General features: G+C 40.7%; 1 protein-coding gene, 2 long non-coding RNA genes and 1 pseudogene across 3 annotated transcripts; 2 read left to right on the top strand and 2 right to left on the bottom strand.

The window, feature by feature from the left end:
• Nucleotides 1-42,918: 42,918 nt before the first annotated feature.
• Pdk4 (pyruvate dehydrogenase kinase 4) lies at nt 42,919-54,861 on the bottom strand. The gene is made up of 11 exons (XM_006986873.4): nt 54,532-54,861; nt 53,465-53,606; nt 52,004-52,075; nt 51,159-51,343; nt 50,920-51,006; nt 50,400-50,477; nt 48,538-48,614; nt 46,813-46,911; nt 46,517-46,627; nt 46,114-46,227; nt 42,919-45,027 (listed from the first exon to the last, which is right to left on the bottom strand). The coding sequence occupies exons 1-11, from the start codon at nt 54,659-54,661 to the stop codon at nt 44,884-44,886; spliced, it is 1,239 nt and encodes a 412-aa protein (XP_006986935.1). The 5' UTR covers nt 54,662-54,861; the 3' UTR covers nt 42,919-44,883.
• An 8,127-nt stretch (nt 54,862-62,988) lies between these two features.
• Nucleotides 62,989-111,410, bottom strand: LOC143272141 (uncharacterized). The gene is made up of 3 exons (XR_013049577.1): nt 111,213-111,410; nt 67,043-67,158; nt 62,989-65,139 (listed from the first exon to the last, which is right to left on the bottom strand). It is a non-coding gene; the product is annotated as an uncharacterized LOC143272141 (long non-coding RNA).
• Nucleotides 66,807-80,788, top strand: LOC121828253 (uncharacterized). Its single transcript, XR_013049578.1, has 3 exons — nt 66,807-67,106; nt 77,897-77,956; nt 80,583-80,788. It is a non-coding gene; the product is annotated as an uncharacterized LOC121828253 (long non-coding RNA).
• LOC102922912 (small ribosomal subunit protein eS6 pseudogene) lies at nt 100,103-100,854 on the top strand (annotated as a pseudogene).
• Nucleotides 111,411-144,179: the final 32,769 nt, after the last annotated feature.

Raw genomic sequence — 144,179 nt, 5'->3', positions numbered from 1 at the left:
CTTAAATTAGTCCATTTCCATAAATCTATACCTTGCCATGTGGCTGGTGGCCTACCGGCATCTTCACATGCTGCTGGTCATGGCGGCGGCTGGCAGTCAGTCCTTCTGCCTTCCTGTCCTTTTATTTCTCCTCTCTGTTAGTCCCGCCTATCCTTCCTGCCTAGCCACAGCCGATCAGGTTTTATTTATTGATCAATCAGAACAACTTGACATACAGACCATCCCCCAGCACAGCCAAGTGCAGACCATCTCAGACACCTGCACTCAGGCCCATGGTCCTAATCATCCTCTATGCGGACCTGCTGGGTAATGCCACAAAGCACCCAAGAAGGGCTCCCACAGGACATACAGAACATCCCACAGCAGGGTGGGGTTGGGTAAGAAGTGGTGAAAAGCCATTAAGGTTAGAGAAATAGTTGGCATTAGAACAGGTGTTCAGAGTCACCAACACCTACCACAGAGATGGAGGGAGAGAGGACCATTTTCTATAAGAGGGCAGAAGGAAGACAGAAATTGCTAGGAACACAGGATAAAATGTCTCGGATCATGGAGAAGAGTCCTGGAGTATCATATTATGACTATCATCTCCATTGCCCTTAATTCATCAAACTAACAAATAAATGATAAATAAATACACAGGCTGAAAAAGTATGTATCCATGATACCAATTAATGCTTTTTCTTTGCCTATAAAACACTCTAGTCTTGCAGACTGATTTATTCTTGAGTGGAGAAGGGATTACAGTTTGAAATATCCTTTCATTTTAAAATAGCCAAACATAAGTACTTTAAAAAAATCTGTTAAGGAAGATGCTCTTTCCCAGGGCACCAGGGACTGGCAGGCTGGAAGCAAGCTTTGGAGTTTTGGGGCCTCTGCAGTTCCCAGAAAGGCAGGACTCGGCAATGAATTGTTGATGGAGGCAGAGGCGTGATTGCAACCCTTCAGGGACATCCCAGGACTGACATCACATGGACATGAGAGGCTCTGAGGACAATCCAACAGGGAAGGTTTCCCTGTCAGCAAATCGTGTCTTAAGTAACCACTGTTAATTCTGTAGTGGCGTCATAGAGAAATGAAATGTTCACCTCCAAGCCCTGTAGTGAGCCCAGAGACAAGCACCTTGACGGTGCCATTTATTAATGTTGCTAAAATTCCTTCCCACAGGAGATGTGAACAGCATCTACCCCTTCTCTTGAGGGCTCAGTGATAAACTGAGGCAGGATTCCATCACAGTTCACTCTGGGGATCCGATGAGTTTATCGAGCTTCCGTACAGAGCATAGGCTAGAGCTTCCTTACAGAGCACAGGCTAGAGCTTCCTTACAGAGCACAGGCTAGAGCTTCCTTACAGAGCACAGGCTAGAGCTTCCTTACAGAGCACAGGCTAGAGCTTCCTTACGGAGCCTCCCACCCCGCAGGAAGCCACATCAGGAAGGTCTTTGCCCAGCAAGGATGGGGCTGTCCCTGTGACAGACAGCACTCCCCTCCCCTGGTCTTCCCCGGTCTGTACACTGTAGCTCCTCCTCAGGCCTTTTACAGCGCAGGCAGGGTTGCATACAACAGGTAGAGGGGGCAGCTAGACACTCAGGTGAGCCCTCCGTGAGGGCATGCACACCATCGACAGGCCCAGCTTTGGAAGGAGGCTCTATTTAATACCCCCGTCACAGCAGTCATCTACATGAGTTCAGTCAGCTTCTGACCTGGAGTGCCGATTTTTTTTTTCTTTAGTTTCTTTTGTTGCAGTGTTGGGGCTTGAACCTGAGTCTTTGCAAGGGCTAGGAAAGCACTGTCCTACGGAGCCACAAATCCAGCCCTCATTTTTTTTTATTTAGATAATTATGATTAAATACCTTTCACACAAGACCCTTTGGGGAATGAAAGTGCGTCTAAAACTGACGGATGCCAATCTCCAATCAGTGGTTGGAAGATGCTCCGCTGTCTGGAGATGCTTACACTGTAGTGCCGTAGAGTGGGAAGGCATGCGGGAGCTTGTGAGGCTGAGACACAACTTCTCTCTAGTTTATTACCCTTTCATTGTGACAACTATGGACTCACCCTCCAAAGTACAGTGGTCAAAGCCAACCTATTAAAGGCTCCTAGCTTTTGGCAGTGCGGTCTGAAGGGGGCGCTGTGGTAGCGCTTTCTTCTGCCACACTTCGGAGCTATGCAGAAGGAGGCAACTTGACCTCTAAAATGAAGCCTCAAGTGTGGCTAGCTTTTCTGTGTATAGCCCAGAAATACACATCATAGTTCGGTTCATTCAGTTCCCCTTTTCTTCCTTCCTTCCCCCTCCCTTCCTTCCTCCCTCTCTCCCTGTCTCCCTCCCTCCTTCCCTCTCTCTTTCCTTCCCCCTCCCTCACGCCCTTCCTTCCTCCCTCCTTCCTTCCCTCTCTCTTTCCCTCCCTCCTTCCCCCTCCCTTCTTTCCTTCCTTCTTTCCTCTCTTCCTCCCTCCCTCCTCCCCTCCCTCCCTCCTTCCCTTCTTCCCTCCCTCCTTCCCTCTTTCTCTCTCACCTTCCTTCCCCCTCCTTTCTTCCTTTCCTTCCTTCTTTCCTCCCTCCCTCCCTCCCTCCCTCCCTCCCTCCCTTACTTCCTCCCTCCCTCCCTCCCTCCTTCCCCATCCTCTTTCCCCCTTTTCTTCCCCCTTTCTGTTCCCCTGGCTGTGCTTTTTGCCTCTCCAGGGACAGGATTTCAGTGTGGGCATCTAGAAGGCGGGCTGGGATCTTCTTAACGATTGACTATGTATTCTGTGAATTACAGGATGGATTTAGCTTACCCTTTAAGCCATGCACCAACTGGGAGAGTCTACGCCCCCCCCCCCCCCAATTCTTTGTTTCCTTGATTCCAGTTTGAAAGTCCCAAGTAAGGAAAAGTTGTTTTCTTTCCAGCAATAGATTGTGGGTGAAGGGTTAAAGGGCAAGCTAGAACCAAAAGCTACCAGAGGGGTGACAAGAAAAGCTTCCAAAGTGAGGCCTTCAGGTTTCTGCCTCCTGCTTCCCTATGATGTCAGAGAAGAGAACCAAGTGTCTGATGGGGTTATAGTACCTCACACACTGGTGCTCAAAGTCAGAAGTCCATCACAGGGTCATCAAGGTGCGGTGCATTCCTTGGGGAAAGCACAAAAGTTACTTCCCAAGTGACCACAAAACATATGACCACAAACCAGCTCACAGGCAGTTTCTACCTTTGGCCACTAGGGACAGTAAGAGTATTTGTGTTTTGTTGTAGTAGATGGGACAGTGGAAAAAAACCAAACCAACCAACTAATCAACCAACCAACCAACCAACCAAACAAACAAACAAAAAAGAGTCCCTTTCTCTTTCTACGTTGCCCCTCATCCTTATCCTTCTCTTTATCCTCTTTTTCCTCTTCCTCCTCCCACTCCAGGGCCTCAAGTAGCCAGGAAAAATAATCTACCACAAATACTGAGTTATACAACCAGCCCAACTTTTGACTAATTACAATTATTATTTATACTTGATTTTTTTTCCTGAGGATTTTCTAGAAGCAAATGATTTATAACCCACAAACAAGTCATCAAAAGCTAGACACACATAGGTAGTAATCATAAGTGAGTGGAATGCATGAATGTATCTCTGAAGTTACTCCATAAGCTGCAGTTGGCAAGAAGAAATCTGCCCAGTAGCAGATGGGAGACATAGACAGCATGGTTTTATCATGAAACCATGAAAGGGGCCTTCTTTCAACATGTTGATATCTGAACCAGTTTTAAGCCAGTCTTCCTATTTTTTTCCTGCATTGAAACAGAGATGTCTAATTCACTCAACATGCACTTCCTCATAGCTCACCTTCCTTATTTGAGTATTATGCGGTGCTTAAACCCAAGCTGTTCTGGGAGCAAAGGCATAGCACACGTTGTGCCTACCTGTGGCAGGCAGTGTTAACCACTGAAAGTGCTGTTTCCTACTGAGTGCAGACCCACCTGCAGAAGCCTCCTCAATGCTGTATCGGGACCTTTTCTAATCACTTGGAAATGATAGGCAAGATGAAATAGATTCCTCATTTCTGGATTCTAGTCTCAGTGTTCTCAGAGGCTCATGGTCAATATTACAAGTCTAGAAGGACCCAGAAGGTGGTGAGAACTTCTGGGTTGGGTCTCTTTGGGTCAGAAGAAACATATAAGAATTTGTTAGAAGTATTGTCCTAAAGCCAACTCAAAATTAATCTAATTTTTTAAAAGGAAACTCAGCAAATGAAACTAGAAATTCTTAACATCTAACATTCTAAAACATACAACTCAAATGATATACATGCTCAGGAAGACATCAAAACTTTCCTCCCTGTATTTAAATTAATGTGTATCTGTAAGTAAAGAAAGCTTTGTACAATAAAAACTCAAGAATTCCTAACATACACTAGCCAGCTTTTGTGGGTATTATGTGGAGGGAGGGCATGCACAGTGCAAGGTATCCATTTTGTGTGTTCAGAACCAAGGAGGTGTGAAGTCATGCTCTGGCAGGTGAGAGCTCCTCAAATCACTCCAGATCCCTTATATGCTTCATTTTGAATTACTTCTTTGTTGTTTCTTGTTCAGAATACTTTTACTGTTGTAAAATTGTCACCACCCCACGTTCAGCAGCATGTTCCCATGGAGTTATGATCCACAGTTTAAGAAGCAGGGGACTTGTGCTTTGAATGAGAAACATCTCCCATAGGTTCACGTGTTTGAATACTTGGTCCTTTGCTGGTGGTGATGTTTGGGGGAAGTTTTGGAACCTTTAGGAGTGGGAGCCTTGCTGGAGAAAGTACATCATTGGAAGTAGGTTTTAAGGGTTTATAGCCTTACATCACTTCCTGCCACCCCCCCACACACACACTTCATATAGATGAATAAAGATGTAGTTGAATCAGCCAGCTTCCTGTTCCTGTTACCATGCAAAGCCTTTCTACATGATGGGCTGTATTCCTCTAAAACAAACCCTTTCTCCCTAAGTTGATTTTGGTCATAGTATTTTATCCTAGCAGCAGAAAAATAACTAATACAGGGCTGTGACATGTAGGTTTATGTAAGCCAGTGCTATAATGTTCACACAGTGATGATAGTCACTAGATTCTATCTCTTCATTAAGCAACACAGCTGTATGTACAGCCTATTGGTTATTTCTCTACAGAACCTTGACTTAATACAGTGGACAAATCTACTTTAAATATTCTTCTTAAGCAATTTTATGGACATGTTTTCATTTTCCTTGAGTAAAGAGAGTTGAATGAGCTGGCTTTGTGTTGTTTGTATGTATATGACTTCAGGGATGGCCCCTTAGTGTTGGAGAGCCAATTAGGGAGCTTGTCTTTGAGGAAGACCACCCTTTCTCAGGAGTCATTAACTGCTTTGTCTCTTCATCTCAGCTTGAGACTCCACATGATTCCCCTTATCCAAGCTGGCATGTCAACTGGTGCTGTCATTGATTAAGTCTTATATAGGTAGTTATGTTGCTGAAATTTCATGGGTGTGGCTTCCCTGTCTTTTCTAGAAGACACAATCTCCCAAAGCCTTACTGGTCCTCTGGCTCTTCCAATCCTGAGCCCTCTCTTTCATGTTATGTTCCAAACCTTGGGTGTAGGGGTTGTGCTGTAGATCTACCAGTTTGAGTTGAGTAACCCCAGTCATTTGTTCTTTGCATTTTGGCTAATTGTGGTTGTCTGTAATGGTCTTTGTCTGCTGCAAGAAGAGCCTCTTTGGTGAGCACTGAGACCTAATGTGTATGTGGGTATAAGGGAAAGTATTTAGAATGTAGCTAGGAATTATACTGGTTTAGGAAAGTGTCAGTAATAAGTTCTCATCCAAGACCCGGGGCCTCACTAGCCATGGATGGTTGGCTGGCTGAGTTTATAGTACCAGAAATGTTTCCTTCCTGTGAAGGGCATCTTTTGTCCCATTAGACAGCTGTCTGTCTCCTCCAAGATGTAAGTGCCATTACTGCACCTTTTGGGCTATCTTGATCTGTTGGTTATTTTTTTATGGTTGATAAGTGTTTTAACTGGGGAGACAACTGGTTGCTCTCCTCCATTGGCAGCTTGCCTGGCACCTTCTAGTACTATGGAAGCTAGTCCTCAGGTAGGATGTGTCTGGGTCAGTTCCAGCTTGGTTCCTCAGACCTCTGTGTCCAAAATGCCTGGTGTCTTCAGCAAAGGGGACTTCCTTTCAAACTTCCCTAAGAAAATATTTTAAAAAATGTCTGAAGTGTCACCCATTTACTTTCCACAGTATATGAGAGCTCCCATTGCTGAGCATTCTTGTCCGTGGTTGGTGACATCAGTCTTCCCAGTTTTAATCATGTTGAGTGCATGGTGGTTGTCTCTGGAGTTTTAACTTAGGTTTTGCTGAGAGCTAAAATGATGTTAAATAGCTTTGACTTGCTGTGATGGTTTATTATGTTGTCAGCCTCCCTAGATTGAGAGACACCTGGGAAATTGGTAAGACAAACTTCTGTGTGTGTTTGTAAAGTTCTGTCCAGAGATGACTGCTGTGTACAGCCCTGGAAAGGGAGAAGGCCCTCTCTGCATGTGAGTGGAACTGCCAGGGAGGCTGGGGGCCTCGTTGGAATAAAAATCAGAAAAGAGACGTTCATTCTCACACAGCTGCTGGCCCTTCTTAGCCAGTATGGTATTTGTTGCTGCCATTGCCTAGGGACAGGAGACACCAGACACCAATTGTGACTGAAGGAATGTCGCATCATCTCTCATCAGTGGTTATTCTAAAATGATTACTACACTCTCGCAAAGGCCTCGGTTGAAGGCTGCTGACAGAGTCACCAACAACAGTCGACACCTTCCTTTCACACCTGAGGACATGAGAATTGGAAACTTCTTTGACTCTATCAAGACTCAATAGTCCTAATATTAATGGGGCTGATTACATCTGGAATTCACAAATCCTGTGTTTTATACTTGCTGCTTTTATTTATTAGTAACTTGGTGAATTAAATACTGGGGTCATCATTAAGTCTGTTATTTCACTCTTTTAGCTTTAAATACAACAGACATGATTATGAACATACAGTTTGGTTGACTTATTCTTACCCCAACCTTGCGGAAAATACTATGATTTTCATTGTCTAAACTATTAAGTTACAACACAGAGAAGTCATGCAATTGCCCAATGTCACACAGCTAATCAGAGGTGTGAACAGAATACAAACTCAATTACTACCAAATAATGTAAGTTTGTGTTTTGTGTTGTTGTTAAACATCCACATTCTACTCTGTCATGCCAAAAGTAACTGTGGTCCTGCAAGGATCAGGATGGAAAACAGACCCAGCCGAGATATGACAGGAAAAAATGGCATGTCGGGAGAGGGGTAGAAAGACTGGACAGTCAGTCACCACAGAGCAAGACCCCGAGAGAACGATCCACAAGGAGTTATTGGACGAGGCGCTACCTATACTGGGAGGTGGAGAAACGCAGCCAGCTTTGAGGAAAGTTCTGTTGGTGATTCCACTTCTTATGGCCTATCTTGTTCATAAGAACTGGTGTGTGGTGAGGGAATCTGGTCTCCCCCTAAGACTCTACCACACTTTGGCTGCTGTTTGTTGTTAGAATCCAAGAACATGAGCCTAGGTTGTTTACCCAGAGGTCCTTGGTAAACAGTAATCCCAATTACCCCTTTTCTATTTACTGGAAGGCCTATAAGGCCCAGCAGGGACCCCTCAGGCTGGCTGATTAATCCCTCCCCTACTGGGATTTCACCCTCCAGATGAGGGAGAGTGAGAAGCTGAGTCAGTGCCTACATGCTGGCATTGGCAGGCTGGTGTTAATCTGTGTTACATTAGCTCCCACAGGGTGAGTAATCATGCCCAGCCAGAGGAGCTCACTGGAGAAACAGGTGCAGGTTTCTAAAGGCTGCCTCTGTGACGGTAAAAGAGCTTAGCTGGGACCATATCTATATTCACCCTTTGCAAGGGAGTATTTTTGAACCATGATTTACAGGAACATTCGGGCTCCCTAAAAAAAATTATCTCTGCCCTAGTTATATGAGTGTCGCAACCATACTACCAGTAATGTGCCTTGGACGAAGTGATTGTTGGGACTTGCAGAGCAGGTCTGAAGGCAGAACCCTCCTCCTGACACCTCAGATAGGCCGTTTGTGACAAGGAGCAACTTTGTTTGGTGGCTGTGCAAGCAAACATGTTTTTAAGTCCTTTAGGTTCTCAGCATGGAACATGTCGTTCTGTCTGGGAAGGAGCCAGAAACTTATGAGAGGCTTTGATCAATGCCAAGAACAAACATGCAGGCGGCTTTCTGCTCAGACAGGGACATTGTGTGGTGCTGGGATGCCTTGGCCCCTGTTTCTCCTCTGGCCCTCCCCTCCACACCAACTGTGAGCACTGTTCTTCCACACTTCTCCATCCTCGGTTCATTTTAAAATTATTACCGGAGGCTGCCTTACCTCTGGACAATTGTCATCTTGCTATCTGGGGCCACATGTCAGGAGGTTATTGCTACTTTCATTTAGCTTGTTTCTGAGGAACTCACACTGTGGAGCTTCCGGGTGGAGGCAGGAGGGACCAGCCATTAATCTCCCGTCCCTCCACCCCACCCCTGCCACAGATTGGAAACGAGAGTCTGAGCAGCCACAGTCCTCATTATCTTTTTGTTGTAGCTGGGGCAAAGAAGAAAAAGGGCACTTGGGATTCAGCTAGTACCAGAGAAGTGGAGAGAAAACTTGGCCTTTGTCTTCAGGCCCTGCACACGTCTCCACCCCTTTCCTGAGTCTTCCAGTTTCCCAGAGTATCACCTTGACCCAGCCACAAACCCAAATCTACCCATGCTGATTGCTTTATAATAACAGTGCAGGCAAGAACCAGCACTGTTTTTCTTTTATTTCTAAAAGAAATATTTGCAAAGAGAGTTTTCAGACATTCCTTATGCTTACACAAGGCATGGCTTCTTGTTTCAAAGTCATTAAACTGAGCTTCTAAGATTTGGCCACTTTTTTTAGTTTTGAAACTACTATTAACCAAGATGCACCTACATGGTGTCAACCACCTGAAATTAAACATTCATTTCATTCACCTCTGTCCTTCTATTCATCCATCTATCCATCTATCCATCCATGCATCCATGCATCCATCCATGCATCCATGCATGCATGCATGCATGCATGCATCCATCCATCCATCCATCCATCCATCCATCCATCCATCCATTGTATCAGGCATTATGCTATGTGTTTAGTGCCTAAATGAGATGAACTACTTTTCATATGGTGGAGGAATCATGTAAAAATCTATGACAATTATAAAACATAAACTGTCATATTCGTTGCTTCTCAAATAACTAAAAATGGAAAAGTTTAGAAGAGAATGATCTTGGTGAAAGTAAAGGATTCTGCCATGGAAAAAACGCAAACTACAAAAAGTCGAGTCTAGGCAGGATGCACTCACACCGGGCTGGGGATCTGCTAATTGCTTTATCGTGTGAGGATGGAGCCATCTCATGGTTAGATTCCAATATGGAAAAATCCGTCAGGTGCTGTGCTGGCAGGTGTAACTGCATGGATAATGTAATCACCAGCATTAATGTGAGGATTTCACTGACCATTCAAAGGCAATGGATTTAAATCCCGGTTCACCATTCCTAAGCATGACCTTGAGCTATTCATTTCCGTGGCTGGTTTATCTACTAGACATTTGTTGAGCTTTGTCACATACCAAACATCACGTGAAGTTATGGAATTCTCCTGCCCTCCTATGGCCTCTGTACTCACTCCTGTAGTATATATAGGCTTCGCTGTGGCTTTGGCAGTTTGCTGACCCTCTGTGTGCTTTACTTCATGTCCTCTGTTAAGTGAGATAACAGGTAGGTATGTTGGACAAGTAAAATGAGAAAATATCCACAAAACAACCAAGTGCCATTGTCTTTGAGGCCACCCGTGAGTGTGAGGATAGTGGCGGTTGCCTTTCTGTGACTGGTTTATTTCACTTAGTGAATGTCCTCTGCGTGTCATCACAAATACCCAAATTTCTTTTAAAAATTTCATTGTGTTAATTATATGTATGTACGCATGTATGTATATGTATGTGTGGGTGCCCATGTGGCACAGCATGTGTGTGTGCGTGTGTGTGGAGGTCAGTGGACAGCTTGCGGGAGTTGGTGACCGTGTGCGTCCTAGGGACTGAACCCAGCTCGTCAAGGCTTGCCAACCTTTACCTGCCGAGCCCTTGTGCCTGTCCCCAGCTTCCCCTGTTAAGGCCGAACAGTCCATTGTGTATGGAGATCTTTCCTATTGCAACACAGAGGTCGGAAGAACTGGGCTTTGTTAAGAGGCAAGTCCACTCCGCTACTGCACTGATCACTCTCCGGCCACTGATCCTCAAGCGACTGTTGAGCCGTAAGGCACAGCCGCAGAAAGAGGTGTGTGTCTTTTTCTTTGGCTCCTTCGAACAACAAGCCAATGACAAGAGGAAGATGGGTAGAGATTAGATTTGTGTGTAAGAAGTCGAGCCTGGAATCTCATTTTTCAGTTGGATGGCTACTTGTGCAATGGGTCTGCCAAACTGTTCTCTCTCTCTCTCTCTCTCTCTCTCTCTCTCTCTCTCTCTCGCTCGCTCGCTCGCTCGCTCGCTTTTTTTTTTTTTTTTTTTTGCCTACTTGAGCAGTGGAAAAGAAACTTTAAAAAAACCTTGGGGTGTAGAAATGAACAGCTGAAGAACGCAGCTCATTCCCCCTGCCTGGCAGAAAAAGGGCACAAGAGTCATCCGTAGGGCCCGGGAATGGCACGGACGGGACTAAACTTGAACTGTGAGGGTGGACGCACACTCTCACTGGGAGTCACCGAGAGGAGAGACCCAGCAGCAAAAATCTGCAGGCTGGAATATATCGGAATGAGATCTGAGGGAGAGTGGGAGAGGCCCACAGGGACTGACTTGTGCTGGGTGGCCACACAGTGAAGAGCCAGAGAATGATCAGGTGTCTCCCAAGGGATGCAGCACTTTGGAAGCCCACCTGGCCAAGGGCAGAAATCATGACGGCCACTGGTAAGCAAAACACTACATCCCCTTTCCTGCGTCTTCTGTCCCTGACCACCATGTAGAAGAGGAAGGGATGTTGGGGGGCAGTGAGAGGAGCTTCCCATTCCCGCCACGGGGCCCAGTGTAGGTAGCAGACATTTGTACTGGTTCAGAAACCAGCGCTCATGGCTCTGGAGTGTATCTTCACAACCGCAAGGGTAAAGGAACCAGGATCTGCTGGAGGTGCCGCAGAATCTTGGGAAGGAGAGATTCTATGAAGTTTGTTAAAGCTGGGCTCGGAGGCAAAGAAAAATCCACCAGGTTTGAACCCCACAGAGGGCACAGAGTTCAATAAACTGCAAAAGCCCAGAAAGAGTTCAACAAACACTCAAGGCGGGTGCTATTCCTATACACCCAAAGAGAGTAAATAATTAGACAGTATACACATATTTTTTATTGAAGGTAAACAAAGATATTCTATTTGTAGTTTTGGTTTGGGGGAAAGCATAATGTGCTCCCCCTGTCTCCAAGTTTTCATTTCCCCTCACGAAGGGGCATGCTTTTTCCAGTGTCACTACTATGTCCCTCTACTGCTCTAGATATTTGCTTTCTGTGACTTGTTTTTTGTGGACCTCCCTGTTCTTGAGGGACAGAGGAGACCACAAAGGTCCTGTGATGTTGCTTCCTGCTGGGTTAAGAAAAAGAACTATTTTGTTATGAGAAAAGAAGCAAACAAGTTATTAAAAACAGTCTGTCTTGTGCAAGAGTGCAGGCAGATCCATTTCTGCGGACTTAAACCACCACAAGGAGACCAGAGTGGCCAGGGAGTGAATTAGAAGCAAGAAGACACTGGGCATGGGCCTGGAGACCAGAGTGTCTCCCTCAATGTACAGATTTAAAACGCTTCATTTGTTTGTGAGGGGTGCCTCCCAGGCGTGCTTTCATGAGGCTGGGTGAGTGAAGTAGGCACTTGCCATGGCATACACGCATGCATCAGAGGACAACCTCCAGTGTGTCCGATGCTTTTGACTTATTTGAGATTAGGACTTCTCTTTTGCTGTCTGTCACTGTGGACACCAGGATAGTTGGAATGTTTCTTTTTTTTGGGAGTTTCCTGCCTCTGTCCTTCTCACTGGTAGGTGTACTGGGATCACAGACTTGTCAGACTCTGTCCAGATTTTAGGCATGTTCTGGGGTTCAAACCCATGTCCTCACACTTGCTTTGACAGCACATCAGTCACAGAGGGGTCTCCCCAGCTCCCATGTGTAAAGTTTTGTGAGCTATTTTTTTTAAAGCAATCTCTTTCTCAGATGTAAAATGGGGACTTTGACCAAGACAGCTCTGAGTCTATGACAATGAAATGAGAGACTGTGTCAAGTGCACAGGCACAATGCTGATGCTCCAGAAATGGTTGCAATGCCTTCCCCAAGCTGTCCGCTGGCACACATCTGAGAGGAGGAGCCAAGGTGCTTCTGGGAAGGAAGGCACTGGGCGGAGGTGGGGACCTGAGAGAGTCAACATTCATTTGCACGTTCAATACAGTCTGATGGCCAGCTGTGTGGCAGTCTTGTGAAGATCCACGGGTGTTCATGATTACATTATTTTAGTGAAAGGACAATTTCATAACATGTTTACATGTTAGTGTTAACACTCATAGTTTGGTTAAAAGTGGTGTTCATAACAAAAAAACTTTAAAAATAACTGTAATTAAATATTCAATATATTTCGTATATACTGTGTTGGAACATCTAGCATTGAATACAAATTTTCAAAACTTTGTTAAGCACATTCTGATTTTAATTACCATGAGAACAAGCAATAAGAATAAACATACAAAGTAAATCTTATATAAAGAGAAGAAAAATCAACTCTACTTCCCAGAAATGAACTAAATGCTTAGATTTTAAGTATGAGCCTACGAATAAACTAAATGCAGAAATGATACTGCCTTTTAATCACCAGCTGAGAGTTTGGGTGATAAATCCTTTAAGTATCAGAAATATCTTCATATTTTACATACAAGAACAGGAAAAGCCTAAATCCTAATACTGACATCTGAACCTTGTATTTACAGCAAGGTCTTTTTTGGGATAGTGTAGAAATGGCCTTGGAGAATCTTGTGTCTTTGTTACAGGCTGCAGTGATTTTATTGGCAGCCAGATCTGTTGTCACTTGAGGCTCAGCAGTCAGCTGGCTAGATGCTGGGCACCCAGCCTGGGCTATGAAACAAGCCTTTGTTCAAATAAACAAAATGGATCAATCAGGCAGATAAGGGGTTTCTATATCAAAACGAGGCTGACTTCACTGTCACCCTGACCGAGTTGGGAAGGAGCCTTGTCCCGAGGCTGTGTCCTCCTTCTCTGTACCTCTCTTTCAGGAAAGATCTATTTACGTTTTCAGGGAACACAGAACCCGGCGTGGGTGGGTTTTCGCTGTGGGATATGGGTTAGTGGCTCAGTGTTCTCCACTTCCCAGCTCTGAGCCTGTGAGGGATCCCAGGGCCTCATTTTCATGTTGGGTTTAGCTCTCTGGGTCCTTCTCAAAGTATGACCAGTTAGCAAGAATTCTGTAAGGAACTCAGAGGACAAATGCTTAAAATACTGAAATAATGGTCTTAGACTGAGGAAAATACAAACAACACAGTGCCTACTGGGTAGTTAACAATCAGGGGCATGAACACTGGAGTCTCAGTCTGCTGGAAATCAAGGTTGCAATCACTAAACTCATTTTGAGCAGGAAATTTTCCTCCTTTATCTACTGTGGTTGTTTAATTGATTTTTAAGGGTAAAGTCAACTTTAGTTTAAGGCAAATATTTATAGGCTATCTTTGAATAGTAGATGCACCCCTACCATTCTCCATTAGTTACTATTAATGTGGATCCTGGGAAGGAGATGAATTGCTTGGCCAGGAAGCCTCAGGAAGACAGGATGGCCTTGGGAGAAATGCTGGATGAACCAAGGCGGGGGCCAGAGGATGAACTTAGGCTTGACCTCTGACACTGCGCCCACACTGGGCAATCTTATTTTTGAGGTCCGGATGAAGAGCAACTAAGAAAATGTTTCTTAAAATAAAAATAAAACAAAACACTCAGAGGACTGTGCAAACTCGAAGACTTGATTCCTGGAATTCATATAAAAAGCCCGTTGTGGTGGAGTACTGCTCCAGGCTCAGAATTTGTAGGGCAGGTGGAAGCAGAGACTAGAGAATCCCCTCGAAGGCTGAAGGCCAGGTCTCCTGGAGCACCCAGCAAACAGCAAAAATGAGAGTAACTTTGCTTCACAGGGTGGAAGGTGAGAGCTGACCCCTGACCCCTGGCTGTCCTTTGACCTCCAGATGGCTCTGTGTCCACACACACACAAAGGTGGGGAGATTACATTAAAAGTATTAAGAACAAACCTAGTTTTGCTACCTCGAGGAAGGGGAGGATTCACTTTTGTGCAAACTAATTTAAGAAAACTGAGTGACTCGAGTTACGAAATGATCCAGGAACCTGAGGTGCGAATGTGGTGAGCTGGTGAATGATGAGTGGAGCTGGCCTGCTGCAGGGAGGGCCGCTCTGAGAGAAGCTGGTTATGGACTGGGCAGGAGGCGACACGTGAGGTGGAAGGAATGACCCACACGGAAGCGCTGTCGTAGTCTGTGCTCCTGGGAAAGGATCCTTAAGCCATCCTTAGGCACACATGCACTTATGTGGGGCCCAAGAGCAGAGACAGCGGTGATAGGAAAAGGAAGAACCGAGAAGCCGCGTGACTGAACTCTAGTCACTGGAGGAGCAAAGGGCGACAGTTACGGTTGTCCCCAGAGCGGGTGAGCAGTCTCCCTGGTGGCCTCGTGCCCTCTCCAGCTTCTCACACTTGTTCGTTCACCAAGTCTGGCTTTCCTTATCCTCCCCCCCCCCCCAGCTGGTGGTATTTGACTCGGTCACTGGAGATGAGTGTTCCGACCATGATGACAGTGACGGGGTCTAGCCTTTGCTTCTCAGGAGTTGGGGGTGTGGTCCCTGGAGTGTTAGTCGACACATCCGGAAGCACACAAGTAAATAAATAAAAGACACGTGGGGATCCATTTACACATTTAAAGGGTCCTCTGTCCCTAAATGGACATTTATGTTTACAACACAGGTGATGTTTCCCCCCACTAATAATACTGAGAAGGAAATCCCACTTAGGACTGCTCCTTAGCTATGACTAAAATGATATAAAAAAGCGAAATTCATGATTCTGGTGACCCATTGCTCACATTGGCCCCTATTAGCAGTGTGTACATAAACTTTTACTTCTTTCTCATGAAAATCAAGAATGATCAACTGCAAAAGGGTCAATCTATGGTGAACTTCATGTTGAAATGATTTAAAAGATACGGCTTAGTTTCTAGCTGTTTGCTACTGCAAGTGCAGGACATTAGGACACCCCGGCTCATGTCCCATCTTCATCTCCCTCTGCCACTTATTCCATGTCCCTTGTTTATAATGGGGGGTGGTGGCTGAGATTTGACGGAAAAGGGGTAAACTAGGCTCCTGGAAAAGTCTTGCTTCTTAATAAGAAACACAAAGATGAGAGGGTTGGGCTTGCTGGTTCCTGTGAGTTCTTCTTTCACTCCAAACCCTACCAGGATGCCTGATGCTATGAGAGCCATGCTTGAAAGGCAAAGTGTCAAAGCCAAGGACAACAATTCAACAGGATGAGAGGGTCAAGAGGAAGGGGACCAGTTCGCAGTGACAAGATTTGACCACTATTCAGGGCCTCGATGCTTTCTCCAGAATATAGGCTTTGTCAACACAAAGCAAAACAAGAAGCACACCAGTGATGTTACTCTACTTTGCTGTTATTTGGAGCTCATAGAAATCGGGAGGATGTGGTATAGTTGGGCAATTATTCTGTAACTGATTTCAGAGTGCAAGAAATCTAAGTTGCAAGCTAACGTGAATTGGCAGCCAATCTGGCTTCTGTGCTTAGCTGTGTAAAATTCTGAATCTTGCTTTACAAATAGGTTCCTCTGTTTAAAAAGGATGTCTTTTGGCCTAGGGTTGCTGTGGCAAAATGTCTTGAGAAATTTAACTTAAAGGAAAAATTTTTTTTCTAAGGTTTCAATCCATGGCCACTTGGCTCTACTATTGCTGAGCCTGGGGCAAGAAAAATATGGTGTGTTGGACTGGCGGAGCAAAGCTATTTGTATTGTGGGTCTGGGAAGCAGAGAGAAAGAGAGAGGATGAGTGCTTGAGTCCCCAAGATAACTTTTCAGGGTGGGCTGCCAATAACCTACTTCCTGTGGGTAGGCCCTGTGTCCTACAGCCTCTGCCCCCTACAGACAGGCTCAGCAGCTGTGGACCAATTGTTCCACACATGAGCTTTGTGAGGGAGCATTGACTATCAGACCCATGTTGCAAGGTCAAAGCCAATAAAAGAGGGCTGTGCACTAAGCTCGGAGAATTTCTTTTCACATAGCTGCATAACATTTTGCAAAACTTTTTATGGAGACAATTTTTTTTCTTGCTAGTGATTTTTTCCTACTAATTAGATTTAATTACACCAGCTTCCTAATAGTGACTGAAAGGGTGTAGATGGCGTCAGCAGCACTCGTGGCTGGACGTGGCTACTATAAGTATACAGCGCTAATGGCTGGCGCTAGATACTGTGGTGGCGGAAGAATCACGAGCCATGGGTACCCTTTAGAGCTTTATTAGGAGAAGGAGAGAGAGAGAGCAGGTGCCAAAGAGACACAGAGACAGACAGAGAGACCGCATGGCGGGAAAGTACAGAATGAGAGCGTGCATGGGAATGCACGTCCGCTTTTTAGGTTGGGACGCAGTCGCAAGCTGATGACTAATAAGGACAGAATCCTTACATCCCCGACTTTTGTTTATTATAAATAAGAAGCAGCCGGGCGATGGTGGCGCACGCCTTTAATCCCAGCACTCGGGAGGCAGAGCCAGGCGGATCTCTGTGAGTTCAAGGCCAGCCTGGGCTACCAAGTGAGTTCCAGGAAAGGCGCAAAGCTACACAGAGAAACCCTGTCTCGAAAAAAAAAAAAAAAGAAGAAGAAGCAGGTAGAGGGGAATAGGGGTGTTGTTCCTCTCAAAAACTGCTTTCAGCTGACTGGTGGACGTCAGTTGGCTTCCGAGGTAGACAGGCATTGTGGGATGATGTGCTGTCTGCTGTCCGTTGCTCTGGAGATGTGAATCCCTCTTGGCTTTTGCTGAATCCTTACAGTGACCCTTCCTTCTATCAATGAAAAAAAAAATAAAAGCCTTCACCAGTTTCAAAATACCTAGTTCTTTCTTCAAGATAAACAAAATCTTATGCCAAATTAAAATCATTTTCCTGAAATCATATTCTTAATAGATATTTTGTTTTATCCTAATTTATATTATTTATGTGTGTGTGGTATATATACTGCTTATGTGAGCACATATGTATGTGAGTGCTTCTGAAAGTATGTGTTTGTGCATGTGGAGGTCAGAGGTCAACACCAGGTGTTTCCCACTAACACTGTGTCTTACTTTTTTTTTTTTTTTTTTTTTTTAGAGATTTGTTCTCATCATTTTTAGCACATGGAGCCCAGAGGTTTCAGATCACTCCCCTTGCCCCCAGAGCTGAAGTTCTAGATGGTTGTGAACTGCCAGTGCATACTGGGAACCCGATTCAGGTGCTGTGGAAGATGATAGGCTCTTTTCACTGCTGAGTCATTTCTACAGCCCTACATCCCCCCTCCCATCCCAGAGACAGGGTCTCTCACTGAACCTGGAGCTCTCCAGTTGGTTCATTGGTTGGATTGGATGATCAGTGAAGTCCAGGGAGTCAAAGATGTGCTGTGAACCCCATTTTTATGTGGGTGCTGGAGATCACAACTCAGGTCACCAGTCTTGCACCGCAAACACCTTACCCAAGGAGCAGTCACTTCAACTCAAAAGATTTCAAAAAGAAGCCACATCAAGGTCTGAGGAGGAAAATGGGAATGCTAATAAAGTAACAGAATTTCCTTTAGACTGATTTTAGGTCCAGCAAACTTCATGCAGACTCTTCCAGCAAGTGGGTTCTAGTACTCTACAGCCAAGGAGGCTTGATCCACCCAGTGTATTTTGGGGGAGGAAGTGATGGACATTGAACAAAGAGCCTCTCGTGTACTAAACAAATACCTGATCACTAAACCCCATTCAACGTCTTTGTAAAAAACTAGTTGTATTTCTCCTCAGTCTACATTTTGTTCTTCCAAGTTGACTTGTTCCACCCCAGAGCACACAACTTCCTTGGTGCCAGGGCTGCACGGTGCTGAGTGGTATGGCTGGTCAAGGTGGGTGTTATGCATTGAATTGTGTTCCTCTCAAAGATGTTGAGGTCCTCACACCTAGCTGCTGCTGTGACCGTCACCTTTAATTCTAATTAGGTCTCTGCATGTGATCACGTTAAGGTAAGATCATTAATTCAAATCTTACTGTGTCCTCAGAGAAGGGGATTTGGGACGTAGAACTAGATGGAGAAGATGGTGTGAAGACATAGGGATAGTAGAAGCCTGGAGCAGAGGAGCACCACATCACGGGAAGCTGAGAGGCCTGGGGTTGGGGAGCACCACATCACGGGAAGCTGAGAGACCTGGGGTTGGGGAGCACCACATCACGGGAAGCTGAGAGACCTGGGGTTGGGGAGCATCACATCACGGGAAGCTGAGAGACCTGGGGTTGGGGAGCACTGCCTCTGTGGGAAGCTGAGAGGTCTGCAGTGGATTCCAGTCACAGGCCTGAAAGAATCAAGGTTTTTTTTTTTTTTTTTTTTTTTTTTTGGCACTTTCATTTTGCATCTTAAAGTTAAAAAATATGAGGCAGTATATTTCTGTTACTTAAGCATCTCAGTTTATGCACTTCTTTTTGGGAAGCTCCTCGTCAGGGACAATTGGAGAAGACCTTGGTTACCTGCTGATGAGCAGTTGCAGAGCCATGCAGCTACTCCGGTGTTGAAAACAGAAGGGTATTTTAAAAACCATTCACCTTTTAAGAATCAATTCAGAGGGGAATACTGAACTGTCAGACAAACCAGAGTGACAGAATTCAACTGCTACTCAAAATTTCCAAACTGTCTTCTTGCTGTGGGTACTGCCTTCTGTCTTAGGCTCACGAAGCTGTGTTTGTCCCTGATGCTTGCCTCATTGGACTGCCAGTCACTGCATGGTAAATTCTGTGTCTTAAGTGAGAAAATCAAAAGGGATATTGTACAAAATGACTCTACCACCTCAAGCAATCTATACCCTCCAAAGAAAGGTCAGTCAAAATTTCAATGACTTTTTCACAAACTGGAAAGGCAAACTGAAAATATGTATAGAAACACAAAAGGTCCTGAACAAAGTTGGAGGCATCAGACAATCTAATTCCAATATGTATCACAAAGCTAGGGTTGTCAAAATAGCATGGCACAGCATAGAAACAAAACGAACAAGTGGACCAATGGAATTGAGGAAGTCCAGAAATAAACTTCTCAATTCTAGTTACCTGGTCTTCAGCAATGGTCAAAAACCACAGGGTGGAGAAAGGGTGACCTTCCCAGTGACTGGTGGTGGCAGAGCTCTCTACACACAGACAAGCCAGCTGGGCATTCATTTTAGCCCATGTACAAAAATCAGCTAAAAGTGGGTCAAAGAGCTAAACATAAGACCTAGAACTATGAAACTGTCAGAAGAAAACATACAGAAACATTTGTCTTAGCAAAAATTCCTTGGATTGAAGTGTGTACACCCACAAACCCTCACAAACAAACATAGACAAATGGGTTCATAACTAAGTAATCTTCTGCACAGACAAAACAAACAACAGCAACAACAGCAAGAAGCAGAGCAAAGGGAGCACATTCAGAGGCCCAGGAAAGACATAAGCCATCTGTCAGATGGGAAGTAGATATCTAAAATACATAAAGTACTCAGACCAGTAAGAAAATAAACCGCCCAGTTAGAAATGTAGGCAGAGGAGCTGAGTGGACATTCCTCCAGCTGATATATGCATTCTACAGGTCAGCAGCTACACAATAGAGTGTAATCATCACTAATCATCAAAAATGAATTTCAAGTCACAATGAGAGATCACACCCTCAAGAATGGCTTTCATCAAACAACAACAAATGATATAAAGGTATAGACAAAAACGAACTCTCGCATAAACATGTTTGGTGAAAATATAAATTAGGAAAATCATTGTGGAAAACAATCTGGAGGTTCCTCCAAAAATTGAACAGAGAATGACCACACATTCCAGCAATTCCACATCAAGTTACTACGTGGTCAGAGGAATTGGAAGTCAGTATGTTGAGGAGATGCCAGCACTCCCTCATGCTTTACAGCATTACTCACAAAGCCAAATTACAGAATTTACTGGCAAGCAATCAGTAGGAAAGTGGAGAAAAATATGATGCGAATACACACAGAACACCATGCAGCTGTTAGAAGGACATAAGTTCTATGCTTTGCCATAATATCGGCAAACAACACACTGTGTAAAGTGGAAAAAGCCAAGCACAGATAGTACATGATTGCACAGCAACGTGGAATTTAAAACAGTGAGCTCAGAGTATCAACCAGTAGAACACTGAGCTCTCAGGGTCAGAACAGGGCAGGGATGGGAGATGTTTGCGGAGTGATTTCCTTTGGGCAGGAGAAGGTCTGGAGATCTCCTACCCAGTCCAGCAACTATTTATAGTGATGTGATACATGCCTGCAGACTGCCGTGAGGATAGTTTTTAAATGTTCTTTTCATCAGAAAGGATAAGTATGTTAGATAATGAGTGTGTTAATTTAATTATTTCAAAGTGTTCATATATATATATATAATCCATATTGAATACATTTTTAATTATTTGTCAATTAAGGTTAAAAAAACAATAAAACCCGAATGTATAACTGAACATTCCCTAGACCTCAACCTCTTCTGTATATCACATGATTGAGACTCACCTAAATTGAAATTGCACCACCACAGACTTAGCAAAAATGATTTGGAAAAATGCAATTTTATTTTTTTTAATAAATGACCTCAGCATTACCACCTAAAGTAAAACAATTATTTTGGTGGCACCCCTTGACATCATGGTTCAAAACCATGTGTTTATTACAGGTGGGAAGGTTGGGGACAGAACATTCTTTACTGGGATGACATACTCATTCATGTATCACCTCTATTAGGGAGCAAAACATGGTGAGATAATCCTGAGACAAGTCCACATCCACTGGGGAAAGCTAATAAGTCATTCCATTGTCTTCATCAGGTAACATGGCTTCCTCTAACCTTAAAGGTTTTGGCTTTAGACTCTCACTCTTTGGACTTCTTGGGAAATGAACCCTCCTCAATTTCTCCATCCTAAAACTTAAGTCACAAAATAGCAATGATTTTTAATTAATCGGCTGAAAATAAGTGGTACCCAGTTTTCATAGAGAAGTCGTAAAGCACTCTGCTCCTCAGATGAAAATGGCAAAATGATTCTTCACTCTTGGAGAGGGGAATGGCATTCTGCAGCCATTTTAGCACATTAGAGTTCTTTTGAGAGGAAAGAAGGAAAATGATACATTTTCAGGACTGCAATTTAGCTCTACAGGCATTACAAAAATGTTTCGGCTTTCAGTGTGCTTTCACAGAGCTAGGACATGCCTCTCTAGGTTATCATTTACATAAATGTATTTCTAATTTTTCTAGCATGCTCCTTGGATCATTTGGCTCCTTGGTTATAATCAATACCGGTCCCTTACTGTGTGTCAGGTCATTCCTATGCTCTTCGAGACCCTTGGTCATCACCACCCCTTGTATCTTAAACCTTAGCTTACCCTTCCCTGCAATAAGCCTTATCATGAGCTGACCATCTTCCTCTATTCCCATTAAGACCAACATGTGGGTGTTCCAGTTCCACATAAATATATACTCATGCTCACATGGATACCCTGGGACTTTGCTTAACATGTTTGATTCTTTCTGCTCATCTCTTTCTCTCTTAGAATCTACAGTTCATTAAAAGCTGCTAAAGATTCTCTTTCCTCCTAAGAATATCTCCTCCTGACTCTAACCAGCATGGCCAGAGCACTTTATTTGGGATGATGCAGCTGAATACTTGTCTAAATGTCATTCATAGGATGGATGGTCTCTGTAATTTTTTTTTTTGAGTGTAAAAGCTGCATCACCATTTTCTCCTCTTCTGTATCTCAGACAGTCCTCTGACACATAGTGGAGCATCGTAAACAGAGATTCCTTTCTGCCAGTCTGCTCTTCACCCTGCGGATTGTGGCAGCCATGAGTCTGTGCAAGCTCATACACGAGGAATCCTGAATCCACAAATGTCCCCAGTTACTGGGGAGACTGAGGTAGCCAGGCTTACCAGCAGCTACTGCAGTCGTCCTGTATGTGGGTCCATGTGGCTGGGTGGTATTTCACTGACAATCTTTGTGTAGATTATTCGTCTTTTCTCCCTTTGGATGTCAGGGAAACATGGGACATGTACTAGATGTGTATTTAATCTTTAAAGAAATTTCAGAATGCCTTTTGTCGAAGTGTGCTTTCCCACCAAGAGTAGATGAGAGTTTCTGTTGTTCTACTTCCAAGCTAGGAAGTGGTAGAGTCACACTTAAAATGCTTCCTTATTCTAGAACTTCATATACTTAATTGATAAATCCCCTGTGACTGATGTTTTTGAACAAATTTCATGGGAGCACTTACTATTCATGTCTCCAGTGAAGAATTTGCCCAACTTCTTTATTGGCTGGCATGATTTCTCTTTTATAATAACTGGAAAGATTTTCATTTATTTTGTGTATAAATTCTTTACCAGATATATAATATTCAAATATTTCTGGCAGCTTATGATCAATGTTCTTGTTTTTAAAAGTTGTTTTTAAAGAGAAGCTTACAATTTTCATCTGGCCCCATGTTTAAGAAATCTGCCTGTGTACATGATCGGACAGCTTCCTGTGGCCTACATGCGATGTCTTCCCCACTTTTATGGGCTCTATCCCCTTGGAATATAAGCCAGAATAAAGTCTTTTTTCCTTAAAAAAAAGAAAAGAAAAGAAAAGAAAGGAAAAGAAATCTTCCCCAACTTAAGGACATAAAGTTTTTCTTCCATGTTTCCTTGTAGAAGTTTTATCATCTGGGCTTAGTTTAGGTCCTTAACCTAATTTCTAAAGTCATGTGATTGAAGTTTACCCTTTTGTATGTAGAGGTCCAATCATACTAGCTCATTTTCCAAAAGCACCATCTTTTCTCCATTGGATTTCTTTGGCACCTTTGTAAAAAAATCAATTGTCCATGTACGTGTGGGTTTATTTCTGAACTCTCCATTTTCACCAATTGATTTTTTTCTGTCTGTCGTGACTCCACATGGTCCTGATTACTATAGCTTCATTATAAGTGTTGAAGACAGACACATCTTCTCCTTTTGCATCCTCCTGTCTCAAGTTTATTTTGGTTCTTCTAGCTCAATCACATCTCTGTAAGAACTGTAGAATGAGTTGGCCAATTACCGGTGAAAAGCCTACTGAGATTTTGATTAGGATTGCAAAGAGGATAAACAACAACTTGAAGGTCACAGAATTGACTTCTTAAAAATAATGAGGCTGTAGAGCTGTACGTGTCCATTTTGTAGATAGATTTGTCTCCCCGTGTAGTTACATCATCTTTATTTGCTCTTAGAGTTGCTTTTAGTTTTCACTAGATATGCCATGTTGACTTCTTAACAATTTAATATAGATATGTGGCTGTCTTTTCATCTCCTTTCTTAAATATGTGTGTGTACACATGTGTGTATATGGAGGCCAGAGTCACACTTCAAGTGTCTTCCTCTGTCTCTTTCACCTTAGTATTTTTTCCATTTCTTCTTTTATTGAAGATAGATTTTTTCATATAATGTATTATGGTTATAGTTATCCCTCTCCCAATAAATTCTATTTCTATTGTAAATGAAGAAATTACAATATCTTTTTTTTAAAAAAACACAATGGTTTTAATAAATTGACAATAGAATGGTATACATGAATTTAGGGAAACATTATGAAAATTCTCCATATGACATGAACAATACATATATACACTAACAAAATAAGACACTTTACACACTGCTTCTCAAACCTTTAAGTCCATCAATATTGGTTCTGAACCCATTATGATGTTGGATGCTAACACTGTGACATTTAATCAGTTCCTTGCCGTGTTGTATTGATTCACAGTATCTTTATTGCAGATGATATGATAGTATACCGTAAAAGTTTCACTAGGGAACTCTTCCAGCTGATAAACACTTTTAACAAAGTAGCTGGATACAAAATTAACTCACAAAATTTAGTAGTCCTTCTGTATATAAATGATCAACTGAGAAAGAAATCAAGGAAATAACACCTTTCTCAATGGCCTTAAGTAATATAAAATATCTTGGAGTAATTCTAACCAAGCAAGTGAAAGACTTGTATGATAAAAACTTTAAGACACTGAAGAAAAAAATTAAAGAAGATATCAGAAGATGGAGAGATCTCCTATGCTCACAGATTGGTAGGATTAGTATGGTAAAAATGGCCATCCTACCAAAAACAACCTATAGACTCAATGCAAGTCTCATCAAAATTCCAACATAGATCTTTTTATCTTTTTATTTATTCTATGGGTCTTTTACATCATGTATCTTGACCCCATTCATTTCCTTATCACTTCATATCCACCCTCTGCTTCTGTATCCCCCCCCCCACTAATAAAACAAAATTTAAGAGAAAAAAAGAAAAAGAAGGAAAAATGAAAAATCTCATCATAGAAGCTATAGTGTGACACAGTGAGTCATGCAGTAACCCCCGTTGTCTATATATTATGACTTACAACAAGTGTTCATTGCAGAGTCATTAGTGTGGTTTGAGGTCTCTGGTTTCTGTTACACTATAGATGCTCTATAGCCCTCACTAGGACTCTTCTTGGATATCCTGTTGTTGCCCTGTGTTGTAGAGATCCTACAACTTTGGATCTGCAGGACCAGTCCCTTCAAATGCTCTGGTAGATCATAGATGGGGTAGATGTTGGGGTGGGCCAACTCATCAGCCCTACTTCTGGGCCTGGCTATTTTCAGGGTTGGTCAGCCCACCAGCTCTCTGCCATCCTTGTGGGGCTCTTACACACCACCCCCACAGTTCCCCAGAGTTTTCTTGAGTGCAATCAGCAAGAAATATTAGATAGAAGGATTTATAGTGGAGAATCTTGCAGAGATAAACAGATAGAAAATAAAGAATAGCCTCAAGAGGGCCTGGAACCTATTCCAACGGGCCCCGACTGTCTCTGGCCCAGGGTTTTTATAGAGACGCCAAGAGGTGGAGCAAAAGACCTCCTCCCCCAGCACAGCCAAGTGCAGACCATCTCAGACACCTGCACTCAGGCCCGTGGTCCTGATCATCCTCTATTCGGACCTGCTGGGTAAAGCCACAAGGAACCCGAGAACGGGCTCCCACAGGTCCCCCCTTCTTAATATATAAAAAATTACTATTAATGGCTTACAGCAATCTCCATAGCTGTTACACCTCCCAGTATGGGAGTAGAGGATGATATAGATGGCATTTCTCTTTTGAATTAGGTCCAAGGTGACCACAGCAGTCCTAGCTGCCTCAAGCCCTATCTAAACCAAAAACTTTTAAGGCGACTAAAAACTTAAAGAATCCCTTAGTTCATCATTACCATTAACAGGTTAACATAAATATTGCTATACAGAGTCACAATTCTCTCAATCTTACAACTCAAAGCAAACTCTTGACAGAACCATTTGAATTAGCATATATGATGCTATATATAGTTAACAATTTTCTCCGTCTTACAACTTTAACTCAGTCATTTGAATTTTCTTGTTAACAGAACATAGGAAAAACTTCAATGTATTCACATCAAACTTAAACATTTCCTTAACTCCACAAAACCAGGGTGCATTAATATCAATAGGTTTCTGTGAACAAAATTCAATCTCATAACTCCTCCTTTTCTTTACAATTTTTTAAACAAAATCTCAAACCTAGTTAGAGGAACCCAAACTTATACAATTCCTACAAACCCATATTGAAAATCAAAATTTTCAATCTAACCATTAACACTTTGAAAACTTTTAGCAAAACATCCAAAAGAATTTTATAAAACTCTTTACACTTTAAATTTTAGTATACCCATTTGCATTTCTTACTAACAAAACATGACATTAATCCACTCAAACAACAATTTAAATTAAATAGACTAAGGAATATTAAATCTCCCTTTTCTTTATAATTTTAAGCAAAATCTCAAGCCTAGTTAGAAAACCCAAACTTTTCTGTTTAAACAGTTCCATTTGTAACACAAAACAGTTCCATAAGTAATTCCATTTTTACATAAACAGTTCCACAAAACAATTCATAAATCACCAGTTAATAAAGCATATATGTATACACAAAACTGCATCTTGATTCTAAGTAGAAATACATTTCTTCATTTAAACAGTTCCATCTTTAACCCAATTCCAGAAAACTGTTCCTAGGTCATTACTCAAAATTGTCCCACTGCAATGAAATCTCTATTGTTTATTTCATTTCTTAAGTCTTAAAATTCAAATGATAAATTCTGGTACTAGCCTTCCAAATATGAGAAATCTATAACCAAAATCTTTTTGTAATTTTATCTCATTTTAAGTTCAAAAAGTTCAAACAAGAAAAATTCTGGTATCAGGCTTTCACTTGCAAATATGAAGAGATATTTTTCAGCCAAACCTTTTTGCAGTTAATAATTTTTGTTCAAATAAGTGTCTCTGAACTTTTATTCTCAAGCCAGAGACCTTTTTAGGTACAGTAGTATTCTAAACCGCACCGTTTTTGATGTTAGCTCAGGTTTTTCTGTGTTGCGTCGATTTTCCACGGATCTCAGCTGCAGATGACTTGTGCTGGTTCTGGAGTCTGCCATTCTTAGCTTCTTAGTGGCTTCTGGAGCTTTTGAAACCATTCAGACTGCCTATTTTGCAGTCTACTGGGACACTAACCTTCTGTGTCTCGGGTTCTTTCACCATATACATTAAGAATAGATTCACACTTAACATTTACACTTTTTTTTTTACAAACTCACATAACATGTGCTTAAGCATAAACTCACTCAACATTTACACATTTTTACAAACTCACATATAACATATTAACATCTACTTATTTATACTTTAAGGAAACTATAGAACTACTTTAGCAAATATATTTATTTACTTCTTATATACTTCTTATCTTATTTCTTATTTAAACTTACATTTACAACTAGTATCTTTACTTCTTACAAGCTTATTACTACATGTCTTAAGACTACCTTAGATACTTCTTGCAAGCTTATATTCTTTATTATTATTATTATTATTATTATTATTATTATTATTTTACAACACAATTCAGTTCCACATAATAGCCACAGATTCCCCTGATCTCCCCCTCTCGCCCCCCTCCCCCTCCCACTAGCCCACCCCCCATTCCCACCTCCTCCAGATCAAGGTCTCCCCCGAGGACCGGGATCTACCTGATAGACTCAGTCCAGGCAGGTCCAGTCCCCCCCTCCCAGACTGAGCCAAGCGTCCCTGCATAAGTCCCAGGATTCAAATAGCCAACTCATGCAACGAGCCCAGGACCCAGCACCACCGCACAGCTGCCTCCCAAACAGATCCAGCCAAATGACTGTCTCACCCATTCAGAGGGCCTGATCCAGTTGGGGGGCCCTCAGCTTTTGGTTCATAGTTCATGTGCTTCCATTCATTTGGTTATTTGTCCCTGTGCTTTATCCAACCTTGGCTTCAACAATTCTCGCTCATATAAACCCTCCTCTTTCTCACTAATTAGACTCCCAGTGCTCCACCAGGGGCCCAGCCGTGGACGTCTGCATCCAGATTCCTCAGTCCTTGGATGGGGTTTATGGCACAACTATCAGGGTGTTTGGCCAACCCATCACCAGAGTAGGTCAGTTCCTGCCGTCTCTCAACCATTGCCAGCAGTCTTTTGCGGGGGTATCTTGAAACTGAGAAGCTTTTGTAGAGCAAAGGATACAGTCAACAAGGCAAAGTGACAGCCTACAGAATGGGAAAAGATCTTCACCACATGTGACAGAGGACTGATATCCAGAATATATAAGGAACTCAAGAAATTAGACATCAAAACGACCAACAGTCCAACTGAGAAATGGGCTTTAGAACTAAACAGAGAATTCTCAACAGAGGAAACTCAAATGGCTGAAAGACATTTAAGGAATTGCTCAACATCCCTAATCATCAGGGAAATGCAAATCAAAACAACTCTGAGATACCACCTTATGCCTGTCAGAGTGGCTAAGATAAAAAACACTGAAGACACTTTATGCTGGAGAGGATGTGGAACTAGGGGAACTCTCCTCCACTGCTGGTGGGAATGCAAGCTTGTACAACCACTTTGGAAATCAATATGGCACTTTCTTAGAAAATTGGGAATCAATCTCCCCCAAGATCCAGCTATACCACTCCTGGGCATATACCCAAGAAATGCTCAATCGTACCACAAGAGCACTTGCTCAGCTATGTTCATATCAGCATTGTTTGTAATAGCCAAAACCTGGAAACAACCTAGATGCCCTTCAACTGAAGAATGGATAAATAAATTGTGGCACATATACACAATGGAATACTACTCAGCAGAGAAAAACAATGACATCATGCGGTTTGCAGGCAAATGGATGGATCTAGAAAAAATCATCCTGAGTGAGGTGACCCAGACTCAGAAAGACAAATATGGTATGTACTCACTCATAGGAAGATGCTAGATGTGGAACAAGGATGACTGGACTGCTACTCACATCACCAGTGAGGCTACCTGGAAAACGGGACCCCAAAAAAGACACGGAGAAATGGATGAGATCTACATGAACAGCCTGGTCATGAGTGGGAGCAATGAAGGGCGATGGTTGAGGGAAAGAGAGTGGGAGATCCTAGCTGGATCAAGAAAAGAGAGGGAGAACAAGGAATAGGAGACCATGGTAAATGAAGACCACATGAGAAGGGGAAGAAGCAGAGAGCTAGGGAGGCCCACGGAGAGCCACAAAGATACCCCTGCAAGCTTATATTCTTAAAGGAACTCTACAGATCTATTTTACAAACTTATATAGGGCTACCATTAGCATATATTTAACTTAGCAAACACCTAAAGATTTCTTAATACAGAGATCTAACAAGAGAATATTTTCTTATTTTCATTTTTCTATTTCTTACTCTTAATTATTATCACCATCTCTATTAGAAAGATTCTCTTAACTAGACAGGAAGTACGTACATCATTTCTAAAGTTTAGAGTTTATAGTCAGCTTTTCTATACAACACTGGGATTTATAGAATTGTGATACTTGTTGCTAAGGGATTGTAACATTCTCGGGATGACACCACACTCCAAAGTTGCCAGTTCTCTCAGCCGTTCCGGACCGGCAGAGATGCACTGTCAGCGGTAGACAGTTTTTAACTAGAGACTGTTCCTTCACCCAAATTCATAATGGCTCCTAAGTACTTCAATTCAGACAAATGTTTCTATTACAGCAGCACTTTTGGTTTGCTCTACCAAAAAACTTCACTTCACACTGAGGGTGAAATTACCTTATTTAGCTGCTGTAAAGCTCTTCGCCAAATACTGCACAGCTATTAGGTGATATAAAGTATTTCTCTAAAGGAGCTAGTAAAGCCAAAAGTGGCACAACTCAAAACTCTATTTCCTCACCGTTTGCATTAAACCAGTGACAAAACCTCAGAAACACTAATCGAGCCATTTTCATTCTGGTTCCTTTATAGGAACCTCATTGGAGCTGACCTTCCTTAGTTCCACGCTCCTTACCAAATGCTCCAGTAACCACCGAGCTTCATTCTCCTCTTGTGAAAAAACACAAACATGTCCTCAACCCCATATTAAAACAGGATCAGGACCCTTCCATAATCCCGAGCATGGATCTTTCCATTTCACTTGAGTTTCAGGATTTAGTATTTTCACTTCATTAGCTTTAACTCCTGATGTTATTAGCAACGGTGATATTTAGCATTGATTTCTTATAAGGAACTTTCAGGTAAAGCAAGTATTTTGTAAGACAGCTAGATTTTCTGAAGTTTGTTTCCCATCTATAAAGCAGTCATTTCTTTTCTGAATGCCTGTTTTCTTGTCTCCTTATTAGATTTGCAAAGGAATTACTCATTGCAGGCAGTTTGTTCAAAAGGCAAAAAACTTTTTTAATTTCAACAAGTTTTTTCATATCTAAGACAAAGTTCAGTGTATAAACTGCTTTCCCTTGTTTTAAGGATTTTAAAGTGGCTTGTTTGCTCTTAAAGGTAGCTTTTGTCATCCAACTACCGTAAACACTTTGCATGGATATTAGGGTAAATAAGGCATTTTACCAACAGAGCCCCAAACCACGGAGCACCTAGTTCCGTATCCTTTCAATCTTTCATTGGAACTGATACTTAAACTTAGACGACTTTCCTTCTTCTTTTAAAGGCTGTATTTTAAGTTTACCATGAATGTATTTTCGAGCTGACAAAAGTGTTTCAGGGCAATGTCACCATCTTTAGCAGAAAAACTACCTTTCCCAGAATGCATTTCCCTTATATCAGTCCATAATAATATCAGTCCCATATCAGTCCCTTATATCAGTCCCTTATATCATTTCCCATATTTCTTATTGGGTTTGAGAGTCAACTGGTTCTCTTTTACCAGATTTGCTTACAAATTCTTGCCCCAGAGGTTTGAACAAAGTTTTTTGCTTTTGCAATGGGAGATTTGAACAAGCATTTTACATTTTCAGCTATGGCACATTGGGAGGTTTCTATTCTCCTCAGCTGGCTTTAACAGGTGTTTCAACTTCATCAGACACTGGCCCCCGAATCAGAACCATACCTGCCTTATTAGCCGGCATTGAGGCTGGCATTTCTGATAGCAACTTTCCTTGGGGCTTGTGCTTGCCTTAGCCAGTCAGTGAAAAACAAGATCATTTACAACAGCTTTTCCATAGCTCCTTCAGAGAGATTTTCTCCCACTAATTTTATTCTCATTTGCTTGTTCCTTCCCTCCCAGATGCAGAGCTTCAGCTATCTGTCTGAGGCTCTGTACCTCTGCTAGCTTTTTTTCCCCCCTGAATCTGCCTCAAACTCTAGCAGCTTTGTCAGGTCATGCATTTTCTGGGTAGGAATCTGTCCCCTCTGTTTCTTCAGAGTCTTTCTCCCTGACAGTATCCAGTTTGGTCTCAGTTTATCCCCAGAAACAGTTTCCGACACTACAGTGGCGGCTTTCCCTGCTACTGAAGGTAGGGGCTTTTTGTCCGTTTCTGTTTTCGGGGTCTGTGTGGTTTGTGTACAGATTGAAAATCTAACAAGGGAGGTTTTTGCCATTTCTAAACTCCCATTAGGACAGGTGCTCTGCATCATCAGCCTTCACCTGGCCCAGTCCCCCAGTGGGTTGCATTTGCTTGTCTGGGTGCTCAAGGACAGAGCTTATGCCAGAGGCAATCACCCCTCAGGGCTACACTCCCTCATCTCACCGGGAGTCAGTTGAAACAAAGCTTTTCTCAAAGAGATGCTTTCTCCGATAGAAAAGAAAGCTTTACTCCTGGATAGTTCTGTTCTGCCCTGGCTGGGCTCTTTCCCCAGACGGCAGCACGACTGCTTCAGACCCAGTTCAGCTTTACTGTTTTCCCAGAAAGGTCCTTACTCTGATAGGAAAGCTTTTCTCAGATTTCTTTTTGTAGCTATGGACCTACAAACCTGGGACTTGTAGGAAAGCACACAACTGTGCCGTTTCCACCAGCTTTAGTTTTGTTTGTTCATTAGCAATCTTCCCCTGGGTCCTGCACCTTCCAGCCTCAGCTCTGTGCTCCAGGAAGTTTACAACTGCAGGAACCCTAGTATCCCCAAAATGCACTCCAACTCAGAGACACTGGCCAGTCGCCCCTGGGTTTTTGGTCAGAAGTGAGGATGCATTGCTTCAGGGGATCTTTGCATTAGGAGGATTAGGAGCACCTTTTCTTTCTGAAACGCTCACTCAAACAAAACCCTTGATGCCTCAGCTTGGCTGTGACTGAAAAGCTTGGCTTTTTTGCTTTTCTCAGGTAAAGTTTCCTGCCCTTTTGGGCTCTCTGTAGCTCTTCACCCTTACTCTCCCCAAGCGTTTCCCTCAGGGTACTCTGACCCACTGTCTTTTACTAGCTTGAAGAGAGAGCTTAGAAGAGGTTTTTAGAAACTTGTTCCTGCCTCCTGCATTACAGGGAGGATTGTTAAAGCTTGAAAGAGAACTTAGAGGTTTTGCTGTCTTAAGAGGTTTGTTGTTTTCTCTTAGAGCTAATCACAGGTGGTCCCCATACTAATATCTTCAGGTGATTCTAATTTTTGTCCTTCTGAGAGAGAGAGAGTTCTGAAAGGCTTTAGTTTTTAAGTTTTTAAAGAGGTTTTGAGAAAGATTAAGGCTTTTTAGAGAGTTTTTCCCCCAAAATTTTCCAAGAAAAGCTTTATAGTTTAAGAGAAAGATTTTTTACCCCCAGGAGAGAGACCAACTTTTCCCAAAACTTCTGAACTTTAAACTTTTTGGCTTTTTACACCCACATTTTTGCCTCAGGGAGAAAACACTTTCTCCTGCCGCTTGGACTTAGCATTTCAGCTGTCCCCAGGTCAAAAGCCTCCATAGGAAACTTTTTCTTCCCCATAAGCTCAAAGAAGAGCTTTTTTTACTACCCGTAAAGCCCAAAGAAAGATTTTTTCCCCAGTTTGCGTTTATAGCTCCCAAAGTGAGAAAATTGAAGAGTTTTTCTGTCTAGTTGCCTTACTTATTTTTCCTACACAATCTTACACTTCTAAGTTTTTTCTAAACTATATTACTACCCTATACCTTATACTTACTTTTCACAGATAGAAATTGAGAAAGGGATAGAAGATAGAAAATTTTGACAGAAGAGAATTTCACTGCAGCATCGGACATCCTTCTAGTCCACTTTCCTTTTCTCTCGAGGATAAAACCCCTGCCTCCCAAAAATATATATAAAAATATATATATTTTTCATAACACCGGCATGCCTTTCCACTGGCAGGGCTGACAGCACTTTCACCAAAAACTCTGTAATAAAACTATTATTTTCCTTTATCTTTAGTTCCTATTACTTTGTCTTTAGTCCCTGTTCATTTGTCTTTAGTCCCCCCTTTTTTGTTCCCTTTTTTCTTTAGTCCCTTTTTTTTCTTTTTTCTTTAGTCCCTGTTCATGGCGCCATTCTGTAGGGCATTTACCCACCACCCCCCACAGTTCCCCAGAGTTTTCTTGAGTGCAATCAGCAAGAAATATTAGATAGAAGGATTTATAGTGGAGAATCTTGCAGAGATAAACAGATAGAAAATAAAGGATAGCCTCGAGAGGGCCTGGAACCAATTCCAACGGGCCCCGACTGTCTCTGGCCCAGGGTTTTTATAGAGACGCCAAGAGGTGGAGCAAAAGACCTCCTCCCCCAGCACAGCCAAGTGCAGACCATCTCAGACACCTGTACTCAGGCCCGTGGTCCTGATCATCCTCTATTCGGACCTTCTGGGTAAAGCCACGAGGAACCCGAGAATGGGCTCCCACACATCCTCATCATCAGGGTGAGCTCTCTAGCATTGCCCTGGCTAATTCTCCTCTTGCAGCAATGAGTGAGGGGTGGAACTAGTTCTCCTGCTTTCATGCCCTCAGGTCAGCTCTCTGAAACCTATACCCTTAGGGCCAGCTCTATTGTGATGTCCAGGTAAGGTACAGGGGCCACTCTTCTGAGTGCTGTAGCTGGTAAGGGGCCAGCTCCTCCACTTGTCTCAGGCATTGATGGATGGGAGGCAGGAAGAGGGCATCTCTCCTCTGCTTATGCTACCACATGTCTGATGAGGAATGGGGGCAGCTATCCTTTGCTTATAACACTGAGGCTGGGGCACCCTCACCTCCCAACACCGGGCAGCTCTGCTGTACAACCTAGCTGAGGGACAGGGTCTATTTCCCCGAGTGCTGCAGCTGGTAAGGGGAAGGGTTAACTCTTTCATCTGTTTCAGGCAGTAAGGGGCAAGTTCGAAGCTCACTCACACACACCTCTGCCAACAAGGTTGGCTCTATTGTGTTGCCCAAATGAGGTGCAGGGCCTGCTCTCCCAAGTGTTGCAGCTGGTGAGGGCCAATGCCAGCTCTCCCACCTGCCTCAGGCATTGGGAGGGCCTCTTTCCCTCACCCATGACACCACAAGACAGATGAGAAATGGGGATAACTTTCCCATGCTCACATTTTTGGTGTTAGCTCACCCACACCTATGCTAACAGGGTTGGGTCTATTGTGCTACCCTGGCAAGGTGCAGGGCCTGCTCTCCCAAGCCAACATAGACCTTGAAAGGACAATTTCCAGATTTATGTAGAAACACACACACAAACAAACACAGGATAGAGAAAATAATCTTGAATAATAGGAAAACTGCTGGAGGTATCACTACTCCTGATTTTGAGTTGTACTATAAAGCTAGTAATAAAAACAGCATAGTATTGACTCAAAACCAGGCACATTGATTGATAAAATCAAATTGAAGACTCAGACATAAATCCATATACCTATGGATGCCTGATTTCTGATAAGAAACCATAAATAAACATTAGGGAGCATAAACTTTCTCTCTCCCTCTTGGTAAAGAAGTAATGTGTCAACTATCTCTCTTCTCTATGAACTCTTAGATTCTCCTGGGGTTTTTTGCCTATATCACCAGGCTAGCAAGTGTAAGGTGCTATTCATTGGTTGCATCACTGTAGAAAGGGAAAAAAATCAAGGGGAAGGGAGCTGATGCAGGCATTGGTGTAGGTAAGTACAAACAGTTGGTCCCTGTCTTAGAAATCTTACATCCAGCCTCAGGATAATATAAATGGAGAAAGAGCTTAAAGCATCAATATTTACAATGTTGATGCCTATGTCTGTGCTCAAAAGTAGGCTATAAGGTCTCATGGCATGAGAATATTTGTGGTTTATTGTGATATCCCTAGCACCTGGCAGGATGTGGGCTAAAGAAATCTTTGGTGATTGCTTGTTGAATAATAAGCAGATTGCCTTGGGCCTGAAAAGTAGCTAGGCCATTAGATATGAGGGCTGGCCTAAGAATCCTAGACGTTTAATGGCTCAACACATAGGTAGTGCCTTCCTGTAAGAACTCCAGGGACTTGCAGCTGATAGGATCAGCTTAGTGATGGTGAAGCAGTGTTCTTCTTCTCCATAGTTCATTTACAAACTGACCTTGGACTCACTCTAACTTTGTCCTATCTCAGGTACTTCTCTTAAGGGAATATCTATACAGAGCAAAGGCTTTACTCCCAGTTCCAGATGCACCTTACCTGATGACTTGGTAGCTTTCCTATCTGTAACATGATGAGGGCAATAATACACCTACTGTAAGGATCAAAGGAATCAATTTATATAAGTGAGTTAATATAATAAAGATTTGTAGTTGTACTTCCTTGTTAGAACTGCAAGCCCACAAATAATGATGTGGAGACTTACTATCAGTTATAAAAGCTTGGCCTTTAGCTTATAACCTTGTTTCCAACTAGTTCTTATAACTTAGGTTAACCCACATTTTTAATCTATGCTCTGCCACATGGCTTGTTAGCTCATCTCCATACTGCATATCCTGTTCTCCCCACATCTTGATGACAAATCCCTGTGTGCCTAGATTCATCTCTCCGACTTTCTCTCTCTGCCCAGAAGTCCCGCCAGTTCTCTCCTGCCTAGCTATTGGTCATTCAGCTTCTTATTAAATCAGTCAAAACAATACATCTTCACAGTGTACAAGAAGATTATCCCACAACAAAGATTTGTGATGATGAATTAATTAATATGAAATACTCAGAGATATAAGTTCAATAGATTGTTTGGCTGCTTATTGTTGATTGTTTAGATACGTACTGTTTAACTTAAAATGGGTTCAGAAACAAAGTAAAATCTAGTGGAACCAATTTCAAGTCTAATGCATAAGATCGACATTTATGGCCACTGAAAAATATAGTTGCAACATCCAAATCAATGTTGTTGTCTCAAATTAAGAAATTGTTTCTACAAATTCAATAGCTAATTTCATCCTTAAAATAAACTCACTCAAATTAATTCATGGTAAGTGGAAATTCTAACTGGAACTATCTGGACCATGTAAAAATTAGACCATACAGATTGCAAAACACATACAAAGAACCACTGTGAGATATTCTAAGAACACAAATTAAAACAGCACTTTCTGCTTTCCAACAAACCAGGGTACTGTTTTCAAAGGCTTTTTAAAAACCATGTTTTTGTTATAATTTGGAGGCCTGCTTTCACATGATGAAACACGATATTTAAGAGGAGAAAAGGCTGCCCAGGGAGCAATTGAAGCCTAATAGTTACTCTAATGGCTTAAGCCTGTTTTTATCCATTCAGCAAACAGTCACTGAGTGTGTGCATTGGGCAAGGTGCTGTGTTAGGCTTTTGTATGTTTATTTAGAATGTGCAGAGTTAGCCGGCTTTTCTGTAGTCATGGAAGTACAGCTTCATGTTCCTAAGGGTGTTGACAGGTCTCATTGGATGACTCATGGCACCAGCACTCATTCAGCGTTTGGTTGGACACATTTTGAAAAAGGCTGAAGTCTGGGTCTGATTCCCACCTTTTCAGCACTCTTAGGTCACGGATCATGTATTCGCTTAGAGATGCAATCCAAAGGTTACAACTGGTCAATGAGTTACCATAGAGCAGATCTAATGTTGTCACTGGCATATGACAAGCTAACATTTCATGATTTCAAATCTGAAAGACTACACTTATTACTGTTGCTTTTAGGAATTTAACACAAGATTAATTGATAAATTTAAATGATATATCAAGTAATCAACATTTTTGATAAAATGGATGATATCTATATAAAATGTTGCATTGCTAAACACTACTAACATGTTTTATCACCTTAATTTTAACAGAAATTCTATAAGAAAGAAATTATAGCAACATCTAAATTTCACAGACGAGGAAACTGAGGCAGAGAGTATTGTCCATTGATGGGAATCATCAGAGCTGGGATGAAATCTAGGCAGCTGGTCCTCAGGTTCTGCCTGACTCACAGCTGTGACACTTGGGTGAGAACTATTGTTTTCATTCACCAATCAGCACATTCAAAATTACTTAAACAGTAAGTTAAATCTCAGTTTTAGTATACTACAATGATCACTGTATTATTTTTGAAAAAAAAACTAATTGTAAAATACATAGTGTTGAGATTTTAGTCAATGGTTCATATATATATATATATATATATATATATATATATATATTTGACTGTTTTAGTGAGTGCCTTATTGGTTGGTACCTTGTGAACCACAATCAGACATTCAAAGTATCCATGAGATCCCACATTCCTTTGAAACATCCACAGATACTTTCTTCAATGGTTCCTCCAACTCCCCACAGAAATAACCCTTATCTATGAGACAGACTAGCCTAAAATCACTTTCCTTTGGGAAATTTTCATATTAATTAATGTTAGTACATTTTCCTGAGCATATTAGGGATTATTGCATCTCCTGTTATTGAATTAAACTGCTGTGAAAACTTGTGGTCACTAGTTAACATTACATAAACTCATTTTTTGACTTTTCAAATTTTCAGTGAGATTCTAAGATCCTTGAGAGCAAAAGGCAAGTGTTGAGCATGCTGTAGAAGGCTCTAGTAAGGGGTGTGTGTGTGTGTGTGTGTGTGTGTGTGTGTGTGTGTGTGTGTACTGTAGGCCTGGGAACATTGCTCAGTGGAGAAAGCAATAAAGCATTTGCTGTACAAGCAAGAGGACTGGAGTTTGGGTTCCCAGATCCCACAGAAATGCAGAGCAGGCTTGTAATTCTTGTGTTCAGATGGTAGAGACAAGGGAGTCATCAAAGCAGTTTGGCTTGCCTGACTATGCATATTGGTAAGCTTTGTATTTAAATAAAAGACTCTGCCTTAATAGTGTGGGCAGTGACTTGGGAGGACTCCAGCTAGACATTTACTGAGTATCTACCTATAACATTTAACCAATAACCTTGGGAATTTTGTGTAAGTCCTGACCATCTGAGAGTTTATAGAATGCCCAGTCCATGGGGTTGGGGTTTAGGATGGGTCTAGGAGTTTGAGTAGTATTGAGACAAAGGAGGAGAAAGGAAGGGGTATTTAAGGCTGAGGGACATGCGTGTGTCAATGTTCAGAATACTGAACATAGAATTGCAAGACTCATCACTTAGGCTGGATTGCAGAAAGCAACAAACATTGTATAAATATCAGCTTCTTGGACACGGGGAGGTGACTGAGGGATTTTGTGCTTGAGGTGACATTGTGAGAAGGGCTGATTTAAGGGAATCAACCTGCAAGTTGTGAGAGAGTGTAGATGAGTTATTTTGTAAGCAATTACTAAGAAAGAAATATATATTCCAAAAGTTTTGAATTTGAAGTCCTTTCCTTAAATTTTAATCCAAAACAAAGTTATTATGCTTGGAAATAAATTTAAAGGGAAAAGACTCAATGAAATACAATTCTACCAAATGTCAAAGTATATTTGGGGGCCAGAAACTGGCCAGAAAGGCATAGCTTTGTGAAATAGATCAAATGTCTGGAATTGCATTCAACAAACAAGCTTAGATATTAAAGCATTCATTTACATTTATGGAAGGTAATATGCTAATAAATAATTCCTAGCTTTGCCACATTATTTGATATAACTCCTGTGTTACCACCACCATATTAAATGGTAGCAGTAAAATGAAAACAATATCTTATATTTTGTTGATGAACTCTATTGTTTTGTTACTGGGTTTGTTACTACATGGGTTCATATCACTTCATATCATTTAATAGATTTGACATATTATCAAGGCTATTGATATTTCTTCTTTGAGTGGATTTTAATGTTAGTTTACATTTGGGAGAGAACTAAAAACTCTCACTTCCAAAAAAGAGAAGTGATATGTGGGCAATACTAGGTTTTCATTAGAACTCAAGTGAGCAAGAAAGAAGAATACTCATAAAATCTAAAAACAAAACAAAACAAAACAAAAACTCTACCACATGCTTAAGAAATTGCCTCAGAAATGATTACCTATAACATTTGTCAAAGTTCTTGTGAAATGTATGGTAATTTCCAGAGGCTACAGGTGATCAATGGAGGTAATATCAAGAAAAGCCAGCCATAAATTAATTAGTTTGGAAGCAAATTCTGTAGTCTCTGAAACACTGCAGAACTTCTGGACTCTAACTTAAAGTATAAATCTTATTCAAGGTATGTAGAGTTACATGATATAGAATTCCAATCTGTTCCTAATGGCAAAGATCTGTCCCAGGACCAGAAGTTGAAGAACATGTTCATTTATGCATTGATTGAGTAAATCGATCTGAGAGACTGAATTACTGGTCATATTGATAAAATCTAACAGTGTAAATCAAGGATTGCAACCAGGCTAGAAGGGTGATGGAGGTCAGAATGCATCACTTTCAGGGTTGTCGTGAAAATTCCTTGACTTCTTACATAAATTCTAGTGGAAGAATAAAAGTACCTCACCTCTTCAACCCACAGGCCAGATCAAAGCGTTCAGATGATGCCACATACTTTTCGGTGTGGGTCCATGTTCAAATGAAATGGAACCCTTCAAAGAGCAGGTGGAGATCAAAGGAATTGTCAAAGTTCATGACCTGCTTCTGGTTCCAAAGACCTCTCAGTTCGGGTAAGTTCCAGTAGCTGAGATCAAATGATCTTCTATTTATAACCAAGTTAGAAGTGTGGGTGAAATGGTCTAGAGACAGTCTGCACAAATATCTGGCTCCTGTGTTGATTCCAAAAAATAGAATCTTATGAGGACACACACACTGACTTGAGTAAAAACGACAGACATTTTGGGCTGGGGAGATAGGACGCTGATAAAGTGTGTCTTGCACAAGCATAGGATTTCAGTTCCATCAGACAAAACCCATGTAAAAAGCCAGGCATGGTGGTATGTACCTGTAACCATAGCACTGTCTCAAAAGATGTGAGGTGAACAGCTCCTGAGGTGCAACACCAAAGGCTGACCTCTGGCCTCCATATACACACATGGATATATATTTGCACACATGCATGAACGTGCTTACTTATCTGCTCACATATACAATGACACATGGGTGAAGGTTTTGAGGATTTATATTGTGTTTTATACCTGGCAAGCAGCTTGAACCAAGGAAATTGTACAGCTAAGCACCTCCCCCTTCTGTGTGTGTGTGTGTGTGTGTGTGTGTGTGTGTGTGTGTGTGTGTGTGTGAGAGAGAGAGAGAGAGAGAGAGAGAGAGAGAGAGAGAGAGAGAGAGAGAGAGAGAGAGAGAGAGGTGGTGCATGTTTCCTTTAGGAAACACTGGGTCCTTCAACTAGACAGAAGAAAATGTAGTTGGGGGAAGGGGTAGGAAAGAGCCACTCTGCAGGTTTTTGAAGTTGGTGGTATTTTTGCATTAAATATAATTAGTTTTATAACGTTTCAAAATTTAGTTATGGCTAACCCATTTCAACTAATCTCATTACTCAATTTTATCTTTCTCCTTCTTTTCCTTTCCTATTTCCCCTTTGCAGAAACTTGCCATATATGGTGATTTCAATGAGAATGGTCCCCATGAATTCAGAGGGGAACAATTTTAGCAACTGGGCTAGACGCCTGTTCTTGTGGCATTTTGGCAAGGAATGTGGCTGATACCTTCTTTCATTCTAATAACTTTCCTGAGGCCAAGTTAAAAAATAATGGACTAAAGTTCTTTGGTGGAAGAGATTTCGAGGCAGCCTAAGATTGAGTCTGTTCTGATCTGAGGTTATTAGTAATCACCATTATGGAGGTCTACAATGAAAAAGAGCAAGTAAGGCACAGAAAAGTACAAAGTGCACCGTTTGAAGAGAGAAAAGCACCAGAAAATTTGTCATTGTTGCCAAGGCTTCTCCTGAAACAGATAGATTTACAAGAGGCCTGGTTCCCACGGGAATTAAAGGAAGGAAGGGTACCTTCAGGGCAAGACCCCACTCAACTAAGTTTCCAAATTAGGAATGGAAAAGGCCTAAGGAATTTTGTGTTTCTAAAAAATAACAAACAAAGGCAGCTGAAAATGTGAATCAGGGGGTAGCCAGACTTGATGGTATAGTTCATGTGGCTCTGGCTTTAGAGTGATGAAAGATAAATGAATAAAGGGATTGTAGATTTTTTTTTTCAATAGTTAAGGAGAGCCACTGAGGTCGGGGGGGGGGGGGGCGGGGATATGTAGCAGGGGAGTCTCTGTATGGAGGCCCTGAGAGGCCATTGTATGGAGCTATGAAAGTGAAACCTGGATTGTGTTAGAGACTTCAAGACGTTGGATGCCAGAGCCATGAGACTTCTGTCAAAGAGAGCTGCAGACAGATAGTGGAACCAGCCCAAGGGCGAGAGTATGCTGAATCAGCAAAGTCAGAGGGGTGAAGTCATGTATGCCCTTGGCTTTGGACATGGGGCTAAAGGATTTGGAATTTGCGCTGCTGGGTTTTGATCTTGCTTTGGTTCAGTATTTCCTCACTATGTTGCCATTCCTCCCTTTTGTGTTGGTAACATATATTGTATAACGTATATTGTATGTTGGAAGTATGTGATTTGGTTTTTGGTTTTTACAAGGGGTTGCAATTAAGAGATTGCCTTGAATCTCAGCAGAGACTTTGGACTTTCACACTGTGTTGAGACTGTGAAAGACTACAGGGACTTTTGGAGTTGAACTAAATCTATTTTGCATTATGATATGGCCACAATTCAGGGAGTAGAATGTGGTGGTTTGAATGAGAGGAGCCCCACACAGGTTTTTATGTTTGAGTACTTGGTCCATAGTTGGAGGAACTGTTTGGGAAGGATTAGGAGGTGTGGCCTTGTTGGAGGAGGTGAATCATGGGACTGGGCTTCAAAAGTCGCCCACCATTCCCTGTGAACTCTCTATTTCCTGTTTGTGTGTTTGTGGTTGAAGTGTGAGCTCTCACCTACTGTTCAGAGCCATGAATGCCAGCCTGCTGCCATGCTGCCTATCGTGATGGTGATAGATTCCTACCCATCTGGAACTATAAACTCCAAATAAATTCTTCCATCTATATTTCCTTGATCATTGTGTTTTTATCACAGCAATAGAAAAATACCTTATGCACCATGTAAAAGGATGGGAGCAAAGCTGGTTGTCTAAAGGCACAGAAGGATTGAATTAATAAAAAAGGCTCCAAACAGCAAAGATGACATCAGCCATGATTTAACTTAGTGATTCCTTTGTTTATTATTACTTTTTTGTTTATGTGTTGGCCATGCACATGTTTTTATGTGTCCATGCAGTAGTGTGCACATGTTTTTATGTGTCCATGCAGTAGTGTACATGTGAAGGTCAGAAGATAATTCAAGGGATTTGTTCTCTCCTACTGTGTGGACTCTAGAGACTGAACTCAGCATTGGTGGAAGTTACTTCTACCCATCAATCTGACTTGTTGGCCTAAATAGAAATTTAGTAATTTCTGTTTTATTTCTAAAGTTATTATCATGTAGGTTCTTAAACAAAAGTTATTTGGGAATTTAAATGATCTAGGTTATTATTTTGATTTTCCACAGTGTATACGTAGATACCACACTAAGTAAAATTAGCAAAATGAACACAAGAATTGTAGGAAACATATACATTACCAAAATGGTTACTGAATAAATATTTGTAGGTAAATGTGTCTTAGTACTGTATGTTCATTGAACATATACAAACAAGAAAAAAAAAACATATTTTCTGAACTACTATAAAACACTTGTTTTAAAATTAGGATTTTAAAGTTGCTTTTAATACTTTTCAAAACCTATGCCAAATGTATAGATGAGTTATATATAAATATAAAGTGAGGAATCCCTTTAATTGAAATCATTCATTATACCTTGAGATTATTCAAGAAAATAATTTTTATAAGACCACACATCATTATTACAATAAAAATATTTATTATAAAATTATCACATTTTTTGGCATATAACCTAAAGATAAAAATGTAATCCACACATTAATAAGTTAAGTGGGCCTGGGCATTCATATCTATCCACTAGAGTCTAAAGTCTCCCATGGGTTTACAAATAACAGGGAAGACTGTTTCAATTTAATTTACACAGTTGATGCTGCTGAGCTCCTAAAGATTTTCTTTACTATTTTAAACATAGGTCACAGTGTTTGGGTTATTTAACCAAATGCCTTAGTTCTTTGGTAAACACAAGTATTTATATGCGCAAAGGTACAGCTGAAATTTCAATAAAAAAAAAACAACAACAATAATACAACAGGTAGGCTAAATGCTAGCCTTTTTGTGTGATCAATTGAGGCAGGAATCACAGTCCTACCATCAAAGTCACTGACCAGGACTCTAAAGATAAAATCTGAAATTCAAAACATACAGTTGTGGCTTCTGCAGCCATAGCCAGAAGCAGCTCAGTACTAGGTCAGCATGAAATGAAATACCAATTTCGAATTCCCTGTCCCACAGGACTCGTGATTTTACAACTCAGAAAAAGATTCAGTGGTAATTTGACACAAATGAATTTATTGTCTCACAAAGCCCCTGTCTTGTAAGAGTAAGACCCATTTAGGAAGCTAAACTGCTTTCCAAGACACCAGTTTATCCTTCTCCCTACCTAGGAAAAACACAGGAGATTCTTTGGAGGAGCCCGTGGGGACAATAGGAAAATGCCTTCCTCTGCTTCCTTCCTTCCCTCTGTCCAACCCTTCCCTTGTTCATTGTTTTTTCCTTTCTTTTCTTGGATATGCAGATCATCCATACCTGCCAATTTAATCCTTCACTCTCCTGGGCACCACGCACAGCACAGCTTTTAGTAGATAGTTCTCAATGTCTCCATGATTCACAAGTGACATAATCCTGGTATGAGAACTTTTTGCTTCCAGACTACTCCATTAAAAAACCAAAGCCAAAACCAAAAACTCCAAGAAGGATTTAAATTTTAACACTCTCAAGCCCATTGGCAACTAGAAATTTGAACAAATTTGTTAATATTGGAATGTAGGGAATATAATTAAAATATAAATGCAAATATTTTTGAGCCTAGATAGTATATGTTCTTAGATTCTTTACCACTTCCAGTTAGAGAACATCCATTCCTTCCCAGTTAAGTTCTTAATATGTGATTTCTTTCTCTAATATGGGTTTTTCCATATATACTCTTTGGATCACTTTGACAATTTATCTCCCTTTCCAACCCAACTTCCATGATTCAGTGCATATTTAACAATTCACCCAAGTCTAGGCAATGGCCAAAAAGCACCGGCTTATGGGGTGCAGCCCAAACAAGAAAGGCTGCCTGATACTGGAGCTGTCTTGCCAAAGAAGCTTTCTTCCAAGTTTGTGCATAGGCCGCAATGCCTAGGCTGCAGCTCAATGCAAAGTGCTTTGGCATCTTCCATCCTGTTCTTTCTAGAGCATATCAACACCCATAAAATGCACATTTACATAATTTCTAGTAACACTCTAATCTTTGTGTGGCAGGAAAACACCAATGTCTCAATAATTGATGTTCACTGAACACCAATGTACTTGGATGGCAACAAGAATTCTAAGCCATCTACCTGCTGAAATTGCAAACCTCAAATCCCGTTCTTGTTGAGAAAGAGATGTAACTCAGAAATGTAACTTCAGTATTTGCAATAATCATGAGTCATTCTGCATTGCCACATGAGGAGTAAGTAGGTCACCTGCTGTCTACTGGAGTCCGGCCGGCCCTGACCTCTCCCAGGTCACACAACCGAGCTCTATCCCTCATTGGATCAATGTCTGTCCTAGCATTTGTTTTTGCTTTTGTTTGGCGGAGACAAGAGTCCACACACACTACAGCACTGCCATAGACCCACTTTGATCCCAAAAAGTGTCCCACGTGTTTCTCTTCACACTGCCACCTTTTCCTTCGCCATATTTTTTGGTTCCCTGCTTGGGATGCACCAGTCATCAGCTTCTGAGCTCATCTGATAGTGTTTGAAGGCTGACTTGTTAAAGACGGGGAGTTTTTCCACGGACTCAGAAGATAAAGCCTAAGAGGAGAGTAGACAAAATATCAATTAGAGAAATTATGCATGTCTACTTTATTATTCAAAATACATTTGGAGGTCTGATTTAAATATTTAAATACTCTCGTTTAATTGACTTTGTAGTAAAAATATGCCAAATCCATGGTGTTGCAGGTATTTTACAAAATAAGACTAAAAAACTATCATCTTTATTCCATAGCAGCTTAAAGGAGATGTGGGATTGGAAATTTGGGCACAGATTTTGTGTTCACTACTTCCACATGATTTTGGGGGATCTTTGATGTAATGGAGTTGAAGGAGAAAGCAATTTTTCCCAGTGAGAAACCTGTGTATCTCTAATGGAGACCTAAGACGATACTATTCATCTATTAAAAGGTGCTTTCCCTCCAGCTGGAACATTTTTGCCGATTTCACGAAAGAATACATAAGTAACTGTTTCAGACAGACAAAGAGTACTTCAGCACGTAACGCCAATGAACAAGATGGAAGCCTCGATACTCGACGTTGCAGTTCCTACCATCCGTAAATAAATCTTCAGTTGAAATAGTTGGCAAATGACAAACGGAACTGGGAAGGAGATCTTAACCAACACATGTAGGCTTTCTCTGGGACAGAAAAACATGTACCCAGTTTTGAAATTCAAACAGGAAGTGCCTGGCACCCCACTGACAGGTCATCAGCAATCTCTTTCCTGGGTTTTAAATAGGGTCAGCTTAAGGTGACCGAGGTCTTGATTTTGATTGTTTTAGTCTGAAACATCGATAGCACGGATTACCCACAAGGCTGAGTAACACAGAACTCTAGCTACCCTCACAGATGTCAAGAGAAGTTGTCTGGAAAAGGCTCACACCAGTGTGCTGCCACTCTGAGGCTTCATCTATGTCTGAATCTCTTGAGGCAGGTAGCATGGCTGAGCTTTCTCTTGGGTAAGCTGCATGTTAAGTGTGCACACGCCAAAAAGGAAACTTTAGTAACGGCTGTTACTGAGATGAATTCAGTTTGAGGAGTTCTCAGAGGACTGGAGAACTCAGAGAAATAACCGAAGCCATAAATTTAAGAAGGTGGTTTTCTACCAAGTTCAGAGCATACCTTTAAGTAGATGATGGCGTCTGTCCCATAGCCTGACATAGAGTAGAGATTCAGGTCTCCTTGAAAATACTTGGCATAGAGACGAGAAATTGGCAAGCCATAACCAAAACCAGCCTGGAGGCAGAAGATCAAGTGTTAATAAAACAGTAGGCACGCCCACTGGAATATAAAATTGGGATGAGCTAGTATCCTCGCTCAAACTCATGTTTAAGAGCCAAAATAAACACTTTCTCCCAAACAGAGGTCCTTAGGATCTTCACTCTAAGGTTAGGTAGCTTGGTCATAGTTCTCATATCCCTGAATGCCTATTTAAGGAGATTGACTAACTTGCCTAAATACTTTCCTATCATTCTCACCCCACATTTAGAACTAGGTGGCTGGGATGACTTCAGCCATATCATACCAGAGGGGCATTCCGTGAATTGTCCATCACAGGTGTTGGTGCAGTGGAGTACGTGTAACTGAAGAGGCGGTCAGTGATCCTCAGAGGAACGCCGCCTCCTCGGTCCGAAATCTGAAACAGGCAAGCAAATCCGTCAGTGCTGTTCTTTAGCAGCAGTCGGCACTTGTCCATAGAAAAAGGTCTTCCTTTCCTTTAAAAGCCGCCTGGCACACATGACTTAATGGAAAACCATATTATTATAGGTCCCCTTTAGTTCTCTCTAGACAGAACCCAAAAGAGAAGCAGGGAGTGGTTACCTTGATTGTGAGGTCTTCTTTCCCCAAGACGACAGTTGCCTCGACCGGTGTCAGGGAAGGGCGATTTTCCTGATGCTCAACTGTGGCCCTCATAGCATTCTAAAGACAATAAAACCACAAGAATTCAATGGGGGAAGAAGGAGAGACAATAAATAACCGGTTTTATGTTGAAAATAAAAGCAGCAGAGGGTAATTCAAAGTTCCTATTTCTTAAGTGAGTGATAAAACATCTCTGTAAATATAGCCGTTTATGAATGTGTCATGTAGAATGTATAATGAAAAATCTTCATTTACCATGTAATATAGCTCCTGGGAGTAATGCCTAATGGAAAAACAATTCTGCTAGCTGTCAAGTTCTTATTTGTAAGCTTAATTTAAATGTAGAAATTGGTTTTTATAGGCCATTTCCTAGTGCTCTATTTTTCTGTCTTTCCATTACATTTTATATCCAACACCAAAGACTATTACATAAGGAATGAACAGTGAATCGTTGAACCAATTTATTGGCTTTTATAAAACTTGCTGGAAAAAAAGGTTGTTACTATTTAAAAGGACAGTCAATAATTCTAAATTAAATTTCTATTTGCATTTGAATATCATTTTAACTTTCACAAGTGATGGCAGACTAACTCTCTGAGTTAGAGCATTCAATTAAAAGTAAATTAAATCGATGAAGAAGGATCACGTGTACTTTAATACAGAATCAACTAACACATGCTTCCCAGGGAAATGCCCTGTAGGTAAAGTCTCACTTTATTAGACTATTTTCCTTTCTGATTATCCTTTGGTATCTCTATATAATACCAGATATTCACTGAAGTGAAGTAAAAATAGATCAGTTGTTCATAGTTTAATCAATACATCATCTCAAAACATTAGACTAAGTTAGGAAACAGTACATTCTGGTGTTACGTTAGTATTAGAGGCAGATTTTACTTTTTAAAGAAGATTTCCTCCTCCTGTCAATCTATAAAATCATCGTGAAGAATATCACAAACTTCAAGTGATTCTTATTTTTCTGGTTTCAGTTCAAAATATTAGTATGATCTTAGGATGCATCAAAGGATTTGCTATCAGTGTTTAGTTACCAAGACTAGAGACATTTAATTCTTCAGTGCACTAGAAGTGCAAATTCTTGGACCCACAGATTCTAAACATTTCTATGCACCTGTCTTATCAAGGCCTGTAGATGGTTATGACACACACTGTTTGAGAATCAGGGTCCTGCAGGCTGGGTAGAAAGTATGGGCAGTGGATAACCATCATGTCCTTAGAAATCCAGAATAGTGGACACCACTCCAGACCTGCATCAGAATTTTTCATTTTAATGCAGCCTACACATGATTCATATTCATGCCATGGGATTGGCTGTTCTAGTTTCAGAATGTGGCCCACCTACAGGACCTATACCTTCGAGTCTACAACTGGAGAGTCTATGGTATGGAGGCTGCAAGACTTCATTCTCTAATGCATTCATCCCACGACCTCCTTTAAAAAAGTAAATGACTAGTGTTTTGCTACACATCTGAAGAAGTGATGGGGGCCATCTTCTCCACTCTTCAGTACTGAGATGAGCCATATTGTGTATTTTCAAGTACATTGTTTACTGTGGTCTCTGTGAACTATCTCACCAAAGTATCCTTAGGGGAATATACAGAGGCTCTTATTTAATGGGAAATGATAAAGCTGTAAGGATAGACCCATTACTGCTGTGAAATATCATACCTTGAATAGTTCAAAGAGCATATGATGCAGGTGAGAAGGAACATACACGATGTGAATTGGTTGACCCAGAAGTTTTCCTAGAAACAAATTCAACTCATTAGAACTGAGAAACAAATATTTGGCTGAAATGAACCTCTGTGTATGTTTGGTTAATGTTTTAGTTACAGACAAGCTTTGGATAAGTGCCATTTTCCCCACCTGCAAATTGTGACTTAGAACATTCACTTTTAAATAGTAAAGACAGCTGGCTTATTTTCAAAATGCTGTTCCAGCTGCTACCTAGTATTCAAGATTAATGCTTGCATTTCTCTGCAAATGTAGTCGTAGTTGACTGAAGTGTGAGGCAGTAGTATAAATAAAGTTACATAGACTTCTACTTTCGACATGTTTGAACTATACAATTTTAGTGTTAAAATGAAATGCATTTGAAGGTAGAAGGAATAGCTATGCTTATAACATTAAAATTAATGGTAGTTATATTTTTCATATTTTAATGCATATTAAATTACAAGATCTTTTTATCACCCAAAAAATTAAATCTTAGAGGCTAAGTGTGTTTAAGCTTCACCAACAGGCTAAAGAAAACAGAAATAAAAACCTCATGATACTGTTCGAGAAGAAAAATAGAAGTATTCTTTGATGTCCCAGGCCTGGGAAAAGTCTGAATGAGTAAACACAAGGAAGGTCTGGCACAATCCTGCCTTTGTTTTGTCCAACAGTGCAAGCAGTTTATCTGCAAGTATAATGCAATGCTGCCTACTCTGAGTTAGTTTGTCATTACGACCCCCCTGGTTTTCTCTTAGTGTTCACTCACATTTCAATGTCCTCGGTCTATGAGTTAGGCCACTAATAAATGTTACTGTATAAACATTACTTGGAAAAACATAAACTTAGAGTGGAAAGGGAAGATCATTCCAATTTAACTCTGCCTTGATCTGAGAAGCTACTCTCTTCTGCAATAGAAGAGAGTAATATAAAAATCAGCCCTGTTATCGTTCATGCAATCACTTCCACGTGTGAAGACCCTATCTCACCAGATAGCATAGACTTCAAATTTTGAAGTATATTCCATTTCCAAATAGAAAACATTTTTAAAATTGTGGTAAGAACAATCAATGTGAGTTCAAGTATATTTGAAAACTTCTTATGTGTATAATACAATACTGTTAACTTTCTCCAGAATGTATTCATCTTACACAACTGAAACTTTATACCTGTTCAAAAGCAAACCTTTATCTCTTCCCCCTGAGCCTTTCACAAGCACCGCTGTAATCTCCACTTGTGTGACTGTGACCAACCTGGGTTTCCATCTCACATGACTGGAATCGTGCAATATCTGCCATTCTGTGTCTATCTTACTCCCTTTAGCACAATTTATAAAGTATTTTTGTTCCCTGGTCCTGTAAATAACTTTTTGAGAAGGATAGCTCCACTGACAATATTTTCTATACTTCAGATATCCTCATTCTTCATATTCCACTTTTGATTTAATTTTTGAGTCTCATATATGTTTAGCTGGCCTGGAGCTTGAGATGTAGGAAGGACTTGAACTCCTCCACTTCTCGAGAGCTGCAGCTGCAGGCACCATGCCTGGGATTATCTTACATATTTATAGTAAGCAGTCTTTTCCTGACCTAAGATGTTAGAGTCTAGGTACATCTCTGTTCAAATGGCTGTTAGCAAGTAATATGCACAGTTGAAGCTTTGCAGCTGCTTAAAAAAACAAAATAAAACTTCTTTTTACAAATTCTAAGCAAGCTCAGGAGAATAAAAAGAACACAAAATCTGCTTTATATTTACAAAAGAAAAAACAGTAATACTAAATTTTGCATCAGTTTACTTGTATCTTGCAGCTAGCTTACCATTTACTTGTGTGAGCTTTAATTCTGGTGATGTCAGATAATACTGATCGCAGAGCATCTTGGCACACTCAAAGGCATCTGGAATAGAAATTTTTCATAACAATGAAATAAATTTATTCCAAGTACACTTGTCAAGTGATATTCAATGTGTTTACCACCCTTAATCTAAAATTCTATTCACTGGAGAATTGGTTTATGTGTATGAAAAATGTCTTTTTAATACTTTATTAAAACAGTATTTTATTGGAGTTGTACCAATAGCAATATGTGCACTTCAGAAATCAAACACAATATATAAGAATATGGCACATGGACTACTTATGTTTAAATTTTTTATGATACTATAAATGAGTGTTTACACTCCTGACACTCAAAAGCAAGAGACCTTGTTGCCAGAATTCATAAGGCATAAACAGAAGATGGTGAACACAAATTCATTTACAGAATAACCAACATTACAGATTTGCCAACCATGTATTATACATTTTCAATAAGAGAAATACAGAAGTCTAGAAATTACCTTGGACCACTGCTACCACATCACAGTTTGGGTCGATGCTTCCAATGTGGCTTGGGTTTCCTGTCTTTGAGTCACTGAATATGAGGACTGTTAAAAAATGAAAACAAAAGCATGGTATGAGAAACAGGGCAGTGATTAGAACCGCCATGAAGAAAGGCTGTGGGTCTCAGTTATGGGCACAGCCTCAGCATGGCTTGTATGCAGCACCCTCCAGACCGACTGTTAAAAAGGCCACTTACTGTGCTGGTTCATCAGCATCCTCGTAGAAATGCGGTTCATATAAAACCGGTCCAAAAAATACTGAAGATTTTGGTTGGTAACTGGGTCAACTGTACAGGTGTCTTTATACTCAAGGATCCCTTGAGCCATCGTAGGGACCACATTATGATGTCTGTTTCGAACTTTGATGAGTGTGTCTACAAAGCTGAGCCAGAACATTTATGGTTAGTGGACATTAACGAAGTTTCCCATGTGTCTCTTCCTTAAGTTACTTAAGAGAAAACTAAAGCTCTTTTTGCAGCCCCAGCCCCAGAACAGATGATTATAAAATGCTGGGTGAAGCTTCTTCCAGACTTTTACTACACCTTCTTCTTCTGTAGCAGAAGAGGCAGTTTCATGAGAGGGTTTGTGTTTCTGGATTCCATGTAAAAATAATTAAAATCAAAGACAATTCTACCACGCCATCATGGAAAATAAAACCCTTGAAGTTTCTTGGCATATTTTTTAAAAGATAGCTATTTAGCTAGTTAGAAATTGTCATGCAAAAAGAAAATAGGAAATAACCAAAAAGTCCATTAAAATTATGTTACAGTAAACTTTCTTTCAAATACAGTCTTTGGACTAAATTTAAAGTAAATATGGAATTTCTTGGAAAGCAAAAACTGTAAGTTTTTATATTTGTTGACATGTAGCATTAATTTCAGCTCTATATTTCTTCACTTCTAAAACCACCAAGCCAAAATTTGTAAGGACTAGCAATTTACTGTGAAAGATTGAACTTTTTAATTTAAGCTGAAAAAGATCTGTGAGGTGTGTCCGGAAGGACTCAGATGTGTAAACATGAATTCTCACAAGGAAAGCTTACTCGGCTAGAGCTTTCTGGTCTTCTGGGCTCTTCTCATGGAACTCCACCAAGTCCATCAGGCTCTGGATGTACCTGTTAGGGGAGAAGCTTTGAAATGAATGTCAGATGCAAATAAACAGTTACAAATAAAATGCATTTTGAAACCACTGGAAAAAGAAGAGGAACCACTCTGTTTAAAACTGAAACTTTCCTTCAGGATGTTTGGGAAAGAACGTGTTAAGATATGGTCTACAGAGCAGGATCCAGGACAGGCTCCAAAGCTACAGAGAAACCCTGTCTCAAAAAACCAAAAAAAAAAAAAAAAAAAAAAAGGATATATTTTTTTTAAAGCTGCAATTTTCTACCCTCTACTTTCCTGGCCACTTTGGTTGGCAGATGTTTTCATTTCTTCTACTAAAAACCCTCATAACCAACTTTTAAGAAAATGCTTCTTATTTTTTCAGACTGTCCTCTCCAGGAGAGCCAGAGTCTTGACAATGAACATATGGACTGCACATATGTTTCAGACTGTAAAGACCATATCATATTTCTTCAGTCACTGGATGGAATGCTGGGCAGTCAATAGACTAGGGCAGGGCTTCTTGTCTACCACTATCTATAGCACAGATCTGCCCTCGAAAACTCTGCTTGCTAGGCATCAGTATTCTTAGTTTAAAGACAAAATCATAGGAACTGGCATTAAATACTGGTCATGTGCTTTGTGTGTATTAGTTTAAGTCTTTAAAAAATAAACTACTTCATTTAGTTATAGGCAACAACTCTTGTAACAATGGGTGGGGTAGCTGAGGTAAGAGAAGGTTTAAGACACTCACTAAGACACCAAGGGAGCTGCAGAGGCAGAATTTGAACCCAAGGCTCACTTTGCTAGTTGCCGATGAAGAACAAGAGACTCTCTCTAAACAGCAGACATCCTGATCTATTTCTAGGTAATGGATTGCTTGTGCAACTTTAGATTCCATCCTCTATTATGTAAAGCACAAAATAAAAACTACATATATTGCTTATTTTTCAAATTTATCCCATAAGTCAAAATTACAATTGTAATGCAAGTTGGGTATGTGGTACATGCTTATAAACCCAGCAGCTGGGAGGTGAAAGCAAGTAGAGAGGACGTCAAGGTCATCCAAAGCTATATAAAGAGTTCCAGGAAGCCTGTGGTATGTGAGATCCTGTCTTGAAAAACAAACAGCAAGGGAAAAAAAAATCAAAAACAGAAATAAAAGCACAACCCCATCATCAAAATAAAGGGGCTTGATTTTTTTTAGGAGATTACAAAAGTCTATTCATATATTTATATCTATCCTAATGATAACCTGCCCTAAGTTAATACAAATTTATTTCGAACTTTCAAAACTCTTCTGTTAAGACAACCTGTTGTCTGAGTATGATGTTAACACTGCATAAGAAGTGGTACTCAGGTAACTTCTAAAGCCAGAGACTTCAAAACAGTGTGCTCCTTACCAGCTCTTCACCAGCTGCACGGAGGGGGTATTCACCAACCGGTCAGGGAGGATGTCAATTTCCTTCAAGATATTGGCTAGTCTCACGGGCAATTCTTGCCGCAGAAAAGAAAAAGAAGTTCTTTCACAGGCATTTTCTGAACCTGCAATGGATAAAACATGTTCAGTTGGGTTGGGGGGGGGATAGAAAATAAATAACCAATATAAAGGAGATTGAAAAATGATATCTTAACCACAGTTAGGTTAGTGTTTACAAATACTTTGGGAATAGATAACTTCAGTATATTTTTCTTTCTATTTTTCCCCCTTTTCCTTCTTTTAAGAATGACCAATATAGGGGAATTACTGTTTATTTTCTTGCCAAAAAGAATTTACTCTGGAGAAGTCAGACCACTTTCTAGTTGTTTCTATCCACATGAGCAGGGACAGCCTGTACCACAAACTCAACAACACTGTCTAACGAGCATGGACTAGACAGGGACTGGGTAGGAGACAAAGGAGTTTCCAGACTAGCAGTAAACAATACCCCATCAACGTATTGAAATGTTCCTATGGCATTGCTGCAGACAGGGATTAAACCAGTTTTTATTTTAGTAGTACTGTAAACATTTGTAAAACAAGGCAAAATGGTAAAGATGTTTGTTAGGCATGCTAAGAGGTAGATGGGGTTGATGTGTGTGGGGGTATGGGTTAAATCTATCAATCTGAGGTGTTTATGTTATTAGGAAGTTGTATATTGGGAAGAAGGAAGGAAGTTTCAAGTACATTATTAAAATGGTGGCTGAAAGCAAACCCATATATATGTATACATTTCAACTCATAAAGATCTAGACAGCAAGAAGAGGAACGTGGAGTCGAAGCTGAGTAGGGTTACAAATGAGCTACACTTGTAGTACAAACTGTCAGAAAGTAGCCAGACTTGGACACTGCAAGGTGCACAGCCTTTTGAGGCTCCCGAGCTTCTCGGCCAAGTGGACCTCAGTTGTCCTAGTCCTGAGCTCAGCCCTTCTTATCCTGGAGCCTCCCCGGCCTCAGCACCACCCTCCTGGGCCCCACGTCTCCTCTCACCGAAGTCCAGCAGCTGCTTCATGGACAGCGGGGACGGGCTGTAGCGGGAGAACAGCTCGACCTCCCTGGGGACCAGGCCGGCGCTGCCCAGCGAGCTGGCGCTGCGCATCACGAAGCGGGCCGCCTTCATCCTGACGCCCACCTAGGCTGCGGGTGGCTGGGACACGTTGGTGAGCAAGGCTGCGGGGCAGGAGCGCTGTGGGGCGGGAGCAGCTGCGCTGTGGGCTCAGGGTCCCGGTGCTCCAGGCTGGGTGACTGGCTGACTCTCAGGTCTTCCCACCTCCCGCCGTCTTTTATTTACCTCCCACCCCCCTCCGCCCTCCCCACCTCAAATCCAGCCGGGAGGAGTCACTGGGACTCTGAACTTGGGGCCACACCAATCAGCTCAGAGGAAGAACTTTGGGCCCCGCCCCTTGGCCACGGTCACCAGAAAGGCCTGGCCCGGTGACCCTAGAGCGGCGCAGCTCGGGTGCCCTGGGCTGCCAGGGGCAAGGGTGGGAGGGAGCCCAAGGAGGGGGGCACAGCCGGCATCTGGGACGAGTGGGGTGACGTGGGCTCGAGGTTGCCCCCCTGGGACAGGTCCCAGGTCGCCAGGGGCTTCAGGCCCGCCCAGACTCGTCCTTGTTTACAACTCCGGAGCCGTCTCAATGTCATGCATTCCTCGCCAGAAACTGTTTCCAAGAATCTCGGCTCTGAGAGTCTATTGGTGCTTGCTCAGAGCGGGACTTTTACAGTAGCCAGTCATCTGCTTAGCAGAGGATGGGCTTCCCTGCTATTGGACCGCGAAAGGAATGGCCACACTATACTTTGCCCCACTTTCTTCTTAGCAAACAGTCCGCCGCTGCAAGTTTAGAAACTACTCTAAATAGGTTTATTATTCTTGGCAGTTGCGGGGAGGCCCGATCGTTTCTCTCATGTAACACTTTCTGCATGTTAGTTAAATGCAAAATAAAAAAGGACTGGCTGCCGTTTGACTGACTCTGTTTTCCTCCCGTCAGAGAATTTTTTCACCCGCTCTTTGACTGAGGCATTTTGGTCTGCTCTCGAAGCGCCCCCCCCCCCCCCCCGACTCCAAAAGCTTTTTCTTCATTGTTTGGCTACCCTGCTTCCAAATGCGGCCCTTGTCACTAGCAGTCATTGTAGCATATTGCAGTTGTTTGGCTCTTTGGCATCTGTCCCTGACAGAGATTTGGGCTCTGTCTAATGCTCAGTGCGTCCTACCCCACTTTACTGCTCAATATTTGCGCAGCTAATGGCTGCTGTTGAAACATATTAGCCTGTCATAGAAGTCTCCCCTAACCTCTTCCGCCCTTCCATCGGCTCTGAATGGACAGCAGACTGAAGCCAGTATTTGGGGAAGCTGGTAACGACTTAGTTACAAAGCTGGAATCGGAACTAAAGAGGGGACAAGGGACGTTTGTTTTCAAAGGTCCGGGTTAGCCTTTGACCCTTGCATTTAAGCAGAATGGGGTGTTCTGGAAATCATGGGTGACCCTAGGGCGTTCTCACTCTTTGCATTTTTGTCTATGAGATCTTACCTAGTCACAGGACTGATTTCCAATTTCTGCCTCCAGTGTAAACTCAGCCCCTGGAGTCAGACTCCAGTCTTCTACTGCTTATTTGATGTCTCCATTCACATGTCTAGCATCAATTTTTATCTTCTCAAGTCCATCACCATTCCTGGGGATCTGATCTGGTCCTGACAAACTCCGTGTTAACTTGTGTGACATGGTTAGAGACAGCACACTGGCTTGCCTCCCATCTCCCATCTCTGTCTATCTATCACCTATAGATCCTAGCATTTATGCTTGCCCTTTCACCCAGGCCCTTTGCTAGATCTATGGAAAAAAAAAAACCTGTGAAGACATTCAACATTCATATTTCTCTGGTAATTAGGGTATGGCATGGGTTCTTAAAGACACTGAGAAATAATTTGGAGATGAATGAAAAGACATCAGCAACTGTACTTTGGTGGGAAAAAAAAAAGAAAAAATGGCCAAACTAAATGTAACTTAAAGCACCTCAGCGTCAGCACTTATGCTAAAGGATTCTAGGCAACACTGAGCTTGCATATAAACATCCCCAGAACTCACCAGAATCCTACTTAATCTGGAGCTCTGGCAATCAAAGATGTGTCTAGTAGGTCAAAAATGAAACAAGACTCTTTGATGAAGCAAGTGAACGTAAGGTAAAGGGTTCCTTTTCATCCTGCACTACATCCCATGAAATGAAAGTACACACTCCCATTTCTTTTCATCTATGAGATAAGGCATAAGCAAAACTTCATACTATAAAGGACAATATTTTAATCTGGAGAGGCAAGGAAACTGTGTATGATACGTAGGTCTCATTTAGAAAGTAAGTCCCATTCTTTCCAGCTCATTGTGTGCTCAGCCTTACTTACCCTGTGGTGTTGTGAGGTGATTAAGGATCAGGTGGAGTCATATGATGCCCGCAGAGACGGCTAAAGGCTAAGTGTGAACCGAGGTCACCAAAATTTTGTCGCCATGCTATCCCATCCAATATTTACCAGGTTGCTCTCAACACACTGCATTCTTTTCTGCCATTCCTGTGTGATGGTAACTGTTGTTATTATTGGCAACACTGGTGGTAGCTGAGCCGGAAGGGTCAGGTCAGGTTTTCACCTAGTTGGCAAATGTGCCATGTAATATCGTGAATAGAGAGTGGTCTGGGATCTCTATGCTCAGATGGACTACAAATTTTGGAGGGAATTCAGTTGAGACAAAGGTGAGACACAAAAATTATTTGGGAAACATGGAGGTGAACCAATTCATGTGTTCATTTGAGTAAACATAAAGCATAAGAAATTGACCATCTGAGTCACTGCTGGGAAGGGGGAAACCATGCCACCTCTTTATGGAACCTGCTGGATACAACATCCCAGGGTCAAATGTAGGATTCTGTATAGTATTAGCTGTACTTTCACCTACATTAAATTGTTCTGCATTCTTTGTCTGACAAAACTCTAATAATACAATGCGGTTAGGGGAGCTTTGAGAATGTAAGTTCCAGTTTGACCAAAGGTTTGGGAGGGTCAAATTGATAAAATGGATCAAAATCCTTAAAGAGAAGCCTGTTAACTTTTTCCTCATTCTAGGGGCATAATCCAAGGAAGCAATGAACACACACACACACACACACACACACACACACACACACACACACACACACACCAAGAAATCCAAATCCATAATGGAAAAGTTAGCAGATTGATCATAGAATACTTATAGTTAAAAGATGACCGGCAAATTTGAAGAAAATATTTACAAAATATGTAACAGATAAATGGTGATTTCAAAAACAGCTCTTTCATTAGGATAAAAACAGTCATGGTTGTGGACTTGGATAGGGAACTAGTCACTACTAAAGCAAATGGACACTGAGTCTTTCCATTAAGTTAGATTAAGAGATATAAAGGAAATGCACATGAAGAACATATGAGCTGGAGTGGCCTTGGACTGGTGGTCATGGACAGTCTCCTGGAGAGAACGATGAGTGAGGTAGAGTAGCTTTCTGTTGGGCATGCCTGAGAATGCTAGTGAAAGCATATTGGGGTAGATAATTGGGTAGACCAGGGCCTAATATTTCTTCCAGTTCTGATCACTCAGAAGACAATAGGCCTAGGAGCTCAATTAGGTGTCTTGGTGGCTGCAACGTCACCTACTGTTAAGTGCCTCAGACTTACAGTGGATGACCGAAATCAATGGTCATTTATTTTTAAATTTATGAGACTGTCATTTAATCCACAGCGTAAAAGCTAAAACTAAAGGTATTATGGCAACAATCTAGAAGGACGACTCAATCAATGTGCCATAGGCTCTGGAGAGGCCCATGGTGCCAGGCAGCAGCAATGCTGTTGAGGCCAAGGACATCTGCAGGGAGAGCTAAGTTGGTGATCAGGGACTTCAGTCTCTTAGAACTGGTATTTAGGATGATCTTAGAAGGATGAGTAAGACTGGCAAACGACTGGCAGGTAATGAGGAAGGATGTTTGAGTCTTGATAAACCACAGGTACTGAAGCGGCAGACACACGAGAGAATTAATGGCTAGGTTAGTCTGCCTATTGCCTAGAGCATCCTGAGGGAAGAGGGGATGGGAGGTTGTGCTGCTTGCTCAGATTTATTAGCAACAATTAAATTCCATTAAACTTTATTGCGGACTTACTGTGTAACAGGTACCAAGACAGATGCTAGAGCCATAAAGATAAAAATTGGACAGTTAATGCCAACTAGGATGGTAGAAAGATATGTGAGTAATCTTGACAAAAAATGTCACCAGTTATGTGTGAATGTGGAGCAAGCAGTCAGGGAAGACATCCTTGGGGGAGGCAACATACCATGTGTGTTTTAATGCCTCATATACAGGCAAGGGAAAGGGTATTGGAGTAGAGAGGAGGAAGACTAAGGGGAAGCCTCTGTGTTTGTAGGATCTCTGCACTTCATCAAAGACCAGAATGTAGTTTACTTAGTTTATTAAAGTTCTCTTGTGTTCTCAGTCTGTGCTACTGGGAGGGAGTGATTTCATCACTGAAAGCAAGACCGTTGGTAGAGTCAAGCAGATGGGCTGGGCTGACTGGAGGACAGCTCAAGTGATGAGCGTGTTTGGGAATGTGTTTGTTAATGAGAAACCGTGGGAGAGTCCTAACTACCAGTGAAGGGAAGATGAGGACTCAGAGGTCACCCAGCCACTGCTGAAAAGTGACGTGGTTGTGGGTTCCATTCCCAGAATCGTCACTCAGAGCTTTCTGGGTCAGGCTTTTGTCTCATTCTCAACTTTCTGACACACATTTAGACTCCAGTGCTTCACAACACAAAAAGGCCAATGCATTCTTCTTTTTGCCCTCGTGACTCCAAACCAATCAGAAAAGGAAAGAAAGAAAGAAAGAAAGAAAGAAAGAAAGAAAGAAAGAAAGAAAGAAAGAAAGAAAGAGAAAGAAAGAAAGATAGAGAGAGAAAGAAAGAAAGGAAGGAAGGAAGGAAGGAAGAAAGAAAGAAAGAAAGAAAGAAAGAAAGAAAGAAAGAAAGAAAGAAAGAAAGAAAGAAAGAAAGAAAGAAAAAGGATCCTGAGGCTCTTGACATATCTGTAGTTAGACAAGAAAAATGTTTGCATCTTCCTAACTTATTATTTTTCTCCCAAGAGTTTTTCAATTACATTTGATTTTTGCTTTTATGTAACAATGAGGGAAGGCGAGCACCAGAAATGAAAAATTAACCAAAGAAGAAAAATAAATGTATAGTAAGCAAACAGAAACCTGCTCAAAGATAAAAGATTTTAATGCATAATTTTTCTACCATTAGATTGGCAAATAAACAAAGGGGGCTGATGGAATCAGCTGGCAAGGCTTTGGCTAGGTGAGCACTATTTGATGTTTGTATTGGTGTAAAAACGGCCATTAGTTGAGCTAATGGAAAGCATAGTAATGATTATCCTGATTATCCTTTTAATTCCAGCGGTCTACCCCTCAGCTTTAAGTGCAGAGGACTTGAAGATTAATGTATAAAATAACCCATTGTAGCATTACCTGCAACAACAAAAATCTCAGAACCTGCCTACTTTGCTGAAATGAAATGCAGCCAATGTAGTTTGTGAGGTAAAACTTTGCAGCAGCCCTGGAGGTCTGCCACTCAAACCTTGTTTCTATGAAAAGCTTACTGTTAGTTTTGGGCCATGGGATTAGCTGATAGCCCCTGAGCTATAACACCCTGAGGACCTTTACAAGATGTGAATTGAACAGTGACCTTTCCAAAGATCTCCAAATGCCCATATGCCCATCCCAGGTCTGCTGATGCCCATCAAAGCCTATCCTGCTCAATTCTGCTTACCATGCCTCCTTTCCTGTCTCAGGAATCAGGTATGTGTTATACTTAGGAATTCCCCTACTCTTCTCTGCTTCCTCCCTAAGGGGAAATGAGATCACAATGCCTTTCACCCAGGTAGGAGATGGAGCCAACACTTCCCACAGGAGTCCCACACTTGGCAGGGAGAGATTATTTCCCAGGGCACCAAGGGGTGTGTGTGTGTGTGTGTGTGTGTGTGTGTGTGTATGTGTATTAGAGATTTGCATGCTTGGCAGCCAGAGTTCAGAGTAATCCTATACTGGGACTTTGGTTTGTGGAGTTTGAGCTATTCAAACAGGAAAGGACAAGTTTAAGCCCTACACTTCCCTTGCTAAATCAATACAATGAAATAGAGCCTCTTGGAGGAGTTTGTGGGGGTATCATCCATACTTAGGGAAGCTGGTATCATATTTCTAATCACATTTTCATGCATATGTATTCATGTATGGAAATCGGTGGTCCTTTGAGGATGAACTGTATATGATCAAAAGCCTTGGTCATAGCAACCCTCCCTGCTCCTGCAGAGGAGCAGAAGCTCTGTACAGGAAACAGTTCTAACCAGAGCAGAGCTGGCTTTGCCATTATGGGAAACAGTACGCAGATTTCTTGAAAGCTTGAAAGAGAAATACATATTTGTTGGGATCGGGCTCCTGGAGGTAGGTGTGGTCTCAGAGAAGAAGGCACGTTAGTGTGTGAGAGACATTTGCATTCCCAGATGTTGTAGCACTTTTCACAAGCAAGAAGACGTGAAAACACTGAAGTGGCTACCAAAGGGTGAGGAGAAAAAAAATAATATGTCACAGGTGCACAATGGGGTACTGTTCAAATGTAAAAATTAAGGGATTCCTGTCATTTGTGATAACCCAAAAGGCACTGAGTTTGGTGAAAAAGTTAGCATAGAACACAAATACTGTGTGATCTTGCTTATGTGCAAAATCTGGAAAACTGAACCCATCAAAACAGAGTAAAATGATGGGTACCAGAGGCTCAGAGAGTGGAGACTAAGAAGATATTGGTCAAACCCCACAGAACTTCAGTATTGCATGTTCAAAAGATCTCTTTATAGCATGGTAACTATTGTAAATATGGGGATGCATGTATATTTGAAAAGAGTACAGTAGATTCTGTGTTCTTATCATAAAAAATTGTATGTACAGTAATATATTAGTTCATTTCATTCAGCTGTTCCACAATGTATCACAACATTGTGGGCATACCATACATTGATACAACTTTTGGAAATTAGAGAATTTTTAAAAAAGGAATAGATTTGGTGTTAAATATAAAAAATTATGGCTCCCGGTTCATGTTTTTAAGGTACCAACTTGGTGAGCTGATGCTACTGTTTCTAGTGACCTTTTTCCTGCAGAGCCTGACACACTTGACTTTTCATACCAAGAATGGACACAGACTCGTGCTATCTACATGTATCAGCTGAGAAAAAAAAGCACATTTCAAATTGACATATATGTAGATAGTGTAATTTGACTTTTATTTAAAAAAGAGAAAAATATTGTGTACGTAAATGTGAATTGAACTGAGCACAGTGTCTCAGAAGGAGCCACAATGATCAAGGTATTGCCACAAAATGCATGAGGAATTTTCACTTCCTGCTTTACAACTCCTCCTTCTATTCTCCATGGTCTTACTTCAGGGCATAGGACATTAAAGCCAGCAACAATCCTTCGTAAGGGAACAGTGTGTAAGACAGACCAACCGAGGACTTTTTTCCCTCAGGATCTTATAGGATGCACCAACAATGACTTGAGGCAACTAGGCATGTGGCACCTACTATTGCCAATGGCCAGTGCTTGTTCTGGTAGTCCTCTGTGACAATGTTGCCATTATTCAGAGGGCTGGGTAGGTAAGGAGAGTATCGTTTTTAGAAATAAATGACAACGTGGTGAGTGATGATGGTCCCACTCTATGGTATGCTGACTCAATACCAGTGTGCTTGAAGGCAGAACTGGGGTTAGAAACACAACCTTACATAACTCCAAAGATCAAGTATACAACCATGTGTTCATACAATCAGTTTTTCCAACAATCTGATCCCAGTAACTTTGACCCCTACTACATTTCTGTCACCCATTTCATGGCCATGTTACACACCACTGGTATGGTGTGAACGTGCTTCCCCAAATTCCATGCTGAAAACCACCAAGGTGATGTTAGGATGTGGGGTCTTAGAGAAAACTGTTGCCTCGAGTCTCTGCTCTCTCAAATGGATTATTTATGTGTATAAAGGCTGTAGCTTAAGCGTAAGTAAGCTCTTGCTGTTCTTCGGCTCTTGCACCATGTGAGGAAGGGCCCCTCTTTGCAAGGGCTAAGGCATTTTGTTTTCTTGCGATCTTACCGGATGCACCAACAGGAACTTTAGGCATGTGGTGTCTACTATTGCTAATGGCCGGTGCTTGTTCGGTGGTTCTCTGGTGGACCAGGCATTCCCTTGAGAGCAAAGAGCAGCTTTCAACAGAAAACAAACTTGCTGGCAGCCTAAGCTTGGACTGTTTACCTTCCAGACTGTGAGAGATCTATTTATGTTCTTTATAAACGGTCCAATTATACCTATTTTGTTATGGGAACACTAGTGGGCTGTGAACTGTGGTTTTCAGGCAGGATTACTTCATCCCCCCAAACAGGGAGGATGGAAGTTCCCTGTCTCCTGACTCCCCACAACCTCTTCTTCCATTTCCTTCATTCTCCCTAACTTGCGTGGACATCCATCTGTGAAGCTCTTTTGACCCTAACCCATCCCGTTCTACTCAAAGCATGTCATTCATCTTGTTTCCCACGCCATCAGCCTATCACCCATCTCACCACTTCTTTCAGTCTCAGCTCTATTTCCTTCTTGTTCTTCTGGCTTTCTGGTTAGTAACCATTATCTTCCCAATGACCTTTCAACGTTTCCTACCCCTTCACCAGTCTACTGTATTATAGTATGACAGTTGATAAGTGGCCAGGCCTTTGCTAAACCTTTTGTATGTGGAGGAACTCCCACTGTAGCATCTATAGACGCAGGAGTGAGCAGTGAGTGGCCTTTGATTAGAATGGTACAGCTGAATGGCTAGGCTTGTGTTCACTGAACATCACAGTCTGCTGGAGCTACCTAACCCGTGCCTCGAGTCCTGATTTAACAGAAATACCTCTGAGCCCTTGCCCTCTCATTTCCTCCATGTGTGATACTCATTTCTCCCACTTGTTCTGGATACCCTCTCGTCTATCGTAGTCTCTCAGTCTCTTTGCTTTTCTTCCCAATACTCCTGCTCCCTGGAACTCAGTTTGTTTTCAAACTCCTGACACCTTCAGTTCCTTCTCTGAATCTTCTCTTCATTTTCTTACCATAATCTGAGGACACCACATTTCACATGGCCTCAAGCAGAGATGACTTTTCTCAATATAGGGCATTTGGTCTGAAGGTGACATGGGCCTCCTCTTCCGTCTCATCTGTTACTTCCCCTGCCTCCACACACTTCACATCCATTCTTGAGCATCACAGGGACTTGGAAGGCCCAGACACCAGGCAACACTGCTGATGTTGCTGCCGTTTGTAGACTGCCGGGCGGCAGTCTTCCTTTCCAGATGATTCCTGTCATGCTGTGGTTGAAGACAACATTCCTGGGACTAATCTGGGTACACTTGCTCCCCTAGCCAACTAATCTCTTCATCTTACTGTCCCTTCAGAAACCATCTCAATTATCCATTTCTATGATCATACCCTTAGAACTTGCCTTGACAGAAGATACCACCATATCCAAACAACCCAGTGTGAGCACCCCAGTCTGTGAATACTGCCTTCCATACTTTGAGAATTTAAGTCAACCATTTCTCAAGTACATTACCTCAGTACTATGGAGAATCCCTTCATTTTCACTTCCCTTCATTCCTTCTAAGTCTCCACCTCCCTCTTATGCATCCATACCTTCAGCGTCTAACACTCTACTTTTACCCATGAGAAAACCTCTAACTAACTCCTTATGTTTCACTGCTTGACAAATCAACCCTTGTTAAATCATCCCAAATATAGAGTGTGAGTGCAAACTTCAGTCCATAAACATTGAATGTGCAAATGCTGATTTTGCTTCCTTCCAGTTTCTGTTGTAAGTCCCTTACTAATAGAAGATTTTACTCCTCTTTTTTGGTCAGGGCTGCATTTGTATTCCCAGGAGTGTATAAATGTCAGGGTAATGAACATCTAGTATATTAGCATCCACTAGAATGCTTCTTGTCAAATATAGTCCTAGATGGTTAGTTCAAGTAAGCTATTGAGCCAATATACTCATTCCCCATCCAAAAGACCAATTTATATCTGGCACACCTTCCCAGAACTTTTGTCCCTAGTCTCTGGGAAGTATTTTGTTTTGTTGCCCCTGAAGCATACTGACGCATAAGCTTATACTCCTCCACCCCAGTGCCTGGCTGACGTGAGTAACACATTGGGCTGCCACAAACGTTACAAGGCTGGTCCACACCGATGTCCCAGCAGTCCCCACGCAGCCAATGCTGTTTCTGTTGCTTTCTGAGTGTGTTAGTGGCAGCATGAGTTCTCAAGTTAAACTTTTGAGATCATTTGTAGCATCATGAATCTACAATAAATCACATAAAGATGCCCACAATATATCCCTCAAGCTAGAGACGATCCTCTTTGTATAAAGGGAATACAAATTGGAGGAGAAAGGACAACCATTCAGATGAACCATAAAAGGAGATAATGTAGAAGTCATAGAAGCCACACTTTGGTTTTCTGGATCTGGAAAGCAAAAGGCAAATCAGTATTTTAATTCCTCAGCAAAGTTTGACCTTAAATTTCAACTAAGTATTTTTGGCTTTTTCTGTGAGTCCTGCCCCTTCTTCTCAAGTGGTAGAGAGGGTCATGGGTTATAAGAAATGTTTCCAAAAAATACATGTGATTAAATACTTTGAAAATTTATGCACAGATGTATATACTATGAAGATGTACCAGATTTTCCATAGGGGTAGAATTACTGGTATTTTTCTTTGCTTCTTAAAGCTTTCTCTGAGTGTTAAGCAATGAAATGTTAGGTTTTCATTATAAGCAAATCAATATTATTTCAAAAATTGAATTGATAATAGATACAGCAAGAGAACCTGAAGAGTTTGGCAAATACATTCTCTTAAGCTTTTTAAAAAAAGAATTGGAAAGTAGATAAGGTAATAGAGATGGGCCAGCAGCCTTTATCCTCTGCTTAATCCCCGTGCGGTGAAGCAAGACTTAGGAGCTGAGGAGCATGTACCCAGCTCTTCCTTGTCTCTTGGGTACTGAGCTACTGAAGGCTGAAATTCTGCATCCTTCCATGGTTTACTCCTTTCCTCTGTTTTCTGGCCATTGCCTAAATCTCCTGAGAGTATCATCAGACAGGATATTTGTTTCCCTTGTGTGTAGCCCCACCACTCACAGAATTCGCACAGCAATTCTTTTCTTAGAGAACTCCAAGCCTTGTCCTGTTCTGTCCTTGGTTTGTGTGGCTGTGGCAGTCTTGGGGAAATGTTCTGACTTTTCCACATAGTCAAGTTCTCACCTTCAAGCTCGGGTTATTTGGAAGACAAAAATTCATTAGAGGAAATCTTGTGATTTCTTTGCTTAACTCAGAGCAGAATGAAGACAGGAATTCTATCAACACTGCACTGAGTAAGTCAGTGCGTGGCAGTCTAAGGACAGAAGTAGAGATATTACCCAGAAATCTTTGTCTGGAAATACCAGTTGAGTTAAACACATTTAACAAATGGTGGTTAGCCTTCCTCCATTCCGCTGGGACCCCTACACTAAAAGATCTTCCCTCCTTTCCTGTTCAGTCTAACTGAGCCTTGACACTCAGCACTCCAGATGTGGTGAGTTAGTTACTGGCTTGGAGAGATTTGATGCTTCTTACTCCTGATCTAGGGGTCCAAGTGGGCTGTGAGTGGCACTTTCTGGCCCGCTGTGCAATTGCTTTTACAATACAGGATGACCCGGTAGTACAACTCCCAGAGGTAAAAATCACGATTGTTGTACTTAGTACTCTATTGCCTTCACTTGCAAAAAAGAACAGGGAGACTTAGCAGGAAGCATGAGCTCTCTAAACCTCAGTTGGAACAGAAATGTCTGCTTCATTTGCCTGTGGCTGAAAAATGCTATTTTTTTTTTCAATTAGCAAAACATTTTTTTTTTACAGTCTTTTTGATATCCCATTACTAAGAACATCTATTTTCTTTGTTGGTCAAAAACCAGGCAACATTGTTAACTGAATTTAAAACATTCAAAACACACCAAACAGTTCCTGAGTATTCGATGTTTTTGTTTCTTGAATGATACTGATGTTTTACAGTGCTCTTTTACATGTAAATCTTGGATCATACTGTCTGAGAGAAACTAGGCTGTTTTTGTAACCATCCTGGCAGGAGTGAAGATATTCTAGAGATACTGTTCCCTCCTTTTGGCTATCAAGCGATTGAAACAATGGTCCCCAACGGATTGTAATTTCTCCTGGAAACTTGGAATTTCTCCTGAAATCTGATGCCAGCCATAGAAGGAATGTATCTCCCAAGAAGAGATTTCACGCAGTTCTAACAACTTCTTGGACAGTCTGGCTGGCAAGACAAGCTGAGTGAAAGACAGGAACCCACCCCGACCAGACCTGCTGAACGACGGATACCTCTCAGTCTCTATTTACACGGCAAGGATAGACTTGGGAGTGGAAGACTGGACTTCTTGACAAGGTGGGCAACTGAATACATCTTCTCTGTTTCATTCCTTGCCTCTTTAATTGCCCTATGGAGGAAGGATGGAGGACCCTAGTTTGTTCGGGCTGTCAGGGCCCAGGCTCTGACCCTAATAATTTCACTAACACCTTCAATTTTAATAGCCTTCATACTGATACACAATCCTTCCCTTATTTAGAACTTTTGCTCCAAAAATAAACCTGAGGATCCAAAGTGCTGAGTTCAGAAAACATGTTTATGATCTTGAGTGACAAATGGGGTCTGACTGGATTTCAACAGCCAGTGCTGGGGCCAAAGAGGACATAGGTATGTAAGGGAAGGTTGTGGCTCTCCTTTTCCATTCGTCTCTCTGCTCTTTCCACACTAGAACCACGGCCTCTTCTTTCAATGGCCAGGCTCCTGAAAATATGCTGTTTGGGGCAAGAGGAATGTTTTGCTCTGTCTGCTAAGGCAGTAATTAATTTCTTGTTTGAAAATAAAGGTGCCCCCACAGTTTTCATCAGGATCGTTTTAGAAGAAAGAAACTGCCCGCCTTGCAGAAGCTGAGCAGTACCTCCTTGCTCTCCAGAGCCAGATGAAGTAGATGAAAGGTCAGCCGCACAGCGCACCCACACCAGCGGCCCAGTCTGCCCTGCCTGGCAGCTCAGTCAACAAGGGGAAGTTTAGTAGGTGAAGGGTCACTCTTGTGCAGTAATAACTTTCCATGCATCAACTCTCAGGCATCTAGTTTCTGTTTGTCGAAACAGAGCTCTCTAGGGGAAAGGTCACACAGACCAGAAGTGGCCCTAGAAATAGTCCATGCCTACCTAATTCCGGCAGCTTCCAAGACATGAGACTAAGCTCAGGCCCCATGGGCTTTTCCAAATTCTGCTGCCCAAGTGGAAAAACAGATTGTAAAGTGCTGTAGGGGACACCCAGTACCAGCTAAGAGGAACTGAACAGCCTGGAGACTCACAAATTTATTTTAGGTAAATAGTGTGTATGGCAGAAAGGGGAGAGATTCTTTTAAAAAGTCTTTTTCAGTGAGGGAACCTGGGTTTTTTTAAAATTACTTGTTCTAGACTAGAGGAGTGACCTTTCCTGGTGAGGGGGGTGGCCAGTGGCCCATCCTTGGAGGGCCGCGGCCCGGCTGGGTCAGCAAAGACGCTTGAAAGCATGTCTTAAACACCTGGCTTAGAAAGACTCTACTCCATGTTCTACACTGTGAGGTGTGATGAGCAAGTAGGCCATGACATCGGTTTACTGGATCATAAATGGCAGTGAAATAAACAAGGACAGAGGGGAAAGCATGCTAATGATGAGATTTTTAAAATTAGCACTTTTTCTTTTAGATCTCTGTGGACTGATGTAACATCTCTGTTCTAGATCCGAGAACAAAAGCTCGTGGTCTCAAGCCCCTTCCCTTGCTCCTGGCCCTGTGAAGCTATTAGTTTTGTGATTGTTTTAATAGGCTCTGAATTGTATAGGGCATGGAGACCTGTGTTTGGAAAGCTACCATGGCATTGTTTTGAGAGAGACCTTGCAAACAAGTGTCCGTTCAGATGGTTTTCAGAGTTAAACAAATGTGAGCTGCCATCCCCAGAAAGACGTGGAATAAAAGAAATGATCATGACCAATATCTCACAATGAATATGCTAAAAAGACAGAGGACTTGCTTGCTCACAGCCCAGGTGGGAATTTACCCAACCTGAACCCGACGGAAGGAAAACCAGGTCAGCTAAGCCAGGGTCGTGTTTGCTCTTCTTGTCTGAAATTATGGGGTGGTGGGCAGACTGTTTTTGACTGAGGTAAGGAACAGGCAGCTGGATGGACTGCTACTTTGAGAAGAAGGGTCATGAACACTGAATGGTCATGTGATACATGTTAGGGAGAGAACCTAGAAACAGAGAAAAGGAGGTAAATAGTGCTCTACTCTTTGGATTGAGATTTCTCCACTAGTTACTGCCCTCTCTTACTTTTCTTTTGATTTTCTTTTAAATGACTGCTTCTGGGTTATTCACACCCTTCCTTGACTGTTAATGGAGATTACATTCCAGGGTGCAGTGGAAGAATCTATACACTCTACCGAACTTGGTAGCAGATAGGAGGCTATTCTTCCTAGATACATTTATGAGATCCCCAAATGACTGGGGTTTCCACATTTTCCCTCCATATTTTGATACGGTCTCCAATGAAACTCTTACTTTCCTCTGTCTCTGCACTGAAGAACTAATATAATATATTCTGTTCTTCAGAGAAAGGTGTCTAATAGCTCGGCCAACTCATTTCAATATTTTGATTTATGGAAGAATTTCTCAAAGCCAGTGAATAATAGCATTTGCCCTTTCTCAAGAAGGGAAGATGTGCTATGTTCTGGCAACCAAAGACATAATTAAGCTAATTTCTCCATGGACCTTGGAAAAAGTGGCAACAAATAATGGATTTGTCCTTTAAGAAACATTTTAAGCAAGCATCACACCGTCTGCAGAGCCATTTAAGGCAGTTCCAGATCAGCCATCGGCTATTTTTCTCATTAAGGCCATGTTTAAATTGTTGTATCTGAGTATCGTAGGAGACACAGCAGATAAACAACACTGGCAAGAACCGGTCAAGTATTGATTTTTCTTCAGTCCAAAAGTTTGCTAAGTAGACAAAAAATAATTTGCCTCTTCTGTAACATTTTCCTGAGGGCTTGCTGGCAACCAACACATGCTTTTCTTTCAGCACCCAAAGTTTAATTATCAGAAAAGCCAAGGACATGTTGGTAAATTAGACCTCATAACAGAACATTAGACTCATTTAGGTGTGAATTCATTTTTTACCTTGTCTCCTCTCTACCTTCAACATCCTTCTTCTCCCTCTCCTAAAACTTCATTTCTGTGTTCACACTACTATTAACCATAAAGAGTGGCTGTGGGGACTTCAGGAAGACTTACACTTGCATCCCAAACTGCACTCCTTTGAAATAACAGGTGCAATGTTTTATAAAAGGGAAGGACGGGGTGAGGACAAAGAGATCCCAGGTTCTTCATCTCTTTTTTTTCATTAATTTTTTTTCTGAAATTAAAATACAATTACATAGTCCCTCCTTTTAAAAAAATATTTACTGACTGAGAACCTTTGGGAGAAAAAAATCATTCATTTATCTATGATTTAGTTTCCCCTTTAGTAAAATGTCACAGACAACCTCTAAAGTGCATCTCGTTTTTACCATCTCATCTGCTCATTTCCCCGTAGGAGGAGTCTGAATCCTTATTGCTGTTCCTTGATTTGTGTTTACTGAGCACAAGCTACTTCTCCACACAGGAACACCTTTACAGTATCCTAGGCTAATAGCTATATCATTGCTACTGGACTCCTTCAGATAACAGTGTGTCTGATTGGTAAGTGATCTTCATGGCTTCACAGAGTAGCAAAAACTACCATTAATTTCCCTCCCTTGAGTTTTTTGGGTGCTTGTCACAGCAATAAACAAGTCTTGACTAATACACTCTTGTAATGTTTTCTCCTAGCACTGAGGAGATGCATGGGTTCCTCTTGGAGAACATTCCCATTTTGTTTTTCATGAAAAAAGCAGGTGTTTTCCTCCCATGAAGGAGGTGAGGATTTGGATCAAATTCCTTAATCACTCCCTAATGTAGTTTTTAAAAACTTAATCATTTTAAATTACATATATGGGAGGGTATGTGTAAGTGAATGCAGGTGCCCTTAGAGGTTAGAAGCATTGGGTTTTCCTATAATGGCCTTAGGGGTATCTTTGAGCCTCTTGATGTGGATGCTGGGAACTGAACTTGGATCCTCTGAAAGAGCAGTGTGCTTTCTTAATGAAAGCCATCTCTCCAAACCTTCTAAGGTAGTTTTGAATCTTGTGTGAGTAATACAGCTGTGAGAATGTTGCCAGCTGCTGATCATTCATTGTTATTAGTGGAGACAGGACTGTGAGGAACAAATGGCTCCCAGGCATGGACCTGTTAGGTTTCAAAAATTCCTACTCCAGAACTCCCAACATCTTTATTGAACTTTATCTGCTTTGGGATGTCTTTCTGTATGCTCTGAATATGTGTTGCTCTCATTGGTTGATAAATAAAGCTGTTTGGCCAATGGTGAGGCAGAATAAGATTAGGTGGTACATTCAAACTGAAGATGGAAATGAAGAAAGACAGAGTCAGGGCAGATGCTACAAGCCACCCAAGAAGCAAGGTGTGAAAGAACCAGTAAGCCACAGACCATGTGTCAATACATAGATTAATAGAAATTGGTTAATTTAAGTTGTAAGAGCTAGTTAGTAATAAGCCTGAGCAATAGGCCAAACAGTTTGCAATTAATATCAAGTCTCTGATTTTTTACAAGCAGCCATGGGACCAGGTGGGACAGAAAAGCCTCAGATTACAAATGGTGCCCAACGTGTAACCCATACATCCACATAAAACCTGAGAAAGCTTTGAAAATGTTCTAAAGGAGAGAAACGGAGCCACACTGGGCTTCCTAGTCTCCCATGCCAGCTAAGGTGCCTGTGAAATGGAGCTGGCTGCCAACTGCCATGAGCTAAGCCACATGGGCGGGCTTCCACAGTCTCTCACAGAGGCCGCAGTACAGAAAGGCTTCTTCCAGCTCTGCCTGCAGGCTTAAGCTATCAGTACAAGCTCCAGCAGTGCACTGAGGTCGGGTTAAGGTTTTTGCTTATAAAGACAAAGGGTTAAAGATACAGAATAGAAACAGATTCAGACAGAAAGGCCTCTAAATGGGTCACAGCGTGTTTAAAAAATATGTTTAGGCTTGAAAGAAAAAAGGGAAAAATATATACAGCCTTAAGTTAAAATATAGATTTAAAATAGTAGAATAAAGTCCTTAGAAAAGGGAGTAAAGTAATATAAAGAAAATGAGCCATATGAGGATGGAAAATACACAGAAAGTCTGGATTATGTATATTATTATGTTGTCTTTAAAATTTTTGACTGTTATGAGACATTTGATTATAAAAGCTGCTGGATTAAACAAATCTACATACTTTTTATTTATTTGTTTTTCTTTTATTATTATTATTATTATTTTATTATGAAAATTTTTTTATTCGTTTTACATACCAATCAAAGATTCCCCTCTTTCTTCCTTCTGCCCCTCCAGTATCCCCCTCCCAACCCATCCCCCATTCCCTCTTACATGAAGGGAAGACCACCCATGGGGAAGTACATTTAGTAGAGGTAGGTCCAAGCCCCTCCCCGTGCCTCAAGGCTGTGCAAGGTGTCCCATCATAGGTAGTGGGCTCCAAAAAGCCTGTTCATGGATTTTGATCCTACTGCCAGGGGGCCACTTAAGCAGATCAAGCTACACAACTGTCCTGCTATGCAGAAGGCCTAGTCCAGTCCCATGCAGGCTCCACAGCTGTTGATCTAAATTTCATGAGTTCCCACTAGTTTGATTTGCCAACCTATACATTTTAAAAATATCTTGACTCAAAAATTTAAGTCAAAAGGTATGCCACTTTGGGGTAGAGGTTATGCTTTTGTTTCCATGGGAAATGAGAAGCTATGGATTCATTCAAAGTTAAAGATAATCAGAAATCCTGACTACAAACATAGATAAATAAACCTAAAGAAACTACAAGACACATGATGTATATTTTACCTGCTCAAACATAAAACAAAAATCTATCTTTGGCTGGCTTGTATACAATATTTTTTTAATATTATCTTATATTGAATAGTATCTTATATTTCTTCAATACAGATATATATGTTACCTTTAAAAGTTTATATATTTTCAGAACAAAGGGACCAGACACCAATAAAAATGGATGGCCCAGATGAACCAATATTTCAATACACCTTTGTTACAATTTCTTCTGAGTTCTGCATCAAGAATGGTTTCAAGGTTTCTGGCTAATCTACTCCAGTCAGAACTTGACTATAATCCTAAACTTTCTCAGGGTTCCCCAAAGATTACCAGCACCCACAATCCACAGGAAGTAATCTAGAGAACTATGCTCACATTCCCAGAAATAAATTATGAATGTTTGTTTTCATTTAAAGGAATTGGTTATAAATTGTTAATGGTTATAGTCAATATCTTTCTAAAAAGAAAGGGGGATATGATATAGAAATGATGGGGGAAAGGTAGATTATTATAATGAAAAGAGGGTAGATTATTCAATCTACTTTAATCCAAAAAATAACTGTTAATCTCAAAATATTTTGCAATGGTATGGATTTTAGTTTATTGATACTAATTTAAAGTCAATTTTGTTATACTGTATGTATATTTCTACACTTGTTTAAGATGTTGTGTTTATATAGCTTATTTAAAAACATAAGGTAAGGTATCCCACCATAAGAAATGGGCTCCAAAAAGCCATTTCATGTACCTGGGATAAGTCCTGGTTCCACTGGCAGGGGCTCCACAAACAGATGGAGCCACACAACTCTCACCCACATTCAGAGGGCCTAGTTTGGTCCCATGCAGGCACCCCAGCTATTATTCCATAGTCTATGAACTCCCACTAGCTCTAGTCAACTGTCTCTGTGGGTTTCCCCAGCATGATCTTGACCTCCCTTGCTCATATAATCCCTCCTCCCTCTCTTCAACTGATCTCCAGGAGCTCAGCCCAGTGCTTGGCTGTGGATCACTGCATCTGCTTCCATCAGTTATTAAATGTAGGTTTTGGAGGAGGGGCTAGGCACTGCCTCAATTTGGTATGCCAGACTTTCTTGACTAGCCAAAGGAATATTTACCTCCTCTGAAGAGTGCATATGGGGTTGGGATGGGGGGAGGTGGGAGAATGGGAGAAGGGGAGGGAGAACTAAGGTTGGTATGTAAAATGAAAAAAAATTTAAATAAAACATAGTAAAAAAATAAGGCAGAAGTCTAGTTTTTGAAAGCTGTTATTATAAACTATATAGTATAATCAAGAAACAGATTAGTAGTTAGTTATTTATGACGATCAATTTTGTAGATATGTTAGATGTGCTTTCAAGATCATATAGAGATATATTCTAGATAGATGGTCTTCAAATACTTCAAAGACCTATTTACTTCAGAGATGATGGGCATCAAAGAAACTCCTTATGGAGTTTGCTTTCAATGTGGCAAGGTTAGCCATTTGGCAAAAAACTGCTCTTTCCTAGACCACTTGACAGTATGCTGTATAAACTAGACACGTAGAACCCATGGAAAAGTGATTGCTAAACTTTGCCAAAACAAGGTGGGATGGTCCTTCAGGTTCCTGCTTCACAGAAGAAACTGCCAGACATTCTGCAGGACACATAGGAAAGCGACTGACAAACATTGCCAATATGGGTGGGACAGTCCTTCAAACTTCCCACTTCATTAAAAAGTCTGCCACATTCTCTAGGCCTATAGGCTGAAGATGGATGCCCCAATGTTACAGAAGAACTTTGGGTGACTGTCCAGGCAGCCAGATGCCTCTGTCATTTCTAGAGTTTTGGAAGTTGCTTGTAATGCACTTCTTGTTTACTTAGGTAATATTATCTCCTTCTGGGGGTCTTTGATGGAGTTGAAGACTAGATAGTTATAATTATAGTTTTCCTTAGTTATGATAAAAGGTATATAAAACTTTAGGCTCACAAAGATAGGATAGATAATAGAGTATTTTAATTCTGCCAAATACAAATAGATTAGGTATTGTAACTGTAATTCTTGCTTGATAACTTTTACTATGTTAAAGTAAAAACCTTCCTTTTTTGATTAGATAGAAAGAGAAAAATGCTATGGGATGCCTTTCTGTATGCTGTGAATATGTGCTGTTCTCACTGATTGAAAAATAAAGCTGTTTGGCCAATGGCGAGGCAGAGTAAGGTTAGGCGGTACATGCTAACTGAAGACAGAGATGGAGGGCAGAGTCAGGGCAGATGCTGTGAGCTGCCCAGAAAGCAAGGTGTGAAAGAACTGGTAAGTCACAGGCCATGTGTCAATACATAGATTGATAGAAATGGGTTAATTTAAGTTGCAATAGCTGGTTAGTAATAAGCCTGAGCAGTAGGCCAAATGGTTTGTAATTAATATCAAGTCTCTGAGTGATCATTTACAAGTGGCCATGGGACTGGCAGGACAGAAAAGCCTCCAATTACATTTATCCTCTTACCACTCAGAGATTTTGTGAATACATTTTCTTTTTGATTAAGATAGTACAAGTCAGGAATAACTAGAGATTTATAAACTACAGCTAGAAGCTGACAATCAACAACCCACAGGAGATCTTATGGAATTTCCTCATGTGTTTGTAGACCAATATAACCATGCTCATACATAATTTTCCTAAGCCTTGCCTCTGACACCATCCTCAGACCTTCTCTGTCTAATAGACTTATAGGCACACTTGGCCATAGTATAATAGACTTACAGGTACACTTGGCCATAGTATAACAGACTTACAGGCACACATGGCCATAGTGTCTCCCTTGCCTCTTATTCTTTACACCATTCTCTCAACAGTGATGACAAAGATTGAACTGGTTTATGATGCAGTAATATTGTGGTTTTGGTTGAGCTTGCTGTTGATTTAAACCCCAATACCCAGGCTCCACAAACATAGACACTTAACTGATTGGTGTTTCAACCTCAATAAAGTTTTTTTTCTTTAATCTCATTGATATTTTTTGCCTGCCCAAAACTTAGTGAATTCAAATTCCTGATGTTGCCCAACTTTTCTAAAAAACAACTTGTACCATCTGCAATCTGACAATTCTGATCCTGCAATTTGACTAAAGCTGTTGATAAGGAGAGTGCCAAAGCCAAGCTCATTGTATGATCTCCAGAAATTTTTTCTGTAAGAAAATGGAACAGAAAACCAATTTTGCAAGATGCCATTGAAGGAATAGTATCAAGCTCAAATGTGAATGGAAAATGCTTCATGATTAAATTGTCCTTTTGAAGATTTAAAATACATATATATTGATGATTATAAATCTAAACAGAATTCAATTAACCTTCCATCTCTAGGCAAGTAGGCTGAGCAACCAGTGGAAGCAGTCCAGTAAACAGTATTCCTCCATCCTCCTCTACTGTTTCTGCTTCAGTTTTTGCTTCCATGTTCCAACTTGAGCTCTTCCTGGCTTCCCTCAATGGATGATGGACTGTAACCTGTAGGTCACAAACACTTTCCTCTCCACGTTGCTTTTGGTCATGTTGTTTATCACAGCAATAGAAAGCTAACTAGGACAGTATCCTTGTCTTAAATATGTTGAGATAAGCTGATGAGCTTAGTTAGGGTTTCTATTGCTACAAAGAGACTCCACAGCCATGGTGCTCTTATAAAGGAAAAAAATTCCATTGGCATGGCTTACATTTGCAGAGATTTAGTCCATTATCATCATGGTGAGACATGATGGTATGCAGGCAGACATGGTGTTGGAGAAGGAGCTGAAAGTCCTACATCTTGACCCACAGGCAACAGGAAGTTGTCTGAGACAATGGGCATGGCTTGAGCATATATGAGACCTCAAAGCTCACCCCCACAGTGACATACTTCCTCCAACAAGGCCAGAGACACTCCAATAAAGCCACACCCCCTAATAATGCCACTCCCCATGAGTTTATGGAGGCCAATTACATTCAAACTATTTACACTGATAAAAGTAAACATTTACTTTATGGTGATTCACAATGTGAAATATGTACATAAGCTATTCAGTCTCTATACAATTTATTGGGCCTCAGAGACCTCCTTCATAAAGCATTTTTGGTTTGTGTGTGAACTTGGTCCTCAAATTTATTGGCAAAGCCTCTTTCAATTTCAAGATTGATATAGTGTGTTTGGTAGAATTATTTCAGTGAATATTTGGGGGCCATGACTGCCCAATCAGCTCCATATCTCTAAAGTGTCCTCTCTCAGTTCATGTAATTGGTTTCATTGATGACACATATACATCAATAATGAGGAAACATTAAGACTACTACTTCATGGGGAAACCAGACTTCAAAAACCAACTTTATTTGATTTAGTTCAACTTTATTTTTATTTATATATTTTTTGAGTCTCGTGTTTCCCAGGCTGACCTTGGACTCCCTATGTAGCTAAAGATGACCTTGAACTTGGAATAGTTCCGCCTCTACCTTGTAAGTGCTGGCATCACAGGCATGCAAGCTACACCCAGTCCAGATGGTGCTGAAGCTTGAATCTTTGGTGTCATGCAAACTAGGCAAGTACTCTACAAATCAAACTATGGCCCAGACCCACAAAATATATTTCTTTAGGTTTTATATCCTAGTAAACCTTGAAAATATGGCAAATCAAAATGCACATTATCATATAATCTACCAGATATCATAGCTTAAGCTTAGCAAAAGAAAGCACTGTGGGGTATTAGATGTCTCCTTGAGATTATGAATGACTGGGAGCTGGGTCTGGCCTTTGCTACCCAACAGAGAGATAATGTTGCACCATATATTGCTAGCAGGGGATGGGTAGCAGAACTGAAGCAATTTTCATTGAATGTATACCACTTTTGCAAGACAAACTCAAGCACTCTTTAGGGTGAGCTGTCCTAAGTAGGGGTTGGGGGGGTGAAAGATATACAGATATATACAGATATAGTACTTTGAATATGCATTATGTACTTTTCTTGTCTATGTTTAAATTTTTCATTCCTTAAATAGTGTCTTTGATAGAAGCTTAGAATCTTGGAATTAATTATGTCTTTAATGTCCCTGTTCTTATTAGCATTTAGCCCTTCTAAGGACTCTTTGCCCACTGCAGGTCACTAACATGGAAGTGAGTCTTCTCAGAATTCTGTGTCAGCTCATCTCAGCCACTGTGTTTGAGACTGTCTTGTTCTTCCCTTTTTTTCCCACAGACTCATCATTAGTTGTCTAAAGAAGCCTCTAGTTGTGGAGAACCTACACTGTCTGTTATGGTAAGACAATAACTATGCTCAGTTTTAAAAGATCAGAGAGAACATTACAGCTCCTAAACCCTTAAATTGGAAGGATGCTTTGAGGGGCCTTCCTTAAACTCCCCAATTAAATAAGGCTTATTAGGAGAGTCTTTATCAAACTACCTTGGGAACTTTATTCAAGGCACAATGATCTTTTGTTACCCATCTACTTGTTTACTTGTTTTCCATATAACCCTTCCATATGCATTAGAATATATATATATTTTTATAAAGGCTATCAGTGATGAACAAATTAATTAATGAATGTGTCTTTGTAAGGGTTTCTTTTGCTGTAAAGAGTCACCATGACCACAGCAACTCTTATAAAGGAAAACATTTAATTGGGGCTGGCTTCCAGTTTCAGAGGTTTAGTCCATTATTGTCATGGTGGGAAGCATGGTGGCACATAGGCAGACATAGTGCTGGAGAGGTAGCTGAGAGCTCTACATCTGGAAGTTCTACAGCAGAGAGTGACACTGGGTCTAACTTGAGCATCTGAAACTTCAAAACCCACCCCTAGTGACATACTTCTTCCAACAAGGTCACACCTACTCCAACATGGCCACACCTCCTAATAGTGCCACTCCCTAGAGCCTATGGGGGCCATTTTCATTTAAACCACCACAGAATAGATGAATCAGTAGACCCTAATTGCAGTGTGGCTGACCATAATGACATCAGTTTGGGATTTGTATTTCCTACTACTTCAGACTGGAAGCCTTCCCTGTAACATTCACCCACTACTATACTGTCTATCTATTAAGTTACTCTGTGGGGTAAGGTAAAGCATGGACTTGCTAAGTCCATTCCTTTAGGAGAGGCAAACCCTCTTTTTCTCTATTTGAATGAAAATTGGGATCCTCTGAAACTTCAGTGTTCACCCTTTCCTGGGTAATGGGAGATTCAGGATAGGGATAATGGGAATTATTGAGAAGACTGTTTTTTTCCTATAATTTCCACTCTAGCCTTTTAGGTGGGTAATTAACAACAGAATTGACTTTCTTAGATTATTTCCTAGTGTCACAAGGTCAATTAAAGCAGACCTGCTGGCATTCTAGAAAAGGGTATCTTTTATTGGTGTTTATCATTCCGGTCCTACAACCCACACCAGGTGGAAACTGGTGTGACAGCTCTCAGCTCAGGTGCAACTTAGAAGGAAACAGATTCTGCTTTGCTTAAATTGTTTTGATTGACTGGGTAAAAATAAATTAAAGGTCTTCATAGGTAATAGCTTTTGAATTCAATTAAAAATATCATCAGGCAGCTTCTTTCCTCCCCCCCCCCCGAAAGTACAGAAATGATATCAAGCTACCTAATTGATTTTCTTATAAAGCTTTTTGATTGACAGATTGAGCCAAATTCTTGCTCTGCCTCACTCATACTAACATAGGAACAGATCATGGGAATCAGAAGGAAAGTGTAATTGTCTCACTATGGGAAGAATCGCTGTTAAAAATCTTAAAAGCCTATCAGTTCATCTTTTTGTTCACTTGTTCACACACTGATTTATTGAACAAATATGCATCTCTTGACTTGGCAAAGTTTCACTGCACAAGCATTTAATACCTATCCACCTGGGATTTCCTCTTTATGAACCATTCTGGTTTTCTAGACTCTAATCTTAGAGTATTCAGGGGCCATGGCTGACAGATAGTTAAATTCCCAGAATGATGGACAATATATATTGTACTTTAGATGAGAACTAAGTGGAAGGAAAGGAGAGATGGAGGGAGGGAAGGAGGAAGAAGAGAGATGATAAAAATTTACAAAATCCATGTTTCTTGGTTTTATATGGAAATATATGAACAGAATGAGCATATGCAGTTTTGTTTTCTAACCTCTTTTTAAGGGTGGAATGAAAATGCCCTTTACATTTTCTTGATTACTAAAAGTGTGTCCAATAAAAATACAAATGTGTAGGATACACAAGGAACAAAGTAGGATTCACCTTTGGCCTCACCACTCAGAGACCACAGGTGTCCTAAGAATTTTGTAACTGTTGACACCCAATCTTTTCCAAAAGTAATTAACAAAGCAGAACATCCAGTTTGGTCTTTCATTCTGACTGTCACCTGTCAGTGTGAGAACCTTGCTTTACAGGTAGAAGACTCTCCTTATCTTAATGTGAGGCTGCATCTCTGCTAAGTCATTGAGGTGCTTCCCAATCAACCCGAGGCTTTGCAGGTTCTCACAGTATGATGAGCTGTCAGGAATAGGAGTCACGTTAGAGTCTAGAACACTGGCAAGAACTAAGTGCAGGATGTTGTAATTGCTGCTACCTTATTTCCTGTCTAGAACCGTTTCCTCTCATCAACAAACACATCTCTTTTGTCTTTATTCATGTCTCTACTTAAAATGTTTCCTTATTCAAAGTATGTTCCACATCCTTGACATTGTAAAGCCCCCATTTTAATTCTTCTGTTGTTATACCCAGCATTACATGAAGGATTTGGCTTTTAGAATAATGAAACAAGGCCTTTTTGGTCTTGTTTACCAGAGTCAGAAACACAGTAAATCGTTAATCAATTCTTATCGTAAGAAATAATGTCTCCCCAGATGTAACACAGCAAGTTAGTTGATCTCTTTGCTCATTTTCTATCCCTAGGAATGCTTCTAGGGAAGAAGTGGTCACGAGTAGGCAGAATTGCACATCGTGATGGATAATGTTGAAGTGTACACTGAGAAGTAGTGGAAACTTTGTTCTACTGATGAGAATCTAGAAAAACCTTTTCCTACCAGATACTAGCTTGGAGCTCACAAGGCTGGAAAAGTTCTTGAAGATCTCTTCAGTTGTTCATAAGGCCTAATAAAACCAGGTATGTTTCTTTAATAAGACTGAAGGGAAAAACTAAAATAGGTAATTTAGAAACTACTTATCTTCTCAGGTAAGAGTGACTCTTAATTGTGATTAACAGTAATTTTTTCATGATATTCTTAACTCAAAAGAAATTTTTGACCATTCTGTTTATCCTCATTTATTTCAAAACAATAGAATAATAAAAATTCATATGATGTGGGAGAGATGATGCCAGTTTTCTCTAGAAAAATTAGATTGTCTTGCATTGATGTTGTGGCTATTTCGGATGCCTTGCCCCACGGTTTTCAGACTGGAGCTGGCCAGATATTCTAAACAGCACTTAAGACCCAGTTCCTATCATTCTAGTTTCATTTGGTTGTGGATTGTCATAGAAACTCTTAGGACAAGATGGTGAGCCATGTGTAATTCTGGGCTCACAACTCAGGTGATATTATTTGACTACAACATGTGCTATCTGGACACCAGGTTTCAATATTGCCAATATCATTTGTTAATGTTGTTTGTCAAATAACCAAGAGTTCCATGTCCCAAGAGACTATGTTTTTACTCAATTTTGTTTATTAGTAGCATTACTACTCTGATACATATTGAGTGAATTCATGCTATCATAAACTTTGATGTTAATAAGTAATTTGCATTCTGGGTAAACAAAGACCAAAAATATAGGGATACAGTGCTGTGGGACGGTCTGTATGTCAAATTGCTCTAATTGGTCAATAAATAAAACACTGTTGGCCAGTGGCCAGGCAGGAAGTAGGTGAGACAAGGAGAGAAGAGAATTCTGGGAAGCAGAAGGCTGAGGCGGGGAGACACTGCAGCCGCCGCCATGACCAGCAGCATGTGAAGACGCCAGTAAGCCACCAGCCACATGGCAAGGTATAGACTTATGGAAATGTATTAATTTAAGCTATAAGAACAGTTAGCAAGAAGCCTGCCACGGCCATACAGTTTGTATGAAATATAAGTCTCTGTGTTTACTTGGTTGGGTCTGAGCAGCTGTGGGACTGGCGGGTGACAAAGATTTGTCCTGACTGTGGGCAAGGCAGGAAAACTCTAGCTACAAATGGCGCCCAACGTGGGGCAAGAGTTTCTACCTAAAACCTGAGAAAAGATTCTAAAACGGAGCTAAAAACAGTTCCTAATTGTCTCTCTCAAATGAGCGGCAGCTGCCGGTTTGAGTTACTGGCGGGTTCCTGGCGTGTGCGCTTAACCTGCAGTAAGGCGGAAATGAGGCCTCTGCAAGTGGCACATTAAGCTGCATGGTGGATTTAGCCTTTGCTAGTACAAAAAAAGAGGTTTCTGGGCTACACGCTGCTTGGATAAAAGCATAGACCCACGATGGCTCCCAGAGCTGGCGGAAAACGTACCACTGCCATGCTGGGAAGCTGAAGTGGGCTGAGTCAGCAGCCACAGCGCTGTTTCAGGCTTAAAAGGCTGCAGTTTAAAGCAATAGGCTCAAGGTAATATAAAAAGTAAGCCACATAAAGATGGCTACCACACAGAGAATCTGGATTATGTTCTCTTTGATATTTGTAACTGAAGAAAAACATTTGATTACAAAAGCTGTTGAGTTATGCCAAAATGTATATTTTAAAGGTACCTTAACTTCAAAATTTGGAGGTAAGGATATGTTGCTTTGGAAAGGAGGCTCTGCTTTTGTTTCCACAGAAAGCCAGAGGCTATGGATTTGTTCCAGATTAAGATACATCAGGTTTGACCAGCCAAGACCACCTGAAAGGTCTGTGATGACACCATGGCCCAGATGATCCAACATCCAGAATCGTTTCAAGGCAACTGGCTCAGACGATACAGCCTCATGGACTATTCCATGCCCCATAGGATACAGCGCCCCCCTCCAGCAGGAAGTAGTAAGAGAAGCTACGCCCAAATTCCCAAATATACCAAGCTGACTTTGGAGATGTGCAAAAGTTCAAACCTTCCTTTTAAAAAAAAAAAGAAAGGGGAAGTGCTGTGGGACAGTCTGTATGTCAAATTGCTCTAATTGGTCAATAAATAAAACACTGTTGGCCAGTGGCCAGGCAGGAAGTAGGTGAGACAAGGAGAGAGGAGAATTCTGGGAAGCAGAAGGCTGAGGCGGGGAGACACTGCAGCCGCCGCCATGACCAGCAGCATGTGAAGACGCCAGTAAGCCACCAGCCACATGGCAAGGTATAGACTTATGGAAATGTATTAATTTAAGCTATAAGAACAGTTAGCAAGAAGCCTGCCACGGCCATACAGTTTGTATGAAATATAAGTCTCTGTGTTTACTTGGTTGGGTCTGAGCAGCTGTGGGACTGGCGGGTGACAAAGATTTGTCCTGACTGTGGGCAAGGCAGGAAAACTCTAGCTACAATACAGGTAGAACAAGTTGTTACTTAATATATGTAGAGGGGTTTCTCTTTTGACAGACAAAATCTTTTAAACATTCCTCTATCATGGGGCACAGATGAAGTTAATATTTAATGGTTATATGAGAATAATAACAATTCTTCTAGTTCCTTCCTTATGTGTGATTAGACCTCGTTCTGATCAATGAAGCATTCACAAATTCACTTTAGGAAGAAAAGGGCAGATTAACCTGTGCAGAATACCTGATTTCTTGCTGGCAATATTTTGACAAGGAACACTGTAGTCAAGGTAACATTTTTTCTCCCTCCTACACTTTGGATTCTAGGTTCCTAGCCATATAAACCAATTATTCAACTAGTGTTTGAATTGAAGAGTCTAGGATGGCTTAAAGAAATAATTAGATTCTCTGTAACATGAGTTTAGGACTTTTCTTACTTTCACCTACAAGACTGAATTACATTGAAAAAAAAAAGCTACACTTCCTTTTCATTGTGGTAGGAGCAGAATCTTATTTGGGGGATTTAAAAATCTCAGAGAAAGATTAGGACATGAATAAGAAGTATATAAAAGTATGAGGGAGTCAAGAATCTAAAATTTCTGTGAAGAATCTCAAGACAACATTCACAATAGGCAGAAGATCAACAAGGCAATATAAATTTTGAACACAATAAATCAACTAGACATAATATGCATGTATAGACTACTCCACGTAAGAATGACAGAATATGTACCTTTCTCAGATCCACACAAAACATTCCAAAGAATAGACCACATGCTGAGCCATAAAACAAGTCCCATTAAATTGAAGAATTGTGATCATACAAAATATATTCTCGCCAGGCGATGGTGGCACATGCCTTTAATCCCAGCACTTGGGAGGCAGAGCCAGGCGGATCTCTGTGAGTTGGAGGCCAGCCACTTGTCTACAGAGCGAGATCAAGGACAGGCACCAAAACTACATAGAGAGACCCTGTCTCGAAAAAACAAACAAACAAACAAACAAAAAAATTCTCTAACTACAATAAAATTATAAATGAGTATCAGAAAGTAGTTTATAAAATTCATAAACATGTGGGTGGAAGTTAAAGAGACCATTTAAAACCACAGTCAAGAAAATTAAAAAGTTCATTACATAAACAAAAATGAGATGAAGTAAGCCTGTATTAATAAAGAATGCTCTCATAAAGTAACATCTTCACTTTTTACTTTAAAGCAAGAAAAACAAGGAAAAATTAATCTTAAAACAAAAATAATATGGGAAATAACAAAGATAAAAGGAAATGAATTAAACAGAGAATGAAAAATCAATTAAGTATGTTAGTTCTGTGAAACCATGAACAAAATTGACCAAAGTTATTCAGAAATCTGCAAAACATTATTGAAAGCAATGCAGGCCAACATACAAAAGGAAAGACATACTGTGTATGTGGATTAGAAGAAGTTTTCATGTTGGTAAGCCAGCAATGTCTCTGAGTTGATCTACATATTTGGAAAATATTTTAAAAAGGGCTTAAAATTTTCATGGAAATTCAAGGAAACCACAATAATCAAGAGAGTTGAAAAACAAGGTTTTCAACTTCAAGTTGAGAAGTATAAAGCTACAAATAGTCAAAATAATAGTTGTGCTGCTGTAAGAATATCCTCCCCAGTGAAAAGTGGGAGAAAAAGGAACTTAGAATTGAGATTTTAATTTTTAAGAAGCCTTTTATTCCCTAGAGGTGGTATGAAGGGGAGGATGCCTGTTTAGCTCCTGGGTTCTTAGTAGAATGTGCAGTTTTGTTGAAGACAGGCTTTAGTGGAATGCTGACAGGCCTGCCTCCGTAGAGCACAGAACATTCTGCTGGATTAGCAGACGTGCTTCTGCTATTTTTAAAAGCAAAATTCCATAAGGGCCTGTGATAGTTTTTTATTTAAAAGTGACTCTCATTCTCAGCAGCCACTTTATTGTTATTAAACTTAGCCCTGTGGCCAGATATTGACAGTAGAGCACTGAAAATTGTCCCAGTACGCCATTCTTTCTCTGGACCAACTAACTACAGCTAAGATTCATGAATCCCTCATCTTCAACACACATGTACAGTCAGTTGATGGCATGGCAAAATAATTTCATGGAGGGAAACACAGTTATTTCAATAAATAACTATTGGAGTACCTGGCTGATGACTCTCCAAAGCATGGAATTGAACATATATTTCACACTATATATAAAAATTAAGTAGAAGTGAACATAATTAAAAGTAAGAACAAAATATATAAGAAATACAAAAACAGGCATAAATGCTTGTCATCATTTCCTTGGTAATAATCTCTTAAACTTGACACTAAAAACACAAATTTTTAAATATCAATAATAATTGGATTTAACAAAACTTAATTTCTTGGGCAGCAAAGATGGCCTGGCTGATTAAGTGCTAATCACACAATCATGAAGACTTAAATTTAATCCCAGGCATCCATGTTAAAAAGCCCAGAGGGGCCATGCATGCTTGTAATCTCGGTGAATCAAGAGACAGATAGATGCATGGAGCTTGGTAATATAATAGGCTAGGATAGCTTAGTTGGTGAGTTCTAGGTTCAGTAAGAGACCCTGTTTCAAAGCATAAGGTAGAGATTAATTGAGTAGAACACCTGACATTGACTTCTAGCCTTCATAAGCATGTGAGCACATGCACCACATGTATTTGCACCCATACACAAGCACATATATACATATGCAAAGAAAAAAAACTAACTAAACTTTTGTTCTACAAAGAACACTATCAACAAAGTGAAAAGACAACTTAGTGAATGGGAGAAGATAATTACAGATTATATATTTTAAAAGGGATACGTATCTAGAATGTATAAAGGAATCTTACAATTCAGTAGTAAGTTGGCAAATAGCCCAATTAAAATTGGTGAGTGTTCTGAATATGTATCAAAAGATTATACACAAATGGCAAATCAAAGCTACTGTGAAATTTCTGTTTCTGTTGATGGTCCATTGTTCAATTGAAAAGAGGCAGAGTTTCCATATATAGGCAAAGTTTTCCTGTCCCGACTGCTCACTCCCAAATAATAAACACAGAGACTTAAGATTACTTATAAATGCTCAGCCAATAGCTCAGGCTTTTTAGTAGCTAACCTATAATGACCATCACTTTATACTTACTTACTGGGGTAAGTAAAATAATGAAAGTTATAATGAAGTATTAGCAAAGATTTGGGGAATCTGAGACAATCATACACTTAAGTTGGGAATGTAAATAATGTACTTTACTTTTGAAGACAGGCTAGAAGTTCTTCAAAATGTTGAATTTACAGTAATGTTTTAAGCTACCAATTTCATTTATTTAAATGAAAAAATTTGCATACATATTAAAAGTTGCACATGAATGATTTGAACAGCAGCATTAATAACAGCCCCAAAGAAGGAATTCATGAGTTCTGTCTTAGTTAAGGTAACAAAGACTATTGCAGTCCAGCCCTTCTATAGTCTTTTCCCAGAACTCCAGAAGAGGTGCTACCTATGGCGAGTTAATTTGAGGGATTCTCGAATGAATCTATGTACACAAAACTCTTTAGTCCATTCACTTTATTCTTCTGAGTCAGTTCTCTCTCTACACAGCTTCCTTTCTGCTCTCATACTGAGCTCCTTTTTTGCCTGATTCTCTTTACATTTTTCTGCTGTTCTCTCTAGGTTCTTTTTTTTTGGGGGGGGGAGTTGAGACAGGGTTTCTCTTGTGTAGCTTTGCGCCTTTCCTGGAACTCACTTGGTAGCCCAGGCTGGCCTCGAACTCACAGAGATCCGCCTGCCTCTGCCTCCCGAGTGCTGGGATTAAAGGCATGCGCCACCACCGCCCGTCTTCTCTCTAGGTTCTATCTTAATTCTCCCATTTTAGTTCTCCCCATCTTAGTTCTTTCTCACATAGTTCTTCCTGTCTTAATTCTTTCCCATCTTTATTCTCCTTCAAGTCTCTGAGGTTTTCAGTTATATACCCATGCAATCAGCAATACTCTGGCTAAGGCAAGGTCACTAGGTTTGAATTGTTTCAGGGTCAAAAGGAGGGGTGATAAGATCCACACAAAGCACTAATTGTCAGCTATTATTAACAACCCTAAATGGAAGTGACTAGTCGGGAATGAATCTAGGGGCTAAATTCAGTTAATAGATCTAAAAAGGGAATTTATGTGCTCAAACTATATTCTTAGAAGTGGTTAAGTAAGATGTTGGATTCTATAAGTCACTAAGTCATGAGTGAGAATAAAACTGCCTTTTCCCCCCCTTTGGTGCCAAAATCTGTCCAAGCTGCACCCTTTTCTGGCAGGGTCGGGGAAGCGTAGCTAGGTAACTAGGCAACCTGCACCACAGCTTCATGTACCAGGTGTGAAAAAGCCCTTTAGTTCTGAGTTAATTGTTAAAGTGAGATCTAGAACTAAAGACTTCTGGAAGAAGGAGGGTTAATCTTAATTAGCACATCCGCCTAGCCTAGGTGATTGTCTCATTATAAATTTTTACTTTCTCTCAGGAAATAACAGATAGTCTGGATGCTTATCTTTCTGTAGTCTGTTCTTAGGAAGTCTAGGAAGGATCTCAGATAAAATACTTTCTTCTGGAGATGGTTCTGGATGGATGTTGCTAATGACAATAATTACAGAAAGGCCTGAAATTAGGGATCTGGCTGTGTGGCTGCTGTCAGCACAGTTGAGGGATGTTATACAAATACTCCAACTATATAGGGGAAATTGTGCCCAATGAATGATTCAACCACACTGTTAGAAGTTCTTAGGAAAATAATTAAATAGGAAAGCTACAATAGCATACAATAAATATTGCAGGAAACAGCTAATATATTTACAAGCCAATAACACCAGGCTCCTTGTGTCTTGGCTTTATCTTCTGGAAGAGTTCTTAACTCTTTCAGGTAATAAGCCTTTGTAATAGCCAGATGAACTCCTACTTCATATTTCTATAGCTTGCAAAATTAAGGTTTCTATTGCTATGAAGAGACACCATGATCATGGCAACTTTATAAAGAAAACATTTAATTGGGGTGACTTGCTTACAGTTTCAGAGGTTCAGTCCCTTATCATCATGGCAGGGGATGAGGTGGCATGCAAGCAGACCTAGTGCTGGACTATCTGAGAGTTCTACACCTTACAGGCAACAGGAAAGAGACATAGACACTGGGTGGTATTCTGAACATAGGAAACCTCAAAGCCCACCCCCACAGTGATATGCTTCCTTCACCAAGGCCATACCCACTCCAACAAAACCATAGGTCCTAATAGTGCCACTCCCTATGAGAGTATGGGGGCCAATTATGTTAAAAATACACAAGCTCTAAATGTCCATCACTGAAGAATGAACAGATAGCATGAATAATACCAACCATGCAGGAAAGGATTTTTCAGCAGTAAAAAGCAATGTAGATTTGAAAAATGTTAACATATAGCATAGAATGTTGAAAATAGTACAGAAAATAAAAAATGTCAGCCACAGAATTCCACCTGCCATGTTCTTTTATTGATTTGAAGTTCAGAGTATGCAAATTACCAGAGAGAATTTATGAGCGCAGTGCTAACAAGGATATGTTTTTGAAGTGACCAAAATATTCTAATTTTTTAAACATATATTTTTATTGTTTAAAGTTAAAATATAATTGCATCCCCACTCCCACCCCCATTTCTTCCCTCAAGCCATTCCCATGCATCCCCTTGCTCTCTTTTAAAATTCATGGCCTCTAATTCTTTAATTGTTGTTATACATACATATACATAAAATATATAAATATATAAATACAACATGTTCAGCCCATATAAAGTAGTTTGTACGTACATGGTTTGGGGGACTATTTGGTATTGGATAACCAATTTAGGAACTGGAAGACTACTTCTCCCACTTTAAGCATTTGTCAAGGGTTGAGGCCCCATGAGATTTCCCCCTTCTATGTCAGCACATCTGTTGGTGGTGTCCTTGTTTGGGTCTTGTTTAGGCAGCCATGTTGATGAGACTTCATGGATATAGCTTTTCTAACGTTTCTAGGAGATGAAATATCACAGCAAACTTTCAGGATCTTACATTATTTCTGCCCTGTCTTCTGAAATGATTCCTGAACTTTGGGTCCAAAAGTTGTGTTGTAGATGTGTCAGTTGGGACCACACAGTCACCGTCACTTGTTCTCTTTATTTAGGCTTGTGGTTTTCTCTAACAATCTGTGCATTGGAAAGAGACCATTCTTTGATGATGGGTGAAAACTACACTTGACAGAGGGTATAAGTATAAATACTTAGAAGAGAGTATAGACTGGTTTAGTGAAGTGGCAGGTTTAAGTTCTCCTTCAAGACCTTTGTCTTCACCAGCCCCAGGTAGATGTCTAGGTTTCCAGTATCAGGTACAATTTCCCTCTTGTTGGTCAGGCTTTAAGTCCAATTGGAAAGCTGTTGATTACCACCAAGGTATGCATGCTGTTTTTGCAGCCTTAGAGATAGTGTGCCCTGCTGATGATTGTTTTAGTACAGGCATCTCAGTGGGGTAAGACTATTGGTTGTTTCCCTCTTGGAGGCTTGTATGGCAGCTTATGGTACCATGAAAGCTATCCCTCAGGGATGGGGCTTCCAGGTCAGAACCAGCTTGGATCCTCTGGATGCTGGGTCTTAAGTACATGGTATCTTCAGCATGGGGCCTTCTCTTCGATCTCAGGAAGGCAACCAAAACAGCAGCAATAGCCTGTGTTTGGGGAGTCTCTTGGAGAAAACTGTCCAAAACTCAAAAGGGGGCTTCTCATACTGGTGTTAATTGTTGTTGTTGTTGGATAGTTTATGGCTCTTGGGGGAAGCACTGTCAGTCCAGATGGGAAATTTTTATTTAAACTCTCTCTATACACACACACACATACACACACACACACACACACACACACACACACACACACACACACACACACACACATATATATATACATGTGTTATATATAATACATATTTTATGTAGGTAGATGGTATGGATGTTTATGAATCTCTAGACACCCTTATCATTTTCACCCTCCTCTCTTTTTCTGTATTAATTTCCCTGGCCTCCCCTATTAAAGCCCCTGGTGTATTTCCTATTTCCTTACTTAGATCACTTGTGCTCTGCTCTTCCCTCTCTATTGTACTGTTCCCTTCCCATTTTACTTTTCCTCATTTATGTAATTACTCCAGGTTGTATGCTCATGTCTTAAGATTTGGATCTAGGAAGCTCAGATTGGGGACAAAATGTAACACTTATCTTTCTGGGTCTGGATTACTTCACTCGATAAGAGATTTTCTAGTTCTATGTATTGACTTGCAAATTTCAGGATTTCATTTTTTCTTTACAGCTGAATAGTATTCCATAGTGTAGATGAACTGAATTTTCATTATCTGTTCCTTACCTGGAGGATATTTAGATTGTTTCCATTCCTTAGCTGTTGTGAACAACAGTTGCAGTGAACATTGCAGAGTCTTATCAGTGGAGTGAGATGTTGAGTCATGAGTCCTTTAGCATACGTGAAGGAGTGGTATGGTGGGATCATATGGGAGACTTATATTTAGCTTTATAATAGAAATCACAATGATTTCCAGAATGGCTCAACCAGTTTGCAATCCCATCAACAGTTGATGAACTGATTTTGTTGTCATGGAAAATAAAAATTAAGGATGTGGGGCTTTTTTTCTCCATATCACCATGACATGTTGAATATGAGATGAAATGTACAACTGTTGGTTAGACTTGAGAGAAGCATACCTTCTATAAATTATATAAAACACCTAACTCGTAACCTCAGAGAACAGGTATTCCACTGCGTTTGTGGTACTATGTTAAGTGCCTCTTCATACAATTCACCACCTTGTTGTGGTCCAGTCACTGGATGGTGACTCCTGCATGCTGAAGACTTACTTCTCCCACAATGGCCTGATTCATTTTTTCAAAGCTCATGGTTATTACACGATGTACTTTCTCTTTTTAATCTAGAGACAGGACAGCTTATCTAATGCTGACATCAGCGATCTGTTGGCTTCCGTGCGGCTGGCAAGATCAGCTCTCCGGTCTGTCATCAAGTGCTTAAACCACCCAAACAGAAAGTCAACCAGACCCTTTCCCACTCCGTGCGTTATTTGTCCTCAGCACTCAGCTGAGACTTGGCAACAGCCCGTTGAAGCAGGAGGTAATTTGTTTGGATTAGACTGGTAGTCGCCCTCAGGGATGTTTAACCCTCACTTGTTGTGTGGCAGCAGACTCCATCCAAACAGGACTTGTAAATGACTGGGGAAATCTGTCTCATAAGTGATGCAGAGAATGGAACCACTGCTGTTTATTTTTGAAGTTCACATTCAAATCAACCTGTATCAATACAGTGTTATTGGCAATCTGCCTGCTCTCAATGAATTCCAATTTTCATAAACTATCCAAAAGCATAAAGCTGCATACCTGCTTAGAAGGAAATTCTCACTGTGTTTAATACTCTGAATGTTTTTTCTTTTCTTGATATATTAAATTTAGTAGCTTTTTATTTTATTTCACTTTTATTTTTTATTGAAAATAGATTCTTCTCTCATACAGTACATCCTGACCACAGTTTCCCATCCCTCCACTCCTTCCAGCCTCTCCCCCACACCTACATGCTCTCCCAGATCTATGCCCCTGTTTCCTCTTCAAAAAAGAGCAGGCCTCCAAGAGATGACAGCCATATAGGACAAAGCAAGATACAATAAGACAAGGCTAAATCCCTCATATGGAGGCTGTACATGGCAACCCAATAGGAGGAAAAGAGTCTCAAGAGCAGGCAAAAAGAGTCAGAGATAAACCCACTCCCACTGTTAGGAGTCTCAAAGAACACCAAGCTAACAGCCATGACATATACACAGAGAACCTGGTGCAGACCCATGCAGGCCCTGTGTTTGCTGCTTCAGTCTCTGAGAGCCTACATGAGCCTTGCTTAGTTGATTTGGTGGGCCATGTCCTGCATCCCCTCTGACTCCGACATTCTTTTCTTCCCCTCTTCCATGGGGTGCCTCAGTCTCCAAGGGAAGGGACCCAATGTAGATTTCCAATTTAGGCTCTCTCTGCCTAATGTCTGATTGTGGGTCTCTGCCCCCTCTCCCATCTACTGCTGAAGGAAGTCTCTCTGATGATGACTAGACAAGACACTGATCTCCATGGGATGCCTCTCAGCCAACAACTCAGCCAAATGCAACCCAGTCCCCCGACTGGAAGCACTGCCTGGCTACAAAAGAAGATCAGTTCAGATCCTGTGTTCTCCATTAGTAGGAGCCCTCACTGGGGTCACCCTCATAGGTTCTAGGAAGTTTCTAGAATCCACTAGGTTTCAGCATCTCTCCAATGCTCCCAAATTTCAGCTGTCTCTTCCAGTGTTCCCTGCCTCCATCCTTCCTCATCCTTCCTGCTCTCATTACGACCTGCTCCCAGTCCACCTTCAAAATTTAATTTCCCCTTCCCAAGGAGGTTCCTGTGTTGCCACTAGAGCTCTCCTCTTTACTTAACCTCCCTGGGTCTGTGGATTGTAGCATGATTATCATTTACTTAATAGCTAATATCCACTTATAAGTGAATGCATACTATATTCATCTTTCTGAGCCTGTGTTACCTCCCCCAGGAAGGCTTTTTTTCTAGTTTCATCCATTTGCCTACAAATTTTATAATGTCATTTTTTTGAACAACGGAGTAATACTTCATTGTGTAAATGTACCACATTTTCTTTATCAATTCTTCAGTTGAGTGACATCTAGTTTTTTTTTCCATTTTCTGGCCATTATGAATAAAGCTGGATTGGACATAGTTCAGCAAGTGTCCTTGTGACAGGATGGAGCATCCTTTGGGTATATGCCCAAGAGTGACAGAGCTGGATCTTGAGGTAGATTGCTTCCCAATTTTCTGAAAAACTGCCATAGTGATTTCCATAGAGGTTGCACAAGTTTGCACTCCCACCAGCAATGAAGGCATGTTCCCCTTGCTCCACATCCTCACCAGCATGAGCATCACTTGTGTGACTGATCTTAGCCATTCTGACAGTTGTATGATGGAATCTCAAAGTAGTTTTTGTTTGCATTTCCCTGATGGCTAAGGATGTTAAACATTTCTTTGGTTCTCAGTCATTTGTGATTTCTTTATTGAGAAATCTCTGTTTAGATCTCTACCTATTTATTATTTATTTATTTAATTTATTCAGAAGTTTTTCACTTGCTTAGTTGGAGTTACCTCAAGATATTTTGTGTTACTTGTGGCTTTTGTGAAGGGTGCTATTTTCCTGATTTCTTTCTCAGTCCATTTCTCATTTGTATATAGCAAAGCTACTGCTTTTTTGTTGTTGTTGTTAATCTTGTCCAAAGTCACTTTGCTGAAAGTGTTTATCAGCTATAGGGGTCTTCTAGTGGAATTTTAGGGTCATTTATGTATACTATTATAACATCTTCAAATAATGGTATTTTGACTTCTTTCTTTCCAATTTGTATCCACTTGATCTCCTTCAGTTGTCTCACTGCTCTAGTTAAAACTTCAAGTACTATATTGAATAGATATGGAGAGAGTAGATGGCCTTGTCTTGTTCTTGATTTTAGTGGAATTGCTTTGAGTTTCTCTCTGTTTAATTTTATGCTGATTATAGGCTTCCTGTAAATTGCCTTTATTATATTTAGGTATTTTCCTTGTGTCCCTAATCTCTCCAGGACTTTTATTATGTAGGGTGTTGGATTTTGTTAAAGGCTTTTTCTGCATCTAATAAGATGAATTTATTTATATAGTGGATTATAGTTACTGAATTTTATATGTTGAACCACCCCTCCATCTCTGGAATGAAGCCTACTTGAACATGGTTGATTATCTTTTTTATGTGTTTTTGGATTCAATTTGCAAGTATTTTTTTCATCTATGTTCATAAGGGAAAATGGTCTGTAATGCTTTTTCTTCATTGAGTCTTTATGTGGTTTGGGTAACTGTGGCCTCATAAATGAATTGGGCAATGTTCCTTCTATTTCTATTTTGTGGAATAATTTTATTTTATAAATAAATTAAAATAATTTTGGCATTAACACTTCTTTTAAAGTGTGGTAGAGGTAGAATTCTGCTTTAAAACCATCTAGCCCTAGACTTTTTGGGAAGGGACTTTTAATGACTGCCTCTATTTCACTATGGGTTATAGTTTATAAATTGTTGATCTGATCTTGATTTAACTTTGGTAAGTGGTATCTATTGAGGAAACTATTTCCTTTGGATTTTCCTATTTGGTTGAGTACAGGTTTTTATAGCATGTCCTTATGATTCTCTGGATTTCCTCAGTGTCTGTTATTATGTCTCCCTTTTCATTTCTGATTTCGTTAATTTGGATATTCTCTTTCTATCTTTTAGTTTCAATAAGAGTTTATCTGTCTTGTTGATTTTCTCAAAGAACCAATTCTTGGTTTCAATGATTCTTTGTTCTGTTCTATTTGTTTCTATTTTATCAATTTCAACCCTTAGTTTGATTATTTCCTGCCATCTATTCCTCTTGGGTGCATTTGCTTCTTTTAGATCTAGAGCTTCCAGGTATGCTGTTAAGCTTCTAGTATGAGATCTCACCAACTTTTTATGTAGGCACTCAGTGCTGTGAACTTGTCTCTTAGCACTTCTATCATTGTGTCCCATAAGTTTGGATATGTTGTGCATCATTTTTATTGAATTCTAGGAACACTTTAATTTCTTTTTTTATTTCTGCTTTGACCCAGAAATTATTCAGTAGAGAGTTGTTCAGTTTCCATGAGTTTGTAGGCTTTCTGTTGTTTCTGTTTTTGTTGAAATCCAGCTTTAATCCATGGTGGTCTGATAGATGCAGAAAATTATTTCAATTTTCTTATGTCTGTTGAGATTTGCTTTGTGGCTGAGTGTGTTAGTTAGGGTTCCTAATATTGTGAAAAGACACTATGACCACGGCAACTCTGATAAAAGACAACATTTAATTGGGGTGGTTCACTGACAGTTCAGAGGGTCAGTCAGTCCATTATCATCATGGTTAGACATGGCAGCATGCAGGCAGACATGGAATTGGAGAAGTAGCTGGGAGTCCTACTTATGCAGGCAACAGGAAGTGGTCTGTCTCCCAGGGAGTTAGCTCCAGCATTTCTCTGTTCAGTTTTTTTCTGGATGATACGTCCATTGGTGAGAGTGGGATATTATCAGTATGTAAGGGTCAATATGTGATTTACATCGTAGTAGTGTTTCTTTTTCAAAGGTGGGTGTTCTTATGTTTGGGGCATAGATGTTAATTGAAATGTCATCTTGGTGGATTTTTTCTTTGATGAATATGTAGTGTCCTTCCACATCTCTTTTGATTAATTTTTGTTTGAAGTCTATTTTATTAGATATTAAAATGCCTACACCAGCTTGATTCTTGGCCCACTTGCTTAGAATATCCTTTCCCAACCCTTTACCCTGAAGCAATGTCTATCCTTGATGTTGAGCTATGTTTCTGTGTACAGCAGAAGGCTGAGTCCTGTTTTCACATCCATTCTGTTAATATGTATCTTTTTATTGGAGAATTGAGGCCATTGATATTGAGAGATATCAGTGAACAATGTTTGTTGATTTCTGTTATTTTTTGTTGGTGTTGGTGTGTGTGTGTGTGTGTGTGTGTGTGTGTGTGTGTGTGTGTGTGTGTGCGTGTTTCCCTTCTTTTAATTTTGCTGGTCTAAGATTACTTATTGCCTGTGTTTTCCTATGTGGAATTAACTTCTTTGGTTTGGATTTTTTCTTCAAACACCTTCTATAGGGCTGGATTTATAGATATATATTGCTTACATTTGACTTTGATATGGACTGTTTTAATTTTTCTATCTACAGTGATTGAAAGTTTTTGCTGGGTATAGCAATCTGGGCTGGCATCTATGGTCTCATGGTGTCTGCAGGACTTCTGTCCAGAACCTTCTGGCTTTTAGAGTCTCCATTAAGAAGTCAGGTAGAATTCTAATAAGTTTGCCTTTATATGTTCATTTTAGCAACTTTTTAAAGAAAAAATAATTAGGGACAGAAGTGTGCTCTTTGGAAGTTCCTGTGTAAAATTTTAGCTTTACTTCATATTTTGCCAATGACTCTTCTTTTTAAGAAGCCTAGGCTGCCATGTCCAATATTCCAAGGACTCTCCCACAAGTCCTTGTGAGTTTGAATACTTCTCATTTTGTTGTCACATCCCTTATTGTCTCTGACCACAGAGTACCTTATGGCTCCCAACTTTGCCTACCAACTCTGTTCTTTCCAAAAACTTTGAGACACTAAGTGTCAAATATTGCTTGATTTTTAATTTTCTTGGATATGAAATGTTTTTCTTCCCATGATTAGTGTAACTGTAATGAAGTTACAATGCCCAGGGATGTAACTGGAGGAGTGTCAAGTGTTTAGTTTGAACTTCCAGTTTGTCCTTGCATGAACTGAAAGCCCCAGTCCTCTCTCTCTCTCTCTCTCTCTCTCTCTCTCTCTCTCTCTCTCTCTCTCTCTCTCTCTCTCTCTCTCTCCAAACCCCACCCACTCAGAGAGTCTCCCAACAAAGGAAAGGCATCAAGAAGCCCAGTTCTGCATTCTTGGTGGTAACTGCAACTTTCTCCCCTGAAGGTGCCTCCACCCAAGTCCCCAGCTAAGGCACTCAGCTTTTGCCTATACCTGGGCACAAACCCAGCTTGTGGTGGACATGTCATCACCCTTTGTCTACAGCCTATAAAGTCTCCCTGCTTTAATTCAGGGGTACAGTGCCTTCAGCCTCAATCTTTAAGAGTTGTTTGCCCAAATAAACCTGCTGTTATGCTTTTTCAATTCAGCTTGATCTGGCTTACTGCATCAGAAGAGAAATCTATTGTCAAGGGGCAGAAAACCTATTAGCAAGGTCCTGTACAAACTAGTTGTAATGTCCTGCTTAAGAAATAGAGTCATTGTGAAGGTATTGTGGAATGAACTAAAAACTGATGGTATAGAGGGTGATATTTAGTAAAGTCCAGAGGAACATAGTGTACACATTAGGCAAAACCATACTTGGGGCTAAGAGTCAGCTTGGTCATTAAAATGCTTACCCAAAAAGTGTGAAGTTCTGACCTCAAGCTCCAGAACCCACATGAAAAAAGGTTGAGTGTGGAGTATGTGCTTGGAAGCTCGGCACTGGAGAGGAAGAAAGGGTCTTTGGTTCACTGGCCAGCTAGTTTAGCCTAATGAGTAAGTACCAGGCCTATAGGAGAACAGGTCTCAAGAAATAAGATGAATGGCATGTAAGGAATGACATCCAAAGTTGATCACTGGCCTCCACATGTCCCTGAACACACATGGACACATATACACATGCACATACCATCACTACCACCACCAACCATAAAAGTCTCCAAATCAAAACAAAGCCACATGTGGCTTCCTGGCCTCTTCTGTGTACTTCAGGCATGCTCTTCAGGCTGTACACTAATATTTAATTGCATTACCTTTGCTTCCTGGTTCTGTCTGCAAGAGCATTCTTTATTTTTTCTTTAAAACATTTGCTTTTAGGAAAAACAATTAAGATATGGGTTGTGGAGGAACTTGAATTCTACATAAGTCCCATGAGTAATTACTGTTTTGAGAGTCACAATGGAAAAAAAAATCTTCCCTGTTTAACAGGAGGAAGAATCCTTTTTGTTCTTGCCACAGTCAAAACAGATCAGGTAGATTCTTTTTCCAGCAGCATCTCTGAGATCCAGGCTGTTTCTGTATTTCAACCTTGAGTTCTCCTGCTCCCATGAGAGGAAGGAATTTGGGCAGGCAGGGCAAGGTATACTTTTTAAAACAATTAACAGTTACATTTCCACTGACCAAAAGTAGGTATGAGGCTCCAACCCAATTAAAATTAGATCCAATTAAAATGGTTAAAATGTAAATGGAGTCTATTCCCTTCATTTTACAGAACAGAAAAGAATCACAGAATATCTGGCCAAAGTGACTTAGAAGAGAGGTGGCATCAGGAAGAATTTTTTGGTTGTAACTCATGTGGTCAACTCCTGTTTCAAGCCAGACACTTAAGCTTATCTTTCTGAACACTCAGCACTCACCCTGTGAGACAGGAACAGGTTTTATCTTCAAATTCAGGGGGGGAATGAACAGACTTCTAGCTAGGAGACAAAGAGCAGAAAGGAAGGAAGGACAAACCCTTTCTCTCTGCCAACAGAATGCAGGTGGTCTTTGTGCTCTGGTCTTGGGATCTCCCTTATCATATCAAAGACTACACAGCTTCAGGATAAAATGTCAGAGTCTTCCACCAAGGACAAGTAATACAGAATCTTCAAGATGCAAAGAGCTCTAATACTCTTGTCTTGAAGATATGCTGAAGATACATAAGCGTTATCAAATAGGTCCCAGATTGGCTCACAAACTTACTGCCAGCTGTAAACAGATAAGACCCAGCAGCAAAGTTCTTCATGTTTCTTGGTAGCAGCATTTCAGAATACCAGCATTACACCCTCAAGTATGGATGAGAAAACAGCTGCTGAGACAAGTTTAAGAAGCAAACACTAAACCAGACACCTAAGTAATGTCTTGTCTTGTTCTTCTATATAACAGCAATAGTGGGAGTTTCAGTTATAACTGTTTACTTCTGAATATATGGTGAGGATCAAAGCTTAGTGCTTTACAAATAACTGCTTGATTATCAGGACAAACTTCCTCATTTACATAAAGAACTGAAAGATAGTTTCATAAGATCCAATTACGTTTAGCTCCACGCCTAGAATCTAGTAAGCATCACAAGGTAAAAGCAGGTCTTTCTCCTCCTTCCCGCTTATTTCCCCTCCTTTCCTCCTCTTCCAGACAAGATCTCAGTCTATAACTCAGGCTGTTCTGGAACTCACTATGTAATCCAAGGTGGCCTCAAACTCAACTGTAATCCTCCTGCCTCAACAGTCTAAGTCTTGGGCTTACCAGTGAGCCACCAACCCTGCTGTACATAAGTCTTCTCATTCTTGTCTCCTTCCACAGCTCATCTGGTGAATCATTTTAGAATCATTTTTCTCCACTTTCAACCTTGATATTATTATTATTGAATTGTTTATCCCAGTGGAAAATTGAAACACTTTAGGGGAGAGAAAGTAATGATATTAAATTGTTCTTTTTGTAATAATGGAGTATTAACTCAGGACCTTACAAATGCTACACAAGCATTCTACAAATGAGACGAATTTCCAGTTTTTCTTAAACTCTTATTTGATTTGAGACAGAGTCTCATTACATGTAGTCTAGGGTGGCCTCAAACTTCGGTCCACCTGCCTCATATGTTGCAATTTTGGTGTGTAACACTACATCTAGCTCACCCTTTCTATATTTACCAAACTTCTAGATTATTTTAGCATGATAGAGACCTAGGTTGCAATCCCATAGTCATCAATAGGATAGCCTCAGGCAACATACATTCTAGAATACGTGGACCAAGTCAGGTGATACATTGTCCAAATAATGCTTTGGAGGGGAAAAAAACCTCTCTTTTCTACTCTTAATGAGGTTTCCCAAGGAGGGAAAGAAGCTTGCTGCCCAAAAATGACAGCATTTTTACCCTCAGAAGAATTAGTAAGATGCTGAGTTCTTTACTTTCCTCCAAACTCTAATTTTTCCTTTCCTTCCTTCATTTATTTTTTTTATTTATAGTTATTTGGGGAGTACAGTTAGATAGTGTAATGCTGTGGGATGTCCTGTATGTCTTGAACAAATAAAACTCTGATTGGCCAGTAGCCAGGCAGGAAGGATAGGGTAGGTGGGACAAGGAGAATAATTCTGGGAGGTGGAAGGCTGAGGCAGAGAGACGCTGCCAGACGCCGCCGTGAGAAGATGTTAAGATACCGGTAAGCCACGAGCCACATGGCAATTTATAGGTTAATAGAAATGGGTTAATTTAAGATATAAGAACTAGGGTTAAGCGGAAGTCAGGTCTCTTTTTCGTGGCGCCTCCTAGGTGGTCGGCTGTGTCAAGATGAAGCTGAATATCTCCTTCCCTGCCACTGGCTGTCAGAAACTCATCAAAGTGGACAATGGGCGCAAGCTTCGTACGTTCTACGAGAAGCGAATGGCCACAGAAGTGGCTGCTGATGCCCTGGGTGAAGAGTAGAAGGGCCACGTGATCCAAATCAGTGGCGGGAATGACAAACAAGGATTTCCCATGAAGCAAGGCGTGTTGACCCACGGCAGAGTGCGCCTGCTGTTGAGTAAGGGGCATTCCTGTTATAGACCAAAGAGAACGGGAGAGAGGAAGCGCAAATCTGTTTAAGGATGCATCGTGGATACCAATCTCAGTGTTCTCAACTTGGTTATTGTAAAAAAAGGAGAGAAGGATATTCCTGGACAGACAGATACTACTGTTCCTCGTTGGTTGGGACCTAAAAGAGCTAGCAGAATCCGAAAGCTTTTTAATCTCTCTAAAGAAGATGATGTCCGCCAATATGTGGTCAGAAAGCCGTTGAACAGAGAAGGTAAGAAGCCCAGGACCAAAGCACCCAAGATTCAGCGTCCTGTTACTCCACGTGTCCTGCAACACAAACGCGTCGTATTGCTCTCAAGAAACAACGAGCCAAGAAAAACAAGGAGGCTGCAGAATATGCTAAACTTTTGTCCAAGAGAATGAAGGAAGCCAAAGAAAAGCGCCAGGAACAGATCGCCAAGAGACGTAGGCTGTCCTCTCTGAGAGCTTCTACTTCTAAGTCTGAGTCCAGTAAAAAAAAAAAATAAGTCTTTAAGGGTAACAAATAAATGATCATACCTTAAAAAAAAGATACAAGAACTAGATAACAAGAAGCCTGCCACGGCCATACAGTTTATAAATAATATAAGAGTCTGTGGACTGTCGCGGCTTGGCGGGAGATGGAGAGAAGCTCTCCAGCCACAGTGTAATAAACTTTAAAAACAATCCTAGATACATATAAAATCCTACCTTAACATGATAAATGAAGTCTAAAACTTCACGTGCATGAAATAGTCACCTAACTATGTTTTACAACAGGAACTCTCAGGGCACATGTGTGTGCCATCTCTTCTGCTCTGGTCCTGCTTAGATTTCACATTGTGTCTCCTAGTTAGCTGGGCAGGGAGAGCCGGACGAATATTCAGGATTCAGGATTGGTTTTCTGTTCTTGCTTCCCCCCCGGGTGGTTTGCAATTGTTGAGTTGTTGTCCTCCCTACACCACTATTTTTTCTTCAGTTCACCCTGACAGATAATGGAGCTGACCTGAGTTGATCAGGCATTTTTAATTTGTTTTATCCACAAGCACTTTACAAGGGGATGGCACTGTGTTTCTTTAGAGAAGTTGTTACTCATCATCATAATTATAATGGAATAAGGGGAGTTTAATTCCCTGAATGTCTTCAGATAAGACACCACTTCAAATGGAGGAAATGATTTGATACACGCTGTTTGTGCTCTGCATGAAGTGTGAGGGAAATCAACATCACCACTGAGGGAGGGCGTGACATTGGCAGACATGTCAGGTGAAGAAAAAGATGAAGAAGAAAAGAGAACAGGAGATAAAAGGGTGCAGGCAACTGATATAACACTGCTAGGATCGCGGGTGTCTTTTAATCTTCAGTGAACATGCAAAGTCTCAATATACTTTGGAGTCATTGAAATTTTTGTTGAAACCTGAGAATTAGTTTAATTCAGTTTCATGGTTTTCACATGGGTGATGAGGAAGATCCCAGATGTGCATATGCACAGCACCTAGACACTTTCCTGATTTATGATTTATCTATAAGTGGTTCTAATACCACTAACTAAGGCAATCGCTTATATCTTTTTTTTTTTTCTCTCTGTAACAGCCCCAGCTCTCCTGGAACTCACTCTGTAGACAAGGCAGGTCTCAAACTCACAGAGATCCGCTTGTTCCTGCCTCCCGAGTACTGAGATTAAAGGAGTGAGCCACCATTGCCTTGCCAAAATAATTTAATACATACACAATACTCTGTAGAATGGTCTCAAGTTAAGAGCGACATTTTTGTTTGTTTGATTTTTGAGACAGAGTCATAGTATGTAGGCTAGGAAGGCCTGGGCTCCTAATTCTATTATCTTAGTTTCCTGAGTACTGGGATTATAGTACCACCATGCCCAGCAAGTCAACTTTTGGGCTGAGGCTCATCTTACCCACAGAAAGTGACTTTGTTTTCTGTTCATTTTAATTCTAGAATGTAATGAAGTCTTAAAGCTTAAAGTCAGAAGCATCATTTTCCTTAGATTATTTTAGATAGTGAATTAATACAGAATTTACAACTGGGTCTCCATTGCACATCAAATAAGTCAGGTTCAAACTACCAATTTAGACCTTCAAATTCTATGTATGTGCTTAAAACTGCAAAGAATGCTGGACCATTACATGTAAGTGTTTTACTGTGTTGTTAAGCCATAAAAAGAGTATTTTCTACTGTATGTCCATATATGGTTGAAAATGAAGAAAATCTTACACAAATCATATGTAGATGTTTATTATGTAAGTTATTATCTTAGGGTTTGTATTGATGTGATGAAAAAACATGACCAAATCAACTTGGGTTTATTTAGCTTATACTTCCATATCACTGTTCATCACTGAAGGAAGTCAGGACGGGAACTCAAATAGGGCAGGAACGTAAAGGCAGGAGTTGATTCAGAGGCCACGGAGGAGTGCTGCCTCCTTTCTTGCTTCTCATGGCTTGTTCAATTGTAGTAAGCTTTCTTCTCAGACTATCTTTGGCTCTCCAGTCCCCAAATAATGACACAGAGACTTATTATTAATTATGAAAGCTTGGCCTTAGCTTAGGCTTTTCCCCAACTAGCTCTTGTAACTCATATTAACCTGCTTCTTTTCATCTACCTTCTATCATGTGGCTTGGTTACCTCTCCTCTGTACTGTGTGTCCAACCTGTTTCATGTCTTCCTGGCATCTCTCTTGTGCCTCTAGATTCCTCTCCTCCTTTCTCTCTCTCTCTCTCTCTCTCTCTCTCTCTCTCTCTCTCTCTCTCTCTCTCCTGGAAGTCCCACCTATACCTCCTGCCTAGTTATTGGCTGTTCGGCTTTTTAGTAAACCAATTATAGTGACATATGTTTACACAGTGAAGGAAATATCTCAAAACACTCATCCTGCTTTCTTTCTTTTTTTTTTTCCCCGAGACAGGGTTTCTCTGTGTAGCTTTGTGCCTTTCCTGGAACTCGTTTTGTAGATCAGGCTGGCCTCGAACTCACAGAGATCTGCCTGCATCTGCCTCCCAAGTGCTGGGATTAAAGGCATGCACCACCACTTCCCAGCTAGCCTGCTTTCTTATAGCACCTAGGACCACCAGCCCAGGGATGGCACCACCCTCAATGGGCTGGGCTCTCCCCATTAATCACTAATTAAGAAAATGCTCTACAGACATGCCTATAGTCTGATTTTATGCAGGAATTTTCTTAATTGAGGTTCCTGTCTCTCAGATGATCTCCAGCTTCTGTCAAGTTGACATAAAGCTATCCAGCACAGTTACTAAAATATAACTAAAGACCAGTGATTCCTGGCTTTGTTTCAGTAAAATATCACATATTCTAATCAGCAGAAGTGTCTTCTCAAGGTATGAGAATTCTGTCAGGAGTGAGTCAAGGGAGAAGAAAGAGCAGCACCTTCCCATGTCAGAAACATTAGAACATTAGAACAGCTGACAGAGTGAACCAGCAGTCTACAGAAGGGGAGAAAGTACTCACCAACTACTCACTAGACTGATAGTTAGTACTAAAAATACATAAGAAACTAAAAACTCTGAACAGTAAAACCAAGTAACCGAATTAAATATGAGCAAATTATCTAGCTATTTAACAAAACACAAATACAAATAGTCAATAAATAAGTGAAAAATGTTCACTCTCCCTACTCATTAGGGAAATGCAAATGAATACTACAAGAAAATGCTATAATTAGAATATAGTTAGAATAGTTATTAGTTATATATCTCACTATAGTTAGAATAGTTGTTATATATATATACATATATGTATACACACACACACACACATATATATATATATATATATATATGAACACAAATGGAAGTTGAAAATCAGAACATTTATAAGCTTTCTTAGTAGGAGAGGAAAGTTAGGCCATTATAGAAACTGCTATGGAGGTCCCTCACAAATCTAAAAATAGGTTTCCTATATAACCCAACCACCCCAGTTATGGGTATCTTTGTTAGGTGCTTTTCTCTTGCCATGATAAAATACCATGGCCAAAGTAAATTTGATGGGAAAAGTGATTTTTAGCTTACTGTTCCAGACAGCATAGAGAGTATCATGGCAGGAAAGGCAAGGCAGCATGTCAGAGCTCAGTGTTGGGGTTCAGCCCCAACCAATCAAAGGGTCCCTTGAAAAGGGAAGTGAGGAATTGAGAAATAATAAGAAGAGATATAGACATAGACAGGGAGAAAGACAGAGACACAGGACGGATTCAGGAGGGCCCTGGGTCAACACCCAGCAGCCTTGAATTTATTTCTAATGGGCTTTTTAATACATTAGCAAGGTGAGAGGCAAAAGACCTCCTCCTTTCAAGATCAAAGCATTACGTACAACCAAGTGTACACCCTTCAAAACACCTGGTAACCATACTCCACAGCAAAGCATCTTGTGATTAGGCCTTGAAGTATAAGACACGTGATAACCGTGCCTTTGCACCCTATTATGCAGCTTTGGAGAGCAACATAAACTCTGACTCTCTGACCTTGAGTCAAACCACAAGTTGGAATCTTTGTGGGCTTCCACAGCAGCAGGAGTGTGGGGCAAGTCTAGAAGTCATGAGGCAGAGATATTGTGATAATCTGCATGCCAGAAGCAAAGGAAGAAAACAGGAAGTGAGAGCAGATTATAGCACCTCAAAGTGTACCTATACTGATATACTTCCTCCAGAAAGGCTCCATGTGCTGAAAGTTCTAGACCTTGCCCAGACAGTGTCACCAATTGGGGACCAAGTTTCAAACATGTGAGCTTCTGGGGGCCATTTCTCATTCAAAACACCACAGAATCTTTATAGTGATAATCAAGGCAAACCTGATATCATTAAGACAGTCTCTATACTTAGTAAGAACAGTATCTTTAAAGTTCTTATTAATAAAATCAAACCTGAGCCAGGTATTGGGGTGAATGCTGGAAGATCAGAGAGACAGAACAGGCCACAGCCACCTCACCTTGCCAGTTCCTCAGCTGATCCTGTTTCCTCAGACTGGAAGCCTCTCAGTCCTCATCCAGAATGCATCTCAGTTGAACTGTGCTGCTCCAAAGCCTGAAAGCTTAGCCAGCCAAATGCTTCTAGTTCCTGGTCCTCACGCCTTATATGCCTTTCTGCTTTCTATCATCACTCCCTGTGATTAAAGGCTCGCTTTCTGGGATTAAAGGCGTGAGTCACCATGCTTGGCTCTATCCTTGAATTCATGGATTTCTGCCTCTGGAATGCTAGGATTAAAGGCATGTGCTACCGCTGCCTAACTTCTGTTTAATATTGTGGCTTTCTGTCTCTGACCCCAGATAAGTTTATTAGGGTGCACAATATTTTGGGGAACACAATACCACCACAGAACAGTGTTCAGATTTTCCTTTTTTTGTGTGCAGGAGAATAAGAAGCCAGTGAAGTTCCAGGAAGAAGGCTGTATAGCCTTGAAGACGGCCTCCTACAAGCCAACGGGAGAAGCAGCATCAGCAGGGCCTCCACTTTGGCTTTAGAACTGTGAAGCAATGAATTTTGGTTGTTTAAGACACTCAGTGGGGGGAGCGTTGATAGGCCTTGTAGAAAACACACTGACTAAGAACAGAAATTCAAAGTTTCAACCATCATAACTCTGCACGTGGAAAGTGTGTAGGGTAAATTACGGAGTTCATTCTGGAGGGTGAAGTCTAATGGGTAAGGTTTCCTCAGACTAGAAGAAAACAACTTACTCAGTTTTTAATTCTTCCTTTAACTAAACCATTCACTTTTATTTATAAAGTAATGCAATTATAGTATTCTTACTTCAATTCTGATATTTCTACCTTCAAATTTTTACTTAATGAGAACCTGTCTTTGTTCCTGTTTTCTTGCTGTGAAGCAACATCATAACCAAGGTGACTATTAGAAGAAAATGCATTTAATTGGGAGCTTGCTTACAGTGTTAGAAGTTTAGTCTATTACCAACGTGCCAGGGAACATGGTGATGTGCAGACAGACTGGCATGCTGGAGCATTATTTGAGGGCTATTTCCTGATCTATAGTCAGAGAGACTCTGAGCTTGGCATGAGCTTTGAAACCTCAAAGCCCACCCCTAGTGACACACTTTCTCCAACAAGGCCACACCTCTTAATCCTTCTAATCCTTTCAAATAGTGCCACTCACTGGCACTATAGTGACTAAGCATTCAAATATATGAGCCTATGGGTGCCATCCTTATCAAACCACCAAAATCCCTCTTATTCTTTTTCACTGTAGATTTGCTAGGAATGATCACTAATATCTATGTGACACAGACAATACCAGGTTTTCTTGAAATCTCCTCTGCCAAAATTATTAATCAAAAAAAAAGAAAAAAAAAACCCTTCAGTTTAACTTCAGGCAGATTTTTTTTTTTTTCGGACAAAGGCATAAAATAGCCACGTTCTTTGCCAAAATGTGGCACTAATGACCTGTAATACAATTTCCCTCTAGAACTTCTTGAGCTCAGCCTCCATAGTCCACATCTCATCACTGCTTTTCTCCAAGTTTCTAGTAATATGGCGGCCCATTAAGCCAGTTTTATAGCATTCAACTGATTTTCTAATCCAAAGACCCAATGTTTTCCATAGTCTTCCAAACAACAATGTTGTCGGGCCAATCACTGCAGTATGCAAGTCACACTAACTTCTGTCTTAGTTACTGTTCTGTTGCTGTGAAGAGACACCATGATCAGGCAATTCGTAAGAAAAAGCAGTTAAGTGGGAGCTTGCTTGCAGTTTCAGAAGGTGAGTCCATGGTTGTCATGGTGGGAGGCATGGCAGCAGGCGGCAGACACAGCACTGGAGCAACAGCTGAGAGCTCACATCTGTTTCAAAAGTTGCAGTGACATGGAGACTGGGTATGGCACAGGCTTTTGAAACCTCAAAGTCCAACCCAGTAACAACACATCTCTTCCTTCCCACAAGAACACATCTTCTAGTTCTTCCTAAACCATCTACCAAACTAAGTAACCAAACATTCAAAAATATGATACTATAGGAGTCCTTCTCATTCAAATCACTACAAAACCTATAAAAAAATTAAGAAATATCACCACTTAATAAATAAACGTTCTGAATTTTTGTTGTTTATTTCCTAGTCAGATATAGGTACATGCTAATTTCCCTTGCATTTAATCACAATGTACAAAGAAATTTATAATCACTTCCACCCTTTACATGGTTTCTGAGTCAGCAGCATACTGCCCATTCCTACCATTGCTCAAGCCTTTTGGCAACATTGGCAGATTTTTGTTGTTGTTGTTGTTACATAGTGTGTAAAGGCCAGCAACATTGCTGAATATCCTACAAAGCACAGACTAGTTCCCAACCCCATCTGAATATCTTGACCCAAGAGAATAGTAGTGTTGGAGTTAAGAAATTCTGCTTTGAACAAGATATCCTAAATGTTCTCTATATTATTTCCACATAAGTTTCAGTATTCTTCATTTGGAAGTTGTTAACAGTTGTTGAATTGATGTATTGCAATTTATTAAACTTGAAACATGTTTAACATCTTTAGATTGTTTTCAACTTTTCACTACTCTAAATAATGGTAAAAATATTTTTACTTCTCCAGCTTTAGAGATGATCTTAAAGAAAAAAATTTGATAGTAGGATTTAAATTTCATAATTAAGCCGAATATCAATTGTTTAACTTATTAGTAAAAAAGATCACTATAATCCTTATTTATTAACATCTCTTTTCCTTTCTAGGAAAGCACTTTCTTTTTCCTTGTTTAATTGCTCATTACCACATTTTAGAGACTACATTAATATGCATTTCATTGATTCACACTTGTGACCATCACTAAACCTTAACTCTGAAAAGCATTTCTCAGAATAGAACCAGGTAGTAGCCATTTAGTTCCAGGGTTCACTTGCCCATTCACACCACACAACAAGTTCAATTACTCCACATTTTTACAGACTACCTTCCCAAAGTGGCTTCTACTTTTCTCTTGGAATAAGTTAAAAGGTTTTTTATATCATCAATGCATAAGATGGCAAATTATAGAGCAGTAGGCTTGACACTGTTGAGTATCTCTCTTATGTACAGAACCCACACGTGTGTGTGTGCGTGTGTGTGTGTGTGTGTGTGTGTGTGTGTGTGTGTGTGTGTGTGTATGTATGTCTGTAAGAAGATCGTGAAACTAGGAGGACGCTCATGAGAGTAGAGGAAGACATGTCAAGAATGGTAGTATGCAAAGCAGGTAGTGGAATCCATGTGATAAGACAACAGAAAGGGAACTTTGAAAACAAAATTGCTCAGTGGTTAAGAGTGCTTCTGGATCTTCCAGAGGACCCAAGTTCAGTTCCAAGCACCCACACCAGGCAGTTCACCACTGCATGTAACTCCAGCTGCAGGATATCTGATGCCCTCTTCTGGTCTCTGCACTCACCTGCTTACACATGGCATACATGCTCCCAGACACATATATAAAATAAAATAAACGTGAAAAAAAAGGAAGAAAGGATGAGGAAGATTAACTAAAGTAGCTGGAGGAAGGAAGCAGAGCAGCCAAAGGGGGATGGAAGACACACATGGAGAGGATGGTGGAGAGGGTAGATGACATGGGAGGATGGTGGAGAGGACAGATGACATGGGGAGGATGGTGGAGAGGACAGATGACATGGGGAGGATGGTGGAGAGGACAGATGACATGGGAGGATGGTGGAGAGGGTAGATGACATGGGGAGGATGGTGGAGAGGACAGATGACATGGGGAGGATGGTGGAGAGGGTAGATGACATGGGGAGGATGGTGGAGAGGGTAGATGACATGGGAGGATGATGGAGAGGGTAGATGACATGGGGAGGATGGTGGAGAGGGCAGATGACATGGGGAGGATGGTGGAGAGGACAGATGACATGGGAGGATGGTGGAGAGGGTAGATGACATGGGGAGGATGGTGGAGAGGACAGATGACATGGGGAGGATGGTGGAGAGGGTAGATGACATGGGGAGGATGGTGGAGAGGGTAGATGACATGGGAGGATGATGGAGAGGGTAGATGACATGGGGAGGATGGTGGAGAGGGCAGATGACATGGGGAGGATGGTGGAGAGGACAGATGACATGGGGAGGATGGTGGAGAGGGTAGATGACATGGGGAGGATGGTGGAGAGGACAGATGACATGGGGAGGATGGTGGAGAGGGTGGATGACATGGGGAGGATGGTGGAGAGGACAGATGACATGGGGAGGATGGTGGAGAGGGTAGATGACATGGGGAGGATGGTGGAGAGGGTGGATGACATGGGAAGGATGGTGGAGAGGACAGATGACATGGGGAGGATGGTGGAGAGGGTAGATGACATGACATGGGGAGGATGGTGGAGAGGACAGGTGACATGAGGAGGATGGTGGAGAGGGTAGATGACATGGGGAGGATGGTGGAGAGGACAGATGACATGGGGAGGATGGTGGAGACGGTAGATGACATGGGGAGGATGGTGGAGAGGGTAGATGACATGGGAGGATGATGGAGAGGGTAGATGACATGGGGAGGATGGTGGAGAGGGCAGATGACATGGGGAGGATGGTGGAGAGGACAGATGACATGGGAGGATGGTGGAGAGGGTAGATGACATGGGAGGATGGTGGAGAGGGTAGATGACATGGGGAGGATGGTGGAGAGGGCAGATGACATGGGGAGGATGGTGGAGAGGGTAGATGACATGGGAGGATGGTGGAGAGGGTAGATGACATGGGAGGATGGTGGAGAGGGTAGATGACATGGGAGGATGGTGGAGAGGGTAGATGACATGGGGAGGATGGTGGAGAGGGCAGATGACATGAGGAGGATGGTGGAGAGGGCAGATGACATGGGGAGGATGGTGGAGAGGACAGATGACATGGGGAAGATGGTGGAGAGGGTAGATGACATGGGGAGCATGGTGGAGAGGGTAGATGACATGGGAGGATGGTGGAGAGGGTAGATGACATGGGGAGGATGGTGGAGAGGATAGATGACATGGGGAGGATGGTGAAGAGGACAGATGACATGGGGAGGACGGTGGAGAGTGTAGATGACATGGGGAGGATGGTGGAGAGGGTAGATGACATGACATGGGGAGGATGGTGGAGAGTGTAGATGACATGGGGAGGATGGTGGAGAGGGTAGATGACATGGGAGGATGGTGGAGAGGACAGATGACATGGGGAGGATGGTGGAGAGTGTAGATGACATGGGGAGGATGGTGGAGAGGGTAGATGACATGGGGAAGATGGTGGAGAGGACAGATGACATAGAGAGGATGGTGGAGAGGGCAGATGACATGGGGAGGATGGTGGAGAGGACAGATGACATGGGGAGGATGGTGGAGAGGGCAGATGACATGGGGAGGATGGTGGAGAGGACAGATGACATGAGGAGGATGGTGGAGAGGATAGATGACATGGGGAGGATGGTGGACAGGCAGATGACATGGGGAGGATGGTGGAGAGGACAGATGACATGAGGAGGATGGTGGAGAGGACAGATGACATGGGGAGGATGGTGGAGAGGGCAGATGATATGACGAGGATGGTGGAGAGGGCAGATGACATGGGGAGGATGGTGGAGAGGGCAGATGACATGGGAGGATGGTGGAGTGGAGAATAAGAGAGCAAAATGTGTCAGACTCACACACAGGCACACACACCATTTGTGTGAACTATGGTGAGACCCACTTTCTAAAAATGAATAACAAAGAGTACATTCAAAATAATATCATTAGAACAAAAGAAACCTGTGAGGACCTTCATCCTTTCTTCTGACTGCTGAAGACTCCTCTCCAGGCACATAGACATTGCTTCAAAGTCAAAATGAATGCTGAGATATGATTAAAGGGGATTTCCTGTGCCTCTGAGAGACAATCACACTGTCTGTCACTCACCAGGCACTTCTCGCTAGGTATAAGGACATCATGGCCGAGTCCACGTCAGGTGATATCCAGCACAGCATTGAAAGATGTCCTCAGTGCAGCAGTAGGTGTTATTGAGTGATAGACATGAGCATAAGCACAGGACAGAGAAGTCATGGCCTCACATTAAGACTTGGAACATTAGAGACATTTGCAGTACCTTCTTTATGACTGAGGCACGGCCCAGTTGTTTACTTCTGGCCCTCCAACTCCTGGTTCCATGGTTTCCTAGAAACCAAGAAGCAATGGCAGACAACAAGTTCCAAATCTTAATTTGTTGAGGTCATCATGTCTCTCCTTTTGATATTAAAATATAAGGAAAGGATACACATTAACAGCCAGAAATTCTGAAAGAATGAGACAACTGTGGGAAATGACCAAGGTTTCATCAAAATCATCCCATATAATTCATCAAAAGAGGTATCAAATCTAATAATTTTCCACCATAGTAAATAGGAATAAATGTAAAGTTAGACATAAAATCTAATTAATTATAAGGTGGAAATTTCTGTTTACTTTAGATTTAATCAACAAAACCAAGTACAACGATTTCAAATGGCTATAGGTTCTTCCTTAAGTACAGAGTTAGAGAATAATTAATATACATGGCAAGGTTGTATATTAGGCAATGGAGAAGTGTAAGGGACAGTTCCTCATGCCACATGTCTATCTTTTTGAGATTCCTCAAGGGGGCAGGCTTTGAGGTCTTTTTCTCAGGCTTCACTCAGTGTGACAGTCAGTAGATTTCCTATTGCCTCTGAGTCAAGATATAGAACTCTCAGTTCCAGCACCACGTCTGCCTGCATGCTGCCATGCTCCCCGACATGATGGACTGAAACTCTGAAGCGAGCCCCTTCAATTAAATGTTCTCTTTGTAAGAGTCGCTGTGGTCATGGTGTGTCCTCATAGCAATAGAAACCTAACTAAGACACAGGACAAAATGATGCTGACTTCTTAAAAGAAGAAAAAATAACTGCAGATACAATCCACAGGTCTCCAAGCTTTCACATTCAGCATACAGGTCTCATATCAGTTCTGTCCTGGCCTGGGCCTGTGCCATTGTGGGTGGCATAGCATCAGCTCTCACATTTGTGAGGGCCGCAGGACAGGGCTGTGTATGTTGCCCTCACGGCTGTCTGTTCATCCCTAAGAACCTCCACAGTCCTTGTCTATCTTATCCGTATTTGTCTTATCACCGTTCTTGCTGGCTTCTATTTCCTGTTTCTACTTTTGCCCTAAATGTCCAAACCCACCTCTCTGCCTCATTTCCCAATCCAAAGCTTACCACCAAGTTGTTGCCACAGGACTATGAAGAACATTCAGTGGTAACAGAAGGAGTCCAACACAGATGAAAAAGTTATTGAGAACAACTATTCAGAAGAACATGGGTGACTTCTCCACAGGGTTACCCAGCAGAGGTAATCTTGTGTCAAATGTCTTAGGCTCATTGGATTTTCATGTTCCTGAGTGTTGAGTTTTCTCTTCTCCTTAAATTTCCTGAGGCCCCTAATGCTTTCATCCCCTTTGGCAGCCAAAGAACTAGTATGGGTAGTGAGTGAAGTCCTGGAGCAAATATATGCTGTTGACATGGGCATGGACATTTCAAGGGCCTCTAGAAATCAGCCCCATGGGAGTAGCTAAGTCTTCCCTCTGTGAAGCTCCGGGGAATGGCAAAACCTTCCTCTGGTCTGAGTTGAAATGTTGATAGCTTGTGCAGAACATGTCCACTGTAGCTCTCTGCCCTCCTCAACTGCCCCCCTACAGACTGTTCCTGCCATGTCTGTTAGCATTGCAGCTAGGATGGAAAGGAATCCTAGCAGTCGGCAGCCAAGGCATACCACAAAGTCACTGTAAGCATAGCGGCTCTGTTTGGGCGGAAGTGTTACAGCTCTGCTCTGGGGAAAGGTCTCTCCAAAGCAAGTGTAATAGCTCTCTGCTCCTGTGGGGGTCGGGGGTGGGGGTAGTCTGGGGTGAGAGGAATGTTTCCCCAGCAAAAAATGTTACAGTTCTCCTCGGCTCTGGCAAAAGTGTACAGCTGATTTCTGATAGCAAAGTGTCACACTGCACAACCAACCTCACTCAAGAGATTTATTGGGAAGGAAAACTCCAGGAGGGCAGCTGCCTCAGCTAGGGTGAGAAGCAGCAGCAAACTGAGCAGAATACAGGTCTTGTAGAAGGTTTCTTGCCTGGGGGATGAGGGGGACGGGGGACGGGACATGGGACCTTCCAGAGTGGCTTGGGACTGGTGGTTTTTTGTGGTCTGATCTTGGAACAAGATTAGGGATTGGTGGGATTTCAAGTCATTGGCCCTGGTCTTGGGGTCAAGTCAGCAGTTGCGTGTTTTTCCCTGGCCCCATTACCCTACGAAGCCCACCTGCTTGTTCATTTGTATGCCATGAGCCTTACCTCCTTATTAATCTGTAGGCAATAACTCCACCTCCCTGTTCGACTCTATAGAGTAAGTGCTGAGCTTCAGTGTGCTGCTGCTCCTCCACCTGAGAGGCCAGACTTCGGACCCCAGCATCTCTGTAATGTGGTGTATCTGTCCGTTCCTAATCCCCTCACTACCCTAGTCAGGCTTTTGAGGCCCACGCCATGCAAGGACATGACCCAAGACTCTGCTGCTTTACTATGGAACACATTTTAGCTTCTGTTTTTTCTTCCCAGGGTAGTTTTGTCACAGAGTTTCTCACCATAAGATTAGAAACAAACTTTCTCAAGTGAAAGTGATCAACTCTTCCATTTATTTAGAATACAGTTCTTGTGTGTCTACTTTAAAGAATGTGAATTTAATTTCCTTCATATACAGACAAAAGTCCAATTACCTAAGAAAGACTTGGGGCTGACTGAATTTTAAAGCTTAGGAAGGATTCTAGAGAAATGTCAGGATTCTGGGTGGCTAGAGATGCTGTGGTAGAAAATGAGTTTTAAATAAAAGAATATTTAAATTTGTTTCCAAGACACAACAGAGGAAAGACACAAGGAATTTTTCCCCCAGAGTAATAGAAAAAACCCAGTACCAGAAATTATGATATCTTCCAGATGAACCCTGTGGCTTACAGATGCCATGTCCAGTAATACAAATAGAATCGAATATTAATCTGTGTAAAAGAAAGAGTAAACAGAAGAACTATTGAGTTACAATATTAATTAAAATCTTGACTTGGAAATGGAGACATCAGTTATTATTTACACTAAGTTTAAAAGTCCAGTGATTGCCCTAAGAGTTCGTTGTTCCTGATTCACATTGGAATAGAATCAATCCCCACAAGAGAAAAGTGGGCTTGCCGAGGTCTGCATCTTCTCCATTTGGTAGAGGGCATGTGAACAGAAGCAGTCTGTAGACAAATTTCTAAATGGTCTTAAATAAAAAACACAGAGCCAGAAATTTGGGTTAAAGCCTGAGAGAAAGATCAGAAGAATAGGACAAACCATGAGCTAACCTCACCTCACCAACTTCGAAGCTTCCAAAGAGAACTTCTTTGTGTATTCTCACGTTTATATGTCTTTTCTGCTCTGTTCTCTCATTGGCTTTCTTAGCCTAGCTATATCACTTCATCTTCCTACACAGCCTCTATCACTTTCTGTCTGTCTGTATAGATCTCCACGTGTCTCTCCGCAGGCCTGAGCACTCGTCTGTCTCTTTTATCTTAATAAAATTCTTGTTAGTGGATTCTGTCGTGTTCCGTGACATTTCCTCGCAGGGTAAGAGCGCCACTAAATAACAGTGTGGCCTTGGGATCTGAGCAACTGAGACTTGTAGAAGAGTGCAAGGGAGATCTCATCTTGTTTCCAATCCACGTGTTATTTTTAAGGTATACTCTCACCCCTATGAAATACCATCTGCTAATGGCCATGCTCATAAAGGTACCAGCTCAGGTCCCAAACATTTTACACCGTAAATGCTCAAAGGAATCTTCCTGGCTTCATCTTGGTGCTTAATTGGATAGTGTGTAGCTTCTCTTGAATCCACTGTCTCCCAGAACTTTCCCCTCTGATTAATGTGCTATAACCTGAAGGGCAAACAATGTTACAGCCTCTCTTCTATCAGCATGAGACTCCCAGGCTTTTTACCTCAGCTTAGCTCAGAGCACCAGGTGTTTTTTCAGAGAAGACAATGCCTACTTCAGCCTGGTGAGAATATGGATGAGATGGGAGCTGACTCTGCATGTGGCCAGCTGAGCTGCCGGTCAGTCCCAGAGAACTTGGGTGGCAGGTGAGTCATCAAAGCCTCTGACCCAGATGCAGACAAGCAGAGGATTTAGGTGGCTCTTTCATCCCAGTATGTGATTAATACTTGGTTTACACCATGACTCTAGCGTCTCAGTCCTCATGTCATCTGCCTTTCAACTGTATCTGGGTCATAGTACTTATCTTGATTGTCTATCTGTTACCCAAGTTCTTCTGGGCCTCCCTGGCAGCTTGGCTTCATCCCATTTTCCCAATAAGTAGAAACCTGTTCTTGTGTGGAAGTCCCCATGTGAGTCTCTGAGGACCTTGACTAGACCCCTCTGCTCCCCTCCTCCCTCTTCCTACCTGCTTCCCTGGGGCCAGCCGTGCCACACTGTGATCCGTTGGCCCTTTTGGCCCTTGACTTCGGTTAATATTTACAGCTTATCACTGTGGCTCCTCCTCTCCGGTCCCCAGAATGTCCTTGAGCTATCCATCTCTAATCTTGACTTGTAAACAGCTAATCAATCTCCAGCAAGAATATCATCTTGACATTTGTTGAGTGCCCTTTTATTACCAATCTCATATTCATTATCTCTGAATCCCACAGTATCTGCAGGTCAGTTTCCTTACCTGTTTTGTAAATAAGAAAGATAAGCTTTGGCTTTCTCATCTGACTAGAAGACAGAGGAGACAGATTCTGACTGATGTCTGGCACGAAAACTCAAGCACATCCATTTCACAAACTGCCTCTGCGTGGGAGCAGGTGCAGTGCATTATCCCGAGTCATCATCAGTATTATCGTCTTCATCTACAGAGTTTGGGATCTCTGTAGTGACCAAGCTAAGATGTGAGTCAAGACTGACTCAGAAAACTTCCTTCAGCATGATGCTTTGTTCTGCAGTTGCACTTACTACTTTTAAAACCATGTACTTCCTTTGTAAACACTCAAGCCTCTACCTGAAGTGCCCGGTGACAAGATCCCTTGATACTGCATCTTAATGCGAATCGTGCCTTTGGATACTTTTCTTCCCTTCTGTTGTTCTGACTTTAGACTTTAGCCGCCCACTCCACTTGTCCTTGGAATGACTCAGCTCTCCATCTTCTCTTCAGCAGGCCTAGATTGTCCCTAAGGATGCTTACAGAATTTAAATATCAGCCCAAATGCCAGCTTTAAATTACAGCGAGGGATGGAGCGATCAGTCTCCCCAATGACTCATGTGTGCTGATCAGCACCCTTTTTCCCAGTGGGTAAATCTATGTGGGATGTTCAATTTATAATTGGGAGGTGGGTTCACAGAGTCCAAATTGGAACAAGAGAATTTAAGTGCGGCGACATGCTATGGCAGGCTGCAAAGTTCTAACATGTCATCTTTACATTTGGGATTTTGCTACACTGGCCTAGTCTCTTTAGTTAAACCCCAGAGCCTGGGCACAGACTTCCTGATGGAGGTTTAAACAATTTTTAAAGAAATTGGCAAGCGCCATTCATTAAATATGATAGTTTTTGTGAAAATGTGTAATAGGTAAGAAATAGTGATAAGTGAATATCGTTTACCCAACACCCAGCAAGAATCAATGTGGGCAAAACTCTGAAACCTTTTGCTCTCCCATCCTTTTCCATTTTAACTGTTAAGTAGCTGTGATCTAGCATTTCCTTGAATCTTCAAATATTTGGATTTTAGGTAAAAGGAATCCTATTACCTGCGTTTTAAGAATATGCTCAGATTGTTTTGTGTGTGGCTGAAATTCATTGTGTTTCATCAGTTTGCAGTAATCCATTGCAGCAACACACAGCTCAGTTTTGTGTTCTCTCTTGGCTGAGGGACTTGCTGAGGTAAACAGTACAACCGTGGACGTTCTTGAGCATTTACTTTGGTGCCTTTATGCAAATCCACCCCCGGATGGCATCACTGTGCCATCCTGTTTGCACAACTTCAATTGGATTAGAAAATAAGTTACGCTGTAAATGGCTGTCGCCATTACTGAGCCTCCTCTGAATTGCAATAAACCCTCACCTTTTACCACATCCGCACCAGCATACAAACAGCTGGACTCTAATTTTCATCAACATTGAATGTATGTGATAACATCTCATTGGAACCCAAGTTTACACTTCATAATCTCTAATAAAGCTGAGTATTGTTTCATGACTGTACTTCACACATAACTGTTCATCTGGAGAACTCTTGTTTGAGATCTTTCCCTTGTTATTGGCTTGTCTTTCTTTTGAATTTATTTACAGGAGGCTTCACTTTCCTTTTTCTGTATGTGTTTTGTCCTAATCTTTTTTTGTGAGCCTTGTCTATTAAGAGGAACTCTTCTCCATTTTGTACCTTAATTATATTTATGCCTTTTTATTAAAATGATCAGTTGTCACTTTCCATATGGCTTTTGTGTAGATGTTAAGGCTAGGTATTGATAAAATCTGTTTTCCTATCTTGTTAGTTTTGACATTTCTCATCTAAGATTTTACTTTAATGAAACTGGGATTTAAATATAATGTTGAAAGGGGTGTCATTTTAGCTTCTCACCTGTAGATTCCCAGTTGTGCCTGGATAATTGAATTGGCAAATTAATTCTTTCAAAATGGCCTGCTATACATTTCAGTCTGTCCCAAAGGCCTTTGTCAGAGTAGGCCCATTTCAGAGTTCTAGAGTCGGGGTCACTTTTGTGTCTGCTAACAGGACTTTACCTTGATGATAAAGGTCTCAGGGAAATGGGTGTGGTAAAGGAAGTACTCTCCTTCATATAGATATTTTGCTTTTCTATTTAAAACTTTAAGTCAGTTAAAAAAATTAAAAACTAAAAAAGAAAGAAAAAAGATAAGTCAGGTTGTCAAGTACCACAAAGCTCCTTTTGGAATTTAGATGAGATAGTTCTAATTCCCAATTAGTTTTAACAGGTTTTCCTGTGATCATCAAGTTCTCTTCTCTGTGCACCATGACTATAGCTGGACTTGTTTAGGTTTTGAAATTTTTATGTTTATTCCTAAACATGTTGTAATTTTGATGTTATTATAAAGATGGTTTTAAATTAAAATTTCCAAGTTGGGTACGCTGGTTCTCGCCTGTAATCTCTATAATCCCAGAACTGGAGGAAGCTGAGGAGGAGGACCACCATGCATTTGTGGCCAGCCTGTACTACATAGGAAGTTCCAGGACAGCCTAGAATACTTAATGAAGCCCTATCTCAAAACAAGCAAACAAAATATTAGAGTTTCTGCTTCTTGAAGCTACTTGTGCATGCTGAATTTTATGTCTTGAAACCATGGCAACTATAATGATGAATGACACCATGATGAAACCCACTACTTGGTATAAAAATTATTTAAAACTACTACTTGTTTCAGGTTTCTTTTGGACTCTAGTTCAGAGATTATATCCATACAACACCAACCTTCTTTATTTCATTCTGATCTCTTTCTCCTTTTTTAATGCCTTAACATAGGCTAAGAACTCTAGCACAGTGTTATCAGGTAGAGCTAGTAGATGTCCCGGTTTCACTTACATCAGAGAAGGGGCTTTCAATAACCACCATTAAGGGTTATTTGCTGCACATTTGTTTTGTAGGCACTTTGTCCGATTAAGGATGTGGGATTTTATCAGTTGCTTTTCTCATTTAGATGATTGCATCACTGTCTTTTCATCTGGTGATATGAAAATACACGTTAATTGATTTCTTATATACTAATCTAATGATTCATTATGCTTGTCAATGCCCTATATGCTTCTGGATTATGTTATTATTCTGTTCCAAGTGTTTGTATATATTAACAAGCAAGGTTAATCATATCTGTTGTATTTTCTATCAAAGCTCTGCTAGTGTAAAAAAAAGTCATCTGGAAATATTCCACGTTATCTATTCAGATAAGTTTTATGAGATCATAATCATTTTTTCCTTTGGCATATGAATCTAATTTTTTATTGTTTGCTAGAAATTAATAACCAACACCAAATAGTCCACATAATTTAAAAACAGGAACCTGTGAGAGTTTTTTAATCTTCTTGTTCAGTTTTCAATGGTTACACACTTTCTTTTATGCTGTTTACATGCCCTATTTCTTCCTAAGTAAGTTTTGGTAAGTCACAATGTTGTTCTAGAGACGTATTCATTTCCCCTGAGCTTTGTCATGTACACCATACAGTCGTTCACAACAACATCTTCTTGTCTTTGTAACCTTTGGAGCATTGTTGATTTCTTCTTCCTGTGTTTTGTACTCGTACATTTTCACCTTTTCAAAATCTATCTCCAGGGTCTTTGTCAGTGCTGTTTGTTCTGTGAAAGAGCCTTGATAAATGTTTTATTCTGATATTTTTCCAGGACATTTTTCTCCTCTCTTATAAAACCATTTGCTCTGTCAAGCAGTGACATTTGAGACTTGATATTACACTGGATACTTGAAAAATAACTATTTCTTCTCCCAACTATGGTCAGTGTTTCTTAAGTATGAATCTGTATTGAATCCCACTAGGAGAAATAATCACAAAGGCAGTTCAGCTAGGGGATCAGGACATATTCCCTTTTGTAGTCTTGAACAATACACACTGGAGGTTCATACAGAAGTTAATTGCGTTACCTCCATAAGCTTTTACTAACAGGTCCTAACTGGTTGTTTTTTAAAAATCCTCTGAACAGCCTGCCAGTTCAGAGCAGCAACCAAAAGAAAAGCAGAGACAGCGCAACTCTAGCTGCTTCACCCAGGGACAGGACCGAGGGGTGGGAGGAGGTCTGAAGGCCGTAGAAACTGCTTCACATATGTCTTAGATTTTCATGTATCTCTCTGACTCCACATGCCTGTTAGCTAAATGAATCATGTATGGATGTCTATACAGGACCTAGGCCTCTGTTCACTTGCTTGATCCACTTCTTCCTCTGCCTCGGATTCTCCTCTCTTCCCTTTTGCCCCTAACATATCTGTCCTGAAACACTATAATACACCCTATTGGAGTTTCTCCTTAGCCCATGTCCCTCCCCCTTTCAGACCCACCTTTCACGATGCACAAAACTATCTTCTGATACTTTGTGACTCACACACAACCTCTCAAACTTGCCAGGGGTGATCTGAACAAAATGACTCCTGAGCAAAGCTGAGGCTCTCAGGTGTTCTCTTCAGGTAACTTGGAGTTGCACTTCAGAAGTTTCAGTGCTTCTCTGATGGGTGGTCCCCTTTGACCTAGATGATGCAGACTATGAGGCTGCAGGTATCATTCTTTAGCTGTCAGCTTTGGCTTATATGTCCTCGGAAGCAGCCATTCCATAAACAGGAATAAGAGTAGGTGTGTAGTGGGCAACTCTTCCAGCTTTGACCTGGAAGTACTACTCCCATCGAGGCTTCTGGTAACAGTCACGCCTTTGAGGTGGGACCCAGACAGGAGCCCTGAAGACCTGAGATCCAGATATGCTGGTTCTCTTGGTTCCTGGACCCTGGACGCTGGAGGTAGACTGAGCAGAGTTCTCCAGAGAACAACCCTGGACAGCACTACGCCTTTCCCAGACCCTATAACCTATCCCTTTACTTGTAAGTTGCCCCACAAAATAAACCTCCCTTTTAACTACGTAGAATTACCTTAATACTTCCACCAATATAGGTGCACAGTTAAATGCAAAGCCAGCAAAACTCTAAAAGGCCAGATAGGGTAACCCCTACTTTGCTTGGCTCCATAATACTTGTTCCATGCCTGTAGGGTAAAAAGGGTCCTGACTTGACCCCAGGACCAGGGCTTGAAATCCCACCAATCCCTGAGCACAAAATCCCACCAATCCCTGAGCTTGCCCCACAATGAGGCTACAAATACCCACTAACCCCAAGCTACCCTGGAAACCACCCCCCACCCACCAAAAATACCCCACTATATAAGCTCTGTATGCTGTTCAGTTTGGAGTTGCTTCTCACACTAGAGGTAACCACCCTTCTGGATTTTTCCTTCCCAATAAATCTTTTGAGTAAAGTTTGTTGTGTGATGTGACACTTTCACCAGAGCAGAGCCCAGCTGCAACACTGCAACACCGTTTGCCAAAGGAGAGCAGCAGAGCTTTAACACTTTCACTGAGGGAAGCTTTCCCCTAGCAGAGCAGAGTTGTTACACTCCAGGGAATCTGAGCAGAGCTGTAACACTCCTTGGGGCCAGAGCAGAGCTGTAACAGCTTTGCCAGAGCAGAGCCATTATGCTTGGATTAGGGAAACCTTTCCCTCAAGCAGAGCTGGAAGCTGCTATGCTTACAATGACTCTGTGGTACTCCTTGGCTCCCTACTGCCAGGATCCCTTGCCATCCCAGCTGCAATGCTTACAAAGAACTCACTGGGTTCAGTACCTGTTAACCTTAAATCCCGGGGTCTACCTTTGTATTTTGAACATAACAGCCAAATTATCTTTGTGCTAGGTAAGTAAGATCATTTCTTATATGCAAAAGAAATCACTTTCCCCACGATATTGTTCTATATTCCTCCTATTGGAAATATGTCTCAGTCAATGACTATCCAACTTTATTCTGCTATGACTTGCAGCATATAATTTTATACCCATCCCTCGTTTCCTTCAAATTCATGGCCTCCTTTTTCAGTACTTGTTATTGTTTGCATATGTATGTGTGTGTGTATATATTATATATATAATATTTAGGGATATATGTATATAATTCCCACACCTAAGGTTAAGGGAACGTTGTGGAAGAGGAGGTGGAACATTGCACAATCAAAGCATCAGGCAGTTGGCTGTGAGATTGACTCTTGGTAGCATCAGAAGCTATGCTTGTAAAGTCTCACCCCCATAACTACCCAGACATGAACTGAACAAAGATGACACCAACATGGATGGGGGAAAGCCCAAAGAACTACAGGTGACTAAATAAAGCTGAGCGTGAGAGAGGTGGCCCTCCCCAGGAAGAGTACACTAATTGGTTGTCCAGTGCCAAACAGCCAGTTCTGAAATCATACATACTTTTAAAATGTATATATCACACATTGCCTTCCTACAAAGTAAAATCAAGATTAGGCTTGGTTACTGACCTTCCCTCTCTGCTTATCCACTTTAATAATGTCATATTACATCATATATTATATAGTCACTTTTCCTTTCCCCCATCCTTCCCTGAATTACTCTTCCACACCCCTTTCTTTTCTATGTACCTGTTAATTAGTAATTCATTTTTACAGTACAAAGCTCTAAAACTCCTCATGGCAAACACATCAGCTGAGCTGTTGGTGTACCCACCCCCAACACGCATACCCCGTGGCTCCATGAAATCTGACCATTCTTTGTTGAGGTTTATCTTTTGCATAGTTGCCCTGAAGCTCTCTTCCCATGCTACCCTGAATGTTCCTTCCTCTTTCTGTGTGGGATTCCTGAATGTTCCTCCATCACTTTCTACCGTGGAAGTCTCCTGATTTGTGGGTCTGCTTCATTGCTCTTGATTTTCTCTCTGTCAACTTAGAGAATTATTTTCTTCAACAGCGTTGTAAAAGTTCCTGATCACATGACTGAACTGTGATTTGTTTCCATCCATTGTTCAGAACATATCCTCAGCATCTGGCTCTTCGAAGAACTCTTCTTTCTGGGCAGTTCTTCTTCTCCTTTCCCCTTCAATCTGTCATTATGGAATTTTAGTCAGTGAGGGGACTCTCTGGGATCTCTTCTGTAGTTCTCTATTTCTACAATTTCCTACTCCCCCCCCCCCCAGTGCTTGGGATCCAACCCAAGGCCTTGTATATATTTCCTTATGATTTTGAAATTTCACTTTGTAGCAATAGACAAACATCACCTTTACCTTCTGCATTTTCTACTGAGTTTTGGAGTTTTCTTATATTTTATCTTTTTAGAATTTCTACGGTTTGGGTTTTGTTATATATTGAGTGTTCTTTTTTATAGAATCTTGTTCTTAACTCATGGATTAATATGTTTTCTTAGATTTGTAATCATATTAACTATAATAATATTTTGTGTATCAGTATTAACTAAAGTATAAACATTTTGTGTGTAACAAGTGAAAACAGAAGTCTCCCTCATGGAAATGATGCATATATTTAGGGACAAGTACTAAGGAGCCTCTTGAGGTTGGGGGTTTGGGATGAGAGGCGGGATTGTTGATTAGTACAGTCCCAACTATGGTGATTAAGGAAAAATTCAACTGTCCTTTGTTGGAAAACATACCCCATATTTTCGATTGGACCAGTGAGATTTTCCAAACTTTCACTAAAAATCTTTGTTTTGGGTTTACTCACAAAACTTTCTTACAAACTATGTATACATATAGTGTATCTCATTTTCATCCATTTTAAATTGATTTTATATCACTACCACAAAACAGGTCCTTTGTCCATGTTACAAAATGTTTATAAATGAGAATGTTGGCACTGCAGCTTTGTACACCTGTAGGATAAAAAAGAAATTTTAGCTTGTTTTGTGCCAGAAGGCATTGTCAATAGGACATAGACCCTTTATCAGAAAAATATATTATAATAATAAAGTAAATATGTAAGATTTTAAAGAAAGATGATTATATTTAAATACAGATATTAAGCTATTAGACAATGTTTACTTTATAGTGATGTGTGTACTTTTCAAAAAATAACCACTAGTGACAGACTAATAACATCTTTGCTTTTGCTTTAGAAAAGAATCCAAACAACCTTTTATGATCCCTGCAAATTTAATGTAATAAGAAAATAACTGCAATTTCTCCTGATGAAAAAGGCACAGATTTCTTACCTATGTTCTCAAGAGAAGAGGATGCTAAATTTCAGTTAGAATTTCATGAAAATAATGATGCATTGTCCAAGTTCATAAGCCACTGAGTCAGATCCATGAGCCCCCTAGGGAGGAAAAAGAAGAGACACTAACTTTGTTACAGGTAAAATCTTATCACTGAACCCCCTTTTCCTCCTTTGCAATGGGCTGAAAAATAAGATTCAGTTCAACACTCATCTGGATGCTTTGCACACCTGTGGAAGGTACTCATGCACTGACTGGTCAGATGCACAGTGGCAACACTGATTCCAGCAGAGATGTTGTATGGACCACTAGGATACTGGTTTTATCAACTAATTTGTAGTGTTATTTCCATCAACTATCTAGCTACATCATGTAATTACACTGCAGAGATCACTGAAAGAGATGAGTAGAAGCCTATGCAGTTGTCTGCAAGCATGCCTCATACTGGCTCCACTTTCAAGGTGCTGGTTTACTTTATCCTTTTTTGGGGAAGCCAGCATCTGCACTACACATTGTCTATTGACTAGCATAGCATTTAGTATTTTCTGAAGAATTTACAGACTGAATTCAGGTGGTCTTGACTCTAGTAAAGAAAGACAGAATGAAGAGAAAGGGAAAATAGTTAGCAGGTAAGAAACAAAAGGATAAATCAAAGGCCTAAGCCTGTGTATTAGTGTTCCTGAAAGGCAACACATGAAAAAACTCAAATTCAACATATTTCATGTTTGGGGGACAAAAATTTAATTCAAATTGAAATATCCTTACTAACAAGAAAACAGAATGTAAATGTTTTAATAAACTGATTTGCAGCTAATTGTGCTCTGAAAAATATTAAGAATAATATCTCTGTACATTAATTATTAAAGTATTTTTGAGGATATGACTTCGGGGGACTCTGAATATAGTTCTCTGACCAGACATATCAACCAGTACGATTTCTTCTTTGACCTTTATAATTCCATTTTTTTAGACCCTAAATGTTTTGTTTTTTAACTTTAACACTTTTCCAGATTTGTAAGTACCTTTGAGATGTACTGTGTGAGAATCACTTTCTTAAGAGCTGACAGATGAACAGCTAGATTCCAGGACAATGAGATGGCAGAGAAGTGTAGATAGGAAAGATCAGTTTGTGTAGTCACATTCACAGACTAAACAAGGGTCTCTCTGCTGTCTTTGAGCCTTGGCTTTCTAATCTTTGAGGGAGGATTGACGGCAATGTAGCTTGTCCTACTTGGGAAGAACGTATGCAACTGCATTGTAACCCACAGAGTCTCCCTTATTTCTCAGTGTTTTTATGAGCCAGAGTCAAGAAAGTAAACAAAAAGTAAAGTGAAAAAAAAGAAGATACTTTTCAATAGCTTTATCCAACTTTTTGTTTCTTTTTGGACCTTAGTACTAATGGATAGGAGCTGGAGAAATGGTTCAGCAGTTACGAGTGTGTACTGGTCTTGCAGAGGACCCAAGTCCAGCTCTCAGCACCACTCATCCATAGCTCACAATCACCTATAACTCCAGCTCCCAAGCATCCAAATGTCCTCTGGCCTTCATGGGTGCCTGCACTCACATGCACATACCTCCATGCAAACATACACAAATACACAAAATGAATAAAAATAGTTGTTTTTTAGAAAGCACAAGAGAAATTTACAATGTGTTTCATATAGAAAGTTGTCCCTGAAGTATATGTATGAGACATTCGGTTTATTCATCTACTTCTAATCAAGCACCTAGCATATGAATACCCAGTACCTGTCCTATGGTGAATACAGAGCACCGAGGTGGTGAAGATGCCAAGTCCTAACCCTGCTCGAATCTCGAGAGTCCTAGAGTTAAGATATATTTGTCTTTATTCACTGGGTTTTCTTTCAACATGCGTCTTAAATTTCTCTGTCTAAAAATGTATGGCCCTAACTGGAGATACCGACAGCTGAGAAATCTAAGGTTTCTTCAAATCATCCGAGTGATGATTTTTAAAAGACCCAGAAAGTGATTTGAGCTTGTAATTCTGTTTTTTTAATTAAAAATTTTTTCATATTACATACCAACCACAGTTCCCCCTCCCTCCTCTTCTCCCCCTCAACCTTCCCCCCATCCACTCCTCAGAGGGAATAAGGCCTCCCATGAGGATTCAACAAAGTCTGGTACACCAAGTTGAGGCAGGGCCTGGCCCCTTCCCCTGCATCAAGTTGAGCAAGACATCCCATTGTAGGTAATGGGCTCCAAAGAGCCAGTTCATACACCTGGGATAAGTCCTGGTTCCACTGCCAGGGGACCCACAAACAGTCACTCACATTCAGAGGGCCTAGTTTGCTCCCATGTAGTAATTCTTCTTTAAAAGATTTATTATTATTTGATGTGCACGAGTGTTTCGCCTGCATGTGTACATGTGTACCATGGGCATGCCTGATACTCTCAAAGGCAGTAAGATGGCAGAACTCTGGAATGGGAGTTACAGACAGTTGTGAGATGCCATATGGGTTCTGAGTATCAAACCTGGATCCTCTGCAAAAGCAGCAAGCCCTCTAGCTGATGATCTCTCAACTGTCTCCAGGCAGAGCGTGAAATCAGCAATTTTAACACACACTCTGTGAACACATGCATGTATTGACACAAGTATTATTAATCTATTTGGTGAACAACTCATGAAAAGGACAGAGGTGGATGCCATGAGGAGGATCACGCCAGTATGGTGGTAGAAAAGGTCTAAAAACAAGTGATGAAGTTTGAGTGTCAGGGCACATATCTGGAGGGTGAGGCTGGATGATCAGTTCCAGGCTAGCCTGGACCACATGGCAAGTTAGAGGTCAGACACAGAGCAACGTCTGCTTCAACAAAAACAAACAAACAAACAAATTAGGGCTATCAAGATGGCTCATGAATAAGAGCACTTGCTGCACAAGGCAGAAAATCTAAGTTTCATCCCTGGGACCCAGGTTAAGAGTTGATGTGGTGTAGTGCATCCGAAATCCAACACGTATAGCAATATAGGAGACAGTGGCAGAAAATCAGCCAAATGTGAGGCTGTAGTATGCCACAAAGCAGAAACATGACAAATTCCTTCAACAACGTAGAAGGAGAAAACCAACACTCAAAGTTGTCTCTGCCCCCACACGGCAGGCTATACCAGGCACACTCACGTATATCACACCCACACACTGATAACAGTAGTAACAATAATCATAAGAGTTTAAAAATTGAAGAAAAAATGTAAAGCCAAATAATTGATCCCATTTAATCATTGTAAGCATCTTAAGATAGCCCCAGAAAGATTAGAGCAAAATTATCAAAAACTCTTAGCTGCATGAGTATATTTTGTGCCACACACAAGGGCATGATTACAACATGTCAGAGTTTGGTGCAGCCGGAAGAAAGTTTCCAGTCTCTTGCTTTCACGTCACATTGCAGTTTACACCTTTCCTCCAGCTTGTTTAAGAATGTAAGGAAACAAAAGTTTTAATAAAGTAATACAGTGAAATACTCTTGCCTGTATTTGCGCAGTCAGACACATTGCAAAGAGAACCTTAGTGTGAATTAGAAAATTTTTATGAACTTGAGCAAGCCATTTAACTGCAGCAGATGTCTGTAAAATGCCAGCAGACCTGCTGCATGTAGATGTTATGAAGGTCAAGTTACACAGTATAGAAAAATTCTCTGCACTTTGTTTCTGTCCTCGCCCCTGTCTGCAAACACGCTCTGCATGTGTAAGTCAGTGATGTGGCCTGATGTAAATCCTCCCATTCCCTATTCTGAACCTGCTCCGTGGAGGGAAAATAGATCTTCTTTTATTGATCATTACTGCTAACTGTCTAATGGGAGTATGGTGCCATGTGTTCTGGAAGCTCTGCGCGTCGTGATGAAGACAGAACGCCGTAACCTTGTTATAAAGAGTGTCACTGTTCACAGATTACCAGAGGATCTGGCCCTGTCTCCTGGGTGCAGGGTGATTTATAGTCCATACTATAATGGGAGCTTATAATGCTGCAATCAGGGAGCAGAGATCCCACTTGCATTACCGAGTAGACCATACATAATTCTGTTCACAGAATGTACCATCTTCCTCTAATGGTCTGAATAATGTACTAGCAGAACAGAAAAAGAAAGTAATTTGGGAAATAAACTCAACTGTTATTAAATGACACACCACTGATAGCCACTAAGCCATCCTTTGGTCTCATTACACTTTTATCCATTCTATGAGAGAAATTAACAACATGCAATCTGATACCTCTCTAATGTAATGGACTTTCTATGGAGTTTTCATAAAATATTCTTTGCTTTCCACTATAGTCAGATAGGGAAAGCAGAGTCCTTTTATAATTTTACAGGAAGCAAGATTCAAGTTTGAAAGTTATGATTCTAGTCTGTTAGTACTAATTGTGCATCACACGTAGAGGTTTGAGCTGGGTATTCATTTTCCCCAGGGAGACAAATATTGGCATCAAACATTCTGTGTATCTGTGAGCTAGACACAAAGTGTTATTTTTTTCTCCTCTGGAATAAAGAAGATTCTGAAGTAGTCCTACCAACAGTATAACAAATAAATATAATCTTCAGAAAACTAGAGAAACCAGCCACAACATCACACAAAAATATGTTAAATATGCCCTTATTTATCAAAATGTGTCTTTTCAGTATATAGGTCTAGTTAAATCTATATTTATTCACTGAATAAAACATGAATATCGTGAGCCTTGCTTTTAGTTATTGTTTGATTATTCCTGTTATGCACGAGTGTGGTACAAAATGTACTTATCAGATTTTCATTGGCAAAACTGCAAAAGATTTGCACTGGCCTCAAAGTCCACTCCTTGCCTCATAAGTGATAAGATCCCTTGGTGTGGGACAAGTCTGTCAACAGTAGGAGAGGAGTAGGATTTTGTTTTCCAGTTCAAAGTCTTATTCCAAGGGATACCATGGCACTCTTCACAAAGTCCTGTTTCGGTTCCTCTCGGAACCTAGCCCTTTGCTCCCTAAGAAGTGACACGTGGCAAGACTTAGTCATGGCACTCCATTTGGGGAAGGAGAATCTTTGTATGCCCTTCCTTAAGCTTATATGATATAAACAACTCTAACAAACGGTAGGAACACAGTTCATCCCAAGGCTCAGGACTTTGAAGAAATTTTTGTGAAAGAAGTTGATGTGAAAGAGGATGCTCTATTGAGGTGCTTTGGCCACCCCCCCCACCCCCGCTCCCAAGCTGCAGCCACTCAGCACAGTTAGATGAGGCTTTGACAATTATCTAACTAATGTGATCAATTTTAAGGGACAATCTGGTTAATTTGGCTTTTAACAGTAGGTTTCATCAACAAACAATGAAATGAGAGAGCTTGTAAATGAATTTCCTTTAATTTTTGGGGTAAATTGCAGTTCCTGACTTCATTTTCCAAATCCAGCATGATGTTCAATAGGATTGTTGCAATCATAACAGGTTTTTTTGTGAAGAGTCCCTTGCACTCAATTAGTTCAAAGCACAATTGGGCTATACAAAGGTTGTCAGTGGTATCCAGCCCTAGGGAAAGAATTTGAGCTGCAAAAATCATTAACTCTGTGACTTCCCTATATTTCTTATTTTTCCCTGACTAGAACAGCTTTGTGATTTTTTTTTCATTTCTGTACACACACATAAGAATGAGTGTAGACACATGCATGTCTTAAGATATAGATGGATACAGGTTTCATACTCCTTACTTTGATGTGTGAAGCTAGCCTTACCTTCTCTCATCGTGGAACTGCAATGCTATTGTCAAAATGCTCATTTACTATTTATTAGCTCCATGTTGATTTTATGTGGAGGTTTAGGTTGAGTCGGATGAATTTTCCAGTGTATGATGTCTTTTGAACTTTAAAACATCTGTTTTGTGTGGCTCATCTTAATGTGTGGAATGCTAGCCCTTACCACAGGAGCTATCGTTACAAATCAGCATTTGTAAGGGTTTCTCAATCCCCATATATCACCTAAATAGCTCAAAACAGACTAAGCCATTTATTTAGTTTAATTTTAGTCTAAATTGGTCATATATTGTTAATGCTTCTAGGACCTCAGCAGAGATATGAGTTTAGATCCTGTCTAAAGGAGATCCTTCACTCAAGTTCTGAAAGATCCCACTTGATATTTTGAGGACAATCGGCATTGGTCAGTGCATGACTAAGCTCATGCAAGCCACATACTAAGAAGCAAGAAAAATGATGCACAGTAGACACAAAGGCATGGAGAAAACAGATGAGGATGTGAGAAAATACTTTTAATAGCTATGTTCTAAGTTCAATAAGGGAAAAGCTTGAAAATGTTGTGAGGGAAAGGAAACTATAAATACAACAGAAGTTAGTAAAGAATTCAATATGACTGCTGAAACATAATATGACTGCAGGTATTTGGGATAACTAAAAACTCACCAATAAGCAAACAAGAGACCCAAATGAAAAGGGAGCAGACAATGTAATTAGACAACTCACCCAGAAGATACGTGGTGGCAAACAAGTATGTGGAAAGATGTGTAGTGTTTGCTACATGCCATCAGGAAACTTCAGATGAAAGCAATGGTGTCCTTATTAAATTACTTACTAAGGGCAGTGAATACATTTAACAACAAAGGATGCTCATGAGAGAAACAGCAAGAAGAAATGGCTAAGGATGTTTCAGAACAAACCCACCAGTGGCAATCACTGCAGATCCCACCATATGGAAGGGATGGGTAGACAAACAGCCTGTTCAGGATTAACAACTGCAATTGTAGCTGAAGGTCTATTCATTTCTCTGAGTGTTGTGGGAGAAACTATCCCAAAGAGAGAATGATGGTGACCTAACTTCACCTAATCTCTTAGTCACCAGGAATTCCATATAAATAAACTAAAAATATTTGCTAAACAGAAAGGTTCATATCTATAAGATGCCTATAGATCCATAGGACAGTGGGATGTCCTTGCTGATAATGACTTAGCAAACAGCCCAGCATCTCTAGGCCCTGAAGGACATCATGTTACACAACTCCTGGGCCTCAGGTGGAGACAATTTATAAACTAAACACTCTTCCTCCTGTGAGATACAACTCCGACTCTCATCTGAAACCCCAGCTGTTGTTCTAGGTCACAGAGTTCACGTCTCATGTGGGAAGACAAACCTGTGAGTGCCCTTTGATGTCCCAGACTATCTGCTTTCTCCATGCTTCCTGGTAGCCCACGCTCTGCAATTATTAACAAAGTTTGTTGCTGCACAGGATCTCTGAGTAAGCCCCATTTGACATTCTGATCTCACGTATTAGCCCACTCATGGACTCAATAAAGGGGGTGTTAAGATTACAGACTGGTTCTATTTTGAGCTTTGTCCTATTGAGCCACAAGGCGAGATGCAGATGAACCAAAATCAATAACAAACGATTAACCCTCAGAAATTATTCTACAACATAGAACCTGTGAATATTTCTTTGTTCTATTGAGCCACAAGGCGAGATGCAGATGAACCAAAATCGATAACAAACGATTAGCCCTCAGAAATTATTCTATAACATAGAACCTGTGAATATTTCTGTGTTTGCTGTGCTCAAATCAATATCCAATACCACATGAGAAAATGCTCTAGAAAAAAGTCTGGTGAACATATGCTGGGATTTCAGTAATAGTTTTGTGTGGGTGGTGACATATGGGGTTTGTTCACTTTTTTTTTTTACTTTTCTATTTTCTCAAAATATTGTGCATTGCATGCATACTTCACTTTATACACCATAAACGGTAAACTTTAAAAACTATAATCAGTCTTGCATAATACAAATTCATCACAGATATGGTTCATTTTAAGTACACAGGAGAAAGAATAGAAGGAAACAGACCATATGCTCCTTAGATTTTCTGCAGTTGTTGAGATTAGAGTATTTTGCTCATACTTTTCAAAATGTTCCTAACATTTTAATGATGAATGTGTATTATCCTTGTAATGAAAAGGCTAAACTTCTATGGAAGCCTATGTAACACAAAACAGCTTTTGAACTAAGAATTTCTGTCTTCATTGATGCCCTCTTTCAATTTATTTCTGTAAGATGGTGCTGCACGTGCGTGTGTGTGTGTGTGTGCGTGTGTGCATGTGTGCATCTGTATGTGGAGACCTGAGACAGTGTCAAGTACTTCCCTAGTCACTCTTCACCTTGTTTTTTGAGACAGGGTCTCTCACTGAATATAGAAATTGACAATTTGACTAGGCTGGCTGGTCAGCATGCCCTAGGAATCCTCCTGCCTTTGCCTCCTCGGTGCTTGGATTACAAGCATGCCTCTGTACCCTGCTTTTTTTTCTTTTTCTTTTTTTTTTTTTTACAAGAGTACTGGGTCCCCATGTTTGCCTGTCGAGCACAACTGGACCATCTCCCCAGACCCAGTTTTCAATAGTCAAAGAAGACAACGTTTGTAGACTTTGGAATTAGCAGTTGACGGTCAAAAAAGCCACCAATGCCTTCCCTGCCCCTTATCACATTTGCTAAAAATGATGTTGAGCTTATAATCATATCTGTTCTTTTTACTCCTGAACATGAAAATTTTATCTGATGTAAGTAATCTGATAATTTAAGAGCTGTGTTCTTTGCTATCACCCTAGGAATAGATATAATATAGTATATATTACATAAATACACTATATAAAATATATTATATATAAATATATAATATAATATCATAAATACATAATATAAATATTATATACACAAATATATAGTATTTTTAAGTGTTGTGAGCAGTGTCTAAAACACATGCCATCTCAGTTTTAAGGGTCAGCCAGTATAAATCCCAACCCCCTTTCTCAGTAACTTCATGAAAGTAGTTATTTGAACTTTAAAAAATATAATTTTTATAAAAGTAGCTCAAAAACATTTAATCTAGTTTTGAGACCCGAGAACATAGACTCAAGTCCATGCTTATAGTGCTTTGTTGAGTTATCCCACCAGCACAGACTGACCTTAGCCAGCATCTGCTTGAAAAGAATACCACCGTAGCAATCAATTACTATTCTTTCATCTAGTAACAGCCCCTAGTCTCATGTATGGGGTGGAGGACTCAGGAGTGTTTAGGGGTGAGGAAGAACCCCCAATATCCCTGAGCTTGCTGAATCTTGCATTTTGTGGGTGGAAGAAAAAGTTAAGATACATAAAACTAAGATCTATCTATGATCTTTGATAATAGCTTCAAAGGGTTCTATGGGAAGGGTATTAAGGAGGACCTGGTTTGGATTGAGAGTTGAGGGAGCCTACCTGGGCAAATCTGGGGAGCTCTGAATGACCACCTTGACAGTGCCATGCTTGCTTTGTGCCTTGGCTGTCTGTGCAGCCTTGCACTGGTGTCCATGCATTTGAAGAAACAAGCTTCTCTGTCAGTCATCACAGACATGTTCAGTTCCAGTCTTCTGCTGCTGGGTCTCTAGGTGAAGTGAAGTCATGTCCTGTCTGCTTTGTGGCTTGACTCACTGACCAGACAGAAGGTCTATAACCAGTGGCCCAACAGGTGTGGCCTTCTCTTGATCTCTGGAAGTATTCCTGTTGGATCACTGGTGGGGTTTTGGCCAGACCATGGTCAGCCTGAGAAAGCAACCAGGAAAGAAGGCCTTTAAAATGTATTTTTATTTAATGTGTATGGATTTTTTGCCTGCATATATAACTATGTACCATGTCAGATCTTCTGGAGTTAGAGATACAGGTGGTTTTTGTCACCATGTGGGTGGTAGGAACCAAACCTAAATCTTCTATAAGAGCATCAAGAGATCTTAACCACTGAACCATCTCTCCAGCCTCTAGAAATGTTTTTTTTAAATAAAGAAATAATACATAATGGAGTCTGAGGGTACGGAAGGGACAGAAAGCATCAGAAGCAGAAGGAATAAGGCAGAGAGCCTGAGGAAGGACTGGCTGGGTGAGACTAAATGAAGAAGCTTGGGTTGGAAGCTAATCGAAGTGTCCTAGAACAGAGAGACCTTGGGGTTTCCATGCAGAGCAATACAAAATCACTCCAGGGTTTAGAGCAGGATAGGTGTAATAATCTCACCAGAGATATGTCCCAATGAATGCTATCTTTATATTAAAAAGCAATCTCATGCTAGCATGGTACATGTATATTTAATCCTAGCACCCAGGAGGCAGCAGATGAATCTCTGAGCATTTATGGCCAGCCTGGTCTACATAGTGAGTTCCAAGCCATTCAGGACTACATAACGATACCCTGTCTCAGCAACAATCACTGAACACACACACACACACACACACACACACACACACACACACACACACACACACACACACACCAGAGAACAGTCTCATGAGAGAGGCACAAGATTCTACCCTTTGAAGACATAAACGTATGTGGCCTGTATGTACACCAAACTTAACATCAGAGTCTGTGGAATCAGGGACATCATACAGCAAAGTAGTTAAGACTTGGTCTTTGACACCAGATGTCTCCAGTTTGCTGCCCCTGCTTCCTCATTGTGCAACTTGTGGGAAGCTTCTGAACAGGTACAGTGGGAATAATTTGTTGTTGTGAGAACTGGATGAATAATACATGTAAGAGGTGAACATAGTGTCTGGTACACAGTAAGTGATCAGAAATAATAGCTATTATTTCCTGACTCACTGCCATCGGGAACAGATAAAATCGTCACACAGTGGACCTTTATGCTCCTTACATAAGCTAATGCCAGAGCTAAATTGTACTCAGTGTTTTCAGAGTAATGAGCCAAATACATTAACTGTTCTGGAAACAGATGAAGCCTGACTATTTTGACTAAATATAGAGATAATTAGAGTCTAGACTCTATCTGTTGATAGGTTTGGGGACGCATAATGAGAATAATCATGCCATAATAGAATAATACACAGGCCTAAAGTGAGTCAGAAATTTCACAACAGAGATGAAAAACAACTAATTTTATTGATGTCAGAAAAACATTATTAGCTGAATCTTCTTACACTCTTAGGATGGCTGTTTCATGCTGTAACAGCACCCTAATAGAGTAATCAATTATGCCTTCCTGTCTTGCTACTGAGGCCTTTCTTCCCTCCAAACATAGTTTGATAAAATTATGAAGGGTCAGATAAAACTCTATTCTGTAGTTTCATAATATGCATCAAAATCACCCATTCTTTGATGTGGTTGAATAGAGACATGAAAGGTCTTACAGATACTGTTATTCAAGCCAGAGAATCATTTTCTATATAAAAGGTATTGGCTATTTTGCCAGTAACAAGGCCCAGATCTCCAACTTTCTGAGTCCTGACATAACATGCAAGTATAAAATTGTACTTAATGAAACTTTATTTCAAATATAGTATGTAATATATTATAACTACATACATGTTATACTATAAAAATACTATATAAAATGACCTACAGGCTATGTGAATGAGGTGTGTGGAAAACATACGTAAATCTCAGGTTGGATTTGGGTTTTCACCTACAAGATCTCTCATTATCCGTATGCAAATATTGCAATATGCAAAAAAATAGTGGGAAATCTAAAATCTAAAACACTTCTCAGCCTCAGCATTTAACCCTGTATTTACATATTGATAGGAAATTAATTCATGTTACCAGGAAATACCAACATTGTTGAAGAATACACATATAAATAAGTCTACAATGCTAATATATTACGAGGAAAATGATGAGCTAAATAATTAGGCTTTGAGCCAGCCTCTAAATAACGAGCTGTGTAGGTATGGGAGGACCGCGATGCTCATGTTTTCCTCCATGGTGTGGCCAAAAATGCTATGTCAGAGCTAATGCTTCACTGTCTTCACCTCACACTTTCAAATCCTGGAGAAGCCTCAGGTCTAAAACCCCAAAACATGTTGTACTGCAAATAGGGCAGCTAGAAATTTTACATTAGATGAAGTTCATTAGGTGTGAATGCCATGGATCGCTTCCAACAGTGGTTAATTCTTCACTACTTCTCAGTGGAATAGAAAAGAGAGAAATAAAGACTAAGCAGTGCATGATTCATAAGGTGAGTTCTTTAGTGTTCTTTATTCCAAACTGGTGGCTTTCACTAGTTTTTATGTGGAACAACAAGGATAGAACATTACTTTTAATTAGTGGGTTTTTTCTTGGCAAGATAACATGTTGATAGAAAATGTCAGACTGCAAACAGTTCTTTAAAAATTAAACAGTTCTTTATTTAAAAAAATGTACTTTAAAAAATTCACAAGCAATAATTACAAATTTTGAGCAGTGAAGTACAATATTTAATAGTGTATACAGTGTGAAATGAGCAGATTGGGATAGATGGTATGCTCTTAACCTTTGATAATTATGATTTCTTTGTATTGAAGACACTGAAAACATTCAACTAACAAATTGTCAGCTGTAGTTACCCTACAGGTAGTACACTACCTACTGTTCCATAAGGCATGAAAAATTATTCCTTCTACTCCTTAACCTATGAAACCTTTTCCATCTCTCTTCACTTCTTCCTAGCTTTAAGTAGCCAGTCATTTGCTTTCTGCATCTAAGAGACAGACCAGTATTTCTGTATGAAACGAAGTCATGGGATACTTGTCTTTCTGTGCCTGGTTTATTTAAATTTGAGTGGGTTTCTACAGCTTCATTAACGTTGCCACAAATAACTCACTCATATTGTGTGTTACAGCATTTCCTTTATCCATTTATTATCAATGAATACCTGTGTTCAGTCTGTGAATCTAAAACTCTAGGACACATTGGGAATGAGCATATACAGCAATGGTGATCAGCAAGACAAGGAGTTGAAATGGATCTCTTTAGCCACAGCAAGTGGCCTTCATAGAGACAGAGCATTAAGACACATAGATTGTAAATACTAGAGGAACCTGGAGGAGCTAGGATGATTTCAGCCCTTTGGGTCAGGCTGGGGCAACATAAAACATACATCATCAAAGGGTAGAACTAGATCTCAGATGAACAGCCTCTGGTTATAGAGCTGGGCTGTGGTTTCCATGTCAGGAGTAAATCCTCATCGTGTGGCATGGGCTGGGTGTACAGGACACCCCAAAGGTGCTGACTGGCCAGGCATTTGGGAAACTCATCTGATTTTTTACCAGGCACTGTAGAAATAATCCTTCCATATTTCAGCAATTGGCAAGGCCACATCATTGTCTGACTACCATTCCTAGGATTTTACAACAGAGAATATCATATAAATGTCAGCAGGGAGGGTCATGATGGCCTTAATAAGCTACCTCTAATATTTGGTATCATTCTCAGAAGGAGAGTGTAGCTGAATCCAGCTTGATATGTCTCAAGGTAAGAACTGGCTGGTTTGAATCAATTCTAGAAGATGCCATGGGAATCAGTTTGATGCTTTAATTTTTAGACCTGATGTGAAAAATTTAGCCTTGCCATGGCTCTGACCACATCCTCACCCAGATGCCCTGCCTTTTGGAAGTTAAGAACAAAGCCAGGACAGTTTTCCCATTTACTCTCTTCTCCAGGTGCTAAGGACTTTAGGTTTGAACTCAGGCTTTACTGCAAAGAGTCTGTCCAACTGACCCTGTTTTTGCATTTCTGGAGAAAAACAAAACAAAACAAAACAACCCCCAAACCAACCAGCCAAACACCAACAGTGAAGCATAGCAAAACAACAGAAGAGACTCCTGATCTCCCGACCCACAGTGTCCAACCTACCTCCAACAAAAGCTACATGTGACTCTTCCTCTCACTTCCAAGCTGGGGGTCTGGGAGGATGCACCTTTGAAGTTGGCCATTCTGCTTATTTAACACCTGTTCTGTGAAAACTCTCCTTCAACAGTACAACATTCTAGAAATTTCACTTATAATCTTCAAAAAGTGAGTCCATAATACTTAATTTACAATCAAATCCCGAATGGCCTTTTATTGTTCTGCGGTTGCTGGGTTGAAAACATTCATGATCTCTTCAAGGAATTCTAATGTAGTTATAATATACTTTAATACCCTCAGACAAAATGCATTATATCAATTCATGATAATTAAAACACATTATTAGAGAACCTCTGTTTGCTTTTGCTATATTTAACATTTCTAATTTGCAGCACACTGCTCTCTCTAATTGCTCTTTCTCAGAACTATTATATGAGAAGAATGAATATTATGCTTCTGTACTTCATCCCTTTCTAACAGGAAAGAGATGAGGATTCAGATTCATTCAGCTCACACAAATCAGAGCTAAAGGCTGATTAGAAGAGGTCCTTCACTCTGGGGAAAGAGTAATATTGGCCATATAGGGAACTCTACACATTGTGCCTAGGGATTTGCTTTAATTCAATGAAAGCGAATGAAGTCCCTAGGTTCCAGAACTACAGTGAGAACAGAAGGCTAGAAGACTCAAGGCAGAAGCTGGTGCTGCTAAAAAGACCTGAGGTGGGAATGGGTGCCTTATCCTAGTGGACTGGAACCTGACTTTAACATCCACAAGTGGATGAGACAGGGTTTGTGATAACCTGAGTGCTTGTCTCCTCCCCAAACCACAAGATGTAGCCATAAGCTCTAATAGTGTTTGAGATGATATGTTTGGAGATAAGAGCTGATAAGGTCTTGAGAATGTGATTCCCAGGATGGGGTTAGTGCCCTCAAAAGAAAAGACACCAGCGAGCTTGCTTTATAACAAGTGAAGACAGCCATCAACAAATCAGGAAGATAGCCTTACAAGGACTAAAGCCCTTCTCTTGCATGTCCAGCCTCCAGATGATAAATTTCTGCTGTTTAAGCCACACAATCTATAGTAATTTGTTATGGGAACTTCAGTGGACTAATTTAGGGGTCTGGTAAGAGAGAAAGGAGAAATTGTTTTTTCATATTAAACTGATCATCTGATGGGATTTCACTTTCACTCAAATAGTAGACCAAAATATAAATACTAATTTTTAAAGTATCATTTCTCTGGGGAAGGGCCATGGGAGCGGTGAATAGCAACATGATACAATGATATACATGCAGGACCATGTCACAGTGGAGTTTATTTCTTTGAATGGTAATCAAAAAATAATAATTTTGAAACACAGTAGTTAGAAAGAGAGTTCTGCATGCTTAGAAACCTGAGGAGAGAAGAGTACTGTGTTTGAGGTCAGCCTGGGCTATATAGTGGGACCCTGAATAAAACAAAACAGCAGCAAAAGAGGTTAATTGGAACATGAGATCTGAAATTGTATCTTTGAACATTAGGTACTATTATATTAAAATCATTGACATACTCTAAAAAATATCAGTCCTACCACTTGTAAGAGTTAGACTGAGGAGTTGAAGAGATGGCTTGGCAGTTAATAGCACTGACTGCTCTTCCAGAGTACCCAGATTTAAATTCCCAGAACCCACATGGCAGCTCAAAACTACCTGTGACTCCAGTTCCTAGGAATCTGACTCATCCTTCTCGCCTCTGTAGTTATACATATACATTATACAAATGTAGTACATGGGCATGCATGCAGGCGAAATGCCCGTGTACATAAAATAGAAAAAAATAAAATACAGTTACACTGAAACTAAGACACAGGGCAGAGGAAAAGGATGAAGAAAATTCTTTCATGAAAATGCTAAGCTTCAGGAAGCTAATGTGGCTACAACATGATAATTTTAAATCCAAATGCCTGTGTATAGTAGTGAAAAGGTACACTGTATAATGACAAGGAACAAAACCTTTAAAGAGAGCTTGAAGAGATAGCTGAGAACCCAAGTTCAGACCCAACACCCATGTAAAAGCTGAGCACGATGGTGCACATCTGTAACCTTGGTGTAACAGGGCCCCAGACCTTAGCACTACTGACTCCATGATAAAAGTGTCATTTGAGCTGTAAAACTCAGCTTGTGGACAGCACCTCCTGCCAAAAACCAAAATCAATGCATAAGCCATCAAAGTCCATAGTTCTGAGAAAGTCTCAAAATCTACTGATCTTGTGTTTTAAATTCTATAGTTCCACTTCTGGCTAACTGTTAACTGAACAGTTAACAACTGTTAGTTGTTAACTGAAGAATGTCAACCCAGAATGTGTTTTTTTTTTTTTGTGCTTAAAAGCTCACACTGGGATCCTGGACATCCAGTACAGTTGCCAGCCAGCTAATATAGCCTTTCTGTTGGCGTAAACCCACGTCCAAGTGGTCTTCTCTGATGAATACCCCACAACATTGGCACTTGGGAAGCTGAGATGTTCTTGTTCTATTTAATCTAAATAGTGAGCTTCAGATACAGTGAGAACCTGTATAAAAAAAAAAATAAGAGTGATTGAGGAAGACATCCAGTATTGATCTATGGCCTCCATGAGCACAGGAGCATCCACACCCATATGAATTTATATAGTCCCATATAAACATGTATGTACACTACACACACACACACACACACACACACACACACACACACACACACACACACCACTACACACACACACACCACCACCACCACCACTACCACCACCACCACAAAGATATAGAAAAAGTCTGCACTTAATAATATCTTAAAATAAAAAATTCAAATTATATCAAAAGTAGACAAATTCATCATCATAAGACGTTAATTCAGTTCCTTTTGTAACAAGAAAATAAAAATATTAAATATTTAAAAATATTCATTACATGCCACAGAAAAAATTAACAAGTTTGATCTAATTTAACCCCATAGAATCCTAAAGAATCTGAAGGAAATCATAAAGAATATAAATGCTATTTGCTTTTACACATATTTATCACATTTACCAAACTTGATCCCATAATGGTTCCCAAAGCAGCATAAACGACCACTGGTGGTCTTAGAGTCCACTTCATGCAGATATTTTGAAATCATGATAGAATGAAATAAAAAAACTAAACCCAAAGGTAACCACCCCGTTCAGAAATTCTAAAACATATTTCTTTTTTTTTCTTTTATTTTATATTACAATACCATTCAGTTCTACATATCAGCCACAGATTCCATTCCCACCTCCTCCAGGGCAAAGCCTCCCCCGAGGACTGAGATCAACCTGGTAGACTCAGTTCCAGGCAGGTCCAGTCCCCTCCTCCCAGACTGAGCCAAGCGTCCCTGCATAAGCCCCAGGTTTCAAACAGCCAACTCATGCAATGAGCCCAGGACCTGGTACCACTGCCTAGATGCCTCCCAAACAGATCAAGCCAATCAACTGTCTCACCTATTCAGAGGGCCTGATCCAGTTGGGGGCCTAAAACATATTTCTATGCATTATATGGAAATATTAGAAACTTATGGATTGGAGCAGAAACAATCTTTAAATCAGTTATACATGTTTCAGTAAAAAACAGAAATTAAAAAATGTTAGAGAGGAAAGCATTCAGAAGTTAGCAGACAGTGGGAGAAAGATGGGCTGCTGATAGTTCACTGGCTCACAGTCCTTGTGCATACCTAGTCAACGCCTAAGGACACCTGACTCACCTCGCACTGCTCTGAGAATCCGGACAGCCAAACTGCCTTTGAATGTGCTTCCATCCACCATGAGCTGTATGATCTTGGGCACATTGTGTGACTTGGCTGGCAAGGCCCAGTTTTCTCATGTGTAAACTAGGAGTCATAAAACAGCAACATCCACGTACTTATTGTGTAAGCCTTTAGAGGGTCATAAAACTCGTCATAATGTGAAAACATTAACTAATGCGTTGGCCTCTTTTTTGGAACACCTACTTGAGTGCCTTGCCCCTACATACCCAACGGCTATGTCTCCTCTTATCAGATGCTCACTCACTACCACTTAATGTTTAAAATGTCTGCAATTTCAGATAATGGCAATTAAGAATATCAAATATACATGGAATGAGAACACAAATGATGTGCAATGTCATAAAGTCAGTAAAAATGGGTAACTATTTGAGTCATGTACAAATCCATTGTTAAATACTTGGGAGAGTTAAAATGGGTTAACAGTTCATGAAAAGAAATGGACCAGAACAATGGCATGATAAGCATTTCAAAGAATAATTTCACTATTAAAGTTCTGAGAAAATGCATAAAAACCTCAAAGAATTTTACACAATGAATCCTCTAAGACTATGTTGAAAATAAAATCTTGTAATATAGATATTCCATTACTGACTTTCATGATTATCTTTTTACAAAGTTTATATTTTTATTTTATGTGTATGAGTGTTTTGCCTACATGTATGGCTATGCACCACATTTGTGTCTGATACCCACAGAGGTAACAGAAAAGAGCATCAGATCCCTTCGGTACTGGGGTTACAAATGTTTGGGAACCACTAGGTAGGTGCTGGACATCGAACCCAGGTCGTCTGGAAGAGTAACAAGTACTCTTAACTGCTGAGCCCTCTCTCCAGCCCCTTTGTAATTTTCTTTAAAATAAAAAATCCACCCCAAACACATTTGAATTGTTCTTTGTTCATATAAAGAATTAATAGAATATTGAAATTATAGTGTGGAACCAAGGTAAAATGAATGTATCAAGGCAGTATTCTGAGCTGCAGAGATGTCCCATGGTTAAGAGCATGTTGCTGGGTTTGCTGGGTACTTATGTTCTAGTACCAGCATCAATGTAGTGGCCCATGACAAGCTGTAACTCCAGTTCTAGGGATTTGACGTCTTCTTCTGGTCTCTGAAGCACCAAGCATACATTTGAAGCACAAAAATACATGGAGGCAAAACATCCATACACAAACTCAACAATAATAAAATGAAATGTAGAAGATAAAGCTTCGATTAAGCCCCCTCCATGTCTCCTAATCACACATGCACAAATCATCATGAAATCACGAATAAGTGGCTTTAATTTCAAGTGAGATGCTTGCATTGGCCCCTCGTTGTGGTACCAATTATATTTGGATAAGGAAAACCTCATGAGCTTTGAAAGCTCAAGGTTATTATGTACCTTAATTGAGATGATCCACATAACAACAACAAGCTCTAACTTGAAATAATTTCCATGGAAGCCTTCAATACAATCTAGAGTTGTTGCCCAGTATCATCCCTTATAAAACTCCACATTTGACACACACTGGGCTCTTTTTATCTTCCCTGCACACTCTGCTTCATGTTCTGTCTCTGCCCCAATGTCATTACCTGAAGACTGAGTTCTGCATGTCCATAGCCTTCAAGGTTCAACTTCAACACAGCTTCTTGAGAAGTCCTAACACTACTGTCAATCAACACCCACTTCCCTCATAGTGTGTGTTTTCATGTGTGCTCTGGGAGGTTACTTGACCATGTTTTTCAGGAAGGTTTTCTTTTCATTACATGCCTGTAATCTCTGTTAAGAGAAGGCCAAGATATGAACTATCTTAGTACTTTCACAGTGTCTGGCACTGGGACTTGCACATAATGTATTCATTCAACTACTCAGTTATTCACAGCCATTCGTAGACTATAAAAAATAGTTGGTTCCTAATAACTGTGTGTTCACCAATAGAATGAGTTAGAGCAGTTTATTAAGTGAGCATAATAGGAAGTTTTCTTTTGGCTTGATTATTAAGATCCATCCCCACATTTTCTAAATGATGAGAACATACAGAAAGCTGTGTGTGTGTGCCCTTCTGGAGATGCGCTTAAGGGGTAGCATGTGTTATTCATTACATCACACATAACCTTTTCAAGTTTACAATCAATCTTGCTTGGAAGGCTGGTGTCATTTAAAAAGTACAGCGGTGTGCTGGAAGCAGAGACAATCTGAGCCTGCTACAGACTGTGAATCCAAATACCCTATTTAAAGGTCCAAACATGAAGAAGGAGGATGTACTAAACACATCATTTTCCGTCCAAGTGATTGAAAAGGGATGGTACACTGAAGCTTTGTTGGGTTTCAATGCATTGATTTTTTTTTTCTGCTACCTATTTTTCTTGGGTTTGAAAGGTACTTAAGAGTCTATTTCAAGTTGCCTGCAGACTTCTTTTCTCATGTTTCTTAAAACTATTTGTGATTAAATCACCTACATTGTCTTCCAGGCTCTAATGATCTTCTTCCTGCTAAACCCTATTTTTTTTTTCTTTACAGTATTCTGCTTACCACATCTTTATTTTCCACTACACTTCTTGCTTTTGGTTTCCCCATCAATTTTTCTATTTTTTTTTATTCTCTATTCAGCCTGGTGTTTGTTCATCTCTCTATTCATTCAGCCTCTAGTACTTTCAGG

This window comes from Peromyscus maniculatus, chromosome 3 (genome assembly GCF_049852395.1).
Source record: "Peromyscus maniculatus bairdii isolate BWxNUB_F1_BW_parent chromosome 3, HU_Pman_BW_mat_3.1, whole genome shotgun sequence".
In the NCBI taxonomy this organism is placed as follows: Eukaryota; Metazoa; Chordata; class Mammalia; order Rodentia; family Cricetidae; genus Peromyscus; species Peromyscus maniculatus.
The sequence above is the reverse complement of the archived record's forward strand: the minus strand, read 5'-3'. Positions and strand labels throughout refer to the sequence as shown.

Excerpts from the sequence above, each read along its gene's own strand:
- Pdk4 (XM_006986873.4), bottom strand. The coding sequence starts at position 54,661 with ATGAAGGCGGCCCGCTTCGTGATGCGCAGCGCCAGCTCGCTGGGCAGC. Across the intron at positions 51,007-51,158 it reads GATGCTGATGAACCAGCACA|TCCTCATATTCAGTGACTCA; the intron begins GTAAGTGGCCTT and ends ATTTTTTAACAG. Across the intron at positions 50,478-50,919 it reads TGTGGTAGCAGTGGTCCAAG|ATGCCTTTGAGTGTGCCAAG; the intron begins GTAATTTCTAGA and ends TTTCTATTCCAG.